This window comes from Nyctibius grandis, chromosome 17, assembly GCF_013368605.1.
Source record: "Nyctibius grandis isolate bNycGra1 chromosome 17, bNycGra1.pri, whole genome shotgun sequence".
Lineage (NCBI taxonomy): Eukaryota > Metazoa > Chordata > Aves > Nyctibiiformes > Nyctibiidae > Nyctibius > Nyctibius grandis.
The window spans coordinates 3,403,073-3,519,297 of NC_090674.1; the positions used below are offsets into that span (position 1 = coordinate 3,403,073).

Below are 116,225 nucleotides of genomic sequence, written 5' to 3' on the forward strand. Positions count from 1 at the left end.
CAAGCAAGGGCACATGAACACTGTGGGTGGAATCAATTTATTGCACTTCTCCAGAATTATGGTGAAATAACTCTTATGCCAATAATCTTTATTTTACATTTCTTCAGTAGCAACTCCAGCAAGAAAACAAAGTTGGTCAAGGTAGACAGAGAACAAGTTGGACAGTTCTCGGCAAAATATAGGTAAAATCGAAGCTAAAGGGCTGAAGTATTTCTACCTCAGCATACCACTGCATGGGTTATAGGGTTTTTGAACTATTACCTGCATCATTGATGGGTTATTTAATCTTCATTAGAGTGTGAAGGTGAACAGCTTTTTATAAAGACTTGAGCAAAGAGGCATGAAAAAGCATTATTCCCTGACTTGTACTGGCTGTGTGCTAAAGACAGTGGGCAGGGGGAGAAAGCTGTGTTACTGTCTCTCATCAGTGAATTTTTCCTCCCCAGCTTCTGAAATTTGAAGACTGAATCTGTTTTCACTGCTGCAGCAATAGTACATCCTCCAATGACACCAGGCTAAGCACGGTAAGCGTACTGCCTTCGTAAGGCTCAGAATCTGAAGAACTTTACAGAATTTGGGAACTGGAACTATTACATTGTCTTGTCTGCTCACAGCTTGTGTTTGAGTTGTTAAGAATTCGAATGAAAGCTGGAGACTTGCACGTACTCTTCACATCCTCTGAAAACTATTTTTATAGAGTATGGCTCCTGGAATCTGAAAGTTATATTTATTCACTGAGTAATAATGTTAGTAGTGCCAATAGCAATAGAAAGTCCACAGTAAGAGTTCTGAAATTATATAAAAATAGTTGGGTTACAGCAATAAATAACATCATTTGTGCTTTTAAAAAAACCAAAAGTTCTGATTCAATTTGTTTTGGAATGCTAAATGAGGCAATATGCTGCTTTCAGCTATCTCTGTACCTCACTCCTTGTAACCAGCACTGTGTGCGTACCCTTAGAGAAAACTTGGCCTAGTCTATAGACGAGTGAGCAACTCCAGGCACCATGCTCAAGAGGGGAACAGCATCGTAACGTACTGGAATAACCTAAGCCAGTTATGGTCCGTGGTATTCATACACGTCTAGGCTAGTGGGTACACTTCTTAAAGGTTTAAATAATGTTCTGTTTAATCATTATCAACAGTCAAAAGAACAGGTTAAGCACAGTCCAAAAGAAATAAACACACAAATCAGATGCATTATCTACTGTGGCTCCCTGAATTCAGGTAACTCAAAGGGTGTACTATCAAAATGCGTTTTAAGTGTTTGTATGTCAGCTCCCTATACGCTTGTTACAAAACAGATGTATTCGAGCCGTTCTCCTGTGAATTCTCAACACAGAGCTGTGAACTAGTTTTTATTTTCCTTCCTCATCTACTTACCATCTTCAGCAGCTAGATATTTGCTGCATTAAAAAAAATTTTACAGGGAAGAGAAGCAGGGAGTCTTGGTAGCAGAGTCCAACAGGACTGATGTGTTAAAGCACTGTTGAGCCAATGCACTTGCTGAATTCTACATTTTACTTAAAAATTATACAGAGAAATATACAAAAGTGGTGCGTTATATCAGTTTCATTTGTGTAATGGACCTTTATGGATTTTGATTTCCAGTCACAGACCATACACACACATCAACTGATACAACATTTTCTCCCTCGACAATAATCCTCTGCCTCTTACTTTACAGGAGTTTAGAACTGGTTTAATTCTAACCTTCAGTTTAAAAATACTCCCGTATGCCTAAAAGGTATTAAAAGGTAAACTAAGTTGAAAGTAATAGCTATAGTGAGCTCCTTCCTTTGAGTCAAAGGTTTACAAAACAACGCTTTTAGAATGTAGCTTACTCAGCAGTTTTAGGAAAGTTGTGTATTCACACTTCAACCTTGCACAGCAAAATGCAGTGGTGGATGCAGATTTCCTAGTTGCTGTGAATAAAGGTATGTAAGTACTCTCATTCCTCAATCTTCAGCTTGGTTAAAGTTGATGAGACAACTACTGATTTGATGTTCAACATTTGAAAAAGCTTGTTATTTTATTATTTCACAAAGTTTAATTTTGAAGAGGTTGTCATGAAGACAAATGATGCAGTGATTTCCTCTCCCCCCAGCATTTCCAGTGCTAGCAGAATTCCACGCTAACCAGCCAACTCTACACACTTGATCCAACTGAAGGGAAAAACTGAAGTTAAAGATTTCAATTTCCAATGACCTATTTTAGAAACAACTTAGAAGCAGGGGCCTTCAGAGGTGCAGACTTTGCTAGGTTTGAGTGCTGTATGCAGAACAGAATCTGCTTCTTTTCTAGTATTTTGAAAATGTAATTGAATTAGTGAGTCCTCACTGCAATATTTAACAAAATGCCTTTTTTTTTTGTTGAAAACTAGGATGAAATTTCAGTGGAACAGTAGGTGTACGTGCATTTAGCTGTACTAGTGATTTAAGAAAAAAAAAAAAAACACAAAAAAAACCAACAAACCAAACAATGCACCCTAATCACAGTGTTAAAGCACCAAACTACAAGATGTCTGTGCTCCAACAGCTGCAATTAACTCTTAATTTTATTTTATTTTTTAAACATTTATCTACATTCCTGCACTGTGGAAATCAGCTTTCTCAAGAAAAAAAGAGAGAATGGCTAGTTTCAGGTAGTGCAGTAAGACTCAGTATAGCTGCTTTAATTTCTTTACACAGTAAACAGACTTCTATTTATACCAACACCCTGGTCTGTACTTTCTTATTTACATGAAACACTTTTACATATATACATGGTAGCAAAATACAGAGCTTCTCCCAGAACCCCAGAACCAAATGTATTTCAGCTATATCTTTGTTACACAACTAATGTTTTTTTTAAAAAAAAAAAGGCAAGCCCACCTCACTTGTTTTCTTATGCACAATGATTCCATTTAGCTAAATGCTACAATCGTATCTATTTCCTTCCCATGTGTTACTTTCTCTAGGTACGGGACACCATCGGCTCCAGACTGATACTTGCAGTTCTCTCTGGCAGTGAGGAAGAGGTTTCAAGAGTCCAGCTCTAATTGTTCTTGATTTTCACTGAGTCTTAACATAAGCTGTTGTTCATAATAAAGGCTCTTTGCATAGTTTATTTCTTGAGATAGCTTTACTGCAAGAACTTCAGACTTCACTTTCACCTGCAAACAGAAATGTGGTTTATCTTAATGTGGTACTGCTGTTGTCTAAAGCAGAATACACTTATTTTTTTTACTTCCCTAACTGAAGGGATTAGTTTTGAAGTCTCCTGTAAGGAACAGGAATGTTTCAGTGGAGATTCCTTCTCAGTGCTGAGGCTGAAGTAAGGAAGAAGTGAGAAAGGGAGAGACAGGTAAACAGAGATGGGTCTTTTAGGATGAGAGCAGGAACACCTTGCAATATTTGAAGTTATTTCCTTTGCTTCTCCTCCTGCCTTTTATCTGGTTTGTCTGTTTGGAATGTAAACTGACTTGGGTCAGGGGTGAGCTTGTAAACTTGCCTGTAAAACAGACCCCTGAGCAACTACTGTAATGAAGCAAAAAACCCTGTAATGGGTTTTAGAAGTGAGAGCTCTGATTAACTTCTACGTGCATGACAAACACTCCTCCAATCTTAGATACTTTGCAGTAAAAATACTCTGTATAGGAGGAGAAGAAAAGACTAGAGTAAACAGACAGCAAAGTACTTAAGTTTCATGTATGCATTGTAAAGTTAAAAGCCTTTCTCAAGTAAATGCACATTTCCTACTGTAACTTTTCTGCCTGCAGGAATATTTTAGATTTTTCCTTCAGCTTTTCTCAGAAGTTTAGGGAGCAAGTTCTACTGTCACCTAAACTTTTCAGGCAGCAGCTGTTTTCACTGCTGACAGAACAAAGTTTTCATTGTTATGCAGCAAAGGAAACCAAACACTAATGACTACAAGCACTTTCAGCACCAGTACACGCATAAAGGGGAAAAGAAACCCCTGCATGAAGGAAACAGTGGGTGCTGGATCCTTACCATTGGTTTCTGTTGTGATGGGCCTGGCATTGCTACACCACTACTTGTATTAACAGCTTTCTTCGTCAACTGTATATACACGTTCCCATGGTCTTTGGAAACAAGGCAGTGGTAGAGATCATCATACTTGACTTCTAGGAAGATGGCCTCGCGGTCTGTGTAATCACCACTCTTCAGGAAATAAACAGCTTTGGATGAAATGAGAACACAATAGCTGTCTATGTTCTCCACTGCTATGAAGCTGCAAAGAAGAAAAAAAGAACAGTTACTCAACTGAAGCTAAAAATAGTAAACTAACAAATGTTTTCACCTGTTTTGTGTGACCTTTGTAAGTCTTCCAGAAAAATTAATAGCATAACATGTGCAATTCATCTGTATTTAATTTAAACTGTTCTAAAAATTAAGCTGATGAAGTACCCTCTCACCCAGTTAAAAAAGATCATGCTGTAAATCAAATATTAGCGCTAAGTGCCTGGCTTCTAGCTTTGGACATTAAAAGGGCATATAAAAATATCCTTTAACAAGGCTTAAGAAGAGTAATTTCCTTGCACTGGAACACTGCAAGTCCTAATACTGAAGTTTAATGGTAACTAACTTCAGTTCCATTGCTGATAAGTGAAAGGTTCGCAGACGTTTATGACAAGAGCATTATCTTTCCACACATTGTAAACCTACTGTGCTTCCTTTTACCACACACCTCCCTTGCCTCTAAAAACAAAAAACAAGTTTAACCTGCTGCCTGGATCAGTAGCTAGAAAAGAGAAATTAGCTGTTTAACACTGGGGTGAAAGGTTAAGCAGCAAGCAGGTTTCCCCAGAGAGATTAGTCTGAGTGATGAATAGTAGAGGTAGAAAAGAGTGAGTTAAGAATATTGAGAATTACGATGGCTGAAAAGGTTGATGTGTAAAAAAATAGCAGGAAGGAATGCAAGTGAAATGGATATTTCACACGCAAACGCTTTCCCCCCACTTCTGATTTACTACTGAAATGAACCTCATTAGTGGGTTTTTTAAAATGCTGAAAAATTCAGAAAATTAAATATGAAATCATAACTTAGAAAGAATGCTAAATAGAGTAATAATGCTCTGTCAACAACCACAGCAGTAGAAGTGTATCTGTAAAACTAAGATTCTCGTGCTGTCAGGTTCAAAATTTCTATTTTCTGCACCGTTAATTGTACACCTCTGTCTGCTGTTGTCCTGATACAGGCTGCAAAATACTCCACTGTCTTTGAAATCAATGAAGATTGTCAGTACTAAGAGCTTTTGGTAGTTCAGAAAAGCTTACCGTCTCCAGAACTACTGTCGGCTCTACCATTTAAGTAACACTTCGCACAAATTACTCTGAGCTATATCCAAATAACTCATAGCTATAAATGGAATTTTAATAGCCAGAAATATTTCACAAGGTCAGATCTCTGTTTCTTTTTGTGGTATATAAGAATAATTCCAGTAATTTTCTATTAATAGTCCTCTGAAAGATGCTATTCTGTACTGAACTTGTCTTTTCCCTGCCCTATGCCTCCTAGCCATGTCAGCCAACAAATGCCCTTGCTTCTATAAACTTGAGAAAGGCGTAAGCACTTAGTCAAGTTAACAACTTAGATTTTCATTTAAGTGCTGGGAAGAGCACAGCCATTCTAATACAAAAAAGGCCTGTGATGTACTTTGCCCAGCTCTAACCTTGGATGAAACTACAGGACAGGGTAATTTGTGTTCCTTTAAGCAAAACAACACAAAAATGTGTATTTCAGCTTAAAAAAACCCTAGGTGAAAGACAACGTTAACACAGTTACTGAAACTAGCAAGTTCAATCACTTCAGGGTAAGGTTTTGGCTTTGAAATAAGTTAAGCAGGATGGAGAGGGATATTTTTTATGAAGTGTCATAGAAAACTTAATTTTAAAATAGAGCAGCATTATAGCCTGCAGAATAATAGTCTCGTTCCTTAGGACAGGCACATAAAAGCAAGTACAGTATGTTACAGAGATCCTAGCTTTGACTCGGGTCAGGCTTCCACTAGAAGTGGAACCAGAGGAAACTCACTGGCACACTGGCTTTCTTTGCTTCTTTTCCAGCAGGGAAAGGAGATTAAAAGGTGATTATCAGCAACCCCTAATACTATATCACTGTCCTTAGCAACTGTCACAGCAAAGTTGAGAAACTTGAGAGGGTTTTGTATACCCACAGAAGCAGAACAGCTGTTTTCTGATGTATGGTGTTACAGCCCGCTGTATGGGGGACATCCATGGAGAGAACTGAAGCACTAAAAGCTACTACAAAGTTCAGTGGAAGCAACGGGGTAATCAGGCTACAGGTTTGTATTTTCTCCATAAGAACAACAGATTATATATCCAATTTTCCACACAAGATTTTTACTGGTATCATGTATATATTTTGAGGAATGGAAACAGAGGACAGTGATTTAATGGTGAAGCACAGAAACATTAGCTAATTTGTAGTTCAAGCTCTACGTTGTGTTCTAAGTTTGAGTCATGCATCATTACCCATTTTCTCTTGCCAACTGTTACTTTCTTCTCTGCATCTAGTTCTCAAAGTGGGTATTTAACCTTTTAAGATACTACTTCAAGATACTACTTGTTTGTTTTTTTTTTAACCCCATACTTCTACACTATTAAAAAGATCTCAAATTAATAAAATGAAAAATTAAATGAAACGTGATCCAGTAGAACAAAGTAGAAGCAACCAGATCTCTGGAGAATTTGTGGGTTTTTTAACAACATCAGGAAGTAATTACACAATATTTTCCAGAAGTGAAACAGTGAGCCTAACTGGAAAAAAATGTGGAAACATTTAGTTAGAACAGTAGAGCAAGGTATTAAACCCCCTTTTATGGATTTAACTCTGAAGGAAAATATGCAAATAATCAGGTCTTTAAATGTGTTTCTGATTAAAATCCTAGGATAAAAGTCAGAGGCATAATTTTGTACTTATTTTCCATGACAAGAAACACTTTTCTTGTTGAATGATGTTCTTTAATGGTGAAAGTCACAGTGAATGAACAGTGTGACTCGATGACAAAAGCCCACCGATCTGCTTATGGGGTACACTTCCAAAAAGGTGACAAATTTTTTTGGTCAAAAATCACTCTCTTTCAATTTTCCCTACCTAAGAGCCAGACTGTATATGCATAAAGACCCTTAAATGAGATGAAAACAGGATAACGAGAGTGTAAGATCACAGGGCTGGAAGCTAGTGGCAGATTGCAAGCTCTTCCTTATAGGCACTGAAGGTAGAATCCAGAGGGGCACGTGGCTTTCAGAGCCTGATCATCGACACTATGTGACATTATGACACCGTGCTGAATTGGTACCTCCCTCTATGAGCTTCACCATCAGCTATTTTAACTACTTTGCCTTGGCAGATACTCTGATGGGCAATAGATGCAAAACACAGTATCCTACACTTGCCACTGAAAACAGCCGTTCAGGTAACTGGTAAAGAGCGGGTTAAGTAATGAATTATGCCTTAAGACCCCAATCCAACAAATTGGCATCTCCTGTAGAAACAAATGTACAGATAATCCTACCATACGTTCACTCATCTTTCCATGTGGGTTTTTGCATACTCTCAAACCTGACCACTAATAACACTTGTACACTGTTTTCCCTTGCTTTCATGAACCTATATTCAGGGCCTTCAAACATATATGTGCCTCTAGTGTATTACCCATGCAAATTATTCAGTATTGACTTTTCTGGAGAAAAAAATAAAAAGGTTTTGCAGGTTATTTTGGTCGTTAACTGTTAACAGCTGTAGCTTAGGAATAACAAGTACCACAGGCATCCAAGTTAGCTTCTCTCACATCTAAACTAGAGCCACCTCAGAGTGCACTCTGGGCAGGTCAGTGGTGGCTCACATTTTGCTGTCACAGAATCACTAGCCATGCTCCTAGGCTTTGGGCTGTGAGAAATAGAAGATAAGGGACAGCTAAGGGAAGAGATACTAGTTCTGCCTGTATGCATGTTAGAGAGGAAGAAGTGTACAGGGTTAAAACATGCATTTGATTTATCAATGCATGTGGAGGGCTGGACATGTATTATACGTGTTAAATGGACTAATGATTACTTAGAAACTTAACTGACATTTCACCTTTTGTAATGATAGAAGGGGACCAGGGACATCGATAGGAGCAGGACTCAACAAACCAAGGCTCTGGTTCTGCCCCAGCCTGTACGTGCTGTGCGATCAATGGCAGCTGGCAAGAAGTGAACCAGAGGAGCCCTGTGGCACCTGCAGTGATGTTTGCATACAGCCAGGGACAGGCCACTGTGGAAGTCTTCAGGTGCTCATGCTAATTGGTACCCAGAGGAAACAAACACAATGTATGTGCATGTGTGTGCACGCGCGTAAAGCGGTTTTAGTCCCTTTTCCCCAAAGACACCAAGATACAATGGCAGCAAACAGAACTACTTGAAGTAACTGTGCAAGTCAGTACTTACAACTCATCTTGGATGTTGTCAGTCAGTTTGAACAGCTGTTCTTGTCCTTCTGCTTGACTTTCTAAGTAGCGGGGTAAGAGCCCTTGAGGTCCTCTACAGCAGCGTGGCTTTCTCACTCTCTCCGCTTGTGTCCTACATGCAAAATAGACACAGAAAAATTACTTAGTGCAGCAGCAGCGCTTTTCTTTCCACTTAAACCTGTCAGCTCACAAAGTTTTATTTATTTTTAAATATGAGGTGTGACAAAGCCTTTAAAAATACAAGGTCTTCACAAATACAGCATATAGATTCTGCAATACTTGAACTGGAAGATATGGTGTCTATTCATATAGTTTTACATTTCAAAGAAACGTCTCCCAGTTTAAGGGAGCAGTGTGCTAAAACAGTAGGAAAAAGCGACCTAAACTGAGTATACTGTCTGCAAGACTTTGGGATCTACTTATGAGCAGAGTTTTGACTGTTTCTTCTCACCTCTCTCCAGAAAACAAGAGTGCATCAACCTAGATAGAGCTCACATTGATGGACAGTGTCAATAGTTTGAAAATTGAAGGGTTATGGAAATAGGCACATGCAGTTAAGACAAAAGAAAAATCCATGGTTAATTAGAGTTCTGTGGTAGGATTTAGCGTACTTTACCTTTCTTGAGTATCTATTAAAAACCGACAATAATAAAAGACACACAGGTGTGGCCTAACAGACATCACAGGTTGATACTGGCCACAGTGCTAAAGAACTGCAGGCCAGGTTCCTCCCTTAGCAGTATTTTGTCAAAAAATAGTATTCTGAATTCCTTTAAGCTTTTAGAACACCCTGCCCTTGAAGAATTGTGTTACAGGCTGCCTAGCCCCGCTGTATTCTCTGTCCTTTCCCACCAGCATCACTCCGGGCCTGCTGCATGCTTTTTCCTCTCTCTTTCAGGCTACTGCTGTTACTAATTTTCCAAGCCAAATGCACCATTTTTGATTGGTGCTCTCTACTTCCCATCTTGATGCTTTGTAAGGATCCTGTACAATGAACTGCTTCTATCCTTTTTGATCAAAAGACAGGGAAAAAATCCCATGTAACAATGTGTTTTATTTTTAAGCTGTTTGGCAATAGCACACAAGAGCACTTGCCTTCTAAACTTTGCTTTCTGCAGATGTTTTCTCTGGAGCCTTGTTTCTTGGTTACCTTTCCCTTTCAGCAGTCCTGTCCCAGACTTGAAACCCATGTACCCTTTTAAAATTTGTTTTCCTTCGAGTCCTTGACACCTTTACCTTTTAATGGCGACAGAGGGGTTTTTTTTGTCCCTTGCCTTCTTGGCTGCAGTAAACGTTACTGGAAAGAATCTCTTACATGTCATTCATGACTTAATACCATCTTTGCTGCTCTGCCACTGGGCAGACTGGTCTCTCAGTGTGTTTTGGCTATTGCTGCTCTGGCTGGTATCAACAATGTATTTTGCAAACAAGGTACAGAAGCCAAAGATAACTGGCTTTCCAGCACAGCATAGAGACATCAGACAATTTATATTTTTAATACATTATGACTATCTGGTAAGTTCTGATTTTGTTAATGAGATTATTACATCCCTGACTGGGTAACACATTACAGTGGCTCAGAAGTAGCGCTTATCACTGATCATCTTCGAGAGGAACTTCAGGAGAGACAAAAAGCTGTTGACTTCAGCTGAACTATGGTTATACTAAGATGGAAAGTCAGTTTGTCAGCAGGGAGGATGAAATGAAGAGTGGTTAGATGTTCATTAGTTAATTACTGTTATGCATCCAAGCTAAAAAATGCCAGCATGAAAACTGCAGTTTGCTGCATAAAGGTACTTAGTTTTCCTCATTTGCAAAAAGTGCAGTGTCTTAAACTGTGTTCTTCCATGAGCATTTCTCTGCATCAGAGTAACCTAAACACTAGGTAACCAGATAACTTCTACAACCTACGTGTGACTTAAAATTACTCCACTGAATAACAGCTGTATGCAGTGGTTAGAACTTCACTATTAAGTCTGACAGCTCTGGAGCAAGTCACCTCTCCTGTCCCTTAGATTTTTTAGATATAAACAGGATTCATCTGTACCAGGTACAGTTCCATGACAGTATTGTTACCGTTCTGAACCTACACCAAAGGTAAACAAATAAGTGCCTGATTTTACCTATTAGATTCTTACAAAGTAGTAAACAAAAGTATGCGTTTGCCTTAATGAAATGCAAAACATTGAGGCAAAGTTCCAGAGAAACTAAAGGGTTCCAACCAGTGTAATTCACATCTTGCTGTTTGTTCTACTTCCTAACTTCCAAAAGCAGTAAAATGGCAAAATTTCACTTACCCAAGAAGCCCCCACTGGCTGTTAAACCTCTTTACAGGACCTATAGCTTCTCTTGAGAAGTTTGAAGAGTGAATGTCTGAAGCATAATGTACAGTTTTTAATGAACTATTGGCCAATCAATAACTTCTTACTTAGACACTTTCCTATTATGCATTCAGGAAAGTTAGATAACCATCCATACAGGAGTGAGCAACAACACTGCATAATGGTTTTTACATTAACTATCTTTTAGATAAACATTCAACTGTGCTATTTTCTCTAATCTGTAGTACCATGAAAAGATGTATCTGCAGCATTGCAAGCACTACTGCAAAAATGAGGAAGGAACAGGGCCTTTTAATCAGACCTGTTTTGTAGAAACCAAAACATCAGTGAACACTGGTTTCTAAGGTCTGGCTTAGAAGCAGCTCAGAGAGAAAGTACTAGTACCACAAAGTACTAGGCACCACAATGAATTTCTGAAAGGCTTGGCAATTTCTGAGTTGTGGGTTTGCGTTAGGTTTTGGTTTTGTTTTTAAATGGAAGAAGTACTTAAGAGTACAGTGCTTCCTGTCCTCACTGCTCCTCCATGCTAAAGTGTTCATCTGGGTGATAAAAGATAATTATCATGTTGATGATAAGAAGGTCAGCTGCTTTTCAACTAAGTGCCACTAGAGCTAGCATAAATTGCATTGATTTAGTCCATCAGCCCCTTGGCAAACTGCTCTGTTTGGTCTGGACAGCTAAAAACATTCCACATGACTTTTTTTTTTAATCTAAAAATTTGTTCTACTGTCTCAAGTTACATTCTGTAAATAATAAGCAACGCTGATGAAATACAAAAAGCTGAAGATGTGTAAAGCAGAATGAACAGTGGTGTGCCCACATCTGTGTTACATTAAACGTGCACTCAACAGATTTGCTGATTCTTTTTTAATAAGCACACAAAGGCAATACAAGACAGAAATGCCCTCACGTCTACTAGTCACAGCAGGGAAGAGTGCTGCTGAATGGAGACACAAAGAGATTGGAAATGGTGTCAGAAGGTTGAGGCACACACTCCAGTTCTTCACTATTCAGACAAAGCTGAAACTGGAGAATCTCATTTCAGATGACTGTGTGCACACTAAAACCAGTTAACAGTGTTAATTGGTTGGCTTTTGCTGAACAGTTCACAGAATTCTTGTGATTCAGTTGACCAGTGCTAAGCCAGAAGTTTTGTAATCAAACAGGTCACCAACCCATTGATGTAAGGAAGTTGTTCGGGTATTATTGGTGATAATTATTTACCAACTTAGACTGAAAAAACTCTTTACAAGAGACATCAGATGTTTTACAGGAATTACTTTTACCCTTGTTCCTCCACTACATGTTTACCCCCATCAGGTACCCTATCAGGTTTACACCATCAGGTACGTAGATGTGATTCTTGCTGAGGTGCATAAATACACAGTGTTTTTGAGAACAGTAACTGTTACTTGTCTTTGAGTGTCTTGTGGACCTAAAAAATTTCCTTAAGGCGTACCTAGATTGCGTTGACAAAAACATTAAAAAAATAAAAATCAGAAGGTATCAAATGTTGTACATCAACAAATGATATCTTTGAAAACAAAACATTGCATTTCTAAAATTATATACAAATAGAAGCGTGTGTGGTTTTGCTGTTACATCTTTCAGTTTCCTCAGTATCACACACAGAATTATTATTCAGAATAAAACACCTTTAGGAAATTTAGCAACTTCTCCTGAGAGAAAAAAAAAGCAACAAGGAAAAACCCTATGACTGTCACAGCAATCACTACAACTTTTCATTTAAAATATTTGTCTGTGGAATTTCTAATCTGTCCTCTTGGTAAGAGAGCAGCACTGGCAACTACAAATCTGTTCAAAAAGCCCAATTTGAGCACATACACAGGTTTTGATCCATAATTGGAAGAGTAAAAGGACACCCCCAAATCCTGCACAAACAGCAGCTCCAAGTGTGAGGAGATGCAATTCTGGCATCTTAAATTAGTATCTAATGGAAGAGGCTCTTCACAGAGCCTTCACCTGCTGCACTGCCTGCCTGTCAGCAAAACCCCACGTCCATTCTAGCTGACAAACACTGATGTGCGTATCAGCCATGTAAGCCCTCCAGAGAGATCTCTCCAGCCACAGGGCTGTCCCCCACACTCCCTACTAATAATTTTCTTCACCTAGACCCCATTCTTGCTGCCAAAACTTCCAGCAACTGTCATCAACGTGTCGCATTCATAAAGGTGTTCCAGTTTAACAACCTCATCATTCCAACCTATTTAAAGCAGTAACTTACTGGTTCTGGTATAGCTCAAATTCTGTCAGTGTTTCCATTGTAAACTTGTTTTTTCAGGTTTGCATAAAATTTATTGATAAAAGCCTGCTCTGGGCTGTAACTTGGCGTACTGACTTTCAGCCTGGGAACAATTTTTATCCCCTTGAAATAATTATAAAACAACCTTAGTTCAAACAAAGGAAAACTGGCAGGTAATATAAGCCTATGAAACAATTCAATTGCTGCTAGTATTTTGCAGAAATAATATCAAACCTGTTACTTTCCTGGCTCTGGAAAAAGTCTGCTTCATAAATACAGGGAGTGTTTTGTCTGAGAAGGCTTTAGTGCATTTCAGACATTAAGAAGTGACTTAATCTGGTAAGTTAAAGGAGGAATAGCCTTACCTCTTCTATCATAAAATAGGCAACAACTAAAATACCTGCTACAGTTGCTCGAGTTCAAGACTGAATTGCACCTGCAGCCTTCCATAAGGATCGTCATCCCATGTACATCATTTCCACAAAATGCAGAACAAAGATAGTACTTGTCTCACTGACACGTAATGGGAGCACACAGTGCAAAGCATACTCCAAAGTACCAGAATCAATTAAATGCTGAACAATGCATACCTTAAAAATTAACCTCAAAGTTCAGCCATCACAGCAATGAACTACAGATGATGCAATCGTACCACGTAAGGATAACAAATAAACACCAATGTATGCCATTTCTGGTATGGTCTGTATTTCATATCACACCTTTGCAAAATACTAAAAATCCGCTATTTCCACGATTCTTTCCTCACTGATGTACTTACTTTGTACTTTTGTTTCAAACGTTGAACCCTTGTGATAAGCAGGAACATCCCCTACATTTACTGAGCATAAGGGGACAGACAGCGTTAGTTTTTATGTGCTAGTTCTCGGTGTCTGAAAACATTAAATGACTTGGGCCCAATTTCAGAAAAACCTATAGCAATCTAGACTTCATGTTCCGTTGCGACTCTACTGGCAGACGGTAATGCCGTGTTTCAAAGGGTAAGTACAGTTGCCTTCTTCCAGTGTTGGACTTTGGGGGTGCCGTTCCCAACAGGCAGGTAATTTTTTGGAAGACTTGCCGCCTGAACCCAGAGATCTGGCACAGCTCTGTGATGGAATTCATTCACTGATTCAGACAAAGATGCTTTTAAGGTGTGTTAAAAACGCACACGCAGTGCAGTCAGTCCGAGTTTTGGATTTGGCATTAGAATGTCTCAGTTAGATGCAAGAATGTGTAAAATCATGAGCCAGACAGCTCCCTGCTGACTGCATATCTGAGGAAGTTTATATGCACCGTTTATTCCAGCAAATGCATGGAATATATTGTGCTTGTTAAATGTGTTCCCAAAATGCTAGTTTCAGGCAGAAACATGCAAATAAATGGTGCCTAGGGTTAAAACCTCCCACTTACAGTCAAATCCCTCCTCTTTTGAGGGATCTACCAGCTCAGATGCTGAAGACCTTTATCTGACCCAATATACTTTTAGGGGAACTACAGCATGCTGAAGAGGCAATTGTTTATCACGTCGGCTACTCCTGCCAACTTCTTAGAGATGAAGCTCTTCTCCTCCCCGTCCCCCTTCTTTTGTAGACAAGATCAAAACAAAATTGAAAACTATTCATAGGGTTTATGATTGTATACAACCTCTTCAGCCTCCAAGTTTACAAGAAGCGAGAAGAGCTTAATGAAGACATCTCAAGAATCACTTCTTTAAAACCAGCAGAGCAGCAGATGTACTCACCCAAATGGCACATTCTATGACAGCCATATTACAAATCCCACACCTGTGTAAGCTGTATGTGCTTGCGTGCTAGACAACTGCGTGGCAGTTACACCAGTCATACTCTGTGCATCAACCAGTGTTCAGCCTTTGGCCCTTGCTCCACCTCTGACTGTAATAGCTGTGCAGCAAACAAACACTTTTTCAAGCACTTTGATACCATCAAGCTTAAGAACTTAACAAAATACAACACTGCCATCTCAGTTTCCAGTTTCTCCCAGACTCTTCCTGTCCTGATCACAGAGTGATGACAAGAGTTGTCACCTTAAAGTTTCCTGTCTCACAAATGTGTTGAAAAAGGCTCCCATTCACCTGATTCAATGTCAAAGATATGGTTCTTAGCAGGGATTTCTTGCAAGCATCTATCTGAAAAACACGAGCTGAACGTGGCTTCGTGAAGGTTAAAGTGCCCAGGGCCATAACATTAACTCCGCTTCAGGGCACAGCACGAGGGCTTAGAACTTCTGAATACAGTCTGCTGACAGGCAGGGCAGTGTAGCAGATGCAGCATTAGTCTTAGTTCTGTGCTGACATTTATAACGGTCTCATCGAAACCCATCAGTGCTGGCCAAGCAATGCCCATTTGTTGTAAACGTGAACATGGTCACCTTTAAGCGTAACAGAAATGTTTCCATATTGTACTCCTACCTTTCTGGGAGAGCAAATCCTCTTTGGGGAAGAAAGCAAGCCAGGGGCCCCTGCCCAGCACCAGGGCATCAACTGCAAGGTGTGCATGAAGAGCTACATGAAATGAGCTATGATGACTGTATGTGTTGCCTCTTCAGACCCTCCTTTATAGACTTTTCAGTTAGTACAATTCAGGGCTGCAACAGGCACAGCCACGTCCCTCTAGCACAAACTTCACCTAACGAAAAGCTACTCAGAAAGTTTGTTTTGATTTTTAAAGTTAGAAGTTGCAAGAACAACTCAAATCAACTGGCTGTACTTACAAAACTGATAAAGAGTGCTCCACATGTTAACAGCAACATTAGGTGAAAAAATTATCTATAAAAATACCAGCCACATGCTAAATGAGGTGACATCAAGGCAATAAATAGCTCCATCTGTATGAAAGAGTTTGTAGAACAACCCAGAAGACATCTCTGAACAAAAAATAACTAACTATGGATAAAGTAGTACTGAAAAAAAATTGGGCTGGATTTTTTTTTTTTTTTTTTTTTTTAAAAAAATAAATCAGTTTTACATATTTTTCTCAGATCACTTTATAAATCTGCAGCACATTAGAAATCAGACACACGTGTATTTTTTCCAAGTAAAGAAAGCTGAAGGTTTACATTTTTAATAGCAACGTGACTATTTCTGAATGGCAGCAGTATATATTACATGCAGTGTGAGAGGGTTAAACAGGACAGCCTCAACTCTTTATAAACTTTTGCCCTCTGGATATGTACTCATTGGCTGCTGTACAAGACTAGAGCTGTATTACACGCCTTAACGATATGGTTCAACTGTCGGTCAGGCTCGGGGCCTGGCAATAGGCCAGACCGCAATCAATGGGACACAAACCTCCCCCTTTCAGATCATCACGAAGGCTCATATTATCTCCTTTTTGTCGTGCTGGTTAAATTTATGGAGCAGAACCCCGAAGCTGCATTCCTTGGCTTGGGCCGGCCCACGCGGGCCTCCCTTTGTTTGGTACTGTAAGCGAGGCGTGCTTTGGAGGATTGCAGGGTTGTTAGTTCAGGCACTGACTGTTTGCTCATGACTGAAATGAAAAGAGTTCAGGGGAAGGGCAAAAGGACAGCACAAGTGTAAAACCCCATCCCAGCAGGCCCTGGGCTCCCATCTACAGACTCCGGACTAGGACTGAACAGAAAACCTCACCCTTAATGACAAAGGGAAAAGTCTGTCTAGTAACAGGTAAACAGCCTAGCAGTATGTTAGCACACACCTTGCCGCAAGGTCCCTTGCTTTCAGGTCAGCCTGTAATTACTACATAAATATGAACCTCAACTAATCTGGCTTAAAATACTGCTTAGAAATGGTACTAGTTTTAAAGCAATGCTGTATCTTTTGATTTGAAAATAAAACATATCAATACAAACAGTACTACCTGTCCGGCCGCATGGTTTAATATTTCTACCATTTTAAACATGTGGAGTAACTTCAGAGAACCTGATGCCGTGATATTCATGCTTGGGAGGAAGACACAAAACTACTGGAAATGCGGTATGCAGAGAAGACTTTCGTTTTGTATGTAACAGGCATTTCCTACATCTTATATTTATTATCAGAATAGAGAAAGTCCACCTTTGGGTATGCTCAGATACTCTCTGCTCAATGCTTTATTACTGTGGTAATTAAATACCACTTCTTGATACAGATCACAAAATTAAGGATGTAAAAAACCCTTAACGTGATCTCAAGGCAAAATAATCTGGAGTGAAAGCAAATGGAAAGACAACTCAAATGACAGTATTCCAAATACACACAAGAGAAACACATACAAGGACTCTCACTGATTACGCCTGCAATATGAAGTACCCATGTGCTTATTCTTTGGTACAGAAAATGTCTGTGCTGACCTTCACCAGTATAAGCCTAGTGAAACTTATTCCCAGAAAGCGGCCCTAGACCTACTGTACCAGACTTCACCCCTTTCGCACAACAAGCAGATATTTTAGGACATGAGGTCATACAGCCACTGCAGTGGTGAGCAGTTCATGCCATTTGTGCTTTAGAAATAAGTAAATAAACAAATGCTATATTCCTGTTGCATTACACCAGTTTCATCTTTCCTACTATTTTTATGAACTGTAAATGCTAGTATGAGGGCCAAAAGATATTATAAAAACCCACAGAATGTGTATTTTTTTTTTCCAGTTCTAGGGATCAAGCCTGCCTGGTTTAATGCAGTCTGATGATTTGTCCTGGTACATTCCAACAGACACGTCTGTTTTGAATAAAGCTTTTGGTTGTTTCTGGTGCGGGTACGCTTTCAACTTGTCCCACCTAATTCTAAGCAAGCCGATTTGTGAATGGAAATTGTGAATACTTTATTGCCTGGTCTTTGATGACTTTAGTTTGTCCTGCTGATGCTAATGCATGAATATAATTTTTTCTTTTTCAAAGTCTCTCCAGTTCCATTCTGGGAGATACCATTGCAGACTAGTTAAATCTGCAGCGCTCTCTGATTGTTTCAACCCAAGAAAACTACTACATAGAATACACCAGAACAGCAGCACCATTTGCAGAGTGCTTTCTGAATAAGGAAGGATCTTAAAAACACAACAAAGCAGCAGCTTCCCCATGCCCTCAGAACTGGCGCATCTGAAAGTGAGCAAGTGTTGACCCATGATGTGTTAGGTACCAGACTGGCCTAATACAACGTAATGCGTTTTCCTCACACACGCGCACCTTTTCCAAACCAGTTACTGGGCACAATGAAACCAAGCTGAATCTGGTTCCTGTTCTGAACCCAGCCATAGCAAGTCTTTTGTCTCATGCAAAAGCTACACAAGTTTCACTGCAGGCAGTACCCTTTAACCAGGGATGGCAACATACTTGCCTCTAGTTGTAACTTACCAAGGCGCTAGTAAATATCTTGTTTTGTGGAGACTATCACAGCAGGAACTCCCTATTCATCTTTTTGAAATTACTTGTTGCTAATAATGAATGGACATCTAAAGGAAAACCTAATGTCACGTTTCATGCTCAGCTAACTACTCACCATTATTGGCTTCAGTGTCTTCCATTTTCACTCAGCTGTTCTCCCCTTGCAACATTCCCTTCCAGTGCCCCTGTCCCTCTCTGTCCCTTAACCGACAGTCTGAACGCATCCAGGATATCTTTCTGCCCTCCAATGTCAAGTTAAACACTAATGTTTTAGTGGAAAATCTTTCTTACTTACAAAATAGATGCTGGTATTTAGAATGACAGTTCAGTCCCTCATAAAGTCTCCCTTTTTAACGGTAACAGACATGTTACCCATGGTGAACCCCATGACGACACGGTTTTCTGAAACCAGGCTTGTGTTCAGTTTTAACAGTAGGAACATATTCTGTCATGGCAAAGCAAAAAGGCTTTAAGCAAAATAAATTACATAAGTTTTAAGTAAAGGTTTAGCACTCCCTATTTATCTAGAACTTCTTTGCAAATATGTAGGGTACATAAAACCCCAAAAGTCAAATGCAAAGGGGAGCTCTAATGAACAGCCTCAGCCACTTTAACCCTTGGGCTTGAAAAAGTGTCTTTTTACAGACAGGTGAGGTGTTTGTTTTCAAGTTTTCCTATCTCAGACCCTGCTACTTAAGGTCTTTAACTCATAAGCTCCAGAGGCTAATCAGATGCAATATATGTAAAATGTAAGACTGATCTGATTAAACATTTCCAATAATTGCTTGTTTTTTCTAAAACCTTAAACTTAAAAACATTCATATACAGCAGGTGTGAAGGGAACCACATCTGTACAGTATTAATGAAGTATATGGTGCTGCTGTAGGTCCAAACTGTGATTTTTTTCTTCCACTCCTTGCAAAGAATTAAATTGAGTCAAGTTCAAAAAAGGGGAGAAAGACAACCAACCATACAGACAACTGATTTCACAAATACTCCAAGTATAAATTGTATCTAGTAACACAGATACCCAGCAATAACCTCCTGGAAGCATTATTCAGCCACAAAGCAAGGTATTTGCAGTAATACATAAAAAGGAGATTATAGTGCGGTTTTACAGTGGGTACCAATTTGTGTCCATTCAACCCTCTACAAAAGAAAGGGAGAGGGGTATGTTAGCAGAGATACTGAGCAGGTGAGAGTGGTAATGGAAAATGATTAAAGCAGCAAGAAGTGTCTGCTGAGGTGCTGCAGAATGTGTGGGCACAGAACCAGGCTTGCTTAACTTCAAGGATCTAGTAAAAGCAGGATGTAAAATTATATTTGGAGAGGACAAACTAAGAGGCGTTTAAAATTCCAGTGAGGACAGTGAGGTACTGAAGAACCTGAAGAGGTCAGAAATATGGCAGGAAATGAAATGGGATTCAACCTACAAAATCACAACCTGGTTCATCTGGGGAAAAATAATCCAGAACACAAATATTAAATGACAAGGAGATATTTGCAAAGCAGTAAAATAAAACAAAACAGTAAAAAAACTCTTGGGGGAAAATAGCAAGCAGAAAACTGGATATCAATTCGCAATGTGATATGGCAGTAAAACCAGCCAACACAATTTTGGATGACTTGCAGAGAACAGCTTGTCACCGAACAGGGATATGACGGTCCCTTTTCACACAGTACTGATGGGAACTTACAGACTGGGGGGATTTCAAAGTAGCTCAACAACAGCGATGGAAGAATCTGGATAGACTAATGACAGAAGAATGTGAACCCATAAAATCTAGTTTAACAGTGACTGAAGATGGGAGGTAGGGCTGACGCTGAGGAAAAGCCAGTGGCTACAGCCATTTAACAGGGTGCCACAGGAGTAAAATGGACAAACTTGCTCAAAAGAAATCAGATCATTTGAGAGAACAAATTCATTGTAACAAATTCATGAACAGGTTCATTATAAAGACCTGTTATCCCCCAGGGAAAAAAGAGGAAAGGGTATGAAGGAAATCACACTGCCCAAGTCATTTACAGATCAGACCAATAAATCAGCTGAACTGTCCTGCACGCAGCATTTCCAGATACACACAACACAATGAATACCAGCCGATAAAGAGATTTTCTCTCTGGCTTCTAGGAAAACCTTAGGAAGGGTTTACCAAGAGAATAACGTCTCCTTCACCAGAGTCGTGGCCCATACATGACTGACATTAGTGCAAAGAGTCTTGAACTCGGGTCTAGGTGAAGTCCAAGGTCAGGATGGAATTTTGGACATGTACAGAGGTGTTAAGGTTTAAGCAATATTTATCTTTAAAACTTGAGAACCTCGACAATATACTCTTTGCAGTTTATTAGCTGAGCTGGTGTTCCATACAATTAGGTACGTATTTTCTACTTCTTCCCAGTGTCACTGATACTCATGCTCTCAAGTCTACTGCTTTTGACCTTACAATCAAAATCACGGCTAACAGAGAGGTGGATGCACCAAGGCAAAAAAAAAATAAAAAAAATAAAATCACCTGCTTTTGATATTGTTTCAAACTTTGCAACCTCACTGCACATTTCTGAGTGATGGCATGAAAGTGGTGAACAAAAGAAAAACCAGCGCAGGCTGCTGCTTTCCAGGTGAAGTACATTTAAAAGAATCTAATATTTACCTAAGAATTTTCTGTAACCATTAATGGCTTGCCAATCTCAAACTATTCTTTACTAATACAGTCTAGTTCACTGACAGAATTCATTAGAATCGGGTAGGTCATGAAGTTATCTCCTTCTTCTAAGTTTCATATTGCGACTATTGGAAAAGAAACAAACCCTTGCAACAACAGTTCAAGAATAATCTTAAACTTGCACTGACCTGGCAGAAGCCTGAGAGAAAGCCATCATGGCAGTTTCCTGCACTACTTGTTAGACACACATCTAAATATAAATGTTCTTTACTTGTGCTGCACTAGGACTTAAAACACGTTTCTAGGAGAGAGCTTTCCAAGCATATCGAGAGACATAACAGCTTTCCTGTTCTGAACCGGTCTTTAAGACTTTTGGCAGTATATGACAAATATGGAAATAATCAGAACTCTTGTATGTGACACTAGAGTACTTGGAACACATAAAACCCACTCAAAAAAAGGTATAGAGTCACAGGCATTAACCGGTTATAAATTAGATCTATACTGCATTGTCAACAACTATTTTCTTTTATGCTCTCCTCTGCATTAAATTTTAAAAGTATTAAGGCAGCTTTATTCATAAATAACAAGAATAATAAATTGTATGATTACATAATAAGTTATAAGATCAGCTTTGAAAAAGTCCAGCCTAAAGTCAGATTTAAAAAAGTATCTTCTTGCACTTTAAACACATCCCCTTTTAAACTACCACCATAAGCTGTAAAGCCATCGTCTGCATCTCAGCCGAACTAGTTTGGCTCCGTGTTCCAAACGCAGGGTTTGTGCTACCTGCAGGAGGCCCAATACAAATCAATACATTTTGAAGCCAAGAGAGACTTATGTCCGTGTAGCATGATCACAGTAACACAAGCTACAGAGTCTTCCTCGGTGTTCTGTTCAGTTCAGTAACTTTGCTGGAATTAGAACATGCCTTTTAGTAAAACCTACAACCTCAGTTAAAATTCTTCATCTCACTCACAACTGATCCAATGGTTAAAAGTCAAGCAGCTTAAATTCAGGGCTTTTAAAAATTCAGCCATGTAATTAGAGAATTGCAAGGGGTCTATAATTTATGGTTATGTATCATGATATTTAAATGCAACTGTTATTAACTGGGTGACTAAACTTTGCACCAGTACCAGAACCTTGCACATATGCTGTCAGTCTCAAGGTCAAGGTGGCTCTTACCATGCTTATTAACTCACGTTCTTCAGCTGTTCAAAACTACACTTGAGGTCAGTTATTGCCATAAACTTCTATTCATCAGGGTTAGCTGTTTTTGTGTACTTAGCTTGGAAGAGTTGACATGGCCCCGCATGCTTAAACAGAACACTCAACTGGAGCCAGCAGCCTGGGTTTGGAACACTGTTCTATTTTGATTCCAAACCACACATATTTGAACAGTTAACAAATGCGGCAGGGAGATATTGGTACACAGCAGTCTAAAAAATGTACAAATCCTTTGTTGGTTTGGGTTTTTTTATACCCCCAGAAGAACAATTTGGTTGCTTCATTATATAAGCACATAAAACCCCAAACCCTTACCAAACAAAACAGGAGTGCAAGGTTGCTTATAGGTGGTGGTGTGTTTTTTGTTTTTTACCCCCCTCCTACATTATCTACATATTCTCAAGCACATCTGTTTATCTAAAAAAAGTTTTGATCAGATTTTGTAGACTGGAGAAGTGTAGTAATTGAGAAAGGTTTTTCTTTTTTTTTTTTTTTTCCTCCTCCTCCCCCTTGTAGAAGGTTGCTGGGTCAGAAACTTTTTGCAGAGTATGTATAAACACGAAAATCATTTCACGGTGCTTGTCCATAACAATAGGATTTCAGAATCTAGTGGAAGTAAAAATGTGGTTCAGCTCATCCCTCTTAACCTCATCTCTTAATTGACAGTTAACAAGTTAAAGGGAAATATGTCACACAGGCAAACACAAGCTGGAGATAAGGCTGCTTGGAGGCCCTCCCTGTCCCCGCTGCTGTCCTGTTTGTCAGCTGTTGGTAACATCATCGCTACTGCACATAGGCGGTATCTCATAGGAGTATGTCAGAACATGAATTTTAACTATATGTGTATCTTGAAACAAACTGTAACGCAGCTGGTGACACAACTAACAGTACAGCCAGGTGTGTTTCTTCCCACCTTTAAATAAATCAATCTCTACAGTCAAAAAATTAAGACATGTAGAAGCAAAACAGTAGATGTGTTTTCTCAGGGATGCACTTAGGAGTTCTCATGTAATTTTGTGTATGCAGATGTACGTACCAAATTGTAATCCTTGACCTCTTGGTTTTACAAATCAAGTTAAGTACCAAATACATAAGACACATACATGTAACACTTCCATTTTCGCAACAAAGTACACCTAGGTTCACTCTTCGAAGTTTCCTGCACCTCACTCACCCTTCATCAAGCTTATTGGTCTTTACTGGAACACTGATGGTAGACACTTCAGGATCCCAAATGGATCCCACAGGATCCTGTGGCGTAATAAACCACAGGAAATGGAAAAGCCAAATGGGAAGACGAGACAACCAGAAAACCCAACATTTTGCAAACATTTTCTCCTGAGCTTTCTGACAATAAAAATTACTTAGGATTTTCTTTCACTTCTGTAGCACGCAGGATCTCACGTACCTACAACAGGACTTCCTGGCATAGTACTATCATATAAAGTAAATTCTTGGCCACAAAGAATAAAAAGAGTCTTCTCTCAGAGCAGCTTTTTTAGAACTTAGCCCTTTCCCTCTTCCACATTCATAGTTAGTGCTAATGAACATTCATTTACTTTAAACATAATCATCGTTATTTTGTAGCTAGCACATTATGCTATAACTGAACACAGGAAGGAAGCCAAAGCATCTGTCCTGATGTGCTGCCACTTACCATCCACATATGTATGGGTAAACAGATAAGCGTGTGGACATAAGGGCATATACCCACGCCTTCTGTAAGTGAGAACTATTGTACAAAATGAAAATTAGAAGATAATGACACTACATTGATGCCAGAACTCTTCAAACCTTTGAAAAATTGTTTTTCTACACAGCTAAATGGAAGCTGGAGGGAGAGCAGGGAGAAGAACTCTTCCATTTGAACTCTGCGTAAGGATTCCGTGGTGGAAGTTTAATCTCATTACATATAGCCTTTTAAAAATTTTGCTTTAATCTAATGCTGTAGCTTAATAATTCCTGTTTTATGTTGAAGCTCTTCTGTGCAAATCTCACTTGTTATAGTATTAACTAATGCCATCTACTAAAGAAAAAGCAAACTGAGTGAAATGGGCTATGTCACTAATAATAGCTCATAGTAAATTTGATTAAATTATTGTTTCTTTGGGTAAGGAAAGATAATCAGATCAGAAGTTGCAGCAGGTATTAATACACATTTTTACAGTATTATTGATCGCAGATATGAACTGCTTACTGACCTGGGGCCACTGAGCGTTGCGGTGTCCCTCACTGCCTGTGCAGTTTCCGATGCAAAATCCAGAGCTCCAGCCACAGGTTTGGTTACTGTGCCAACCAGCCCTTTCCCAAGGCCTGAGATGAAACCACTGACACCTCCTTCAGTTTTCACACCTTCAACTGTTGAAGTTATTACACTTGTCAATCCTCCAATGATACCTAGCAAAGACAGAAACAGCAAAGTAGGCCAGAAGTATTGCCTTGAAAAGTCAGAGCCATGTCACTGCTGGTGCTGTCCGCCTGAAGGGTTTGCTGTCAGGCTTGACAGAAAGGCACTGTTCATTTAATGTCATACAAAACCTGTTTCACAACTGATTACATTAGCTAATAACTTTATACTTTGCATATGTAGTATATACATGCATACAGACAGACAATTATATCCCACAGAAAAATATTTAATTCATTATTATATTTTTTTTTATATTTCTATACTGTTTTATTTCCCAGCTGTATTTATACAGTCCTCATCTGTTCCTGAGGTGAAGCAGTTACTTACAATGTGACAAAATTCTATTACCACAAAAGCTTATACAATTTAAGACAGAAAACAGAAAAGTGCATTTCTCCACCAGAAAAAGTCAATTATTTTAAACTGGCACTGTGTGATTTTAGCTGTGATGCTGCCAACAGACACTTCTGTGCACATTTCTGTTGCTGAGCATCTGAATGCTCTGAAGAAATCGAGAACCTACTGAGGCTTCAAAAGACTTGTAACAGTTCATATTATCTGAGAACGTGCTTTACAGATTTCACATCTCCACGAGGAGAATACCACCATTTCTAGTGAACTGCCTTAAGCACTCACTCGCTTACCACCATTTGGCTCTTCAGCTTTCAGCAGCCAGGTACTCTTTTAAAGTCTGTAACTGAAGTACAGACCAAGCAGCATCTTCGTTTCCAAACTTAAGAAGTGCAAAGTATTTAAAGCACTTCCCTTGAGTAAAACTACACTTTATGGTTAATTCCTACATTTCAACAGATAGGACTTAACAGTTACTTGCTTTTTTTAAAAAAAATTGAATGGGAAGCATTTAAAAACTCCACAGAATTAAACTCACACAATCCTGCCAATACTGCATAATACAACACAATGAAGTGCTTTTATAACTGACTTTTCAGCAAAGACTGACATATTTCAGATTTCCTGCATTTCTACCAGTACAATTTGTATCAGACTATACAGCACACTGGTGTGAGAGAAACCTCTCTCCGGATCCATTTAAGTACCTACAATGTCTCTTTATGACAAAAGTCCAGCATGAAGAGCTTTGCCCAGCATAGAAAAGATTGCTGTTTTAGTGAGAGCCAGATTATCTTTACACAGGCTGCAACGGTTGCACTAAAAGACTGACATTTAAACAAACTGAGTCAAGATGATGCAAAATATAAATATTTGATTTAAACTTGGCTTGTATTGATTTAACTTTCTTCAACAGATAAATCATGAACTAAATTGATGTGAGATTCTGGCCAAATTAAGCCTAGTCCACTGCCTTTTACACAAATTCATTTCTCTAGTTCTCAGTAGACTTTTAAAACCAAAACAACTATAAAATAACCCAACTGGTGAAATGTTACTTTAAACTGATGTACTGATTCTGAGGAAACTCAGGTTCCTGGAACTGAAAGCAAACATAAGAAAGATACAGTCCAACCATACTAATTTTTTTTTTAATGTCTGGCCCTCAAAAAGACTGTTTGCGTAGGTATTTTATGCCTCTACAAAGAAACTGAAGTTTTGGATTAACTTTCCTGGAAATTTTATTTTAATTTGCAAAAAACCTTTTATGTACAGTTCCATGTGAAAAGACCTTATTCTTAAAACGTAGTTTCTGTCAACTTAAAAAAAACAATCCCCCACCGTGACCTGCAAGCATTCAGATTCAAATATAAAGCCTCTGACAGATCCACTGCTCTGGCTTCAAATAATCCCCCAGGGGTAATACAAGCTGCTCTTTTCAATCTGATCACTACTTTTAAGAGACAAATGAGTTAAAATTACAGCTCAGGGTTACCATGTGCCAGTCCATGGATTCCAGCTACAAGATGTTCTCCACTAGTTGCAGCATGATACCGAATGTATTCTCGTTCAGTCTGATGTCTGTTATCCATCGTCTTTCCCAAACCATCTGACAAGGTCCCAGCGAACTGTAAGAGAACAACCTTTTCTGTTATTAAAAGAACAAAAATCTCTTCTGTAGATTTACTGAAGAAAATTCCTAGATTCTAGTTGTGAAATACAGATTTATACAACTCATTTTGTTCCACGCACACAGTCACTCCAGCTTTTTTGCCATGAAGAAAACTCTGAAGTCCATCAACCTGTGCTTTCCATTGGTGCAACTTAAATCCTGAGGTGACCATCAAAAACCAAGTAGGTGCCCAACTGCAGTGGTCAAGCCAAAATAAATGAAGTCTGTGAAAGATGTACCAAAAGAAGTGCCAGTGACCCAAGTGTAACCTTTCAAAAACTCACAAGAATGTTATTTTGAGACAAAGCTTTTCTTCTGCAGAGATATGTGAAAAGCTTCAAGGCAAATATGCCTGTCATGGAACTAAAACATTTGCAAGAGTTAATTAAATTTTATTTTAGTAACACAACGTAGAAATGGCTCTATTGTGAAAAGAGTTGGTGGGGCAGCCACGCCATGTTCACTGCAGCACATGGGGCGATCCGCTGAAAGCTGGTTATGTTGGTAAGTGTCCGCAGGTACCACACGCTGTGAACCAGAAGTCTAAGGGGAACCCTGGACATGTGTGTCGAGCATTTTTACTCCTTACGCTTATCTTTAACAGTATGGGGGAAGACTTGAGATACTTACAGACAGAAGAGGACATTTAAGTCCAAACAGGATTTGTTCTGAGAACTCTGACCATTACTGAGTACCAGTCAATGAAAAACGACCAAATAAAAATGATGTATTGTGATCTGTTGACCTTTAGTCACATAATCAGATATAAAACAGAAGCTTAGTGGAGAAAGGCAAGAAAAGGAGACAAAAAACCTGAAACCTTACCTCATATTCAGGATGTTATTATAGAAAAGGACTCCTAGCAGGTATTTTCCTGGAATTACCTCCAAAAACCAGCTATTTTTTGGTTACATGTAGTTGTTCATCTTCTGTACCTCCCTCAACTAGCATCAGCATTCTTACTATCTTCTCCTTACAATAAATTAACTTCTCCCCTACCCCCCAAAGGAAAGGTAATTTAATGCTTTGTTGTATCCTAGACTAGTGCTGGGGAACGTACCAGGTGCCACAGGAATATCAGAGATACCCGATGGCTGCAGGAAGGTGAAAGCACTGCTGTCCCGCCTGAGCACAGCTGCTCTGCGACAAGTCCTTCATTGTTTAGGAACGGTGCATGGACACCGCCCTGTCCATGGCTCAGCGTAGCTTTGCTGCGTGTACTATGTCCTTTGCGTCCGTATTAGTTATGTTAAAAGAACCTACGTGATTAAGGTGTGCGCCAGAAGACAACGAAATCCTGGTGTGAAATTCTGATTCTAATACACCAAAGATTAAAAAAGAAATAGACAAAGAAAAATAGAACAGAAACTGACTGTTTCTGTCTCCTCTTTCTGTCATTTTTTCAAAGGCTGCTTTTCTTCTTTACTAATGACATGTCCCAGTTTTAGATACTTCTTTCCAGCTCAAAGACAAACCAGTCCAGTGGCTCCAATTATCTAAACAAGTAGACTTTAACAACATGAATGAAAATTAAATCCCATGACCCTTCTTGTGACTTGATCGTATGGACACTAAACAGAGCATAGGGATCAGCGACGGAATTGCTCCTGACCTCTTTGTGAACTTAATGTAGATGTGATATCTTTTTTTAAATTAGCCTAGAAATACAAACCAACCTGAAACTATCTATTAACCGTCTTTAAGGTTGGGTTTTTTCCTGGACAGATACTTTACTTAAGAGGATTAGAGTAGTTGCTATAAAAATTAAAAGGCTCAATAGGCCTCCAGAATTCAAACCTCATTAAGGAATCTGTCAAGGCCTGAAAATGATTTTTCAAAAACACATTTTGAAAGTTACCTTAGTGCATGATCGGACAACCAGCCAGCAGGAATAAACCACCTTATTAATATTGATCAGAATTGGTAAGCTCTCCTTACAGCTTTGGCTTTCCCCCCTGCCCTTGTACCTACCTATATAAAAAGGAAAACTAAAGATTTCTAACATTAGGAAAAAAAATATCCAACCACCCAAACCCAAACCTGCACAACGCCTTATGCTCGGTCTGTGTAGATTATAATCACAGTATTAAGAAAAAGTTACTCAGCAGGGGCAAGTTGTTTCAGGATTAGAAACTTGAGTAAGCATCGCAAATTTAAGCAGTTTAAGTCCAGCTTAAACTTTGAAGGGAGATTTGAACAAGTTAAAGCACAAAAGCCGCCTTGCCTTTTTCCCCCCCCCAAACATCTTGCTCTTAGACACCTCGTTTGAGGCATGCGTTTCTCCTTCGAGAAATGCAATATTAGACATTGAGGTTCAGATATGAAGACTTGTGGCTTATTGAGCTGTTAACCCGGTCATGCAGAAAATAGCCTCCAGATAAACAAAGGTGACAACAAAAGCGCGCTCCACCCTTGTCTTCCTTAGCTTTTGTTAATAAAGTGTGACCTGATAACTTCAAAGCCTACCTAAGACCATGTAAATGCCAACATAACTAAATACAACAGTGTGTGGAACAAACATGAAACCAATCAAGGGACTTCTAAAAACCAGTCCCCCTCCTTCTCCATCCTAGTCTTCATAATGAGTTCTTTGTCTACTTGCAGATGAAAAAAAGAAATTAGTAACTTGGTCTTTTATCTCTGCATTTTTTCCCCATTTTAGATATTCTTTTCCTTGAAACAGAATTACAACAAATACACCAGTACGAGCTAAGGGAAGTTACCTGCCTCCTAACCAAAAGCACCAAAGTCTTACTTGAATGAGGCCAGTCTACACATTAGGTACATGTAAAGCGGTGGGTATTTTACTTGTCAACCTGGCATCTCCAAGTGAAGCAACATATGGGTCTTCCACACTACTCATTAAAAGTTCTGTCATTTCAGGTACTAAAAATATTTCAGCTTACCATTAATACACATTGCTTAATCCTTTGCCTTATCCATTCTGCGTGGACAGAAAAAGGAGAACCTCTCCAAAAAGCTCCAGTCATCTGAACAGTCGCCCACCTTCGTTCACACATACCCTCTTTCTCCTCTGACTCCTCCTGTCCCCAAAGCAGACGGTACTTCCTGCATTTCCCCTCTGTGGAGGGACACTGACCTTTCCTTCCAGGTCTACATTGTAAAGACACTTGATCCTTGGTTTTCATCCCACACTGGTTCATATACGATGTGAAGCTACCGACTGGTGATATACTCAAGCAAAAAATACGACCCACTACAGTTCATTAACTTAAGCCTATGTGGTCTAACACAAACTGATCCTCACGAGCAGGGTGAAATACAGTGACTTTCACATTTCCCTCCAACATTTCCCTCCAAATTCCAGGACATTATGCTACTCTGAACACTATCTTTGGAACAACGTGACCACCACTCTCAGCACTTTACGATTATTGAAAATGTTATTACACTTCCGTAAGCCTGGCGTACACTGGCCTTAGCCTCCTCCTCTGTAGATTCAAGTTAAAGAGATGATTCATCATTTCTTCTTTTATCAATATTAACTATCTACCATGATGTGCAAAAGCAGTTGGAATAGTATCTGTACAAGAAACTGATCTACTCATGTTTTGGGGTTTTTTGGTGTGTGTTTTTCTTTTTAAAGGCCCACTAATTAAGGAAGTTTTGCTACAAAAACTTTTACCACTGACCATGTATCCTTTGCTGTTTCAAGCAATAGAAGAAAAACAAAAACACCCATATGCAGTGTTTGTGAATCAAAGCTAGTGCCAAACAATAAGGCTTATGGCGCAAAATAAGAATTCAAAGCAAACGAAAAACTAATTCTAGACTTTGTACTGCATGTTCCCTCTAAGCCAGATGCATGAAGCACACAGCATGGAAATAAGTTTTAAGTAATCTTTTAAAGTCTTTTTAAGCTCTTGGCACTGCCTGGTTCTCTAAGGACATCCCAAAAGGATAAATACACAATTATGACTTTAGTCCAAACATTCCATTGTAATTCTAGCACCAGAGAATGGTACATTTACAAATATTATTGACTGAGCAAAGCAGAACATTCCAAGATGGAATTTTAAGGGAGGAAGTGATGAAATGAAGTATAGGTCAGTTATAACTTCTGTGCAAACCTCACAATGAACTGCATTTAAATCAGAAATCACAGCGTTTCCTCAGTTCTCATCTTTGCTTTGCAGAACTCCTTTAGAAAGCAGTTCTTTGTTGAACTCCATTCAACTCTTGCCCCAAACCACCACCTTTCAAAACAACCTCAAACACCACACGCTGATGATGATCATACTTTTATCTCCAGTAATAAAAGCTGGTTCTCAGAGACTAAAGCACAAATTTAAGTATGTTATTTCAGCAAGGCAGAAAAGAGTATTTAAGATTTATTTAAGTTAGAAAATCTTATGTCATCTTCAGTTCTCACACACACACATACACGCTTTCCAAAACAGGAAAATCCCTAATCATGACGATTAAAAGTCATTCCACAGTTTCACCAGTAACTCCCCTAAATATAATTAACTGTCTACATGAAAGAGAAGAGCTGCTTATCACAGGAAACAAAGGCTGCGTAGGTGAAGAGCCAACAGTGATTATCAGATTTCTGAATGTAGAGTTCTGTTAAATACCTTCTTCCTTACAGCCCTAAGCAGGAACATCGGGTTTGGAACTATATTTTCCTCCCTTCTGCTACCTCGACATTTACCTGCTTTCTGATTTCTTTTACTTTCTGTTTGCTTTGACTACCAACAGAAGCAACAGGCAGCACAGCACAGATGGCTTGGAAGGAATAAACCTTACTGTGAACCTAACAGTAACACCTTAATAAATATATCTACAGTAAATATTAGCTGGAAAACACTGACACACCCCTGCCCAAAATACATATTCTATACATATAGTACAGAATGTTTGACACAGAACATTAGTTTTACAAGTTTTTTAAAAAATAATAAGCTGTCTTTTTAGCATGAAACGATTGTTTCTTTAGATATTATCTAAATACATTAAAAAGCCAACACATTTTATATACATTTAAAACAGTGATCTTAAAACACAGCTATAATTACATAATAAACTCAAGTAGATTGATAGCATTAGAAACTAGAGGCTACTTTCTTTTGAGTTGTGTTTTTGTTTTTTAAAAAACCCCACATCCACTCCCTCCCCTGCTGAACAGACGTTTGGGAAGAACTGTTCAGCCAAGTGATTAAATAAAATGGACTATGTCTAAATGTTTAATCCTTTGTGGTTACTTGCCTTCTAGCGTTATCATTAAAAAATCACCTTTATTTCCTACATCTCTCCAACCTGTTACAGGTATTTTAGAGGCAGCCAATTTGTACGCTGACTTCTGACAGTAAAATACAACAGTTCAAAATTAAGCATTTATTTTGCTATATGGAGGCAAAAATCTTCACAGTGCACATCATAGGCCAAGCAGACACATATATGTGCTGCTAGGATTTGTTATGGTTTTAAAAAAGCCTTACAGCAGTTAGCCAGCCTCAAATCTTGGTGCTATTCTTTTGAAAGTGTAAAAAGAAAAAAAGACATGCAGTATTCTTGGATATACATAATGACTAGGTGCAGTGAGACAGATAAAGTTGGGTAGTAAATTCCTCAGCCTAAGTTTCCTTGCTTTTATTGCAATGTCTCAAGATTGATATTTAATACATTTCTGCGACTTACCATAAAAATAACTTAGAGCAGCTTCTTTACTAATCAATACATGCAGTGTTATGGAACGGAAGCACTACAGATGTAATTTTACAAACTAGACATCAGTAAGCAGACAGACAACACAGCTTCCTCCTTTCGCATCACTGGGGTCAACTGTGCATTATACTGGGACTCAAAAATGAAATGCTGTAAGTATTGAAAAAACAGCAGGTGTTTATAAGTCAGATGTAAAAGGCCTAGCTGCCTGAAGTCGTTCCACATAATAGTTTTACACGGCTTCTGTCAGTCTCTTAAGAATTACTCAGATATTTAAGTAGGAAAGTTTGTCAATTCAGGTAAATTTATATGCTATATACTTTTACACTTTCTGTTACACATTAATACATCCCCAGGCCAACTGTTAAATACAACCCTAAACAGAAAGGATGGCTCAGGCCGAGCCCAGAACGCATTTATAACCAAGTCAGATTGCACAGAGAGAAACGTGTAATGGAACTATGAATAGAACTGGCACGGGCTTCATTTAGAAAATACTAAATCAGCAAAATGCTATAATCAGCTTCTCATTTTAAGAGACACACAAACTTTGACCCTCTCTAAATTACTGGCAACCGAGAGGAGACAACGGCTTTTCCCACTGAACACACGTGCGTTTCTTGAGATGCTGTGCAGCGTTCTCCACCCCGGTTTGTGTGACAGAACCAAAGGAAAGGCGCTTTAATTAGCTCGCATCCCATCGTTAACGAAGCTTCCTAATGCATCCTGACAACGGCATGCTGCGGGGTCAGCCGGGGAGCCCCCGCTGCGGGGCCGCCCCGGGCTGGGTGTCCCGGGGAGCCCCCGCTGCCTGCCCTGCCTCCCCGCCGCGGCTGCCCCAGGAGCCGGGTACCTTCCCCCGGGGCCTCCTGCGGAGCCGCCCCAGCAGGTGCCCGTGGGCAATAGTGTTGTGTTTCAGGGCTGGATGAGTGATCCCTGCAGGAACCGCCGGCTGTTTTCACAGACACAGAAGGCAGTCAAAAGTCCACAGCATGAACTTGGAATGACCCCAATTGCAGAGTCACTGGCGGGTTCATCTGGAGGACAACTGCGCTTTATTAAACAACTAATACTCTTAACAGATAATTCCCCTCCCCCCAACTTTTACTTAACTCTTACAAAGCTTTAAGGTCTTCCTGTTTGTTTACTTTTTGGGAATGGAATAATTTGCCCTCTTACACCCCCCTCTATATGCTGAAAACCCCAGAAAAAGCCTGCAGAGATCTAGTCCGGTTCCTTGAGTTAATACGTAACAACAATGTATGCAGAGGGCAGCAGATTAAGTTTGCTTTTCAACATCATCTTTACCAGCTCTGTTGATCTTTATTTTCACAGGGCATTTCCTTCCGCAGCACACCCCAGCAGTCTGCCTCTTTCCAGCCAGTTTCATTTTCTACCGTGGTCACCTATGACCACACTTGGGATCTGAAAGAACCTCCTGTTTAAAACCCCACAGGTTTTCTGTGTGCCATTAGGTTTTGGAAGGAAACCTAACGCAAACCCGTTAATTGGGCCTGCCCTCGCGGGCGCAGTGTGAACAGCGAACGACGCTTTGAGGGGTGACGTGTTCGGAGCTGTTGGTACACGCCTGCATGAATCTATTGTTACAGCTTCAGCAGGTACCTTGGCCATCTCCCGTGGACATAAAAGTATTGTTTTCCCTCCTCAAGGATACACAGCCAAGAAATTTCAAGTTTAAATCTGTACTATTTAACATATTCCACCCATCTATATAACTTATACACACAGTAGGGAGGTGCAGTCAGCCTTTTGTCAAGACTGAAGTCATTAATTTCAAACCCACACCCCATTTTTTCTCCTTCAGATGCTAATTGTGATATATGGGATGTATGTGCCTGTTTTCATGGCATGCTAACCATTCAAAAACTGTAGGTTAAGATCAAATTTAATTTCATCTCTATGATAAATGTTTATTTCTGATAAACAGTTTGTGCTTTTGGCAACATTTTGCATACCAGATTTTAAATTCTCTTTTTTTTTCACTTAATTTCCCAATGAGTGAGCAAAACCTGAACACTGTGTTTTATTTTGCAAGAAAATCAGCTGGTAAAACCCTTCAAAATAAAGCTCTAGAGCAGGTGTAAAACTTAAAGCTTTCTAATACCTCCTTTTTTTTTTTTTAATGGTCAAGATGGTCACTTGTAGATTTCAATATACAGCTCAGCATGTCAGTGTTTGCAGTTGCTGCACTGTTGCAGGAGTCTCATTGTCTACTGAATAATTTCTCCTGGAAAAGGCTCATTCAAAGCTACCACCACTGTGTCAGCTTCATTCTGAATATGCACATTTAAGACATCAAGTCCAGATCAAACCAGTTCTTCCCACAGAATACATCACGTGTTTGTGTGATCTCGCCCATGCCCATTTCTCCACATAAAAATACACTGCAGTCAAAGCAGGTTCACAAACACTTTGTATAAGAAGCTTTTGTAAAAGGAAGGCTGAATTTAGTGTTCAGTATTCATTTCTAACTGAACCACCTCTGAAATAGGAATAATTAAGGATTGAGTACTGTCAGGCCTGATGGAGGTAATAAAGTGTGGATGCCGAGAATGCAAGACATTTCTATGCATATGGCAACTATAGAAGTCTCCATTCAGAGGGAATGAAATTCCCTCAGGTGTCTATATTTAGGATCAAAGAACTTCTTAAAATGCAGAACTTGGGAGTCTCCAAGGAATAAAAACTACAAAACTGTCTGTAGTGAACTTTACTTAACCTAAGGTTTTGTGCCAACTTAAATACACTGCAGCTCTCCACTTGAAAGAAGGCATTACCCACTGCGTGTTCTGAAATGCATGGAAAAGCCATTACAGGGATAATCAACAGAACTATAAAATAGAAAAGCAATAAAATGACAAAACCAGATACAACTCAAAGAGTTTACTTTTTCAGTTCAGTCAAGCAGTGTTACTTTTAAAGTGATGATTATAGTATTAAAGTCTGTCTATCTATCTACTCACACCTTAAAAGCTAACTCATCTTAAAATCTAGGATGGATTTTTATTTAAGACACTTTGAAAGTCAGGTACTCAGAATAATCAAAACAGGTATTTTTCCCAGCCATCAGTTTCTGTGCAGAACACAGGCTCTCGTTTTGGCTGCCTTAGTTACCAGCTCCACAAGAATAAGCTGAAAGATGAGGGCCTCTGTGGCACAGCTGGATCAGGTGAAAATTTACACAGTGAAAATATACTTTAAAATACTTTCCCTACAGAGAGCACCAATAGCAAGATGAAAATGATCTATTGTTTCAGTCATGTTTTTCTTGAGTAACTGGAATTATTTTTTCCCCCACGTTTTTTTCTTTACCAAAACTTGACACATCCTCGACACGATCGTAATGCATGTACATGGTAGAGTGGAAAGGAGTAAAAGACAAAGTTCTAAGCCACATACATAACACGTCACAAATTGTACTTGAAATGTCAGATTTGTATCATTGGACATTCCTTGGCTTAGTCTTCTACTCAGTTTAGATGCCTAAAAGCAGTGCAACATATAGGGAAGAATTCATCCTGATTATTTGAGCCTTTTCTACCTTTATCTTCTATGTAGCAGGTTTAAGATCCATCCTTTGGAAGGAGGATTAATCAAGGAGTTCCATAATGTACTATTAAGCCCTCCTAAAGGATATAATTCTCTCCTTGTTCTGAAAGGACAAATACATAATCCATATAAAAAGTTTTAAAAAGAGAACTCTGTGAGACTTGCATCACAGACATTTCGGATATATTAAGAAGAAAGACAAAAACACCTGGGAAGACAGATAAATAGTACATGGGGTGATTTTCAAAGGTATAGATGGGAAGCAGGCACTCAGCTCCTGTGGAATTTTGAAAGGAGTTCAGCATCCAACTGCCCTTCTGCCTTTGAAAATCTTCCTTCACAAAACCCTTGGTTACAAATGACTCCACAGTTCAAAGAATGACCTTGCCCTTGTGGGAAACGGAGGAAGGCTCGTGCCTTTTAAAGAAAGATTTATGAGACTGTTGCGGCAGATGTGACTGCAGTGAGGAAACAACACTTTATAGAAAGGAAACTCTAAAGAAACATACTCTATTGGGTGGAGCGGATGGGTCACAAGAGACTAGACCACGAGTAGAAGGTATGGACAGAACTACTCCTCTGCACAGATGATGCTGCCTCACAGAAGCTCAGTAAGTCTTCTACCAGATTGCTCCCACAAACTTGCATTGACAGTGCTGATAATCACAGAATCACCTAGTATGGGATTAAGGCAGGAATATCAACAACGTGGTACTTTGTTGGAATTTCTTGAAATTGTCCCAAATGGGCTAATACTGGGAACAAGATAATTATGATAGAGAAGGCGTGTGTCCTCTTCCCTCATGGTTCAACTATCTGGGTTAGATACGGCCACAGCCATGCACTTGGCGATGGACTGGGGATCTCTATGGCTGCTTAAGTAGGTTTGATAACGTCAGTCTTGAGCTATCTGTAATTATGCAAACTCTACATTTCACCTTTCTCATCTTCTTAATTACCTTTTTGCACTGATGTGAAAGGACAAACCATGATAATATACATGTACAAACTTACCCGTTTGGAAAATGAAAATAATAGGAACAATTTTCACAAAAACAAATTTTAACAACGCATCCTAATGTGAAGAAAGCATTATCCCAGTTCTACCCATGATTACAAACTTCAGTTACATGCTGACACACCATGTATGTAATGAAAAATATTTCAAGAATATGTGTTTGTTCAGTATCAAGTACAGTATCAACCAGGATCAAAACCACGTCCTATTTTTGGCTGCTCTGTCAGATCATACCTCTCTTAGGCACTAAAGATAGTTATTTTCACTGATAACACCAATATAATTGAATTCTCTCAGTCGTTATCAGAAGAACAAAAGAATGTTCACCACGCAGAGACTCTGGAATTAAACTAAAGATAAATGTGTAGCAATCCAGGAATTCCTTAGTTTGTTGCTATGTGGCATAGAAAGAAAAATAACTCAAGCCTTAGCATAATAATTGATATTCACATAAGCTGAATCACTTTCCAAAATAAAAGTTAACAACTCCTGTTATACTAAATAGCCCCCTAAATACCCCACATTTCTATAATGTGCTCTCTCTCTCTATATATATATTATATACATAACTTTGTCCATTTGCACATAGGGGATGATGCCACACGAGCAACATTTCAGCTCTCACTCTGGTTAACTACTGCATTCAATCTGCAAAGTACGTGTACATCAATAATAAGGCCTTGAGTGGTTTCATTGACTCCTGCAGGGTTTCTGGCATCCCTGAAGTGTATATATAAAGCGTTTCAAAAAAAATCTACACTGCAAACACAATTTTTACACAACAAACAAGACATAAAGGAATTTAAAGACGGTCAATAATTCTGTTTGACTTGTTTCCTATTTTTTCTTATTGTTTTAGCAAACTTTAATATCAAAATTATTACCTTTGCAGCAGAGTTCGATACTCCATGTGTGACATTTCTTATGAGGCCACCAACATTGCCGTATTTTATAAGTCCAGTAACACCTTCTGAAACATCATTCAATAGACCCATAGGGTTGCCAAGGAAATCCACAGAACCTAGAATCCGTGCTGCCTGACTAAGCAGCTCCTGGAAAATCAACAGGAAGAATGAAATATCACTGATGGATCACGTTAACACCAGCAAGGTTGATTAAAAGAAAAAAAAAAGAGTCCCACCTGCAACAAAAGCATCGAGAAAACCAGTTTTACTGAAGAAATGAAGATTTTTACTGAAGAAATGAACACACCAATACCAGTAAGATCATCTTAAAATGCAGCGCACTCCCAGAGGCACGTGATACTATTTCTCCGTACACCAAAGCAGCAGATACAGCACAGTGAAGTAAACAGTCATGAAAGAGTTCCCGCACCCTCAGTAGAAAACTTGTCAATCAAGAGAAGTTCAGCCTTTGCCACAATAAAATCTATACGACACTTACCTCTTTAAAGTGTTTCAGAATGTCATTAATGATAAATTCCTGAGTTTCATATGGATGGACCCTAGTGAAAGGATCCAGATTAATCACAGCATCTTCAAATCGGATTAGAGGAAATCCCAGCGTGCTTTTCAATGCCTAATTAAATAAAAGATATTGCTACTTTAATTTTTCTCTCTACTTCTCATTCACAGCACCCAAATTAATCAATCTTTAAATGGGTAACAAATCAGCATTACCTGAAGCTGCTAGTTTACCACTGCCATGCAGACACTTTGATATAGAGGGCAATCACGCCATAAACCTTTTACTTGTAAGCAATAATCATTTACTAGAACTGCATTTCTTCAATAACTAGATCGCTATTAAACACTCTTCCTGATGCAGTCTATTTTCTATGCTTGATAGGAATATTTCAAAACAAAACGTGTTTAAGATTCCATGCTTGGCACTTTGCTGTAACTGCTCTCATGTTCAATTAAACTGAACCCTAAATGAATTTCCTTGATACGTAGTGAAAACTGGGTATTTTCCACCCTGCTGAAGTTCTATGAATGGATTAAGTGTCAGGATGAGCTGGAATAACATACATAATTTCCTGCAAGCCTAAGGCTCATTTCTTAACGTTATTTGGTGCACTGAAATTCTTTAAACCAGCTTTTTCAGTTATTTTCAAGGAAGAAAACTAAGACAGTAATTAGCCCACGGGCCATCTGTAACCTGTACAGTCTATATATAAAAAAAATATTTAAGGTGGACAAGCTTTACATCTCTATATATACATACATAAATAAAATATTTTTGGAAAAAATAACAAGAAAACTAAGCTTTTAAGAAAGAAAGAGATCCCTTCTATTTCAGGTCTTGATACGGGCACCTGCACAGTCACCAACATCAGAAAATCTGAAGAAGGCAAGAAGCCTGATACTCCTGTTGTATCTTTCTACATTAATCACTAAAGCATGCTTGGTAGTAATGTGAGTTTTTCTGCCATCTGCAGGCAATTAAGGTAAATTACATGTCTGATTTAAGCTTGCAAGTAAGAAAGGACCTATTTATTTTTTCAGTAAATGGATGACTAACTAGAGTAGTCCTCATTATTCACTTGGGTAGGAAGTAATTTCCTGTTTAACTATCAGATATTATTATATAAGGCAACTTAGTTAATACTGGTACCTAATAAAAATAATCTGTCTGCACCAAATTACCAGACAGCAATGCCCAGGCCAGAAACATTAGAGGTAGTTAGAAAAACTTCTACAAAGGCTCTACTGTGATTATTCTCTTCCTCCTACCCTTAACTCTCCAGCTACAAAACTGAATGGAACTCTTTCTGTGAAAGTTAATGGGGGTAGGGAGTTTTCTCTTGGGAACAATGCTGGTGGCTGCCAACACATATCCATATGCAGTCATCTACCAAAGGTGGTAGGAAATCCAAACAGAACAGTGCACGTTACTGGTTTCTTAAAGGCACTCACCACTAACACTGTTTTCTCTCTCTAAATTTGAGATAATCGGATGATAAGCATTTTCATGCTGAAGCTAAAGTGCAAACACATTCAAGACACTGCTGATGTTGAATGGTAAGGAATATTACAGCCAGCTATGGAACCGTCCTCCTTTGCACAAGGGTTTGGTAAAAGCAATACAAGAATGCGGGACTGATGATATGCTGGGTCATCTTGGTAGGACTCCATGATATACACTCATTCCACAAAACGAAACTTCTTTAATATGCATAATATCAAGGGCACAAAAAAGTCAGGTCAGTGTCTCAATTTTGTTTTTTTGAACACGCAAGTTGAACAGGCAGCAGCTCAGTTCCTCCACAGTGGGGAGGGTTTTTTATAGTTTGGTTGGTTGGTTTCGTTTAAACTCCCCCACCTTGGAGGAAATTCATTGTATTAGCTGAGAGGGAACTGAAATACTGGTGACTTGCCACCTTGTTATGTCCAGGAAGGTCCCAACACACAGGTTGGGAACACTGGATGAGATTATCTTCTTGCTGTAATTTGGAATCCCTGGTTCACTTGAGTGACTGTGCCACATGAAAAGGACCAGATTTTCTACCTAAGTCAATATTCAATCTGAATTCACTTTAATATTGAACCAAATCGCACAGTGCTCATGCAAACCTTCCAACTCCAATGAGACAACATTTTTTGGATGAAAACACTCAGAGTTGTTCTGCATTTTGGCTCCCTAAGTTGAGTAACTTCCTGGTTTTCTTCAGCCCTCCCATATGCCAGTCATTCCCTTTAAGCCTCTTTACACTACCATCAATGTACCTAGGATCCTTTGTAAAATAGTGAGTTATTAGGTGAAGCTGGCTGTACTTCAGCTGAAATAACAAAAATGAAATAATATTACAGGAGAGACTGGAAATTATGCAAATTAAATAATAGAAGTTATTGGAACTTCTATTATTTGTAACTTAAATAATGGAAGAGTAAATGGAAATTAATAGTAGTAAGTTAAAGCTGCTGTTCCCTTTTCCTCCTACAACAGAACCTCTTGACTTGGAAGCACACTCTGTGAATGCTCTGGCGTACCTTGAGATCCAAAGGGAGCTTGTTGGAAGTGAAGACACTCAACTTTATTTGAGGCACACTAATTTTCAGATTTTCAAAGTAGTATCGCTTTTGTCCTCCACCTTGTTCAACAACCTTTTCATGGAGGTTTTCATCATACTTTTCAACCTCTGCATCCAGACAAAACACAGGAATCGGAATAGATTATATATAAATAAATGTGGGGTTATGAATGCATACTCTGGAAAGAGTTAATAGTTTCTCTGTACAAATAAAAAGTATGTGCGACTGCTAGTGTAGCCAGCAGAATTACTCATGCCTTGTGACATGAAGTTGACCTCTGAGGCTCAAGAATATTTTTTCAGATCTGCCTGCATCTCTAAAACCTGAATGTGTGTAGCTAGATAAAAAAAAAAGTTATCCAAGATTAAATTATTTGAGGTTATCGTCTTGCTTCTAATTTATCTTTGTCAGCATACAGAAGCAAGGTGGTGCAAATGTAACTACACAATGTTTCCTACTGTGCAGTCATGGTCTTACAATGTGTTTTCCTCTCTCTACTTCTCTATACTTCCTTACACACTCAACTACCAATACAATGTACAAAGCAAGCAAAGTTTGCTTTGCTTCCACAATCTTTTCAATTATCGCTACAGAAGGACAAAATGCCTACATGGAAGACACTCAATAAATCAATTTATGTACAGAGTGAGCCAAATCTGGTTGACACTAACAGGTTCATGTGTTATTTCTAAGAGCGTCTTGGTGGTGTGAGAAGGCAGGGGGAAAACAAAAGATGACAAAGTCTTATAACGCAGGTTGAACAATTAAACATGTTGAATGTAAATGACATCATCAGCATCAGCGGATAAACTACAAAGACTATACAGTAAGGAAACAAAAAACCAGCAAAAGCGTCAGGGTAAACCACAGCAACTGACAGATTAGTAAACAGCATAAGAGCAAAACTCAAAATCGTTATTTCTTCTTCATCACTACAAATCTAAGTCTTTAAGTCCTCTGTGACACTGGGAAATGTAATACTCGTATTTTTTCAGAGACAATTCAGAAGATACTGTGGATTAGCAAGACACAGCACTCCCCAGCTTCATTTGTAGGCTTGTCCACATTTTGAATCATGCCCAAAATAGTTTTTTCCTGCAACAGTTATTATATAACCCTACACACCCTACTGCATAATAAAAGTGACTTTTTCAATTGCCACTCCAAAACAGACGTTCCAGAAAGTTTCCAAAGTACAGATAAACCCTACAATAGAGGGATTAGAACAACATCTATGAGGTTAGAAGATTCAAGAGCTCTGCCTTGCCTCACTGAATGGAAGAAAACTTGTATTACAATTAAAGCCAGGGGTATGGATGCCACAACTAAAAGGTCAGACAGCCAAAATTTTCCTTCAAGTTAAGCAAGAGGAACTGCCCAAGGAACAAATGAACAGAGATCCCATTTCTAGCCTTGGGTTTAAATAAACAAACATTACTAAACAAAGTGGTTTGCTAAATTAATAACACAATTTCTTTTATCCCAATTTACATGAATCCAGATACAGAAACTCAAGATGGATACTAAACTCCTTCCCACAGAGGCTCAGCTCAGCCACCGTGTGCTGGACAACAGCGTGTTACACGGGTCATTACCTGAATCCTGTAACAAGCACGATATACGTGAACAGCTCTTACAGGGGCCACTGAGACATTCGCTTTCCTGCTTTCTGTTCAACAGTGGAAGTTTCCAAGCAGCTAAGAGTTGCTAAGTGTTTTGAACTTATTTTATATGCAAAGATCATAATATTTCTGTATACTGTACAACTGGTCTTTTTTATTTTATACTATACCTGATTCAGACTGATCATAGCCAAAGAAACTCAACAGCTTCAGAAGTAGTTTCTCCTCAATTTGAACTGTGAACTTTCGAGCAGTGATCATCAGATGCTACGAAGATAAACAAGTCTCAGTTTACAGCATTAACACTAGAAATATGATCCATGTAAGCTATTAAATAGGACAATGTGTTCTACTTCAACAGAATATTTTCACTGGAATGGATTCGTAATAAGATTCCCACCTTCAAAATGTTGTTTGTAGTTTTCTTTACTTAAAGTTACCTACAACTAGTGATGATTGTTTCAATTTTTTGGAAGGTATTGTGCTTCATTACCTAATACTAACACTTCAGAATCTGATGTTTAGCTGCTTTCCAACATCAAAATCGGCTGTTTTTCAAAATAGCATCAAAATACAAGGGTGAAGATTCCAAGTGAGAAAACAGGCCTTGATAACCAACTCAGTATTGCCCTCACAGTGCAAATTTCCAAACAACATCAATAGCTGCAGTACATGGAGCAGGTTTTATGCTGCAAGATAACAGCTTATCAGAGAGAAATAATAACCTTGTACACAACTCATGAAAAGTGTAGCCAGATATTCTGGTTCACTGTGCTACAATGGCACCTATGAGTTCTGAGGTGAGAATGAAGTAAGGTCACAGACATGGACAAACAGGAGCCTGGCCTAATCTGTTATATTTTTTAACATATTATTCTGTTCATCACTGTACTGTAGGTGTATATAGCATCCTTTAAGCCTCAGTATTAATTCAACAATGTGTACTTCACAAATTATTTAATTCAGATTCTAGTAAAAATTAGGAACAGGAAAGGTCATTTAAATAGAGTAATTAATACCCACGTGGCACAATCAAAAGATTGTGGTTTACCTTGTATATATCAGTCAGTGCATTTTTACTGGGAAATTTCATTGCATTTACTTGCACCGCAGGACCAGTCTCCATGGGTTCATTTTCACTCATCTTAGGTGTCAGAAAGAGCATAAAAGGCTGCGTGGTGCCAATAAGCTGGTTGTCCACCTACAGAGTGGACAAGACAGACAACAAAATCTGAATAGGTGACAATAAACAGCAAAATTGATCCTCTTTAACTGAGGACTTAGAAGCTTTCAGAAATATGTAGTCCCTGGGCCAGGGAGATACTGAATATACTTGGTTATTGATGGCCACTGAGACCATGCTAAAATATACACAGAAATGTCCTCCTTTTAAAAACATGGTTATAGCTACCAACAAACAAAACCTGTAACAAAGAACCAAGAAACAGGAAGGGAGAAACAAAAAAAAAAAAGATTCTAACTTGCCTAAAAGAAATCAATGCCATGAAATACAGTGTATCATTGTCTTAACTAAGTAGGGAACAATGAAAAAAGGAAACATTGATGCTAATAGAAACTTCTATGATATTTAGGAACTGAAATCTCAGTAACAGCTCTGCATGTTTTTCAAACCTATTACGACAACAAAAATTGCAGAAGACCTGTGAACAAATAAATTTGTTTCAAATTGGCAAATACCTGTATGTCTTGCACACTGAGCTCCAGCACCTGACTTGTTGGCAGGTGTGTGTAGTGGACATGAATTCTTGTGAGGCTTGCAAATACTAGCTCTTCAGGAACTTTGTTGACCAAAGACAATCCTATTCCACCTTCCAGTTTCACAAGCACCTGAGAAAAGAATATTTGGAGATAGGAAAAAAAAACACATTAACAAACTAACACTGAAAAAAACCTGTGATGCTGAATACATACTTCTGCAAAGCAGTTACTTTTTTAGACTCTCCTCTAGAGAGGCTGAACAGCTCATTGTCGTTTAGTCTTTGAATAAAGTGTTAAGACATATAAACCCAACTTCTAAGAATGAGGAGTTTTAGCAGGAAAATCTACAAGTTCATAACAAGGGGTCATCACGGGGAAAAGCTAACGAACAACCCCTCTGACCTCCCTCTAGAACCTAGAAATGAAAATGACAAATAAAGGAGTTGTAATATCTTACTTCTAATTCCTGCTCCGCATCTGGATTTTTTAACTTGCGTAGATCTTGTTCCGTAACGGGAAGTTCATCTCCTTCACTGGATAAACGATCATTTCGACGTTGGTTAAAATCCGTTACCTGATAAACAAATAAATTACTACAATGATCACTTTCCTACTTATAAGTAACAGCTATTTTGTCCCACCTTATAAAATTGAAAAACGAAAACTTCTGTGGTAATTATTTCTGGTTTATGATATACCCCTCCCCCTTCACGTCATTATAAAGTTAACTTTTTGTAAGAATTTAGAGATGCAATACAGAAAAAGGGATTTCAAGTACAAGCAAATAATGAAACTAGATTCTAGTTAATGAAGGACCTTCACCTGTAGAACTCTAGTTGGCCCATCCGGGATGACTCTAACAGCTAGTACTCCTGACCCAGGCCTCATCTTCTGGTTTATGAACTGCTGTTCAGGTGGAACTGGCCCCAAAAGTTCAAGTGAAGTATCAGGACCAAGAACAACTTCTGCTCCATCGTGAAGACCTACTATTCCTCCCTTTGCCTGGAGGAAAAGTAAGAGTATGGAAAAAAAAACCACTTAAGTGATAGGTAACGCTTCAGATAACTATATACATACATGAATTTAAAAGTGGATTTTACTTTCCTCTCCTTACACAGCTGGAGAAGAAAGTTGTCTGAGACTCCATCCCAAACTGGGTAGTCTGGGTGTGAGGGAAATGAACACATTTCTTACTCTTCAAAACTAAAAGAAAAGCACTCCAGCAGCATTTTACTTGATATTACTAAAGCTTTTGGTAACTCATGTTTAATCGACAGTCAAAACAAGTTCAACATATAATCAGTGCTGACCTGGACAACAAGTCCATGAATACCACAGGTCAACTTTCCATCACGAAAACTCCATGTCTGGGTAGTGCTGCGCCGTCGATCAGGCTTTCTCAACATCAGAGGCTCGTACCTGCAACAAACACATGCCACCCAGTACTTAGAGGATTACAACTTGTCAGTTTTTCTCTTGAGATGTGTCAATGGCGAACACTTACTCTAATTTTGTTCAACCTCATTTTCCTAATCTCACTTCCGAAGTGCTCTTTTAACAATCTGCTGCTGAAAATACATTAGTCAAGTCACAAAAGTGATCATGACGTCCGTTAACAAAGACGGATAAAATCCAGCTCTTCCACAAGCCTTCAGAATAACTTGTTTGTTTATTCAGAGAATCTCATGTTAAGGATGCTTTCAAAGACACAGTTAGAATCTACATCAGTTTCCTGAGAAACTATTTGCAATACCTGTTATCTGTGACAGCTGCCAGACCTGCAATATCTAAAATCATGCAAGAGTCCACAGACCGAGGAGAAGATTTCTGGGGGTTATGAGGAACTGAAGAACCTTCATGGCAAAGCATTCCTGTGCCCGTCATTCTCCAAAGCTGGGATCGTTTTCCTGGCTCCTATTGCATAAAAATTCAACATTTAAATGAACACAGCAGTACAGAGCAAACTTCTCTCTTCTGTTTTGCTACCAGATGCTTTGAATTATAATTCTTGGAATGACTTGTGTAACTTCAGAGCCCTGAATTAGAAACTAATTTGTATAAAAACTTCCAATTAAACTCTGATATTCAATGAATATGCATCCTACGTTAGCACTGTTAGATACAGAGCTGTATTTACAAGCTATTTTTAATCTCAGCAATATTTCAATACAGTTTCTGTTTCTTAAGAGCTCCAGAAATAGAAGACTTAGCTTACAATGCAACCAAAAAGGAAGCATACCCTTCCTTGTAACTTCATTAGAACCTCCAACATACAATTACCACACTTGGTTGTCTCAGAGGCATTTACAACGTTCCTTACTACTTTTATTCCAGTTCCCTTTTCTGTCTCCCTTACTCCCATAAAAGTCTTATACGGAAGCACCACCATAATTCAGGCAACCTGAACTGCAATAACCTGTCACTTTCAGTGGAGTCTGTCTCCATCTTTTAAAAGTCGTCATGAAAATGTTTTTATTTTTTTCCTTCTCCCACCACATGATTTTACTTCAGCACATAGCAACAATATTTTAATAAAATCAAATGTTTCTTGGTACCTTCTTTTTCAGTACAACTCGTTGAGTCTTTGGAGAAACATCAAGGACAAGCTCTGCATATGCAGCATCCTTATTCGAAGCAACTGGTCTTACACCTGGCTCCTGTAAACTAGAATACCAAGAAGACATCATCATGTTTATTCAGAGTAGCTGCTTCCTCTGTAGATTGAATTAGATCTATACCAAAATCCAGTTGAGGAAGGTTACGCTTTCAATATAGCCAATCAGACAAAAATTTATATTGGGTTTATTTCCTCTTGTTGTTTGTGGAATTACCAGTGTAATTTGTCAATTTGAGTACATTCTTAAAAGGGGTTTTAATTTCACACTGCGACTAGGAACTTCACGGGCAAGTAAGACGAATTCCAAAGAAAATATTCTACCTTATATTAAGGAAAGCAACAAAGCATGTATCAAGCTCCCGTAGCTGTCTTTAATAGCATATAAACTACTGCAAGTTTAAAATTCACAGGCATGTCATAAATAGGTTATGTCCTGTAGTCAAGTGTTCTTATTCCACCAAATTAAATTAAGCCCCCAGACATGACCCTGAACATCCCCGGTCTTCTAAGACCAGACAGTGGGGTCACAGAACATGCCATATGCTCAATCTTTCTCACTGTGTGACAAAATAAACCATGGCAAGCTGCACCTATAAAGCTAAGTTACCACAACCAAACAAGGTAAGATACACAGCTTACCAACTGCCAAACTCAGCCTCTGCATTTTGGCATTTCTTCTGCTAGCTACAAGGTTGGCAAAAGTTTAGCTGCATTTGAAAAACTTCCAAACGGCAACCATGAAGAGAATATTCACATAAAGCCTAAAGAACACCAGCAATATTCAACATATTTTCATCTAATATATAAATAATTACCCTGAGAAAGTATATCTAGCAGCAATATAAATGAAGTTCTCATAGTAAAGCTGCTTGCTGTCTTGGAAGTCATTCATGCTACAGACGATTTCTGAGGAGCCGGCCCCTTTCACTGTCAGCATTATAAAAGGTGGCAGAACAGGTTCATCCCATGCATAATCCAGAGAGGTCATGGGCTTCACTTCAGTGTATAGCCTTGGCTCGACAACACCGTGCTGATTAAAAACAACTGGGACCTGCAACAGTTATGAAAGAAGATTTAGTTTCACACAGAAATCGTTAATCGGACAGATTTTTTGCTATCATTTGTTCATTTTTCAGGAGTTGATCACTGAGACATGTTCAGCTCACTTCTTCCCCCCTCCCCAATGGTTTCATATGCATTTTCTTCCATTTGAGTCTCAATTAAAGATAGTCTCAAAGGGATGAGAAATGTCATCTTTGCTTTTATGTGTCATCCATGGTTCAAAATGTCTCTAGTCCCATGGTAGCATCTCAAACCCTCCTAATCAAAATTAGGAGACTTGCCCAGTTCTATGTAACACTTCAGTACCAAAATCCAGAATGAGAACCAAGAGCTATTAAGAGCTCTGTCTCCTGCTCTGATCACAAGGCAGTCGGCAAGTTACTGTAAAATATGCAAAGTAAATTCTCTGATTTTTATAATCACTGACATGGAAGCCTAAAGACAGAGAGAAAGAAAGTGGCAGCAGTAGCCCAGTTTCTTTTTACAGGTTATTCAAGTGCTGAAAATAACAGAACAGATTACCAGCTATCACCCCAGCATCATTTTCTCATTAGTAATAATGCTCTTCCTTGTATTGTAAGACTTTTAATGCACTTATGAAAGCCACAATGTTAGCACTATTATTTAACAAGATGAAGTAGCTGAGTACTACCAATTTTTACTAAAACTTCAAAAAATCACAACTATTATATACAAGTACTTCTTGCTATAGACATGTTATTTCATTACACAAGCTAGTCAGCTCCTTTGTCTAACAAATATAAAATAACTACTTTATTTACTAAAAAATAAAACAAAAAAAATGTGATTTTTTACTCTCTTACCTTGGAAAAATTGTCTATGCGGAAAGGTGGCGGTAACTGATCTGTGTCACTGAACGCAATGTGGTATGTGGCTCCTTGAAGAGTAATTTCTACTCTTAAGAAGTAACATTTTCCCAGGGTGTCCCTGAACAGGAACAAACAAGTGCAAGAGAAGTGGGTTCCTGATCTGTTACCCACAGTCTTAAGTGTTAAACAGCTGCTTCTACCAAAAAATAGAAGTATGCTACAGAAGATTTATATATAATAACTACCTCATATTAATATGGAACGAGTTATTTTTGTTGACCTCAAAGCCCCCAGACCAAATGCAGTTTGGGACATCCATTAGTCTCACGCATAATAGTTGATCATAATCGTTACGTGGCCAGTGGAACACGACGCTGGAACCAGGCAGTGTGGAGATATAGCCATCAGGATTGGATGTTCCCTAGTAACAGAAATTGGTAAATACATATCCTGTAGGTATTAAAAAATACAGTATTAATCTATGTACCTCTCAAATATAAAAACAGCAATTATTCTGTTAGGTTGATGCTGGTATTAGAATAATGAGAAAGATCCTCGTAACCAGCCAAGAACACTTTCAGGTAAAATGTCTGTGTTCTTTTTGGTGAGAAGACGCTGTGACTAACTCCAGGTATTGCAATAACAGGTAACAAAAAGGAAGCCTCTTACCCGACCTCTGGCAAACTCCCGCTGAACAAAGGCAAGCTTGTAGGTTGATTTATTATCTAACAGGTAACGGGGCGCAAATGTTACCATGCATGTATCAATATAACGGCCTCTGCCTTTTTTAATGTCAATACCTAGTAATAAAAACAAGTTAAAAATAAAGCTGTTGTTTACAAGAGCAAACAAAAGACATCTGCCACAATATATTTCACGTAACAAAAGTTCTTTTTCTTGGGCTCCTGAGATGCGCTGTTTCTGCCATACCACTGCCATATTGAAACATTATTTTAAACAGTAAACATAATTTTATGCCATCTGTAACCCTCTGTTTCTCAAGTACAACTTGAGAATCATAAGCACCGAAGATAAAAAAAAAATATTTCCAATCACAAGTAAATTTTCACTTCTAAACATATGAAAAATTCCTCAAAAATCACTGGGGCGTAACTTCCAAACTGTCATTTAATTAAAAACTAAAAGCTTCCAAGGTAATTGTACTTTATGTATACTAGGAGCACAAGGAAGACAGAAGTTGCACTCCTCCACATCAGCCTACAGAGGCACCACAAAGCAAAAACCACAGACGTAGCACATGGCTGAATGGTTACAGTATATAGACACTCAGAATCATCAAAGACAGTAATGTGGTGGGATTTCAAATGTACTTAGAAATAAGTTACAGAGGGAATAAAGACACAGAAATAACAGTTTGTATATGCAATTATTAACACTCGATGAAATGTAAAAATAAAAATAACTGAAAACTGATTTTTAAGCTAATGAAATTCAAAATGAAGATGTAAAGATACTCAGAATAGTTTCTTTTCGTTTAATAATTTTCTCTGGACCCTCAAAAACCTTTAACAACTTATGTTTCCCTGCTGTAATTGTTCTGTTTCTGGTGTCACTGACTTCATGTCCTACCAAGTTGTACAGTATTTCTCCAATGTTCCTACCAACACATACCAATGTTATAAATGAGGCCTGGCCGGTTTCCATGTTGGATCACTTTCAGGGCTCTGACACCACTACCACCATCCAGGGAGAAACCCTGGCACCAGCCAGGCATACCTTCAGGATGGATTCCTTTTCCAACCCGCATTGTGCAACTAAGGGTAAGAAGAAAACACAAAGATTTACTCATTTAAGTGAAGGATCAGATATCAACACGACGCTGATGATCAGACACATACCCAGATACAAAAAGGAACACCTGTGTTTTAATATAAAAGCATCAGAAGCCACGATAAATCTCTTCTTGAGTAATTAATTCTGCGTTTCTGCCATAAGCTCTTTTAACATATTGGTCAAGACTCAGTGACCATGTCATGTAAAAGGCTTGGTAATGTTCAGACTGATTAACCACAACATCTGTGTGTCTTTTTTATTTGAAAGAAAAAAAAAAAAATTTCAAATAAATTTTTGTGATAAATTTAACTGTTGTTCATGTGAACAAAAATCCCACATTTCAGATAAATTTACTTGAAATCATGTTCTTTCTTATTTTCATGGAAAAAGCGAGTTCTCTCCTTGATGCCAGTTAAGTAGCTGAAAAGTCTCCTTTCCAAAATGCTGCCATTTCCTTTTATATCAGAATCACAGTAGCTCTGCTGCACGTGGACTTGCTTATTTTAGTATTTAGAAACTTAATAACTTAACAGGTCATCTTAAGAGGGAAAGACTTTTCCTGCATTATATTCTTACTAATATACCAGCACCTAATCCTCTGTGAATTACTTTCATACTTTGTAAAGTTCCTCCTTGTCTGCCCTTCTTGTGGTATTACTTACAAGTTTGGCTGTTCTTTATCAGCATAACAGAAGAGAAGTGGGCTGAGGCTTCTAGCAAGCTCGTGCTCTTCAAACTGACCTGCAGCATCTGTTTTTGCATTATCTTGTCTGAAGATAAGTGGTAATCCTTTATGTAAACACAAAAAATAGAGTGTCAAACTACACTTCACTTTTGCACAAATTAAAACGAGAAAGTGTCAATGGATCTTAACATAGAACAACTGTAATTTAGAGCTGCTGCTTTCTCAAGGCATTTCAGTCTTTGAAAATGACAGTTTTAACAGTGGTCTAAATCTGTGTTGATTTATTTAGAGGTATAATAGCTCATGTTTGAAAATCTGCAATAGAGCAACTAAAATGTCTACGTTATCTGCTGTAACATTCATCAAACAATAGCTGCTGTAAAAAAAAATTAAAGAATTCCTGCAACTTTAATTCCTCTTAAGTAGTGTTTGAAAGCTCTGTTTGGCTAGAAAGCAAATCAAAACACTGCATGAAATCTTTATTTCCCAGTTCATGATTACAGCTATGATAGAAAATACTGTAAACTTGCCTGTTTTGTTGATTAACCAATATGGTGCTGAAATTAGTATTTTTAGAGAACCTTCAGCACGACATACAATCCTTATGGTCAGATTCAGCAGTCGTTTGTTGACATCATACAATCGCATCCGCACCATGTAGTTTTGTGTCCCAGGAGGGATCAACAGCTCTTTGCAGATCGGGAAGTTTTCTAGCAATACGCCTACAAAACCAAAACAAAACAAAATGAAACATCACCCACACAGAAACATTAGTTTCTGATAAGCAGACGGGCTGGTGTTTCGTCTGGCTTGATCTTTCTGAATATTTCATACACCTTACCCAGATTAACATTTAAATCTGCCCAGTGTAATAACCTCTGACGTCAGGAAGAAATGCTTCAATTTAAGTCACAAAGAGGAAAAAAAGTTCTGTAAAGAACCCTGCTTAGGGCTAATTACTGCTTTAGGCATCAGAAGTCCAGCCAGTGCTGAATAATTCCATACATACTCTCAACACCAACTTTTTCCATTAGAAAGAAAACAGCAAAACCACACAAAACACTGGGAACTTATTTGATTTATTCCCTTCTTTATCACTGTTCTCTCCAGTTTCCACTGTTTCCACTCTCAGGAAAATGAGAAAAGAGCCCAATAAGGAACAGACCAAGACATTTGGGGGAATGATGGCAATATTAGTATTATTTTTGGATGTGTGCACTTGGTTATTAACTATAAGAAGCCCTGCAACCCAATGAAATAATCATATAAATGTTTTCCATTTTTTAATTTTTCCATTCTTGCACTAGGGTTCCTTGTACAAGAAACAATTATATTGAGGTACTCTAGGAGGATCAGAAAGTGGTATGTGAAAAAGAACCTTACCAAGCTCAATGTTCTGAGATGTATCAGCTGTGTGCAGAGCTGCCTCTTTGCCAGGCTTTAACGTCCCATTAATCGGCATTCCTTTAACGTAGAACTCGAGTTCACAAGGTAGCAAGTTACATATTACCACTGTTGGCAAGAGATAAATAGTATGCCCAGGCTGTCTGAAAATCTGTTTAGCGCTGTCAGAAAATATGTTGGAAGGCATGTAATCCGGATAATTGTCTTTCTTTATAGCGACACAAAACCTGTGAAGGCAGAAGTATGTGAGAAGTCATCAATGGACTCAATGGAGTAATTGAACCCTGTCTTTGTGTACTGCACTAAATCCCACAACAGACTGTAACTTCAGGACTGACAGCAAAACCAGCATTTAGAATTGTTCTCCACATAATCACTTCAGGGTTTGATTATAAGGTATTTTGTATTCATGCCTAACATTCAGACAACAGGAGTTTCCTGATTTTAATCAAAGAATTAATTTAGTCACACAAAAAAATTCATCTGTTCAAAGACCTAACAGAAAATTGCTTTTACAGATTACCCACTTTAAAACCAACTTCCATAAACTCACAGAAACATGGTATCGACTATTACTAAAAAAAGACTTTAACTATTAAAGTAAACTATAATCATGTTCTTAAACATTAATGCTGAAGGTGTCCTTCTTCCCAGTAGGTATATCCTTGCTTTGGCCACCTGACACATCAGTTTTTCATTAGTTTAGGTAAAAAAATGAGTAAGTAAACCTTCATTTTAAATAATTTGTTAATTTTCCTCCCCGTGATACATTCAAAACCAGCATATTAAGAAATGAACTATGGAACTGACATGCAGCAGTAACGATATAGTATGAAAAAATCATTTCCTGAAACAACTTCCATAATCTCTATTCTAGTATTTCCTAAATTGAGAGCATACCTAAATCCATCACATCAGATAACTACAAAATTCCATTAAGTCCTCACTATGCAGTGACATTTTTGGGCTTAGAACGGAGTACGGGACATTCAGGACAAAGAGTGAGTACTTGCGAACACACTGTGGCAAACCACTCATCATTCTCAGTGAGACAGACTAGATAATTTAACACTAAGTCCACATTCTAACCTTTTGTTTTTTACAATAAATATTAATAGTGTGCTTACTTTGTATTCTCAGACATTTGCTAATAGGCACTGTCAGAGGGGCTTCAAGGAGCCCTGCAGAAATACAGCAGTTATCCTTCGATGCTTTCTCATTATTCAACCAAACAAAACATCCCATTAAACTGCAGAAGCTTTCATCTCTGAGTGTTTTCTTTTGTCTTATTTACTTTCCAGTATTTCACTTATCAGAACAAGATAACACAGCTTACAGAAAAATAATTAGGTCTTAATTACCTGAAAAATCGGCTATTTTCAGACTCCATTGAATGACACTCTCGCTTGCTGCTACACACTTCTGCCGTCTTCTGAACATTAGTCCAATGAATTGGAGCCTTACAGAAAAAGACTCCCATTCCTTTTGGCCTGGCTTGCAAACGCCAAGATGTAAGATGTAACGGAATAGCAAAGGAATCTCCTGGCATAACTGCTGGAAGAACTACAGGTTCTGCAACCAGAGAAGAAAACACACGTATCAAAACAGGCCCCTTTACTGAAAGGCATAACATTTTCAAATAGTACGTCTCAAATTTTTGAAGCAACATGTTTTGTTTTAACACAAAACACTAGCTACTTTATGTTTCAAACATCAACCCGCTGTTTTAAGCCCTATCAACAATCTGTCAGCAGATTTTTTTCCTTTGATGCTTTAATGAAAATGCTTATTTCAAAAGACCTCATTTGTTATGTTTTGGGTACATTATCAGCGTATCGCTACACTTCTAGACTGCACCTTTGCGTGCAAACACCCGAAACCTTCTTGACTACTGCTAAAAGATACCACATGCTACATGCAGAAATAAGACTCAGTCTTTACAAAGTCTCAGCTTTTTAACCTGAATAATAAGCAAAAATCCTACTGGGTTCTCTACCTTACCTTGCTGACCATTTTGTTCTTAACATTTCCCATTTCCCCTCCAGGGAGGTCTACTTTGCTGTCAGCCATTAGAGGCAGTGGTGAATCTTCTTGGGGAGGAAGCTAAAATTCCCAATAGTATGGAGGAATGTACACCACTTACTGTCAGGAGCAGAAGGACTATCTAGTCTTAGTTCCATTGGTATTTCCAGCTTGTTCTTCACGATCAAGGCTGAGCGCACTGTTATCACTTTCCGAGCGCTACCCTCCATGGTAACTTCAAACACCACACGAACTGGAGGCAATGAAGAAAACTGGAAGATATTTAAAAGCATTAAAAAGCTCAGGTAATGATGATATCTAGAAGAGGGACACCTCATTTTTGCAGCAGTAACTGCTGGAGTAAAAACTTGCCAACTGAGTCCAACCATGTGCAACACCTAAGGGATATATAGTTTCATAATAATGATTTATAATCCTGTACCTCCTCCTCAAAACACAATAAAATTAACCATGAAAAAGCAATTCCAAATACTAACTCCACTATCTTTTTCAAAACAATGCAAGTTCAAATAAGAGCAATATAGATCCTTAAAGAACACTTCATACGCTATCTCACTATTACATTATTTTATAAATTCATGGTGTCTGAATTCCAAGCCTCATATAATTAACAGTCACTCATCATTCCTATCTGTTAAACTAAAAATTAAGGTGGTGTTTTCTTAAAATATTCATACTTTCTTCACTCTTAGCTGCCCTTCTACTGTGGTGTTTCATCTCCTACATTACACAAAGTCATTGCCACTTTGATCCTGAAAACTACATTTTATATGGGCTCACATGCTGGAATTCACATATTGGAATTTAAGACCCGTTCTTCAGCCAATCATTTACACTGGTAAGGAAAGGTGAGTCATGTTAAATACTTGTTCTGATTTGAAAGTTTGTTTTGTTTGCTTGACTTCTGTTTCCTTTCTATTGAAAAGGTTCTAGAAGGATGGAAAAGCCAGTTCACTTGTAGAATTATGCTAATCTTATTTAAGTAATTCTCAAAAAATGAAAATATATACTCACGTAGACTTGTGGATGTATTATATTTGTTCTACTTATTGGGCTTCCAAGCTGGGAGAAAAGTAAACAAGTTAAAGTTGTTAAACTTCTAAGATATTACTCTCAGTTGTAATACAGAACATTACTACAGAAGAATAAACTAAATATTTTCATCACTTTCTGTTTCTGATCTTCAGTACAGCTTGGAAAACATGTCAGAACTATATTAGCAAAACCTGTTTGTAATGCTGCTTTAAAAAGAAATGAAGCTGAAGGAAGGAGGTTTGTTGAAAAAGAAGAAAAGAAGCTATAGAAGATGGTCCTGAACAGCAATTCTCATTAATTCGCATCCTTTTCCTTCAATAACCAAGTCACAGAGATGATGCTTTTCACGCTTCAATATGAAAACATCAGAAATTATTCAAATAAGAGACTACTGGCTCTTGTCAGCAGTATCATGAAATTAAATTCTAATCCTGCTTTATACCAAAAAGATCTCAACTGCAATTCCTCCAGTGCTCAACAATTTTCAGTCGCTTTTCTCAAAACGTAACTAGTTTCAAAATCCACAAAATCATTTTTATCGAGCCCCAACCACCAACTGCCAGCCTGCTGATTATTAAAACTGCATTTTTCCTTCATGACAAGTATATTTTGTCTAAGCAGCCACATATTTCAACAACGCCAGGCTTCCAGGAAATTGCCAGTGTTGTTTATTTTAAATAAATTAAAACACATGAAAAGCATTCCTGCAACAGATGAAATAAAAATAGCTGCTGAAATGCTGTGCTGATTTAAAGCTCAGTCTCCATGAGTCCACGACACCGTCACTAATATATTAGCTCTGTCACTGGAAGCTCTGACTGCTAAGCACAGACTAACTGCTGACTGCTCTGTGTTTTTGTTATGCATAAAACTGCCAGTCAGGAGCCGAGCATCTCCAAACTCTCCCAATCCAAGCTAACTGGAAAAAGGACAACCTCATAGAGCAGCTCCTTTAAGATCAAAATCTTGGAGACATCATTACTCTCAAATTACATACTCTATTAAAACTAACACTCAAAATCAGAACTTACAGTAGAAGAGGATGTGTTCTTATCTGGTGCAGCATATCGGAAAAACGTTCCAACTTTGTCTACAGATACTGGACTTACTTCTTCCCAGCCATTTACTCTCACTTGCAACTGATGAATTCTCAGATCATGCGTGTGCCTACCAGGTTAAATCAAGTTAAATGACTATTAAGCATTATTATACAGTGTAAATGCCAAACAGGTCAAACCAAGAACATCCTCTGGATTCTGAAAAAAAGAGTTTCACTGTCTCAAGAGTTTTTTCCATTTCATGGATAAAGACAGACCCGATTTTACGTCCATTCAATTGTTATACCCTCCTTAATGAACATACAGAAGTACAACTATGTCATATAAGCAAAAATAAAAGCATGCTATGTATTTGTTAACAAGTTCTACTAGTTCTTAACACTGATAACACGCTCAACAACCAATGCAGACCCCCAGCCCCAGTCCTTCAGAATAAAGGACATATGGTTTGTAACTGAGGCCCCTAAGTCCTTCTAAAAGCTTATAATGATCCAACTCGCATCTAGAAACGGCTGCCACCAACAGCAATATATGCTGCTTACTAGAAACTGCTAATTTCACTCTATACAGGAGTTTTAAATATTTAAAAACAAAACATTAACAGGAGATTTTAAAAAATATCCACTTTCTATTTAACATCTGCCAGTGTCCCAACAACTATGATCCTATATGTTCCACATGAGTGTGTCAAAACACGTCTCACAGCCTGGTCCCTTCACCTGTGTCTGAGTTTCCCTCTGGCTTCAAATTCAAACGGAATCTCTTCCCCTGTGATAACTTCTTGCCATTCACTGACATTATGGGCATCACCCAGCAACGTCCCGTTTTCCTCAGGAACAACACCTGGACTCCCACTGTGAGACAGTGCAGCCCTGTGAAGAGAATCACATCATTTCACAACCTGACAAAATTACTACTTCAAGTCACAAGTGCTTTTTCATCTGCCTCAGTCTACAGCAGTCCTGCAGTAAACACATACACATCACGAATATTTCAAAAATTTTCAAATTCTCTCGGGCCTCCTGAGTAAAAATAATCCTTTTCTTAGTAGTAAAACTATCTCACGGTCAAAGAAAAGGCTCTTAACTAAGGAAGACTGGGAGTTGCCTATGTTTCTCTGCAAGAAAACAAAAGCACTGCAAGCAATAGGGTTCGGCTGACACGGTAGAGAAGCCAGAGAAATATTGTCAAAGTGATCCCCCAACAGCTTCTTACCGAGTAGGTGTTGTAGTTAGGGTAGCAAACCACAGAGTGCATCCGGTATGATTTCTTAGAGCAAATGGGACAAACGGCTGCCTACGTTTTGGAGTCTTCATTTCAGCTATAAAACAGAATACAGATTTGTCTAAATGCTTGTGAGAGAAGCGTTCATCAGATGCGAATGAGACACAATGGCTGGAGAAGCACAACCTGCGCTAACTAAAGAAAAACAGATCAAAGAAAACAGGATAACGGATTACTAAAACCACTTAAAAATTTAGTAACTATTATAAAAATGGTAGAAAGCAAACAGAAAGTCATTTCATTTGTTTGTATCAAGTCTTATAAAATACTATGCCTCCAGTTATAACTAACATGTAGAAAACCTAATTAAAAACCCAATCATAATCAGTAACTTTTCATGTACATCCAAATGCTCATAAAGTATTAAACACACAGTCACTTATAATTAAGATTTATGCTCTATTTAACGTGATGAATAAGGATTATCCAGTACCCTCTTTAAATGGGACTTTTATCTTCAGAGACTGAACAAGTAGAAATATTTTCCTATACAGGACAGAGCCTAGTTAAAAAAAGTATGAAAAATAATTTGAATGCAACCAAAGGTAATCTGGTTTTGTTAAAAAACAGACTGCAGAACGAGAAACTTCACCTACGTTTGACTTTTTTCAAGTATGCATTACTAACAAGCACACAAGTGTTACTCTCGTCTTCCATGCTGCAGTACATATCTGTGAAAATACTTACTGTGCTTGGACAGAAAAAAAAAAACCCTGTCAAATTCCAGTAACTACTTAAAAAAGAAGATAAATGGCTGCTCCTTAAATACATACATCTTTTTGTATGAGAGAAGTAGAAAGAAGGCACATGCAATAAATCAGCTGCTTAAAGCAGAAGAAATGAAATTTAGAAAGAAATGAGAGACAGAAATGAAATCTGTCTCACAGAACTTATCTGCAGTCACTCCAGAGGCTGACTGATATCAAGGTGAAGTACTTCATGTTCTGAGATCCATTCATCCCACTATGACATGTGTCTAACTAAGCATAACTTAAGCACAGGTTTACAGAGGCAAGAAGGGATAACACAGGGAGGGTAGGTAAGTTTTTGAAGGAGTTATTAATGATCACACACAACTGTCTTCCAAATCAGTGACAACAAATTCCTATATACCTTACATTGTCAGTGGAGACTTAAATCTGATCCCTCTAAAGCTAACAGAGAAAGTTCTTTCCAATTAAATGGCAAGAAGATGAAATTCTTGAAAATGAAAACTCTGATTTTTTGCCAACTGCAAATAAAACAAGCTTTTTAGTGTTGAGCTTGACTTTATACAATTTTTTGGCTAGCTCAGGTTCTACAAAATTACAGACCAGGAGCCAAAGGAACTTTTACTCTGGCATTTAAACAGTTGTCAGTTTATTTTTTGAGACTTAAAAAGAATTTTTGGGACTATGGCCTGATTTTCAAAAGAAAACACAACGTAAAAGTTGCATTTTGAGACTAGTGCCTGAAAATAAAGACTACCATCATGAGGAAGTTCTTCCATAATTCATTTCATTGCAACACCCACTAAAAGTCAAGCAATAAATATTAACAAGGTTTTGTTGTTTGTTTTTTTTTTTTCCACAAAAAAAACCTTCCTGAAAAATACCCCAACAAAATTAATCCTTCTATCATTTTCCATTTTTGGGGCTTTTTTCTAAACATCTACAAACTGTCTGCAACCACTCAGAGAAAATGTTTCTAAGACGCAGTCTGAATGGGCCACAGATGTAGATTTATAGAACGCTTTCTCTCCTCCCATTCAGCAACTTTTCTACAGGGGCAACTTATTTATCAAGCGTGCCATTTTGTCTTCCATAATGTCACAAATCTTAAAAAATAAAAATTAAGAAATCTTGCTTTAAACTGGATGGTTTTGCCCGAAGACTATACTGTTAAATATAAAATAAATAAATTAACAGGATATTTATTAGGAATATCTTGCTTCCTAAGGCTTATTGAGAACAGATTGTTCATTCTGAAGGCATCTTAAAGTTTTAAGTAGCTAAATATACATGCTGAATCAAGCATAAGTACGTATACAAAACATACTGTTGGATATTTTTAGAATAGAAAATTTAAAAATTTTGTGATTTTATTATGCTATTTTTAATCACAGTACACTGTCTCTCTAGAAAAGGGTGTTTGTGTGTTTGTTTTAAATGGAGAGGCCAATCTACCAGCAAGTCACACATACAACACAGTGTTTATTGTACAAGAGCCTTCCAAAGAAGAAAAAAAAACCTTTTTGACTCTCTCTGCTATACAGTACCTCTAGCATAGATTTGATGCTCTAGGTTAGTCAAACTGGCTGTACTCCTAGTTCTAAGGTAGACAAGAGGAAGGCCTGGCAGACAGGAAAGACAAAGTTAGTAGGTAAGAAAAAAACCACACAAGTACAGGTATAATTTTCCGCATCATGCATCAGGAAAGATACAGACAGTTGCCATCATGCAATCTGTGTATAAGTCTCTATCCATTTGCTTACACTAAGCTGGCATTTGAATTACTAAAATTTCTTCCAGAAGTAACACTGGGAGAAAAGAAGCTGAAAAAACCAGCTGCACATCAAGAGCTATTACTTAGAGAATTGTTTCACCAGTATAACAGTATTTTTTCCAAAACTCAGTCATTTAGGTCTTCGGGGGTACAGAAAGATCACCTCTGAACTGCACACACCCGAAACTCAATACTCTTATTTAATAGTCACTCATTAATTGAGAATGTGTGACAAAAAAAGGAAGCAGAACTAGCAATGCAAAGTCTTCATTCAAAGCTAAGTAGCCAGAAAGGCTTTTGTTTTTAAAGAACTAAACACAACTGAACAGAAAATAGCATTTTTGTCTTTTTTGCCAAATATGTCTAACAATTCATTGTATGCTCTGAAGACCAAATACTTATGTTTGCAATACATTAGACAGATGACTGTGTATGTCAGGACTGTTTAAAATAAAGTGTAATCAATGAGTATCATACTCTGCCCAAAACATGGTGGATCCACCGAAGAACCCATCCAGTCTTCTGAACTGATTACATTCACTTCTTTGTCCTGTTTACAGTAATCCTCCATCCATGACTGTTTGGTACAGGTGTATTGTTCTAGAGGAATATAAGCACAGACAGCAAATGTCTCCAAGGTGGCAGTAAACAAAGTAATTGAAAAGTATGTTAAATTCACAACACTAAAGTTACTCCACTTTAATGGTGAAAGTTTTACTTCACTGCTTTTTCTATGAGCCTCTTCCATAAGTTAAAGACAAACAACAGCTCATGAAACTACAGTAGTGTCTTCAAAAACAAATTTTTTATATTCTTAAACTTTTTTAAACTTTCAGTGGAATTTCATGTTCTTAAGATACTCCTGTGGCAATGTAAGAGCTCTCCCTGCAGAGGCAATTAACCTTAAATATTTTCATGTTAGAAGCAGTTTCTAAATTTTTTTTTGCTTTTCAAGAGGTACATGCACATTCCTGCATAAATATCAAGGCACCAACAGAGTCCTCTGGCACAATATTAATCATAAACCAGCCTTACTACTTGTTATCACTAGCATTAAAAAGCATCATGGGAACTCTTCAGAATCATTGATTTGCATCTTTTCCTCCCACCTTGCTCCCTCTTTCTGTCAGCCCCACAGGCCTTGCGGGAGGAAAGAAATAAATATTCAAGGAATCAGGAAGGCTCTTCTGTTACATATGCAAGTTCAGGCATTTATGTCGTCTTTGTCATGACCACCAAATTATTCAGATTTGCATACAGAATAAGCAACAATATTTCTGGGAAATGCACACAATCACAGTCTCACAATGCAGAAGCTGACATGAAGTTTGAGTTAATGATGACCAAAGTATTTTGATTTCCTGAGGTGGGAATTGACAGCTCAGGTTTTCAGAAACTGCAGAACTGAAATGAGTAGCTCCCCACTATGCCTGTCAATGTACTGAAAAATTACGACCTTATCAAAATATTTTTGAGTACTGTAAAGTATGGAAAGCTTTAGATGAAAGCCTGTTTCTGATTAAAAATAAATTTCAAATAACATATGAATTTGATAGAATTCATATGACCAGCAAAAGAATTCCTACTAACCTCTAAAATATGTAGCTCATGTCTTTACACTTTCACAATATCTGATAAAATACAGGCTGCCTGAATGCACACCTGTGTACAGTATCATGTGAACTATCGAGGGACTTGGCCAGATCTCCCTCTCTCCATCCATGGGACACCAGCAGGACTCAATTAGAAGTGTCTGTCATTTTCCGTACAGTGAAAATCAGACTGTATGGTGATGCTCTCGGGGAACACTCCTACATACCTATGAAGACAGAGGTAATGTTTATATCCAAACGGTGTTTAGCCTTTACTTCCAGCTTCAGTCGGGACGGGTGGAGGCGGCTTGAAGCTTGTTGTTGCCAAGAAACTGAACAGGGCCAGGGCTCGATAAACGGCTCCCAGCCTGAGAACAGACAATGTCACATGGATTATACATTTGAAAGCCACGTTGGAATGCTGTTTGCATACCTAAGTATTTAATAATGCACCTTTAATAATGAGATCCTCTACTTTCAACCTGTGTTCAAGATGAACTAGTTAGCCTACAGATTTAATTTACTACCTAATACTAAGTTGCTCTACCTCCTCTATTTGAATCAGTGCATGCTATATGCAGGGTCTTGCAGAAATATCCTGATTCCGAGGAAAGCATTAGAAGGCAATTACAGCTTCATATTGAATTTAGCTGGAACTAAGTTCTCTGAAATAGTTTTGAAAATGATTTTCACACAATTATACACAAGTTGGCCTACTATTCAGTATCACAAAAGAAAAAGGTCTAAAAGCTATTTTAAAAAACCCACCCTACGTATTTTTAAAAACAGAAAAACTACCTTGTTATTTACAGATAATTTCTGAGGTGGTTGTCACCAATTTTATAATAGAAAATCTAGTTTCTCACAGTTCAGAGAAAACACAGAACTAGATCATTTCTTTTGTAAGTGGCTGACTTGTATTGAGGCATAACTTGCTTTTTTGTATCTAAAATATAAATTATGATGGTCGTCTTAGGCTAATCCCTTGTCTTCAGCCTAATCACCTATCCTCACGTGCTTTTCCTTCCTGAAATAATTTACAAACTGAATGCATCAAAACAATTAAATACTAAAAAAGTGAATAGAGATGCCTAGTTACGTAACTCTCATGTTCTTGGATAACCTTTTTATGCAATTACATTTGAAAACTTCAGTGCAACTTTGACATCACCAATCTCTCTACTTTCCACGTCCCTCCATCTGATACCGAGTTAGGATATCTTGTCTAGGATCACATGTTCTCACACACACGCTCACAGAAGTCAACCTTTCACATTCCCTTATATGCATTTCATGTTGGATGAATTTCAAGCTACTGTAGTAGGCAAGGCTGTTTTCCTAAACTCAAATAAAGGAAACAACAAACCCCCCAGTATTTCACCTGAAAGCTCACGATTGTAATAATCTCCAGAGAGGGTAAAATGAGCATAGCCTTCAGGGCTGGCTCTCAAATGTTGGAGAAAATTCAAACCTGAAAAAACAAGTGAATGCTATATTAATGCAAAACAATCAAGTTTCCTGATTTTGTGAACTGTTAAGTAAGCAATGGAAGGTTTTGTCTTTTAAACTGAAATGGTACAAGAAGTGTATCATAATACTCTTCAAAAACATTTATAGACAGCCATGCTTTACAACATGGAGCCTCTCTAGGGTTCTGCTCAGGACAGATTCCATTTGTTATGGGATGTATAAAGGGGAAACCAGAATGTTAACCCTACGAAGACTGTAATCTTCTTAAAAACAAAACTTAAACCAAACAAAAACTAAACACAAACAACAACAAAAAAGAACCCCCCAAAACCCAAAACTCCACACAACAACCACTACCACCACAACACTGTCAGCTGAAATTTCACAAGTCCTAAGAACTAGAGCATGGTGCTGAAGGTACGCAGCAACTGACAGTATTTTTATGCAACTTACTCAGCAAAACAAGACACTCACGTGAAAAGGTTAACTCAGCAAGGGGAACGTCACAGTCCATGCAGTCATCAATAAAGCAAATGCATATACTTTCTGCTTTTATTTCCACTCCAGAGATGAACTGAAAAGGCAAAATCCCCTGGCTATCTCGACCAGAAGAGGTCAGGGAAACTGATTTCAAAGGTTCAGCATTCTTAAATAACCAACTCGCTGCTTTTTTCAAGTCACCTTAGATAAAACCAAACAACCAATCAATCATCTACTTTCTCAATGAAATGTACTTATTTAAAAAACATATGGAAGCAAACTAATTCTCTCTCTCTTAAGAAGTATAGCAAGACACCAACGGTACCTTGAATGTATTCTATTTAATAACATTAATATAAGATAATAACTACATTGGTATTTTCTAAGAATAAGAAATGCGTTTTGAAGTTTGCAAACCGAGTGGCAACATAGTATAAATCTGTATTAATACAATGAATGCCTATAAATAAGGTGGGAAATAAGTCAGTGCTAAACAATCACTTGTGTTAAAGTTTCATTCTCTTTTTACGTATACTGCATGTAGAAGTAGGTAAAATACATGATTCAAAAAGGGAGAGATGAAAACATATGCTCTAAAGAGATGGATAATAGCAAGAAATAGGTATAGCATAAAAGAAAAAAAAACAACCCAAACCCCCAAACAAAAATACACTCCAACACCCCACACACGACATCCCAAAAGGCAAGAATCTTTAGGGGGTAGGTTCTACACAGCAGCAGAACAGAATAATGAGAATGCTTAAGATGATGTGTCAACACAGAGCCAAAGTAGAGAAGAGAAGGAAATACTGCCTCTGGATCAGCTACCTTACAGCCTGAAAGTTTTTACTTAATTGCAAGTTAGGTAATCGGAACAATCTGCAAGACCAACTAAGAATATTTGAGGTTACCTTGGCAGATCAAAAGAGCTTTCCGACAATCTTCCATATTGAATCCCAAGTCCTGGAGGCGAGCCAGCTGTACCTCTGTAAGCGAACAGTTAACCAACCAATCATAACTCCTTGACAATTATCTACTTGTTTTCCTTTCTAAAATTAAGATATATCTGTGTGAAACATGGGGTTTTGTTTGTTTAAGATTGCAACTGTAGAAAAAGCACGTGATTCAGCACTGCTTTTACAAAAAAGAAGCCAAAACCCAAACCTCCAGCCCATAATGTTTACATTCTATTATATATGGGCTATTTTTATTCTCCTATAGGAAGCCAACGTACTTCATGAATTTCAGTTGGGACTAAAATTTTTTTTGTAAACCAACCTTTAATTCAGAACACAATTACTTATTTACTTTGAACACCCTTCATGACTCTCCAGCACAGCAGCAGAGAAGAAAGCCTTTTTTACTAGTGTGTGTTTCCTCATTACTGTCAGGCAGTAGTTCTGACCACACACAATTTTTAGTTTGTAAAAAAGCAATGCCACCAAAACAAAAGATTGCTAGACATGAAGAGAGAACTGGTAATTATGACGCTTTACATTTCACTGTCAGTTTAATGAGTTTGAAGAGGTGGCCCCTCTCCCCGTGCTAAATAAAACTTACTATAAACAATCCACTCTCATACTACAAGCAGGAAAAAAAAATCTACTTTTTTTTTATAGTATCATCACTATAATGCTATCATCAGATAATGCAAATCAATGAAGGGTTTTACACAATGAAGACATCAACATCTTTTGTGTTAAGCATATAGTCTAGCTTCACACTGCAGAAACCTCCTTTAGATATAAAAAATGGCTTCACTCCAACAGCTAAAAACGTACCCAGAATAGGATCCAACACTCGTTTGGATGTCTCTCTGTTTTCATGTGTCAAGGAGGAAGGCTCATTCACCAGTGCTGAACTAGAAGGATCAGCAGTATTTTCAGCAACTGATACAGTCGAGTCAGGCATAGCTGCACTCGTCTGTTGAGGAATTGACTTCACAATCGCCAAGAATAGTTGAACATCATTGTATGACAGTCTGATATCCAGTGCTTGCAACTGAATCTAAATGAAAAATTAAAAAACAAGGTCAGTTACCCTTTTCTACTTATTTTTGTTGTATACTTTCGTTATTAACAAAGCTTTTCCCAAAGGAAGATACAATTTAATACTAAAATCTGATGACCACACTGTTTTAAAGCTCCAGGAATAAAATTACCAAACTTATAATTTACTAACAACCAAAAGCACACATCAGGAAAAATGTTTTCCTTTACTATAATGGTAAAAAGAAGTCTCTAAAAAGATTTCCCCTCTAATCCACACTAACAATGAGATACAGAAAGTAAACCCTTTTCTTTCAGTTATTAGTAACTACCTAACGTGTCTACATTATCAGCCCACTTTTTTCCCCACTATTAATCTCTACAATATATCCCAAAAATCACTCCTTCGTTATCACTAAGAGCACTTTTTGCATGCTTGTTTCTTTGCCTTTTCCACTTCAGGAAAAATTTATCTTATTCTTTACTTATATATTTGAAAGTATTCTATTGAATCCTTGGCCATAAAAAAAAACTGTGCAAGACCACAATCTAGTATTCCCTATTGCATATAATTTTATTCAGGCCCTTAATATTACCTCTAGAATAGGAGGAAAATCCTCACTGTTGAAAGCATCCAACAGTCCTGAACCACTTGGGTAGGAAGCATTCCCAACAAGTTCCACATGAATTTGTACTGGATCAATAATCGACAGTGCAGTCTCTTGCTCATTTCCCAACCGGCATGAAAAAACCTAAAATTTAAAAATTTTTTAAAAAAAAATTAGAAACAGAGAGAACAGGTCTGGCAAGAACCTTGAAATCAAAGACTGACTCTCTATCACAAAACGTGAACTACAGCCAAACTGTTCTCTACAGACAATTCCTTTGTAAACTTTAAACAGCAGAGATTCCAAAATCTTTCCAGACAATTTATTCCAGTGCCCAGCTGTGCTGTGTGTTCAGGCAAAGAGATTCTGATACGCAACAAAATATTTCCTTTACTGCTAAGCTTAACTTCACTACTTCTCCCATCACAGATATGGAAAACACTTTGTTCTTTGGTCTACAATAACCATTTATGATTTACCACATCTCTGCACAGCCTCTTCTTCTGAGCAAGTTCTTTTAAACTTTCCAAACATCTTACATACCCCTCAATTCTGAGTGTTCTTGCTGCTCTCCTCACAATTGTTCAGAGCTTCTTCAGCTCTGTTTCCCCAAGACTGGCCACAGCACTCCAGCTGTGGTCCTACTCTGCTGAACAGGATGCCAGGATCACCTTGCATACTCAAAATTCCTACTCGCAAAAGAGCCCTACTTGCATGTTCCAATGGCATGATGCTGCTTGTTCACCTCAAGTCAATTATGATTACAGCCTGCAGGCCTTTGCTGACCACACGGGCTTCTGTCTGCCCAGTCACTCCTCAGCCTTTAATTAATTTGCGAGTTCATGACTCGTAGCTAGATTAGTAACTAGCAGTATTTTGAGATCATAGTCAAGTGTTTCAAGGTCTTGATAGAAACAATTAAAACCATTCTTAAAATTGCTGTAGAATGAGAGCATCTGATGAGGAACTAACACACTTCAAAAATCACCCGTGGACTATTCCTGTTGTATATATATTTATAGTAAAGTATTTTCACAAGCTCCTCTAATCTTACATGTTTTACAAAAGCAAATTTATTTCTTCTTACCTCAATGCCAAACAAACTACCAGAGAAAGGACGATCTAACAACTTGGGCTTGTACGTGAGAACAGTAGTCCCCTTCAAAATAATTGCATTGGTATCGAAACAAGACATGTCTTCCACAACCACAAATTCAGTTCCTTAACAAAACAAAATGAGAAATAATAAACATGGCAATCGAAATACCATTAAGGTATTTTAAGCATTTGTAGCAGGTTTCTTGATTTTCTGTCCTTTAAAGGACCTGTTTTTCCACTAGCACATGGCTTTTAATCAGAAATGTTCCAAAAAAAGCACTAGAGAATAATACATTTACCTGTCACATTAACCTTAACTTCCAGTTGTTTTTCTGCAGACACAGGTAGCGATGAACGTTTTGTAACTACTCCACTTTTCACTGCTTTTGGAATGACAGCTGCTTCACTGCTGTAAGTGCGTTGCCGGGAAGAAAGGTGTTTTTCCCGCTTTTTGGTATCTCCAGGAGTATATAAAAAGTCATGAACAAGTAACAGCCAGTCAAAGATTAGAAATACACGAAGATTGTTCAGAACAACTGTGAAACTGGAGGAATCCTTGGTAGACCTTTTAAGAAGAGAGAAGCATACATACGAACTTTACATCTTGCATATATTTAAAATGATGCAGAAACTACCACTATCTGGCTAGTAAGAACCACATGAACTTTACAGGGATACACTTAGTTTAGAGTGTCTGGCCTTTAAAATACATATATATAAACAGATTGAAATCCATCAAGCTGCTGTACCCACAGAAACCCAACAGATCTTAACTGCATGAATTCTAAGCTGTAATGATACAAAAGATGTATTGAAAAACTATGTAACAAGAAATTAACTTATAAAAGCTCCAGCTCCTTTAATACATTTACATTATCGATACTAATTTGCAAAGTTTCAAATTTTAAAACTGATCTTTTTATTATTATTTTACATCTGTTCGGTATCAAACCCAACGCGCTGCGTGTGAAATCTAGGTCTGGCTCCATATCCCTCTAAAATATTAGACGTACAGTGTGTTTCCTCTCACACCCTGACAGCATTTTGCAGCACAGGAAGCTGCTTTGTCATTCAGAAAAAATGCTAGCCTGACTGAACTTTTAGCATCACAGTTTGAATATCTGGCTAGGAGGGATAAAAGCGTTTGGCTTCACGATCTGGAATACCAATTATATTTGGTCATGCTAACTGGAAAATAATCTAAGTGCTTAAATACCATGAAACAATTTTATATCCAGCACATTCTGAACTATAAAATCTCTAAAGAACTGTAATTCCTTTGTGAGAAGCAGCCTGCCTGCACTGCTTCCAATAGTAAAAGCCTTTAACCCTCCCTGGCTCTCCAGGATATTTCCAAAAGGCACGAGCCAGTATAACACTACCACTGAGCTCTGCAAAAGCTTGCATCTAGTGCCAAGGATGCTCTCACCAGTAAAAACATAACACATGCTTATGTGGCGAAAATTTAAAAGCACAACGTTTGGGAAGACAATTCCTAAAATTATCATTCATGAACCAGATTAGGCTATACTGTGCAAACTAACCTCCAATCTAGGCAGACACTGGATCAACAGTTACATGAAAACTACTTTTTTTGGGGTTTTTTGTAAATCTCATGGTATTTTATTCAAATAAAAATCTTGGTTTATTCAAATGGTTTTATTCAAATCAAAATCTTGGTGTCTTTCTGAGCACAAACTTATTAAGTCCTTAAAACCATCATGAATTATCCAAATCTATACAACAAATTTCTCTTAATTGCCTAAAGTTTGTTTGTTTTGGATGAACAAATGTCTTCAAGATTTTCTACTGGACTGAAACAATCCACACATTATTTTCTACATTACTCCTACAACTGCTTCAGAAGGTATTATTCTTATAGAAATGAGTTAGAAAGGTGAGTTTGGTCACTGGGCCTCATCAAAAGTGAAAGCAACATCTCTAGTCGTCTCACTTCACCCTCTTTTTGTTAGTTAACATCCCTCAACAAAACATCATGCTGATACAGGTAAATATGGACATAATAATTTATATTCCTGTTTTCAATATTAAATTAGAACAAATCAGATATCCACTGTGATGCCTTCAAGCATTCCAAGAGATTTGGATAAGGAAAAACAATCAGTGTAGGATAGAATACAGAAGAGAACACAGAGATTGTTTTTTGAAAGAGGTGTTATTTCTGTATTTTTTTGATTCTCTCAGAAAGACAAGTGTGACACCTACTGGCAAACAGTTTTTGCACAACATATATTAAAAATTCTATAATATGGTTTTATGCAAACATACAAGTGATATGCCAGACTTACCAAGCTTTAAGCACTACTGATTTTAATAATTTTAACTTCATCCGACACATTACACATTCAAACCTATTTTTTATTGCAACAATAAGGGGAAAAAAAAAATTTAAAATCCAACAACCTTCGGTTAACTAATAATTGCAGATTTAAATCTATCAAGTACCACTGACCAGCCTGAAAATTTCTTCAGGTTTAAATACAGTGCCAGCAAATTTATCTACATTAATAACAGCTGTACTAAAAACAAGACAATCCTGATAGAGTATGTCATTATTAAAAACAAACAAACAATTCCCAGAATTACCAACCTGAAGTGCAATTCAATCTGGATTGCTCCAGGACTACTAGTGTTCTTTGATGACTGGAAGATGCAATTGAACACATTCGGCGTGCCTGCAGTAGACTTCTGTCCAGCATAACGCGTGTCAAATGCCATCATGGAATGAGAAACTAAATTGACAGACTTTGTTCCATTTGAAGAGCTTTCAAAAAGCAACTTGGATTTCTTAAAATCAAACCTAGGAGAATAAAAAGCAAAACAATACATTTAGGAGTCTTGTAGCTCATTTATTTCTAGAAGTCACTTGTTTTAGAAGTATGCATGGTAGATTGCTATATCTTTCATTTACATATTTTCTAAAATAACTATAATCACATCTCATGTCATAGAGATAGAAAGCAGATCTATACCGTACATAAAATTCCACTGGTACAGAACCTTCTGGATTTAAACAACAAAAGAACATAGCAGAAATCTGTTTTATTTAAGATTACCGCTCAACATTTTCTTAATTAGAATACCATTTGTCTTGGGCAAGTCAACTGAACTGTGATTTCAAGGACAACTTGAAAGACACAGATGGTATCTTTTAAACAGAGTCATTCCCTTTCATCTTTCAGAGCAGCTGAAACTCTCAGTTTGGACTCTAATTAAGAAATTCTGTTTCATTATTAAGCCATAATTTCATGTATGATGTTAACTCCTGTCCTATAATATCTCAGATGAGCACAGTATTTAGGATAAAGTATTCAGTAATGAAAGAAAATTCATACCTGGCTAAGGAGCTGCATCCATCTTTTCCTTTTGGATCCATCAGTTCCAGGCTCACATTAACCATGTCAATGAGGAATGACATAGAAGTGTACACTTCTCCACTCAAAACTGTCTGAAAGTGGAAAACACCAACATTCCTTCTAAGAGTATCTGTTTTAACTTTCATTCCAGAATTAAATTTTGTTATTTCAGACAAACTCAAACAGCTGTAGTGCCTTTCTCCTTCAAAGAGTTTCATTAAGCATTGCTGGGAAAAAAGTTACGTTTCACAACAGTGTAATGTTCAACTTGGAAAATGTCTATTAACCATTTTCACACAGACCTGAATTCACAGGAGTATCTAGAGACAAAAAGGTTCTTTCACTGTTTATCTACCTAATTTTTTTTTTTTTTTTAAATCTACCAGTCCACCTGGTAAACTACAAGAAAACAGCAGATTTAGCCTAATCAGCAAAAACACCAGACATTTCAAGACAGAATTTCATCTGCATATACTTCCTCTTACATGAATTCTTGGATCCTGCAAATCATAAGGCCGCATGAACTCCTCTATCGGCTCCCCAAGGTTGTTCTCCAGCAGTCCACGTATCAGTTTATACTTATTCAAATCCAGAGAGCAATGGACTGATGACAGATTGCCGTGTATCGATATGTCTGCGACTGCATGACTGAGCTCTCTACAACAAAGGACAAAACCTCAGTATTTCAAGGTGCTATAACACAGCAGACAATACTTCTAAGGTACGATAAAAGGCATATAAAAGGCTGGCTTTAGGCTGACAGCATAAAGTGATCCTGTTTATCTAAACTCACTTGTCTAAGTTTCTCTCTACTCGTAACTTCAGTCTGAAAGGTTCTGTTAACAGGCTTCCTCCCGTCTGCCTCACGAAGTAGGATGGAAAGCTCAAATCCACACTCGTATCTTCCACAGCCTTTGAATACTCTCTCTGATATCTTTCCGCAGCAAATATGTCCATGTCCTGCAGATCAACCATAACGCAGTCCAAGAGGCAGATGTGATCCTCTGCAAGTGCACAGGAGATAATACATTAAGAAAGAAAAAAAAAGAATCTGTACAAAAATAATGCAACTTACTTTAAAAAGAAAGTTAGTCTCTCCTGGAAGTTATTCTGATTTTTTAATTTTTTTTAATTCACACTCATCAATACTTGTAACTATGAGATATCAAGCTCACTCACAGATAAATGTAAGATTTTTAATTAAAGTCCAACTGTACTCCTTATATGTCTGCAATACGCATCCCAAAACATGCCCAAATTGCAGGATTGTTCTTCCAGAAACTGAACTAAAACTCCCTAATCCTTTAAGCTGCAAAAATCAACCTTGAAACTAAGACGACTTTTCTTTTTAAATCTACAGTCTTTAGACCCAGAGTGTTACTTTTCACTGTCATTTAAGATATATAAGCAAAATTGCACTGCATTATTTTACAATGAAAAAGAAGAGCTATATGGGATTTCTACTATTTATCACGTACCTGGGCTGTCAGGGTTTGGTACCATAGGTAGCTTTGATTGCTGCCCTTGTGGCTTACTCAGCGTATTCAGCATAGGCTCACTCTTCAGCCTAGAAATGTTTGTTCCTGATGATTTTTTCATGAACAATCCTTCTGTCACTACTTTTGATTCATCAGCACTCGTTGTTTTCTTCATGCTATGTTTTGGGGTTCCCAATGGAGATGAAAATTGAACTGAATCCTGCTAATGAAAAGTAATTTTGTAATTAACAATAGATTTTTAATTTAAATTTTAAGGAATCAATACATCAAGGTTCAAACTGCAACAAATTCCTGTCAAAAAACCAAATATTTTATTTGAATGCCAGTATCTTTTACTGTAGAAAGATGGCCCCCTTTTTTTCTATAACCTTAACAGCAGATTAAAACATTTTCTTTTTAAAAAAAGTTTCTTTCAGCAACGTTTTCAAAAAAGCTGTGAGATCTTTTCAATGAGAAATTAATTCAAAACCAGTGGTTTTTGCACAAAACTAAAAAAAAAATCCTCCACTTGCCCCTATTCTGGGATTTCTCACTTTACCCATGGCTGCAGTATTGTTACTATCATTTCCCATCTTCTTTCTGTATCCACCTTCTGATGTCACCACACAGTCCTTACCCATAAACTTTCCTTTCTGTTTTTAATTACTAATCTTGCTCGCCTTACGTGGTTTTTAATTATTGTTCATTGGACAAATTCATTGCAGCCACAACCAAGGATTTTAAGACTAAAAATTTGAAGACATTAACATTTAACTTTATACTGTAAAGAAAAGGATGAAAAGTACATGCAAAGAAAAATCATCACATCATCTATAAATCTAAGAATTTATGCAGTAAATCCAAATTAATAGCTCCTCAGACATGCACAAAGCGCACACCACAACAAATTTAAATCCAATTCTTACAGAATTCAGCAAAGCCTTTAGAACAGAAACATCATTTTTAACATATAAAGGAACTTCTAAAGTGCTAAATTCCATAAGAAAAACCTCCTTTTTTTGTAATGAATGAGGAGCACCTGAACACTACTATAAAGATGTGAAATACCTCAAATAAAACTGGATCCTTGTATGCATTGCCTTGTAAAATCAGATCCTCAAAAATAAACATAGGACAGAGAAAAAATGAAAACAAAACAAAACCCCAAAACCCCACTTGATCCCATTTCAAACCCCACATTTCTACAGTGCTACATAACACAGTATTTTGAAATTGAAATAAAATTACTATGCACACATCCTTTCTTTTAACTTCTAACATTAACTTAGGAATCTACCACTTACAAACCTTTAAATACATCAGCACACTAGAGCACAGAAGACAACTCAATATTACAGTCCAGTATTTCCTCACAGTAAAGACACTGGTAGATATAAATCAGATGGAGGTAACAGGCCACAGAAGTGCTGTAGCAATTTAGTCCACCCAATTTCTGCCCCCCTTTAAAATGGGATTAGGGGGTTCCCAGAACAACTACCCATTTTGTTGCATAGGTTAGATACAGAAAAGCATCAGAGATGGATTTTCCTTACCCCAAATTTTGTGGCTGCATCTCTGAACAGCAACACTAACTATTCCCTGTCCTGCGCCTAGGTTCAAGCACTCACTACAAACCTTTCATTAGGTTTCACCTAATGAAAGCAACTACACACACACAGTTTCATTAACAGCAGAAAAAAAAGTAATTAAAATCAATTCTGTTCTCCAGTGTGTTCCAGGAAGTCTCAGCCAATACAGATCTCTATTCTGCTGCTCATGCTGCTGAAATTTTGTTTGGTGAAGAGTTGAAGAAGCTACTAAACAGGGTTAGCTGAAAGCCTGTTATGTTCCCACATTCAGGTGTGCACCCAGCTGGGTCCTGCTTCCTAACAAGGCCAGTTCTAGGGAGTTCCACAGAACAGCCTCCCCCCTGCCTGAAGGTCTCAGAAAGCAAGCCCAGGTGCAGGCACAGAAGGAAGCAGCTGGGTACGATCAGCAGCAGGCCAGATCCAGATTACCCAGCACACCGGCATGGACTGTTTCCCTACTACTAGTACAAAATACATATATAAAGGAAAATGTAAGAATCATTTACCATTTTGATATAGAAATAAAATGCACATGAACTAGAAAAACCACAAGCTGCTAAACTAAGAAGTAATGCTCTTACCTTGTTCTTTAATGAAAAAGTACCCTGCATACCCGCAAACAGAAATCTGTTCTTGACTTTCAGTTTTCCAAGATTAGCTACAATAAGACTATTAGACTTTGAGCTTTCAGGTATAAGCAGAACAGGAGCACCAGCCTCAATATCAAGAAGAACTCGGGAAGCTCGCTGTGCTTTATCTCTTACCTAGGAAGAGCAAAAATGAATTAAAAAAAAATTTTAAAAATACAGGAAGTGGGTGATTATTTCACACTGGTTAGTACTGAATTCAGCAACACTATTCTTTGATTTACAAAATTAAGATGTGATTAAAAAAAGAACTCCAACTCTTGTTTTAGGCAGAGAATAAAGGCTAGTTAAAAAAGGGGTATGATGCAAACAGCCCACACCTGTACAACAGGTGCAGCAATCAGGAGTGAGGCACAGTCTCCACTGAACTAAAAGAGGCCTAACAGACACTACTCAGCTCACTACTTAAAGAAAAGATTACTTCAGAAAAATTATGTACCGAAGGAAAAAAAACATCTTTTAGAACAGATGTTTCAAAATCAGATTCAAACTTCCTAACTGATGCACAACGAAGCATGTTAATATATGCAAGTATTAACTGTCTTTCTTCCAATTCTGAGAAGTGACTTTTTAAACATTACTATTAACTATATTAATCACTCCCACATTAGGTTTTGTACAAAATAGGCTATGACTGTCACGATTATTTGCATACGCTATCATGCAGAAGTTCAGCATCTGATTTTCTCAGTCTAACAGCCATCACACTTAATCAAAGACATACACCTGAGCAGAACAAAAGGACTTCTCACTTGGTTCTCCTTATTCAGGTATCATAACTACTTGGTGAACAGTGGAGAAAATGGGAAGAAAAAGTCTTGAGCCCTTTTTGTCCAGCATCACAAAGATAGGAGAACACCTATATCAGTGCATACAGCATGATCCATATGCCAAAGTTTTAAGTGACGTGCAAATTTGGTGTTCTCCACTCTCAAATAGCAGCAGAATGGTCCTAAATAAGGTCTTTTAACTACAAGATGAGTATGAGCAATCTCCACTAACATCAGAGCTCTAAAACCTCCCATCATTTCAACTCACTGAGATGATGTATTAACATAAATTTTATACTGCATTTCAACTTCCAAAAATAGACTAGGAAAGAGCAGGAAAAACCCCAGACATACTGTTTGTCCTTCAATTGCTGCTCTTTGCCGCCCCAAGACATCCTGAAGCTGAGTAAAATGTTGGATGAAAGACACCACCTCTGCCTGGAAACGCTGAGTATGCACATACTGAACAGATGCCATTCGTAGAGTGACACGAACATCACACTCCCTCTGTAGCAATGGATCTGGCCTCCCGTATCTATGAGAAAGGTTGAAAGTAAAATTTAGCTCTTAGCTACATTTTACAGAGAGTGCTATTCATTTTCTTGCATTCAAAATAATAATACAGAGGATTAAACTGATGTTCACAGTATACAATTAAAACTATTTCAATTATAGACATGAAAAACTGGTTTTATATTAATTATTTCTAAATTACATATATTTAAGTGCTACTGAGTTTTAATTAAGCAAACAGGAAAATTCTGCATTTGGAATGTACCTCTAATCTCTGCATCTAACAGATACACCTTTGGTGATTTTACACGTGAACAGTGGCTTACAGGGTAAGTACTCTACCGCATGATAATATGTAGATTCAACTCTGAATCAGTGTGCTGTTACATTTGAAATTAACTCCATAACATTACTTGGATAATTGCTAATCTGGTTAATTCTTGTGGGTGGATGAGGGGGTGCAAAAATATGAAATGTTATAGGATAAAAACTATTACTTCACACAAAACAACTTCAAGAGTACACTATGACAAAAGCAAACCCTTAATTCCAAAATTAAGGAGTAATGGAAAATCTATTTCATCAGCTGAAAACCTCTCCCAGCTTCTAAAAAACAACTACTATTTTATCTAGGAACAAACTATCACCTAAATACTTTCAAGAACAGCTTTGGAGGGAAATAAAAAACTATTTTTCATTGCAGGACAAAGAAAAAATAAAAATTGTTAAGTTTACGATTGAAAATGTTCAGTCTCATTTAAGTCACAAGTGTCCAAAGCAGAATCTTGCAGATCTGACGGTTGTGGGTTTGGGTTTTTTAGGTTTGTTTGGTTTTTGGTTTGTTTTTTTTTGGGGTGGGGAGAGGAGTTAATGGTGCTAATATCAAGTAACAAGAAGTTTAAATTCATACTTAAAGACTTGGAAAATGAGTGCTTCTTCACCACTTGTAGTGAAACGTTCTCTGTAAAATTCTCCATGAGCTGTAAGATCACTTAAGGACAGACTTCCAATACTTCCTTGCAGGGCTAAATCTCCCTCTGCAAAACAAAAGACAGACAATTAGGATCCTCAAACACAGACTAAGTTACTAAAACCCAAAAGTTTCTATTAGTGGGATAAACTTGTTACAAGTAATTAAATAAATCACATTCAATTAAACATGAAACCTCATGTTCAAAGAAAATCACGTCTTTCTGCTACAAAGATCATATTAATCCAAACATAACTCTATGCTTTCAGTACCTAATGTGATCACACCACTTTGATTTGTGAACGCCTAGATAGAACACTTTCTCTAAAACAGTAATATACACTATTGTTCACAGCATTTACACTTGATTTAAAATCAAGCCTGAAAAAGCAGAGGAAGAAGCAGTGGGAAGAGAACGTACATCTTGCCCAGGAAAGAAACACATAAAAAAGCCAATGAGCACCAAAATAAACGCATCTCCAATCACAACTCCCTTTATTTTAAACTGCACACAACCTTAGCCCTCCCATCTACTCACCAATCACCTCCAAGTGAGCTGCAAGTTTCGACACACTGGCTTTAGCAAGCTCACTAGTTGTCTTATTCAGTACTAACGATAAAGAATGGACCTGGTCAAACAAAAAGGAACAGGTTGGCATTAAACAATATGACTTCAAAGCTGAAACACCTTGTTACATTTTTTTCAAGACAATTGCACTGTAACACATACATGCCAACAAGAATTATCTGACTGGGAGACACTGCAGGAAAGCAACCTTTTGACTTCCTTGTTTGCACATTAACGGGTCTCCCAAGCAATTTAGAATGATCAAGTCATCAACAAATCCTAGCACTGTTATCTTCATCCTCTTCTCTTTCAAGACTTGTCATTTTTAAGTTAGACTGCAGGACCTCTGGTGAAAGACTATATATATATATACACATAATTTTTAACAAAAAGGTTTTTAAATATATGTATAGACATATATGTATATATATTTATAAAAGTATACACTTTTTTAAAAAAAAATAAACTCCATAGTACCTAGAATAGCACAGTGCCAATCTCAGTATGTCACGTCTTTAAGATTGAAGCAACCTTATAAGTCATGAGAGATCAGAGACATTTATTCTGTGCCCTGCATTATCCCAGGGAAATAACAAGTCACTTCCCACAAGACTTACACTTCCCTTAGACTCTCAGGCACAGAGCAGACTGGATGGGCTGGGGGAGTGTGTGTCAAACTCTACCCATGAAAGCTCCATTGGACGAACACAGAGCATTCTACTTCAGTGTCCCCTCCAGTGGCACACATCTGTCTAAGGAGGGTCACAGAGCAAGGGAGCCAATCATTCTGCAAGTGTTTTGCTTTTCCGTAACTTCTGCACTTTTTTTTTTTTACTACATCTACACATGCTTTAAATCTACTGTCTGAATTTATGCACATTCTCCACTAGAATATAAAACACTGGATTTAAATGTCACCTTAAGTTTCTACAAATGAGACGTTTTATGACAAACAATCCAATTACTATTTTGCATTTCAAGTATACCTTCAGATCCAGCTTAGTGTTTACAGGCTCTTGGGCTTGAGACGCTGACAAGGTATTTATTTCTGATTTGATTGTCTGCTGAGTATCTTCAGGTTGCAGCTTCATAGCATGGTTATCAGCAGTGGATCCAATCCCAAAGAAATCCAGTATCACTACCCAAGTTTGCAAAGTTATTAAGACATCTAGACAATTAAAATCAACATCTACACTACGGTTAATTTTGTTATAGCGAGAAGAAAATTCAGGATGTTTCCTATCCACTAGAAATATGTTGATATGAACTAATGAATCATCAAAGTTACTTTTTCCACAGGGCAACTTGGATCTGTCTGCTGTTGGAGAAGGAGGTGGAGTCAGAGGATACTCAGAATCAGCATCTTCTTTTTGCTTCTTACGGGAGGCACAAACTGGTCTTTGGTATAGCTGAAAGACATTAGGTGCTTCTTCCATATGGGAAGGTAGGGAACGTGGCATATCTGGATATTCTACATTGGATACTGAGGGACAAGACTGGGAAAGATATTCCTTATGTGCTAAACTGGATGGCTTGGGTGCTCCACGGGACACCATGAGATTCTTATACATAGAGTCTGGGTTTTTTTCCAGAAGGTCTTCCATTAGCAGAGAACGCAAGGCAATCTGAATAGACAAAGTCTGAGGATGATCTTTGGCAAACTCAACATCAAAATCCTGAAACTTAAGGCTGACAAGGCCTTGTGCACCAAGTGTAAGATCACCACTTAACTGAACCTGGAGCTCTGAGATATGGAAGTTTGCTTGAATCTGAGTAAAAGACTTTGTTTCCCTGACAGCTAATGGCTTGTTTGGAACAGAATTAAAACTAGAATGGCTGAATAAGCCATTTTCCTTCCGTTCACTTGAGATTTCTGTGCCTGTACTATGAAGTGATGCTGAAGGAGAACTGTGACAAGTTGAAGATACAGAAGTGGTTGGAAATTTGTTCAAGTCTTCACTGTAAATTAAATTATCCAGAGTCTGAAGGACTTGTTCATACACATGTTTTGCTAACACCACCTACAATGTAGAAAAAAGGAACAACCATCACGTTAGAGCTCTCTATATTAATAAAATCAGTACATATATTTTAACACTCACAAGTGGAAAGACCGTGGAATTTCAAACCAGACAAATTTTACGTTTGTTCACAAGTAAAAAATAATCCAGAACAATGTACAACGCAAAGTTGAAGCAAAACAGTTCTTCTGTATTAGCTCTGTAAAATGACACAATCTGGAAACATACAGGATAGGATCCTAGAACAGGATGCCATCCTACAATAGGATACTTTGTATTCCTAGGAAAAAAGCATCCCCACACAGTTAGTTAAAAATAATTCCTCATACTAGCCTTAATTTACCATGCTGAGATTATACAGTAATATATGGAAAAAACATTCTACTTAGCCATCATTCCTTGTCTTCTTAGAAGTTTCAGTTTCCTCTATTTAAAATCTCTGCTCCTGCAGAGATTTTTTCAAGATAATGGCATTTTAATTCTTAGTTCCTACTAGAACTGCAAGTAAACATACTTGGACAGTGGCATTTGGACAGTGACACATTTAATTTTCCTTCTGTGCTAGGTGTTCAGGGTAAGTAAAAGTCAGACTAATTCATAAAGATGGCTAAAATGCCCCAAAACAAGATGAAATTTTGGTCATTGTTATTATGGTTTAAGATTGTCTCTTCTAACCACAGGTGTAAGGATCTGATTTCTAAACTAAAACACGTTAAACCTGAAGAGATTTGCCTGAAAAATACGTATCTTCTATGTAGGGAAATACTTTTATATTGATAGTGGAAATACTACATCACTGTACCTGAAGAGGGTTCACAAATTTGCCTTCAATCTTCATAATGCTTGATATTCCAAACTCTTCGTTACTCATAGGAAAAGATAAATCCAAATCTCTCTCTAGTGGTATCTTCTCCAATTTAAACTGGATGGTGGTGTTATTCAGAATGTGGAAAGCTGTCAAGAGAAAGTGAAATTAAAACAACATTATAATAACTGAGCTGATTATCCTCTAAAGACTGTACAGCAGAGATAACATAGTAGCTATTTAACTTGCTCAGAATCTCTTAGCAATGTTAAAATAAGCATATGTATGGCTACGTTTTGTTAAATTTCTGCATGAAAGGCACTATTCAGGTTTTGCTTAAGAGACTAAAAATGGATATAAATAAAATAACTTGTCCAGTGTAACTAAAATAGAGCAGTGTATTTCAGGAGGATGGGTGAGACAGAATATAAAATCAGACCTATGGTCAATACACATTTTTAGTACCACCTACTACTCATATTAAAACAATTAAGAGTCCTCTGATTAACATACCATGGCCTTTATGTAATGATTCAAAGAAGTCATGACGCGTAAAATGAGATTCTTCCTGGCTATTAATACTGGCAGGACCTGAAGAATGCCGTCCATGAGGTATTTCACTTGCAGGCTCCTTCTTGCTCGTAAATTGACTGCTATTTAAAGAATACATTTTAATATCTTTAATTTCAACTTGCAGTCTATCACTTGTAGATTCATCTTCTCCTGGTACAAAATTCTGAATAGATATTTGTCCTAGATGACCTACAAGCAGTTCAGAGCTACCAGGCTTTCGAGGTATCGAGACAATCGGTGATTCAATGTTTACATTTAATATAAGCTTAATAGTATCAGTTTTGAGAGGTTGCGATCCGAACGCATAGCCTTCATTATCTTCCAGGTTGGCAATATCTCGTGATCGCGGCGTCGTATCAAACAAAGAAACCATTTCACTGTATTCAGCAGTTTTAGTTGCCAAGACTGTAGTAACTTTTGAAGCTGCACTTTTCAGCATGCTGCGGAAATTCTCTTCCAATTCATCCATTGACAAAGTCAGTTCTTTCAAAAATTTAGCCGAGTGATTGTAGTGTAAGGAGGCCATTTTGAGGTTGAGAGAACATTCCTCTTTCGACTTTTCTGTGAAAGTGAAACTTAAAGCATCTGGAAGGCTATTTCCATCATCAAGCCTGAAGAATAGAGATTCAAAGTAATCCACATCACCAATGAGATTTTCATACCTTACTGTATTCCCTATGCTGACAACATACTGGTTCTTAACACTATCTTCTGTTAGGTCCATAAGGTGAAGGCATCCAAGAGAGCCATTTACATCAAATTTACTACACATGGAGACATTGACTTTGGTGCCACCAATACTGGCTGTTGCAATTTTTCTGCCATATTTTTCTCCATTTGTCAGGCCAACTGTCCTGAGGAGGAGTATATTCAACCAGTGAATATCAACTGCTATCTCTGTATTCTGTACATAAGTCAACTGGAAGGTTTCCTGTTCCCTCCAATCTCTTTCCAAGTCAGCTATTAAAGGCTGAGGACTAGCATCTTCTTTCTCCTTCGGGAAAGATTTCTGGAGAAATCCAATCAGCTCAACAATAGTCTCTGGATTAAGGATGATATCCAGGTTGTTCACCTGTACAGAGATCACCTGCAGACTGCTATCCAAATTCATTGATGGGCATTCTGCACTCACAAACTGATACTCTAATTTTATCAGGGACTCTTGATCTTTTCCATTGTTACCAGATGAAGTGTTTGAGGCTGTAGTGCATCTCTCTGCCAAACTAGCTACATCAATGGGACGTGCATCATATGGTCCATAAACTGGGGACTGTGCCTTGCTGTCTCGAAGACTCCCTGTTGGCACATCAAAACTCAGATTCTTATGTGAAGCCATCAAAAGATCAAAATCTGTTCCATATGTTTGCATAGTATCAACCAGTAACAGGCCATGAACGGTGAGGGACACTTCTGCATCATATGGCCTTTTCACAAAATGGGCATTGGTGCCAAAAACCTTGAGTACTGAGATATATCGTCCATTACTTTCAACACCCAGCTGCATACAGTTTACTTTGAACTCAGCCAAAAGCAGCTGAGATTCAACAAGAACTTCCCTGGTGTGTTGCTCCAGCATTACAACACTCTGTGTTAGATTCATTACAGAATCATGCAAACTGCCACGCTGGTCTACCTCTGCAAAAATCTTGTCTTTCTCTAAATGTAGGGCATCAGAAGACTTAGTTTCAGGTGTACTCAGCTGTGTACAACAGTTCTTCAGAGCCGATATTTTATCTTCATTGATATGAATTTTCAAGTCTGGCAGAGTGCCAGACAAGACAGCTCCTGGGTATTTTGGGTCAGACGTGTATATCAATCTGTGCTCCAACTGCAGGTGAACGTTGAATTTTTCTACCACATGAGTGGGACCCACATCACTATCCTGAACGTGTTTCCAGTTGTCTTTCACTCTGCCCACCATGATCTGAAGGTCCATAAACGAAAGCGTGTATCTCTCATACATTTTTTTACTCATTAAGTGTGCTTGTAGCTGCTCTTCACTTATTTCTACCCCAGTAAATTCAGATATTTTGATGTCACTATTAGATTCTGGTGGTGTAGTATTGGGAGGAGTTGCAAAAGGAGTTTTATATTCCTCATCACTCAATTCATTGACTTCTGAAGAAAAAGTATCTGCACTCCTCTTAGATTCTTCTGTGGATTAAAAAAAAATAGTAAACAAACAAGCAAACAAAAGTATTCTCCCCCCTCCTTGGATTATACCAGTCTAAGCAAAAATCGTATCTATGGTAAAGTGCTTGAAGCACTAGCTTCACAGCTGTTCACAGCCTTCAGGAGGTGCAAGATACCACAGGGGAGCCTTTCATTTAAAAGTTAATCCCCAAACAACCCCAAACCCCCCAAAAAACAAAAAAAACCCTCACACCCCCCCATTATTTTTAAAACTGTATACCAATCTTAACTAAAAATGTATTGATAGTAGCAGAATTATTATGTGAAACTCTATGGGGGGAAAGCAGCCTTAGGACATCTCTGATTTCTACACAGACAAAGAAGTTTCTGGGAGAAGGTGGGAAGAAAAGGAAAGCTGCAATAATTCTAGATCATACCTTCAGAATTGGTCAGTAATATTCTTCCCAGATCTACAACAACTAACACTGGATCCACAAATTTGAAATCATCAGGAAAGATCACCTGAGGGGCAGAAATATCAAGGCGCACGGTCCAGCTTTTGCTGTTTTCCTGCAAGTTAAGAAGGAAAATATAAAAGCCCATAAGAAATAGCTTCCCTTCACATGCAAAAAAAGCCACATCAAACAAATCAATCTAGTCAGCCACTTTTTCACCTGGAGGGCTAACCTTCACTAACTTCAGCCATACTAAAGTTTGGTAACTCGGTAAACCACAGACTCGACTACAGTCAACGAAAAGACATTTTCAGTAGGTGAAACATCCCATGCTAAGACAGATGCAATGAATCCCTCTCCAGAGGGACTCCCCATCTCTAAGGTGAGGAGAGTGAACCTACCTTCCTAGCTAAGAGAAGGCATCTACCTTTTACATGACACTGGATCAGGTAAATCCTTGTCAAGGCTATCCATAAATATAACATGCACTAGACTGTGTTTTATCAAACATCAAACTATTACTGTTTCAGAACAAATATTTTTTCATTTCACTGAAAACAATACAAAACAACTATCTTGCATCAATACAGCTAACTCCAAAGTCAGGGATTAATGATACTGATACATATACTAATATTACTTGAAAACTAAAGAAGCAGCAAAACCAAATAAAGGTGGAACAATTCTTTAATTTAGAAAATAATCTTTCAATAAGTTACACACAAATTTAACAAGTTTCATGTAACAGAGCTCCAATGCACACTGGAGCCAATAAAAAGCCATCTCAGTAATGGAGTCAAGAACAGAAAAATACTATTCTGCCATTAATCACAACAGGTCTGCACCACAAAAATGGACTGTTTGACAGCAAAAGGAATACTACAATAACACATGCAAAGCTCCCCACTTTCTTAAAAAGAACACCACACAAATGAACAACAAAAAAACCCCACTCTTCAGAGCTTCAAGTCCTAAAACATAAGGCAAAAAAGCCTACATAAACATTTTGGGGGCTAAAACTTACAATGAAGTCTCCTACTAGTAAACGATCAATAGTTTGCCTGATTTCAGCTTTTGTCTGCATCTTCAGCTTGTTGTACTGTCTTCTGGCAGCTTCAGCCACTCTTGCCTCTAACTCAGATTGATATCCAAAACCTGCACAAGAGACACAAAACTGCCTAGGTATAATTTTGTTCATCTGTTATTGAATCAGGAAAAAAAAAAGAAAGAGAAAAAAGAAAAGATCTATTTTAAATTTTAGCTGTAAAATACAGGACAGGAAAACGTAGCAGTTGAAAGCCATTGGCTGTACCTACACACCAGGTACAGTGCTTTATATTTAGTATATTTAGTGCTTTATATTTCTAAGAATGAAAATAAATAAAAGTCAAAGATAAGAAAAGATATAGTACCACCAAAAAACCCCAACCCCACCAAAAAACACATTAAAGGTTAACCTGAGGTATGCACCCTTCCCTTGTAGAAGAAGTCAGCTACTTTCTTAATGGCCTGTGGATTGTAAATAATATTCAGAGGTCTGGTACTGACTTCCAGGCGCCTCTGAAAATTGCTGTGGATTGGATTTCTCTCATAAAGCATCTCAAACACTGGGGCATCAGGATCTGCAACTGATAAAAAATGAGTTACAAAAAGCAGTTGTAAAAAAAAAACCAAACCAAACAGACAAAAGCAGAAAACTAATTTAATAACTAATTTTTAATTGATACTACTAGGAAAGTAGTATCTGTCTGAAAATTCTTCAGTAACAGAAAAGCAAATAATATGACCAACTTCTACAATCAACAGAATTCAACATGTTTGTATACACAAAAAAATTTTCAGAACTGGGGTCCTTATGTTGAAATCCTAACAATATTTTTTTTCTTTTAAACCAAGACAAGGAGCTAGTGCAACTCCCAATTGTCTTGAAATACATTTTTTCTTACTCACTTTCTTTAAAGTCATCTTACACACACTCTTACGTCTGAACAAAGCTTCTATGATTTTATCTTCACTATTTGCAAAAAGCATTTGCATGAAGCCAAACCCTAGGCACTCAGTTTTGAAATTGCTGGTTTGTAGGAATTATCTCATATGCTTGTTATCATCAAACATAAAATGAAATCTTTACCAGTGTTCTGATTAGTCATTTCTGAGGACAAACTTTGGAGTCCAAAGGAAGACATGCAGCCAACCTCTTTTTGCTAGTAAGAATTTAAAAGAAAAAGATTGTTTAGATAAAATCAACCAAGCCACCTAATATAAGCATAAAAGTCTTTTCTGTATTAGCCTTATGGTCACTTTATAAGTGAATTACATGTATAGTCTGAGATTATTATATGCATTTTTTTCCCTGATGTAGTCAAACAAGAGAAGGAAGTATCACTAAGCAGCTAATGCTATCTAGTCATGCAGCAGACAGACTGAAGTGCAAATTTCAGTCAGTTCTCTATGAATTACGAAGTACAAAATACATGGGAAATTCTCATGGAATTAGATTCAAACTTCGTTTGCTCAGAAGAGGTATTTGAAATCTTTTCAGCAATTCATTAGGAAGAAAAATAAAAAGTTCAGTATTTCTGCTTTTAGTGTAACAGTATACAGGTGAAATAAAACCTTACTTGGACCAAAAAGCTTTATGAAAAAGAACAATCACTGATTAAGCTGCAATGCTGATGGTTCCAAAAATCAAATCTTGTTCAACAAATTATCTTCTTCCCAACACATATAACTGTAATGTCAAAGTTACAAGCATACAGAGCAAACAATGAAGAGTACTACAAATGATCTTTGGGAAGGGAGGGGAAAAGTAAGATCAACAAATGGAAATTTTTCTTCAAGATTTTTGTGTTCTCTTTCTGGGATAAGACACAAACCAAGAAAAACATGTGTTGAGTTTTGGAATATAACTATTTTCATACAGACTTATGCATCCTACATAGTAACTTAAAGAGTTTTTTTCACCTACAGGATTCGGGAAAACAAGAAAAGGAAATATGGTCCCTTCCGTTGCCAAATCCCTCAGAAAAAGACCACCAAGCTGAACTTTGAGAAGAGAAGAATTTCTGCGAGGAAGGGATTCTGCTAAGATCTTTACACCTGGAACATAAATACATAAAATGCTTTTATTTCTTTTTGTACATCCCACAGTTTTTTTTTTAATTTCACAGGTAACAAGTATCATCCAACAAACAAGTCTTTTGGAAGTGCTTATATATATTTATTTCTACTAAAAAAAGTGAACACAGAAATTTGGAATACGTTACAATAATTGTGAACCATGTATTTCTATAGTTCTCTTCCTTTCACACATAATGTCTAAAATTAGATTTCTGTGTTGAAATCACTCACAGATCTGAAGAGAGAAACTTATTTTCACTTGATACATCAATTTCCACAAGCTGTTTTCATATTTCCATTTTGATCTTTGTTTTAAAGAACTAAGAACAAAAATCAAAGGAAAGTCTGAAGGCAGACAAAGCTCTGGTCTTTTTTGAGAAAGAACAGAAGTTGACTTAATACCTGAAAACTCCAGCTGCATAAAAGCAGTCTCCTCAGCATGCACCACCTTCTTCTCCTTATACAACAGAGTGAAAGAGCCACCCTGCAACTGTAGATTTAATTTAGCAAAAACATGATCTCTCTTTGTAAATGTATTCATGCTAGAAGCATCTGCAGCAGGATCAAAAAATTCTTCTGCACCTAATTTAAAAAAAAAAGTCACAAAACAACGAATTAAATAAGTCAAGTTTCTGGAAGGCTGCTGAAGAACAAAAAAGTTTTCTGAATTTGAAAATAAAGATTTCCCCAGGTCTAGGGAAGACAAACAGAAACAAAAAATAAAGCAGATACACCTTCTGAAATATTCCATAGAACTCTATGAATATCAAGCTGAATATTCCATAGAACTCTTCTATTTCAATTAAGGTAATGTAAACCTAAATTTACAAAGACCCCAAAAACCCAGTACTGTTAATGTTATACCCAGTCACAGCACGCTACATGACCCCCACCCACCTGAACAGAAGAAGTCCCAAAGCTCTTTGCCATAAATATCTGTAACAGTGGGAGCAAATGTATTCCATATATCGCTTTAGAAATAAGCAGGTACACCAGGTACTGAGATTTTTTTAACAGGCTGTTAAGCTTTAGACAGGCTCTGCTGGCTAGGTACATCAGTTGACACATGTAATCTTTTAACAGTACAGAACCAAAGAGTTGTTTCTGTTCATCTTTACCAGGTATCTAACTATGGTAGCACTAACAGCCTTAAAAAGAAACAGAACACACTGTATTCCAGTGTATTTCCATACCTAGTATGTCTTCCGGATTCCACTGTTCCTTTGTGTCTGGCAGCAGCCCTTCAAAAGGTTCACCTTCATCTGTTTGCTGAGTATATCCATACCAACCTCCCCAACCAGGAAACCAGGACTGAAGATACTGCAGCATTCCAGTGCTACTGCCATGTGCAGATTCTGCTGTAGGGGAACCTCCAGGGGAATCAGGCAATGGCTCTTTAACACTCTATGTTTGAACATTGAAGACATACTCATTACTGCTGATAAGTGAAAGAATATCACAAGTGTACAAAGACATCACAATAAAAATACAATTCCATCTACTCAGCACTCTTCAGTACACCAGCAGGGATATTTCCAATCAATATTTAGCCTTTTGGGAGAGCAGCAGCAAAGAAATAACAAACATATCATCAGTTAACTGCTGCATATTCGTATATGAAGCCATATGGCATTATTTAAATCTTAGTCTAGAAACACTAAACCAAATAAGAAGTCATTTGACACCACAAAACACAGCTCTAAATTTTAGCAACTGTATTTGAAAGAGAGGCAACATTGTCCTGTTACAGAGATTAGTCCGTATTTTATGAAGTGTGCTCAGTAAGCCATTTACATGAGGCCTATTTCTGCCACGTATTTATTCTGCAAAAATACTCATTATTTCTACTCTCTGTTTTTAAGATGAAGAGTACTTGCCCTAGGAATTCTGGCAAGGATACTATTGAGGAAGAGCATCATAAGACTAGATAAAAGATTACACTGTGCAAGTAAAAACTGCAGGAACCGAGCATTGTTAAAATTTTAGCATTAATGCCATGCTTCTAAATCAAAGCACATACATTCTAACACTCTCCAGCAGAACAGAACACAATACCTCAGAACAATTCACTTAAAGATTCCAAAGACCACCCTGTATGCAGAACGCTCCTCACCTCAGCTAGGTCATGAAATTTATCATGAACTGTCTCATACAGGATCTTCAGCTCTTCGTAAGTTTGCTCATCCTCAATACGACGCATTTCTGCCTGAAAAGACAAAAAAGGTAAAGTAATTGCACGAAAAGAATATAGCGTCTTGTTCACAAACGTGTGAAACACCTCTGCACTGAGTAAATGAGAGATTCGTAGACAAAACTAACATGGCATTAATGATAGTATCCAAGTGCCTAAGCACAGTTTTCTTACATTATCTATCGAACCACATGGGTGACCTGACACACTTCTGATATTTAAATACTTTTTGAGTTTATAGAGAACACGAGTTAGAAAAGCATGTCACAGACTGACATGAGCATTCTATGAGAGTTAGTGCTATTTTTGGTGAAAACCAGTTACAGCTCAAAAAAAAGACAGCTTTTTGCACAGCAGAACAAAACCACAAGAACCCTGCCACACAAACACCTCCCACAAGCCCAGGTTTCAAGCATTAAAAACTCAGTCGTGGTCAAAAGACAGTCTGTTCAGTGAAAATGGCCTGCAGTAAAACTAAAGATGTTTCTAAACTAGAACAGATTTTTAAATTTGAGAAGAAGAAACAAATCAAATATAAGATGATTAATCAAAACCGTAGGGAACTCAAACGTAAATACCTGCTCTGCAGAAGACAGTGGTTCCCCCTTCAACTTGCTATAATACATGTCAGTGTAAGATACTGCATCCTGGGCCCGACGTAATGCGAACTCCCAGGTAGAACGTTGTCTCTGCTCCCTGATCTCCGAAAGATTAGCATTCAAAGCAAAGATCCACCATTCTCGGCAGCTGAAACATTTTTAAATTACTGTATTACTAATACTTCAAAAAAACCCAAATGCATGTCAAACTGGTAAAAGCCTTAGGTAAGAATAATTTTATTTTAAGTTTGAATTACATCTGAATATTTAAAACTGGTTTATGAGGTAGGGGAACAAAACATGAAAACTGAAACTCTACTATATTATTATTATCTAACTTTTTATATTTGTCTTCATTCTGGTCTCCCTGGTATAGTTTTTAATATCATATTAACACCACCACATATGTAGATATACTTACTTCTCTGTTACTGTAACCTTTGGTCTCCACTTCCTGAATTTAAGCTGCCGTTCCTTTCTAGCCAGTTCCTTTAAAAATCCCATGATCTGCTGATACTGCATCTTTTAGTAAAAGAATACACAGACGAGTTAGGCAATACTGGAGTGCTTCCCAAAGCAAAGAAGAGGAAAAAACAAACCAAACAAAAACCCAAGCACAGGTTTAGTTTATCTGCATCAATGGCCTGCATATGGCTTCAGAATTAAGATTAATGTTAAACATAATTCATAATTCGGTTCTCTAGTGTCACATATCTTCTCCCATAGCTAGTAGTTAATGTGTGACATTCAATTTACAGGCCTCCTTATTTACAAACACACAGAATGAAATCTCCTTCCATGTCAGATTATCAACGTAACATCAGCCACTATCATACATTCTATAGACTAAAAAACCCCATATGCATCCCTCCTATTACTACAATAAACAAACAACGTAATTTTTTGCAATAATCAGTTGCCATAAAATAATTAAATAATTTGAAATGCTTGGTTTTAAAACAAAGAATTTCTTTAGTATATCCCTTTCAGTTGCCTCTAAAAGTAAATCTTTAAGAGAGTATTAACTTTATGCTGTAATAATTGGTATTTAAGCTGTTACAAACACTACCAGAGTTTTGTGACCCCTACAGGTATTTCACAGTTTGAGTCAGCAACAGTTTTCTTAGAGATAGATAATTCAAGATGGCATTTTACCAGCAGAACCTTCAGAAGCACTGACATACAAACAACAGTTGCAGCATGTGGGAAGGAAAAAATGCACTCTATGTCAAACTACCAACTTGAATCTGTAGACATTGTGATAACCAAAACATGAAGGAACATCTTCTTTAATCAGTCACTTTGTTAGAAACAGACCATAAAGCAGTGTGGAACACAGCACACAGATACCCAAGCAATCTTGAAGGCTGACTGGTTTGGACACCCAATGCAGCCTGAGAGCTAAATGAAGGTGGTTGGTATTTACCTGTGAAAGCTTCAAGGGTATAGTCTCGAGCTGAATGTCACACTCAAGCCGCGGAGTCTGGCGTGATCTTAAAGGCTCCTTAGAACAATTTCTCTTAAGAAGGGCAGAAGTGCATACAGGTTCCATGATGTAATTATGATCACGACTTTCCATACTTTTATCCATTGCTTCCTGTGGGTTACAAGCAAATTTATTCTATAAGAAAGGAGTGTACAATACTTATTAGGATCCACTGGCTTCATATATTAGAATACACTTTATTAGCATGCCAGTCCATTAAAAAAAACCTCTTAAACATGTTTTCTCTTCAAAGGTAAAACAAGGTATTTCACAGCACCGCCTTTGTGGGTTGCACATGTATCCTATCATTATAGCATGAAACCATGAACTTCCGTTGCTCTTAAAAGCATCAGATCAAATAAATTCTAAGTCAATTAGGTATGCAATACAGAAAGGAGACTAACAATAACAAAAAAAGTGTCTCTTTCATATGCAAAATCTCTCTCTTGTACCTGTAGCTGACCAGGAGGCAGGTCACCCAATAAAGTGCAGTTGGTATCCCAATAAACACTGAAGTCGCCAACATCCAACTGTTTTTTCCGCATCAGCTTCTCTACCTGAATTAGAAAAAGTGGAAAAAAGTCAAGATCACACACCACATGCCATGTAGTTTTTAGTTCTGCATACTCAATAAACAACATGAAATGCCCAGAATCCATTTATTACAATAACCAGAAGATTATTAAAATGCCATACATTTTACTAAATATTTACTAGCACCCATAATATATCTTAGCTGCCACGAGTTCTTGTACAAAAAGTCATACTTACTGGTTCAAATACCGCATTTTGCATCGATACATTTTTGATGCAAATGCCAAACGCAAATGGCTGCAAAGGATTTGTGACGCCATCTTCAAACCTCAAATGGACATCCTGAATTTTTAACTAGACAAAAAAAAAACATTACTAGAGACAGCTATTTACATTATTAGAGTGGACAGCAGTACTATTCATTAATACTGAAGCAATGTAATATTTAATTTCTGCAGTTCTCCAACAAATTCCTGGTAGTTTTAAAATGAGACAAAAACCATCAGTTTTCATGCAAATTCATTATCCACCTACTGTTACAAACCAAAAAAAGTTAAGACTGAAGTTACAAAGTTTAATCTGAAAAGGGACCGTCCTCTGCCAAACATCTACCTTTGATTTACATATTTCTTCTCTGAGGACTACACAATGTGAAGCACAGTGGGCACAGGTAATTCTTAACAAGTGGGAAAAGCTCTACAATGCAAGGGCTTACTTCAATGTTTTCTACAATTCTTGTGACTACAGATGCAGTAACTGAGTACCAGTAAGATTCCCCTTTCTGTTGTCGTTCTTTCTAAAAGAGAAAATAGGGATAATCATTAACCACCACTGTAACAACCGGCCAGTAAACAATATACCTTGTTACACTGAAATTACTGTGAACAGAGAGAAAGACAAAAAAAACCCAATTTCAGTATCTCCAACATACATGGGCAACACAACATGACAGAGGTGGGGTGGGGCAGAAATTGCACTATGTTACCATGTATGAATCAAATTCTAACTTAGTTTCCTAAGCATTTGTTCTCCTACTTGTCAGGAGGCTTAAATGCAATCCATCTACCATAGCGGTTTCTTCACCATGAAAGACGAGCATGACTCACTTTCCATTTTTCTTCAAGTGCTAGAAGAAGGGCTTTCTTGTATTCTCTTTCTTGCAACCTCTCCCTTTCCTCATCAAAATCTTCTTTTTTTTCTGGTGCACCAATTAAGTGCAGTTTTGAGACAGATATCACCCATGGATCCGCATGTGGGCGATAAAAAGGTATCTGTAGTGTTATTTTGCCAATGAAACCTAGATATACAAAACAGAGATGCTATCAGATTCCTGTGTAAACATACTCTATCACCCTTGGAAAACCTGAAAGAAAAAGTGGTGTAAGAAACAAACAAGCTGAAATAGAACTAGATAACCTGAAAACCAGGCTACCTCATTTATTCAAGCTTCTGACTCACAGGTAAAGGTTCTTCTAAAATATGCAATACTTCCTGTTTATAAATATTTGTCGTGCACACACAAGCAAAATACAAACCTGCCTTTACTTCAAATGGTAATTCCAGTTCCTTCAAGGCATCTTTCTTTAGTGGCAAGTTTTCCAATTCAACAGCACCTATACAAAGCAGAAAAAAAGACAAGTCTATTAAACAAAATTATGTTAAAGAATGCCAACTTGAACATTATAAGCCTAAAATGACTGGCAACATGTTTTAAAGAAAAAAAAACAAAATCAAATAGGATTTCATGAGAACAGCCGATCTACCACTTCAAGTTGTGTTACAATTGCAATGGTTATTTAATATACTTGTTCATTTTTCAATGCCATGTGCTCTAACTATCTGAGGAGGTCATCCAGAAGCAATCTTCTGCAAGGTTTTAGATCTGAACTTTACTGTAACCAAGGTCTTTTCAAAAGAGATACTTCAAATATTTTCTCAATATTACAAAAAGCATGCACAGAAAATCTTTGAAGTGTTATAAAATATTCTTTCCAAACATAGCAGATAATAGCAGCAGAAGGTAAATTAGAAAGCATTGATATGAGGACTCTGTAAAAGTACAAGACTCGTGAACATAACATGACATAATACGACATAAACCAGAAGCTACCAGGAGTAACTACTAGCACCAAAACATAAGAGGTAAAGACTCCAGAATACTTCCTGCCACAGTCTCTCAACAGGAAAGTTACTGAACAGTATTAAGACAAATGACACTCAAATATTATATAAATTAAACATGCTGATAAGATATGCTGCGCATACTTGTGAAAGTTTCATATAAATTGGTTTAACAGTGTTGATAAAACCCAACAAAGATAGGAACACAAGAAAATTTACTATTCATTGTAAAGTGCTAGCACAAAACTCTCTATTACAAGGGTTTATGTAAACATTAAACACAATATTAAGTGATTGTTTCTATTCCACCTTCCACTTATTACAAAAACATAACACGTTTTGTTTTAAAACCACAGCAGGGAAACACTACAGAAAATACCACGAAGCCTCACCCTTTAGAAGAGCGACTGAAAGTTGGTCTGTGTTCAGGTTATTGACATATTTGCCCAAATAGGTATTGAGGACCCAGGCTACCAATCCTTCCAACATGACTGTCCTAGAAGAGGGCAACTAATGTTTTTCTGTCATTTTCTGGATTTCTGTTCCATAATTACACTCTCGCTCTGAAAGAAAAAAACGAGAAAATGATTGAAATATACACTCTCAGCAGAGCTGACATACTGCTATCACTGTCATTCTTACTGTAATCAATCTAAAAAGCAGTAAAAACACTAAGCTTGATTTCTACCTTAAAAAAATGCTTTATGCTATGCCCTTTAAGTCTCAAATTAGAGTTTCATATAGAACTTCGATAATTACAGACCACTCCCATTTGCAAATTAAGTTCATCTTTCCGTTCTTTTTCTAACCAAAACACCACATTTTGTTGCAATAATCATGAAGGCCAACCTACAATCCTCTTCCAGAAAAGGGAAGACTAAAACTCTACGCTGATCTGAAGCAGTTTTGTACTGGCCTCCTCAACTTCTGCTGCCAGTATTTTCTTCAAGTTGCCAGCACTCTGGTTTTGGAAGCCTGGTCTAAAGTAACAGCCCAGAGCCTTCAACTGTATTTTTGCAGAATTCTTACATGACATCTGTGAAACAACTCACCCTACCCAAACCCCTTTTCTGGGAAGAACGTAAGTGTGGGAAGTAATCAGATACAAGTCCCATAAATAGCTCATCAACCGTTACTCTAAGAGGTTTTCAAAGTGATAGCATAGATTACTGCATCGAGGAGGCAAAAAAAGCTACATTAGAGAAGTAACACTGGTCATAAATGAAACACTTCCCTTCATACTCTTCTCCAACCATTTCTGTTTCAACTTATCTGGTAATCAGACCATTAAAACCCCTAAGTCCCTGTTCAAGTTTTTAACCAATGAATTGCAAAACTAGTATTAGCGTAAGCAAGGGCAGGATCAAGCATGTTATTACAGTAAGGAAAAGAGCATGCAGGCCATATCTTGTGGTTAGAACGTAGTACCTGCATCAGTTCTGTGTTTAGCAAAGTCTCCCAACCCCACATACCCCTCTAAACCAGTGTATGTACGATTGAGTTTTACAGAGCAGAAAAGCAAGATATGTCACTTATTTACATCTGACAATAGAAGAAAACGATGGCTTCACGAGTTACATTTTAAATTTTATACTAAGATTCAGGGTTTTCCCATAATGAGGTTTGCTTGATTTTAAGCACTCACATTTAAGCCTTTATTTCCTTAAAAAAAAGCCAGTGAAAACATTTAACTAATACAGTTAAATAAAATAACCAGAATTAAACAAATACTGAAAGGCTTTTTCTAAAGGCTGAAAACTGAAACTATGCTGTCATGCAGAATGAAACTGAAACATCGTAACACCGGGAAGTTACATTTGAATAAAGCGTATCTTCACGTTAAACACGTTTAAGGTTTTTATCTTCGTAAAACTTCTCAACATTTTTCAAAAACAATAGTATTATTCCACATAATAATGACCAACCACTCGTACACATGGGACCACCACCTCATATTATAGGGTTTTATTTTAATAAAATTGACAAGAAAGCTGAAGTTCAAACAAAAGCAAATAAAGTAATCCTTGTCATATCACCTTTAAAAAGAAGTAAATAAAAACCAAAATCTACAGGTGTTAGGAGCCAAATCAGAGGAAAGATCTTGAAGAAACATTCAGAAGCACAGAACAGCATCCCAGTGACTAAAAACCTCTGGTACATGAACAATATTATGCCTGAAGTCATCATAAGAACTGTAAGTAAAGTAAATCACCTCCTTAACCTAAACTTGTGCAACATAAATCACTATTTAGGAATCTTTCAAGTGTTTTAAGGCTTTTACATTTATAACTTTCTAGCCCACTACTATGCCACTAGAAAGAAAACCAAAACACTTACTTTCTGTGACTGTTTTTTTTTCCTTAACATACGTAGTAAAAAATGAACAGTAAGCGCTTATCAGGACGAGAATCAAAGTCCAAACCAGGACCTGGCTCAAAGCTGACTCACTTTTTCTGGAAAAAGCGCAATTTTTCCAGCAGGTAGGACGGGGCAGGCCCTGAGGGAGCGGGGCCTGGGCCAGCCGGGCAGGGGCAGCCCCAAGGCGGGAAGCGAGGCGGGTGGTGCTGCCAGTGCGCGTGAGGGGGGCACTGCACGGAGCGCCCGTCACACACAAAGGGCGGGAGGCGCCCTCAGGCCACTCTCCCCTCACTCTCTCCACGCAAACACACCGTGGGGAGGAGATAGGCAAGAGAGGAGACCTGTTGGCACGGAACGCGTGTCGGAGCCGAAGCGAAAGGTCACCTTGCCCAGAGGCGGCCGGAGGGAGCCCTGAGGAAGACACGGCGAGCGTGGGGGCAAAGGGCCTGCGCCACGCGGGGAGGTCGCCTGAGGGGCACCCTCGAGGCCCGGCCGCGGGGCTGAGGCGCCACACGGAGCCCCGGCGGGGGGACACGCTCCCCTCCCCGGCCCCGAGGCGCAGCGACAAGCGACTGTGCGGCTGCCCCTCGCCCCCCCGGGGCCGGGACGGTGGGGCGGAGCCCTGCGAGAGGCGTGAGGCAGGAGGGGCCCCTCAGGGCCGGGCCCGCGCCATGCAGCCGCGGTCGGGTTCGGAGCGGAGGCTGACGCAAGGTGACGCGACAGCCGCGGCCCAGGGCCACCGGCGCAGCGCTGCCCCGCCCCGCGCCCCCAGCCCGCTGGTACCCACCTGGGCTGCCGGTGGCGCCCGCCTCCTCGGTGGTGCGCAGGGTCTGCAGGGCCGCACGCCAATCGATCCCGAGCCAACCGACGGGGAGACGCCTGGCGAAGGGAGCGCCGAGCTATCGATGCGCGCCTCCCCCGCCTCTTTGGGGCGGAGCAGAGCCGGCCCGGCCCGCGGGGGGCGGTGGGGGCCGTGCCTGGGGGCCGCCAGGGCAGGGCCCGCCCTGGGCAGAGGCCGGTATGTACCAGGCCGGGAGCCTGGCGAAGACCGTCACAGCCACTGTCGTGTCGAGTAAACGGCACTAAACAACGTTTAGTTTTGGAAAGCAGCAGCTTAACCCATAGACTGAAAGAACCCGTTGTAGAAATGATAATTTTATTTAATGGCGAGGTCAGGAAACTTGAAGATACATGTAATTATAAAAATACAGGCTTTTTTTTTTTACTTTGTATAAGCAAATGCAAGCACATTTTTCCTACTTCAACATAAAACTTGGATTTTCCTTCTGTCACACAGCTCCTTAATGTGAAACCCCAGTAAATTAACTGCCTTAATGGGATCCTCCTTTTTAATGTTTTAAAAACTTCTTCAAAAATCTTCCACTGCTTCTTCAACGTGGCCCCAATACTGAGAGCTAATGGACAAGACAAGAAAATGCTCAGTACAGTGCAAGGGGTTCAAAGCGCTATATAAAATTAGGTTCTTTTCTTGCCCAAATCTTTCAGTTTTGTAATAGTTTCACTGTGCCCGTTTTCAAAGTCTTTTCTGAAAATTACTTTCAAGTTTGATACACAGTTGTGAAAAGTTTTTTCATAGTAGAAGTAAAGACCTGTTTGGCAGTTCTCAGTTCCAGAAATAAAGTTCGTAAACCTCGTAGCTTTTGTGGAAGTTTAAAATTTGTATTTTAAAATCTGTATCTCTCTGTAGCTGTAGAATAAACGCTATTGTAAAATATCCTTTTTCAGTCTAAGGCCTCAGAAATAACTACTGCATTTAGTTTCTCTTGAGGTAGAACAGAATAGTTCAGTTGGAAGGGAAGTACAATAATCATCTAGTCCAACAGTATGTTTTTATGGCATAAAAGAATGAAGTTATGCCTCCTGTATGAACTCACTCAAATGTAATTCAGACACCGCATTGCAAATTGTGATTGAACACAGACACCACAATTGCCGGTTAAGTCACATACGTAAAATATAATTATGGGAAATGGGATCCTAAAAATCGACTTCCAAAACCAAAAGACTCCCACTTGATTCAAGGAGAACCTCTACTAATTTTCTCTAAGAGGTAGTTGGATCTTCAGCATCAAGCAAGAAGTGAAGGAGAACAAGATTTTCTGGTTCTGAGGTTTGAGTCAATTCCACTTTTTACAGATTATCCTATGCAATCATCACGAGAGCGCCCTTCTCCTGACGTCAATGGGCGTGAGCTACCTGGCATACACAGTCACGTGGATCTTCTCTAATATTCACTGGAACATAGGGAAAGATATTTTGGGTTTATGGTTAACCTCAAAAATGAGGTCAGAATCAATCAGGGAACCACATTAAATCAGCCAGGACACAAAGATGACAAACTTGAAAGCTGTCAATAAGAGGAACTTACTTCCTACTCCAAGATAACAACTATTTAATCTACATTTTCTTTTCTAAAATAAAATGAACTATATACAGCTAATGAAATGCTATTGTTTAGACATAATAGTTGTAATCTAGTAAAAAAAGCTCCTGTAAAAGATTTCACTCCTTGATCTACTTAAGGTTCATTTGAGAAGCTTGGCCCACTAATGAGCGAAAGCAAAGTGTAATAATAAAAGAAATATCCAGAAGGATGAGGGAAAGTATGTCCACAAGGATATGGGATAGGAAATTGAATGCAATAGTTTTAAAACTAAAATAAAATGGATAATTCATTAGCATTGAATGAATGATAATTTAACTCCAGTCTCTTACAAGTGCTGGTCACAGCCATGTTCTTGACAGGTAGCATACCTGAACCCAAATTATCATCACAAGAAGTCTCAGCAGAAAAATCAATGGCATAAAGTTAGAAAAATGTTCCTTTTCAAATGTGGTAAAGGTCTCTAAGGTATCACAGAACAAAAGGGAGGATTAGGCCATTCAGTTTAAAAGAAAAAGCATTCAAATTTTTTAAACTGCAAAGATCATCCTTTGACTTTCAAAGCTGACAGAAGAGATTAAAAACCTCAAAAGCATCAGTGTCTATATTTGTCTGAAATTTCAAGTCTCTGTAGGAATGCTACATTTAACATCAGAAGATAAGGGATTGTTTGATTAATTTTATCAGTCAATCAGTATATGATCTGTAATTTCCTTTAACTGGTTTTCATCCCCGCATCTTGAATACCCAGAGGAAACTTCTTTTCTTCTGGAAGTAAGTCTTGAAGTAAATTGTCCTCATTTTCCACTGAGATCTGAATTCCGGTTTCTTTTTTCAAGGGGTTTTCTTCTTTTGAAAGGGGAATTCCTTCCCCTGTTGGGGAATAAGAGGGAGTGCTTCCATAATCCATGCTAGTTGAACTAGTTTGTTCTGGGAACTGGGAACTGCAGTCTGGACTACATACTTTAACAATACAAGTCACATTCACCTGCGTTCCTCCGTTACCAGAATGGTCTGTCAAATAAACAGAAAATACATTAAACATGGAAGAATGAAACCCAGAACAGGACCATTGGATTCTTTATCCAGTTCTTTGACTTAGAGTTAAAATAGACACTGAGTATCTTCTTGCTTCACTTAATTTAGGTAAGCTGGTGGAGTTGGTTCTATACCAATTTAGGGTTTTTTTGGTACCATAAAATCCACATCATCCCAGAAATAAAAAAGCCATAAAAATTAATACAGAGCCCTGGACCACAGCCAACTCCCTACCATCTGTTACCATTTCAGATGCTTTTGACAATGTTCTTTTCTCGCTGCTCCCTTTGGCTCTTACTCGCACTCACGGGTAAGTGCCTACCATCACACTAATCCCCTAGTCTGCAAGTAACTTTTTCTCCATTGAGCACGCTCTCTTCACTGTCTCAGGCTGAGGATTTAAAACAATCACTTTTTCCTTTCAAAAGCTACTCTCTCTGCTGAACATGGGCCCGATGTTTTATCCTGCCAGTTAAACTTCTGCTAAAAAGACTCTTCATTGATAATCAAATTTCAAGAGGTTCTGGATCATTCTGCTACATTCTTACCTGAACTCGCAGAGTTGTGTCTGTCTCCACTGCGAAGCTTACGACCTTCTGCAGCTGAATGTTGCTGCTGAAATCCTTCTGTTTCTTTCTTTTCGTTGTTCTTGTTACTTATTACATTGACTCTTGCAGACCCAGCTGGATTATTCAGGGAGCTACTGCTGGACCCAGAAGTTTCCAGGAGATGCTGTTCCTCCTGTTCAGAACTGCTGGAGTTTTGCGATCCTGTATTTCTTGCTTTTTTGTCACACTGCTTTTCTGTAGGGGAAAAAGGCTGGAACATTTGCAGAGAAATGCAAAACATTAATCTTTTTACAAATGACAAACAAAGAACTGGTCAGTACTTAGGCAGCTAAAGAAACCACTGAATCTGGTCTTCTGAACCACGCCTGTGTTTTATTGCTAATGTAGCCTAACGTAAAGCGAGCATGGTACATAATGTAGGTCATGTAAGGTACATCTGACACTCTAGCTTGGGGACCAAACCACCCCATTCTCACCCCAGTTGTCTTTCTGCTGTGCAGTTTTCTTTTACTTGTAATTAGATAAGACTGCATGATCTCTATATAACTTTTAAAGAACCAGAAAAGAAGGAAAAGAAGGAGTGACACTCACCGAATCTGCTTCTGTAGTCGGTGGAGAATATACAAGGGCTGCAAGTGAGGAAATACAGTTCATTAGCACCTAAATTTGCTTCAGCTGCAAAAGCTGCTCTCTTAACTAGTCTGAATGATATCTTCTGCTCCTGGAATAAACTCCAAATGTACATTTATTACACACTGTTTGAAAATGTTGAAAGCTATATTGTATTAATTTTGTAAGGCGACTTAAATTTAGCCAGCAAGCCTCTGCATGAATTAATAATTTTTCTAGTACACTGTCAGTGAGAAAAAGTATTGATGACAATAAACTATGGTCATGACTGTTTAATGATAACATTTGATAACATCTAATATTTAAATGATGAAGAACAATATATTTTACAAGCTCCAGTAGGAGCACAACTGTTGTACAGCTGTCCAGCTCCACTGGGATGTTGTATGTCTAGACAATTATCTAAAATCTGAGGAACAAGAGAGATTTGAATGGGATATTTGCCTCCCTGTATCCCTCTACTGAGATTAATTTCACCCCATGTGATTTAATAAAGATACTTTTACTCCAAATACATATGGTATTCCTGGAGTATTTTTTTTAATTCTATTTTTCTGTAGCAGCAAAGCTTATGTGATCAAGCTGATTTGCATGAATTTCCTCTTAATCTCTCTTCTATTGACCTTTGAACCCTTTGGCCAATTTCACCCCAATGTAACAGAGGCATAGTGTCAAAAGCTCCTCAGGGTTTCACGAAGCTATAGGTTGCCAGCTAGTGAGGCAGAAACCTGTAAATCATTGCCTTGTCCCCTTGAAAAAAAAAATAAATTAACTCCTACATTATTAGACACCAAAGAATCTACATGTTAGTGATAATTCATCCATATCCAGCCATGAGAAGAGCTTCAAAGGGAGCTAGCATCTCCTAAGACACTAATGTCAGTCAACCACTAGGCTCAAATCAGTAGGAAATAAGGTGGTGCTCTTTCCAATATTTACAGATCTGCTTGTTTTCACTTCATAAATCTTACCTTTTTTCTTAGAGACTAAGCAATACCCCAAAACAGTGATGATTATCAGGACCAATAACAATGGTCCTGCTATTGATCCTGAAAATAAATTAAAAAGATAAAATATTTAGCAGGTTGATCTGACAAAGGATCTAATTAGAAAGAGGTAGTTTTGTAGTTTCTGTCCATGGCTACAAAAGCTAAATTTACAAGTATCATCACACGTGTCTGACATTCACATTTGATGCCTCTATTGTCGGATACCAAGGTCTCGTTTCAGTCTCCACCACTTCATAAAGATGAATTTTCCTGTCCTGAAAAATGAGGACAGACTTTTGGCCTCAGTCACAAAAGATATCTCTCTAGACTAGCAACAGTTTTTTAAATACAAGGCCAGGCAGTCCAGAATGCTCCTAAACATATATGCCTTCTGGATAGGTTGTGAAGAGGAGAGAATACACCCGCACTTGTGAATGCTATAAGGACTTCCTGTCTCGGGAAAGGCTGCCAGAAGTCTCCAAAGACCTCTCACCAAGAGGTTAATGCAGTCAAGCTTGCCTCAGTCCAGAATCCAAGACACAACTTTTTCTACCAGCTCCTTCATTGTAGCAATTCTGAGGAAATGCCTTGTACAAGATAGTTTGGGGATTTTTAGAAATATTTCCAGAATTACAAGGACTGTAGAATGCACTGGGGTAGAGCAGATGCATGGGTAAATATTATGCAACTCACTACAAGCAATGTCATATTGAATTAATTCAGCTGTTCTGAGGTTCTGCTTGGGTACAGGTAATTGGTCTTGGAAAGAAACTGAGAACTAAATATAAAATTGCTTCCTAGCCAGACAAAAATTTCTTTAAATGAGTTAATAGCTCACCGATGATGTGAGACATGTCAGGTACAGAGTTTAAAATGACAGGTCGAGTTATTATTTCAGGTTTGTTGGAAGCCGAGCTTTGGGTCAGGAGCAGGTTCAAAACAGTGTGAGGTAGAACTGTGGCAACTGCTGTTCCTGAGTCACTGCAAACAGTGTCATTCACGCTGTTTCCAGGAACAGCCACTGATTTACAACTGCAAGAAACAAAAAGAGAAGTTAGGAAAGAAAGCAACTGTGTGCACAGCTAAGGTTGCAATTAGACAGAAACAGTGGCTTACACTCTATGTGGTACACAGCTGGTATCGTAAGATTCCTCATGTGAAAAAGTGCCAGGAGGACAAGGTTTGCATTCTGTATCTGTGCTGTCTGTCCCTTTAAACAAATAGAAAAACTCCAGTTAGTCATCTAGTGAGAAACAAGAATGAATAATCAAGGTCTGCGGTAGAGATCCTGTAGGTGATACAGAGGCAGCACACAAAATACAGTCTTTATACAGTCTTCTGTCACAGACCAACCCAAACACACATCAGAAGATTTATCGGCTGCTAGTTTTGTGCCCTTGATACCAGTCTTTTTCAAAGACTGTAAAAACCTCACCAAAAGGTTAAAATGTGGTACTGCAGACAGAGCTGAGCTTTTTCACAGAATCACAGAATGTTAGGGATTGGAAGGGACCTCGAAAGATCATCTAGTCCAATCCCCCAAGTTTTCACTCGTCCCTGACAGGCTGACCACCTATTCCATTCTGTTGGAGTTCTCTATCTTTTCAAATGGTTCTTAATTTGTTAAAAAATATTCAGTGTTCCACCTCTTTGAATATTATTTATCATCTTGAGACAGCTACATTATCAGAGTGGTGACTTTCGTCACCTAATAAAGACAGATTAATTCTGCAGGACAGCATAGAGTCATCATTACTTACTGTAACCAAAATTCAACCTGAAGCCCTGTTTCAAGGATTTAAGCAGGAATTAAGTGGTCTTGAATCTGAGTCACTTGTATGGAAGAAATCACATGGTAGAGCAAAACAAAGGAAGATTAAGTTGGATTGGAGAACTTTATGATATATAGTAGTAATAGATTGCAACATGCTGTCCCTTTGGATATGCCTCTTGAGAATACTGTTGCTCTAGTTACTGCCTACTTGCTAAGATAATGCTTGCACTAAAAAGAATGCATAACTGTAGGTAATTAAAAGACAATATTCCTGTAATTTACTGAGTTGAAGGCAGATTCAGAAATATTTATGGACTATTAATGCAAAAAATAACCCTCTTCATACAGTAAAACTATTTTGTGTGTAGAGTGTTCAGAATTAAATTACCTCTTCTGGAAACTCTGTAACCTTTTCCACATTTTTTATGCACTTTACATATTTTGCAGTAGTCGTATATTTTCGAAATGCAGTATTCATTGGGTGGGCAGCCACAGATTCTGTCCTGTGACGTAGTGCATTCTTGATTCTGCACAAACCCTGGTTTTAAAACAAGAATAAAGCAAGATGTCATTAACAACATTTAAAATCATAGCCTGCAATGTTTCAAGTGAATATGAGGTGATGTTCACATGCCACAAACTCAAGATAATTTTGCAGCTTCTGGCTAGTACACCATCATAAAACAAATACGTTATATGCCCCAACATCTACGTTTTCAGAAGAGTTTCCTCTCTCTCTCTCTAGTAAAGGAGCAATTCGCATCTGTAGAATTCACGCTTGAAACTCTGTACCTGCAGTTGCATTGTATTGTACCGTAACCATAAATATGCACATTTCTGTTACCTGTGCTCATCACTGCAGTATCTGGGGGGCACACTAAGGCTTGTAGTCTATGCAGATCATGCATATGTATTTAAAGTGATTGGAGACCTTACTACAGACATTTTCATACTGTAATTAACCAGCTTTGTAGGATTATCTATTTAGATGAGACCAAAGGTCTTTTGAACAACTTAGACTGTATCCTTAAAACTTGCCAGTGAGTCAAGTAGATAATTTGCTACACTAGTTTCCATTAGAAATGATGGGCAACAGTATGACGTGATCTCTTAGACCAATGTACAGATGTTTGTACAATGTACTACTTTATATACTGTTAAGCTGCTTTAACAAACTCCACCAGCGTGCTCTCACTGATAATGCTGCTTTGCAAAAGAAATTTTAAAAAAATACAGGAATATCACAACCGGTGTTTGCTGTTGTCAGTTCAGCAGACAAACTGAGGAATGACTGGATGCTGGAAATGTAATTATCCATTTACCCCTGTGCAAGTCAGGTCTTAAGCTCCCTTGGCTGGAGGGTATAAGCAGGAAGTTAGTCTGCTGATGACATTTGTACCTATTTTAGTGAAGCAGTGCCTTAGTGTCCAAGAACATAAGATTGGTGTCACATTTTTAGGACTCAGAAAGAAAAAGGGGCAGGGCCCCCTGCAAGACTTTTCCCTGATTCTTTTCCCCAAATCTTATGAGTACCAAAAGCATGAGAATGGGACTATACAAGTGACAGACAAAACCTCCTAGTTTTCTTAAGAGAAAAGACTATGTTAAACCAAGCTCAGTCGTTGAGCAGGCTGTTAAAGTCACAAATGCCTCTTTAATAATTCAAGCCTACCTTTCCTGCAGGGTGGTGAGCAGGCAAAGCACTGAGGAGACCGATTCCAGATTGCTGTATACGTGTTAGGTCTACAGGGACTGCACTTTGTGTCCACACTGTGACTGCAGCTCTCTGCCTTATATTGACCTATTAAAAAAAACAAACCAAAACAACAGAGAAAGCATCTCATTGGAAATGATCACTAGAAATTGTTTAAGGTAAGTTGCATTCTTAGCTGTAAAAACCCTTTCCCTTCACTGCCACAACCAGATTGGTATTGTATATGAAGCAAGCATTGCTTTAAAGGATGAATGCATGCATGTACAGGGAAACTGATTTCTTTTATGTTATTCATGTTTGACCCCTTTTCCTACATTCAGTTCAGTGAATTTCAGCCATGTTCAAAACAAGGCAGCCTCAACCCTGAACAAAACCCCTCAGCATATACTTAGATGCAGCTACCACAGTACATAAAACAAACTTTTTACCCTCATAGAAGCTGTGTTTTGTGGTGAAACACAGGATGGTGTTTCATGCTGAAAGTCAGGCACATGCTAGAACGATGTGTCTGGGTGAGGCCCTTACTACCTTTACAGCCAGCAAGTGAAGAAAGCATAATAAAGTATTACCACAAACAGACCTGAATTAGAACTTCACCACTTGTCACTACTGAAGGAACATGAGCTCACTCTTTTCCCTTCACCTCTTCAGCCAGCCCTAACACCATCAGCCAGCCCTAACAGATCGGAGCAATGAGTTCCTGAAGCTACTGGCATTCCAGACAAAACCAAAAGCTATCAAAGGCAGTTTCTCCAATGTGTCTCACCAATAACAAAATTCAGTGCAGTGGTGGGAATAAGTAAATATGAGCTCCAGCATATCCATTTTGGAGAAAGGAAAACACCTCAGTTGCCATTTCCTCCTTGCTTGAAAGGAGGAAGAAGATAAAAATTAATGTCTCATATCCTGTACAGAAATAACCTGGAAAATATACTCAGAAAGCAGGAGTAACACTGAGAAAGCCTTTGGAGCTACTTGGAGAATCTCTGTTCTCTGAAAGAAGGGGCCCTGGAGGTGAGCCAGAGAAATTATTTCCAAAGACACTGTTTTCCCATGTACTTAACTTGAACCTTAAAATTCTGCCTCCCATATCCTGCTAATGATTTAGGCTTCTATTTTTGATACATTATGGTAAAAAAATTCAAATTCATAATAACAAAAATAAAGATTTTAGATTTCTTACAACTTGATGCCCAGAGTTTTTTACTCTGAAAAAATAAAATTAAGGAGAAACAGACTGAACAGTACATACCACAACAGAAAAAGGTTTTACCTATTACTTGTCATCTTTCACGCATTGTGTTTTTAACAAAGGAAGCTTGACATCTATCTAGACATTTTCGGTTAATTCAAGCAACTGTGCTGCTTCAGCATATACTGATTTCCTGCTTCAACTTCCGGATCTCTCTGACAGGAACTCAGCATTTATGGAGCAAATTTTGTTTGCTCAGCATGTAATGAGACAAATAGGCAGATTTTTGCTGTGTCTAATGTGATACTATAATGACAACTTATTGCAAAAACTCTGTTATTGAAATACCCAAACAGCATTACTACCCCCCCCCGCAAAAAATCAAACCCACACACCCACCTTTTTTCAGTCAACAACTTCTGCTAACAAAAGATCACTGATAATTATCATTGGAGTGTAAGATATGACACCTCAAAGCAGAGTTTCTGTAGTCTTGTACCTAGTCTCTGATAGTGGTCTGCAGTGTCTGTTTTACAGTAAAACACAACAAAATCCCCTTAATGAGCAATTACAGATTAACCTGTCCTATGGAAAGCCCCTTATATAAGTGATATTAACCAAATACAGAAACTAAGCTCTGCCTCATGCCCTGTTTTACAATATATTTGTTATTAGTGGACTTGGGTCTGACGTGTTGTCTAATTTTTGTAATTCCCTTAGTGAGCTGTTGCTCCCTCCCCCAAACGTTGACTTAAAAATACTTTCATCAAAACACCATGCAAAGCTGTGCTTACAAGAGCTCAGCAGCCTACCTCCTGATAAGCCCCAGCCAGGTTAACCTGGTAACAGAATTCCAATTCTGATGAACAGTGGATCTGTTTACAGGTATTTTTACAGTCACAGCATTTTATTGTCTTACAGTTAAACAACAACAAAAATTCAGTGCTCTTAAGATGTATTAATAATCAAAATGTGCTAGGCTTATCTGAAAATCGAATTAATTTGGCTGTGTAAAGTAATAGTTTGAAATATAACCTACCTGGAGGGCACTGGCTGCAACATTTGCCAAGCCTTTCTTCATAGAATTCAGTGCTGGGATCTCTGCATTGTGCAAACTGTGGTGTATAAGGCAATGAATATTCCTAGGACAAATTAAAGGAAAATAATTAGTCACAAGTCTATTCTGACCCTAGAGTAGAGATTCAAAAGCGACAAAACAATTAAAGATCAGTGCAATTATAACCACCTTCCTTTCCAAGACTCTGATGTAGGCCTGATGAAACAGAAATCAGCAGATGACAAAAAGCTGAAGGAGAATGCACAGCTTATAAGCTACTTGAGACCATTTAGAGGTTCCTCTGTTTTTCAAAGATCTGACACAACCAACAAAGTGATTTCTCCAGGTTTTACGTTCAAAAGAATACAATGGAACTATGGGATTAGCATCACATCTGGTCACTACTGCATCCCCTAAACCAAAGGTACCTTTTGAGCCCTATCTGAAAACTAGAAGATTGACTTTGCTACTTATTAATTCCCTCAGGCCTCCCAAGCCGGTGGCACAGGGAGCTGTGGGTCTAGCACTAGCACAATGCTTGACAGAATCTTTCTGTTTTCATCAGTGGGTGCAAAGGACAGAGGACACTAAGTTCAATTCTCTATTGCTCTTACGTTCATTGTGCCCTCACTTACACCCATGCAATATCCAGGCAAGATAACCCATCCCTTCAGTCAAAGAACCTGTACTACTGGAACTGTTTCACCAAGTGAAAGGAAAAAGGGCTTTTATCATTCCAAATGCTTTGTGATTCCTTTCTGCATGAGAAGGGACCTGATGTTTTTAAAGCGACGTCTCCAAAAACTGCACTGCTGCTTCCGAAAAGGAGCAACTGGCTACAAGACCTTAAAAAAAAATTAAAAACCTACCTCATATGGCAGGTCAAATGCATAAGAAACAGTCATGAAATACAGTGTATCTAATTTTCAGCTCATACCGATCAACACAGCTCAGTGACTTCAATGAACAAGTGTCAAAATATTTGAGGACCTGCCATCTGTTCTCAAAGGGAAAAATATACTCACTTAAAAGAAAAAGCCTAACATTAGGTAGTACAAGCGTAGGAGTTTCCTGCTAGATCAGAAAGATGCTGTTCAAAAAGTATGTGGCACTGCTCAATTTTCTGCAGTCTGAAGAGATTGATCCATGCATAATCTACACACATTTAGAGAAGTACTTTAAAAGTATTATTAAAAAGAGAAATCAAAACAGGAACATGTTCTTTGGAGGCCGGTAATGAAAATATCCTTCCTCCTTACTGAAAAAAGATGTTGATTATCCATTGTGTCTTCACATTACTGACAAAGTAGACTAACACTTTCCACTCTCAACAATTACTTAAAGGGAACCCAACATTTTCTTATGCAGCTTGTTGAAATATTTTACCTCTTATCTAGCTGCATGTCAGAAACAGGATTTTACCCATCTAACTCAATGGTCAGTGTCAAAAAGAACCTTTCCTGAGAATGTGAAGGCAGAGAAAGGCCTTCTTGAGTTTCAATATTCCTTCCAGAAAAGAAAAAAGGAAAGCAAACTATTTAAGTAGAAGTTTCACCGCTCCTACTTAAAACACTGTGAAAGCTGGTAACACTGACCAGACATCAGGACAATTCTGATACCTTCTGATCAGTCAGTTGAGTTACAGACTCAAAACCAGGGAGGACTGGGGATGGGTTTCACCACCAGCCCCATCCTCTCACAGCCAGATCAACGGGAAACAGTCAAGTTGCAAACTGAAGAACAAACCTGTAAAGATGCTTTTAACAGGCTAGAAACTGTGACAGGGTGGGGAATGATGACCAAAAAAACCCACCCCAAAACATTCTCCTCAAACACTAAAGCAGGTGAAGTAAGAAACAGCTGCTGAGCACAAGATGCATTTTTCAAATTCTGCTCTTTGTATTTTGGTGAGAAGAAAGCCAATTTTGCAGGAACCATGCTGCAGCCTCAAATATCTTCAAAATCTACTTTGGCCTCCATGTTTGCTTTCCAGTTAAGAAGGCTTATTTAAAGGGGGCTTGCACAAGGATTGAAGACGTTGAAGCAGAACCAGGAGGCTGGCTTCAACATTATCAGTTTCATCATTATTAATGAGAATAACAATCATAATAATTCAAAAAGAAAAACAAGGCTTTTCAATACCTTCTAAGTTCAGTAATAGCTGTTAATGCTGGACTTGGTATTAATACTCTCATAGGATGGGCAATGAGTAATAAATAAACCATACCATTTGCAAATGTGAGCTGACACTAAAATCTGATGAAGGAGAAGAGGCTCTGCTCTCATCAAAATATTTTTCATTTAAGTTAGTTTCTTGTTTATTAAAAGAAGAAAGATCAAGTGTTGTCATCACTATGATCAACTTCATTAAAACAAGCACTTGAGAGGTTTTTTAAAATATAAAACCTCACTGCAAGAGCAGACACAGAAAAAAAAAGAAGAGATAAATATAATAAACCGCATCACAAATTATCCTGCTGGTGAGGCTGCCTGGCAAAAATCATTCTTATCTCACCCTCTGCATTGTCTATTGTAAATACTGCCCTGCGAGTTGAAGACACAGGAAAACCTGTTGGTTGATGGGTTCCCATCTGTTTCTCTTAAGTTGTGCTTGAAAGGATATGTCTGCTGGCTGATACAATCTCCCTGAAATTTTATCTGATGAGCTGTGGCTCTCAATGACATTCAACTGACAACTTTTTGCCAACTGTCCTCAAAGAACATTATGGGAAACTAAAAGGAACTTGTAATCACTTAGGTACAATTTACATACACACGCGAGCTCAGCTTTGTTTGCACTGGAAGGATGCCATCAATTTCAGTAGTTACTTCCAATGTAAACTAGTTTAATCAAAGCTGTCAAGGCCAGCAGTCAAATCTCCTGCTCTTACTAGGTATAAAACTCTCCTGGATTTCTTGGCTACAAGAAGACCCCACTTTTTCTAGCCATCTCACCAATTTTAAGGACTGAGTTGGGCAGTATAATATTTGTATCTGGCATTCAGATCTATTTGCTACTTTGGGCTGAAAGACTGATGAGTAGGGGCTAGATTCTATTCCACAGTCTTTACACTTTGTTACTGTTTGTATCTCTCATAAGTCCTTATTTTGTCTTCTGCTTTTACTGTGATTCAGTGTTTTGTAAGCAGATTGTGTGAAGGAAAACGAACCTGATGCTGCATCTTTTGCATTACAGCCTTAGAACTTCTCAGATTAGGTAGTAGTGTCTAATGGCAGCAGATTTTTAAGATATTTATACAGACAAAATGAAGACATTGGAAGACTTCATTTAATTTGACAGGTACAAGTAGAAGTAAATGCCTCATCTATCTAGCAGCAGAGACACAAACATTATTAAACATGAAATTTAGCCTAGCTCTATGCGCATCCGTCAAATTAAGCAATATATTTTGGCGTAGGAATGGGTAAACTATGCTTGCCTTTGACTACACAACTCACTAGGGAGATTTTTGCAATGCCTTTGTATTAAGCAATAACTAAGAAGTTACATACAAAAAGTCAATGACTCAAGACTCTCTCTGCGGAGTCTCTGCATCGTTTGAATCATTTTCCCTTCCGCACCACAGATATCCAGTAGATCAGTGACTTAATTTGTCACTGGAGAGGAGTCGGCTAACAGTAGTCTCCATACCAACTGAGAGCTTAGTACAGACTCCTCTAAATCCGTATGCACAAGCACTATTGTTTCCAAGATTCCCTTCATCCTACCCACTGGAAGATAAAACTACTGGGGAACAGGCCTGTATCTCATTATTTCCAGGCCTGCAGCTGTATCTGTGCTGTGTGGAGCAGCACCAGCGAAGGGAAAGGGCCTGCAGGCTGTCCCCTCCCACGCAGTCGTACGGAGGCCAACCACAACCCAGACCCTAATGTCTGTTCCAGAGCTGAGCCCGAGTCACGAACAACAAAACAAGATTTGGATTCACACTTCTTCCAAATTAGAAGGGCTTGATCCAACGCACCAATCCGGCACTACCTATTGGTGAGGAAGTCCAGATCTCAACTACTCACAGTATGTCACAATGTAATGCATTCTCTGTGTGCTGAATATTAATTATAATTAACATAATTTCCTTTAATTCCTGCCTTACAGCTTGTTCCTGTATTCTTGGACTTTATGTGTAATTAAATTTAAATATCTTCAATAACAGAAATAAAACTTGCTAATACAGTCTAGGTAATCCTGCTCCAGCAGGGGGATTGGACTAGATGATCTTTCGAGGTCCCTTCCAATCCCTAACATTCTGTGATCCTGTGAATATAATGGATGAATATATATCTATTAATCCATTCACATAACATTCATTTTTGCTCAAGGAAGCCATTTAAACGAAGATATTTAAGCACATATTTTAATCCTAACTCACATGTCTACATTTTTATTGGTCTCCTTTTCATACAATTGCCTTCTTCAAACTCAAGCTGTCAAACAAAGGAGTCTGAACAGGAACTACATCTAGTGTATGATGTTCTTTGCGCATATGAAACCACAATGAAGTCACCAAAGACTCTGACGTAAAAATCTGTTGCTATGGAAAGGACTTGAGGTCAAGAGATACCATTTGCTGAGCTACCAAACCTGCTGAAGACAGGAAAAAACAGAATTCTGTTTAAAATATTTAAACTGGTCTTTTACAAAAATAATTCTGTTGAAGATTAGTTATCAGATAACAGCAAGTCTCACCAAAATCAGCTGGAGTTGTATCAGGCTGTACCAACTACACACAAACCATAAAGCTTCTTTTAAAGCTGCTTTCCTGCAAGTACCTCTCTAACATTACGGGTCCGTTATGTGAACTGTTCTCCCATCCTATATTGTACTTTACTTCTGTAAAGCAGGAGTCTTTGCATAGCCACAGACAAACAGGTTTCCAACTCCACTTTCCCCCTCCCTGAGAAAACAGTATCTTTTTGCTTACTGTTGAGAATTCTACTCCAGTGCCGCTCACCACCATAACATGGAAACGTTTTCCCAGAATGAGATGGCAGGAGGCTGCATAGAATATGAAGCTACTCATAACATGTAAAAATTATAGCAGCAAGTGAAAGTTTGTAAGAAGACACAGTATAGTTAATTATATATGTATTTGGAAAAACATACACATTTTCAGAAATACCAGCTCTTCTGTTTCAAAACGTCAGGCTTATGTATCCAAAAGTCAGTCTGTTTTCCCAGAGATTGCCCTAATAAAAGATATTATCCACTAAATCAAGATCTGACACTTACAGACAGGCACTGTCAAAGCTGATAAGCCTTAAAATTGACAGTTTCCCTGTGGAAAGCGAAGATACTCAGGCAAACAAGGGGTGAAAGCAAGAGAAGTAACAGATTGCAGGCCTGAGAGGCAGGAAGACAGGTTGTATCCTCATCACTTGTCAGAGAAGGGCAGGTGACAAGCAAGTTCCCAAGAAAGGATCAGCAAGTCAGGACTGGCCATGGTGGGTTTGACCTTACGTGGAGACATCCTGCAAGATGCACCTGAATTCAAAATGTGTGAGAAGCAGTTAAAAAAAATAATTTAATATATTATCAACCCACTATAGCACCCAGTACTCCTTAAAAGACCACTGTGTAATTCCAGGTTCAATATACATTCTGACATCCTCACGTAGTTTCACTGAACCTTTGTCTTATCAAGGCTAAATTAATATGATTGAATAAACATGCAAATAACATACACATCCCATGAAAAAGCAATGACCTGGACATCTCAGCAGCATTTCCATATTTATCTTCACAATCCAGGACACTTTAAAATCAGACAGAAAAATGCTATCAATATACCAGCACAGCATACACACAATCAAAATCTAATAGATCCCATCAAGCTCTGGTTTAAACAGTTACAAGCATTCATTGCCAAACAGTGGTACAGCTGGGTATGAAAGAGAACAGCCACAGCTGCACCACATCAGGTCTTAGATGTAAATTAAAGGGCTTTTCTATGTAAATACGGAATAGTTTTAGGGATCCAACAGAGCACAAGCTCTTCCTGTTTAAACAACGGTGTAAAATACATACAGATTTATACTCTGCACTTGCAAGGACGCTCACACTTTTTGCAAATATTCAAACAAACCTGAAAAATCAACCCATTTCCACTGAAAATCCAGGAAAAGCGATTAGTCATTGCTTCGGGAAGCCGGGAAATAACAGCGACACGGCCAAAGCAGGATGAACTTTAAGAGTGGGATTTGAGGCTCCTGCAGAGATCGCACACAGTTCAGCACAAGCAGAGAGAGAGAACTCAAGGGGCTGCAAGCACAACAGCCAAGCGATGCCCACTGGCATCACCGCAAGCACAACGGCAAAGCGCTGCCCTCCTGCATTACACCTTGCGCGACACCAGGCGCACCCCCGCGCTGCACGGTGACAGCCGCCCCAGCCGCTGGGTACCGCCGAGCGGCGGGCAGCCCCCCGCCTGCCCCCGGCGGGGCTCCGCAGGGCTCCCCGCGGCCCCGCACTCACCCGGCCGCCCGCGGCGTGCAGGAGCGCGGCGAGGAGCGCCCAGCGCGGCCCCATCCCGCCGCCGAGTGCGGCCGCGGCGCGCGGGGCGGGGCTGGCGGCTGCCGCGGCTGGGGGGCACCGCCCCGGGGCAGGCGGCAGCGGCACCGCGTTCCCCGGGTGAGGTACCGGTGCTGCCCGCTGCCCGGACACAAAAGTTATTTCAGGTATCTCAGAAGAGCCTCCCAGCACGTGTAAAGGATCTCTTTAGTCGGATTTATGCTCCTTTAACCCCAAAATATGAACTTACCTTTTGTAGCATCATCAGTACCCACCGTACCACTGCACCGTGTTCACTCACGTTTTGTACATGCTGCCGGGGTGGTATAGAATGACCTTAATGTAAATCCAGCCCTGCTCTGCTCTTGAGAAAAACTCCAGTCGACTAACAGCTGCGTAAGTTTTAAACAGCTCTCTTGCAAAAATATTTTTTCTGCGACTGATGCATCTACTGAAATTATCAACAGTGAAACATTTACATATCAGACAAGAAAAGTGTGGCTATGGCTTAAAATCCATGTGATTTTTAATTCAAAGGTTACCAGCAAACCAACTGTAACACATCTAGCAGGTTGCAATGCATGTGATTCATCTAGAAAGCTGTTCCAGTAAAAAGGATTAATTTATGTACAGAGCTGAAATATACAATTAGCTGTCATTACAGTACATCCTTTAACAATCAGAGCCAGGTGAACATGGTTATTCACAGTCTGTGGATACACAAATTGTCATTCTCTAAAATGAAAGAGAAGTTCCTGTATTTTTCTAGAATGAAGCGTATGCACTGGAAAACAATGAACTACCCTGACTGGAAGTGAGGAAAGGGAGACCAGTATTTGTCCTACATAGCTTTTTCTTCTTCCTTGCATTGCTGTTTTATGTCAGTACTTGGTGACTTGACCTTTTGTTGCACAACAAGCACTTAAACCGAAAAATATTAATTCTGCTTCCTTCTCATGTAACTGCCGCTGACATGGCAATACTGATAGCCAAAAGAAATTTTGAGCTGAACATTAGGAGCAGCTTATCTTCTGAATGAAACAAAGCAAGTACAAACACAGAAGTACCCAGAAAGGATTCCCTAATCGCCTCTCTTGAAAGACTCATTGGACAAAGTCAAATATACAGTGGCTGCAGTTGTTTTTAGAAATTATTTTATGTTCTGGACTTGCAGAGAAGAGTGGAATTCAGGAAGTAAATTCTGGAACTAACAACACTTGAAATTACAGCCAGTTTTCAAATGTACTACAGGTAAATTATCCACTGATGAAAGTCAGTGACTAGATCCCATAATGCTGAGATTCTCCCACTTCATCTCTGGGGCCGTGGTTCCAGAAAAGTATGAATTTCTCTGGATTTATTTCTTCAATCACAAAATCTTGATAACGTACCTTCCCTTATATTGTGAGGCTTAATGGATAAACAAGATCCTACTACATGGAGACTTTCAAAAAGCCTTTGAAGAGGTTCGACACCTAAGGTGGTGGAAAAACAAAGTTGTCACAGGATCGGAGGAAAGGTCATTTTATGGATTTGCTAAAAGGTTACTGGGTACAAAAGTTATGGCTGTTTAAAAGGCAGGAAGGAAAGAGCAGAGCATAACGGTAATTTATCAGGATAGAGAACAGTTAGCAGTGGGGATTGGTGGGGCCAGTTCTATACAATAACTTCATCAACAATCTGGAGAAAATAGCACCCACACAGTGAAGACAACACTAAACTTCTCCAGGTAGTTCCATGACATACAGAAGGCAAATAAAGCCACAAGGAGCTCATAAAAAGGTGCCAAATGAGCTTCTACATAGACAAACACAAGGCAATACATTTAGGGAAAAATAATCTAAATCAGGCGTACATGGTGCTGAATTGGCATCTGGCAGCTATCACTCAGAAAAGTGATCTTGGAGTCATCCTTGATGGTTCTCTGAAATCATCTGCTTAGTGTGCAGGGGCAGCCAAAAAAAGCAAACAAAATGGTGGGCGTCATCTAGAGAGGCATTGAGAACAAAATAGAAAGTATCATTTTATCACTGTTTAAAACCTTGGCCCACTCCTCTTCTTCAGTGCAGTGCATGGTTCTGGCCTCCAGATGTCCAGAAGAATGTAGTGAAGTTAAAGAA

The 116,225-nt window shown here is 38.2% G+C and overlaps 2 protein-coding genes across 8 annotated transcripts; both read right to left on the minus strand.

Moving 5' to 3' along the window:
• Nucleotides 1-2,638: 2,638 nt before the first annotated feature.
• VPS13D (vacuolar protein sorting 13 homolog D) lies at nucleotides 2,639-97,085 on the minus strand. 7 transcript variants are annotated; one of them, XM_068414976.1, is made up of 70 exons: nucleotides 97,000-97,085; nucleotides 94,247-94,417; nucleotides 93,269-93,346; nucleotides 92,840-93,030; nucleotides 92,449-92,529; nucleotides 91,971-92,087; nucleotides 91,652-91,756; nucleotides 91,140-91,310; nucleotides 90,135-90,235; nucleotides 89,693-89,861; nucleotides 89,037-89,129; nucleotides 88,117-88,327; nucleotides 87,326-87,505; nucleotides 86,772-86,902; nucleotides 85,935-86,007; nucleotides 85,261-85,431; nucleotides 84,828-84,958; nucleotides 83,786-83,918; nucleotides 81,156-83,369; nucleotides 80,640-80,791; nucleotides 78,803-79,837; nucleotides 77,787-77,877; nucleotides 77,189-77,315; nucleotides 76,120-76,300; nucleotides 74,930-75,112; nucleotides 72,760-72,979; nucleotides 72,075-72,285; nucleotides 71,767-71,938; nucleotides 71,261-71,373; nucleotides 70,516-70,725; nucleotides 68,204-68,469; nucleotides 67,894-68,027; nucleotides 66,795-66,950; nucleotides 65,992-66,217; nucleotides 65,122-65,196; nucleotides 64,205-64,411; nucleotides 63,642-63,731; nucleotides 62,488-62,628; nucleotides 61,146-61,268; nucleotides 60,442-60,516; nucleotides 58,116-58,221; nucleotides 57,620-57,772; nucleotides 56,874-57,009; nucleotides 55,822-55,869; nucleotides 54,908-55,058; nucleotides 54,126-54,336; nucleotides 52,744-52,991; nucleotides 51,891-52,082; nucleotides 51,338-51,464; nucleotides 50,514-50,656; nucleotides 49,551-49,681; nucleotides 49,127-49,302; nucleotides 48,876-48,999; nucleotides 47,805-48,040; nucleotides 46,928-47,036; nucleotides 46,126-46,286; nucleotides 45,683-45,791; nucleotides 45,195-45,374; nucleotides 44,830-44,946; nucleotides 44,352-44,501; nucleotides 43,705-43,854; nucleotides 42,824-42,920; nucleotides 40,990-41,138; nucleotides 38,441-38,575; nucleotides 37,921-38,088; nucleotides 26,584-26,716; nucleotides 24,529-24,724; nucleotides 8,454-8,585; nucleotides 3,993-4,233; nucleotides 2,639-3,154 (listed from the first exon to the last, which is right to left on the minus strand). In XM_068414976.1, the coding sequence occupies exons 2-70, from the start codon at nucleotides 94,341-94,343 to the stop codon at nucleotides 3,023-3,025; spliced, it is 13,176 nt and encodes a 4,391-aa protein (XP_068271077.1). In that variant the 5' UTR covers nucleotides 94,344-94,417; nucleotides 97,000-97,085; the 3' UTR covers nucleotides 2,639-3,022. The 7 variants fall into 7 exon arrangements, with proteins under 7 accessions (XP_068271077.1, XP_068271073.1, XP_068271075.1 ...); XM_068414972.1 differs by having other exon boundaries at nucleotides 72,760-72,982; XM_068414974.1 differs by lacking the exon at nucleotides 97,000-97,085 and adding an exon at nucleotides 96,597-96,759 and having other exon boundaries at nucleotides 72,760-72,982.
• Nucleotides 97,086-97,391: 306 nt separating this feature from the next.
• Nucleotides 97,392-114,123, minus strand: TNFRSF1B (TNF receptor superfamily member 1B). The gene is made up of 10 exons (XM_068414864.1): nucleotides 114,070-114,123; nucleotides 107,562-107,664; nucleotides 105,289-105,417; nucleotides 104,005-104,154; nucleotides 102,959-103,052; nucleotides 102,681-102,874; nucleotides 101,825-101,902; nucleotides 100,815-100,852; nucleotides 100,203-100,473; nucleotides 97,392-99,630 (listed from the first exon to the last, which is right to left on the minus strand). The coding sequence occupies exons 1-10, from the start codon at nucleotides 114,121-114,123 to the stop codon at nucleotides 99,332-99,334; spliced, it is 1,410 nt and encodes a 469-aa protein (XP_068270965.1). The 3' UTR covers nucleotides 97,392-99,331.
• Nucleotides 114,124-116,225: the final 2,102 nt, after the last annotated feature.

Bases quoted from the DNA above. Each gene is read 5' to 3' on its own strand.
- VPS13D (XM_068414972.1), bottom strand. From the start codon at position 94,343: ATGTTGGAAGGATTGGTAGCCTGGGTCCTCAATACCTATTTGGGCAAA. The intron at 88,328-89,036 runs GTGAGGAGCGTT...GTTCAAACATAG, and splicing joins AATTTCATGACCTAGCTGAG to AGTGTTAAAGAGCCATTGCC. The intron at 79,838-80,639 runs GTACAGTGATGT...TCTACATTGTAG, and splicing joins AATTTGTGAACCCTCTTCAG to GTGGTGTTAGCAAAACATGT.
- TNFRSF1B (XM_068414864.1), bottom strand. From the start codon at position 114,123: ATGGGGCCGCGCTGGGCGCTCCTCGCCGCGCTCCTGCACGCCGCGGGC. The intron at 104,155-105,288 runs GTAGGCTTGAAT...TTTTAAAACCAG, and splicing joins CTCACCACCCTGCAGGAAAG to GGTTTGTGCAGAATCAAGAA. The intron at 103,053-104,004 runs GTAATTTAATTC...ATTTGTTTAAAG, and splicing joins TTACAGAGTTTCCAGAAGAG to GGACAGACAGCACAGATACA.